The sequence below is a fragment of the Centroberyx gerrardi genome, chromosome 5 (genome assembly GCF_048128805.1).
Source record: "Centroberyx gerrardi isolate f3 chromosome 5, fCenGer3.hap1.cur.20231027, whole genome shotgun sequence".
Lineage (NCBI taxonomy): Eukaryota > Metazoa > Chordata > Actinopteri > Beryciformes > Berycidae > Centroberyx > Centroberyx gerrardi.
Genome location: NC_136001.1, coordinates 6,668,253 through 6,811,494, shown reverse-complemented (window position 1 = coordinate 6,811,494; position 143,242 = coordinate 6,668,253). Strand labels below are relative to the sequence as shown.

The 143,242-nt window shown below is 41.9% G+C and overlaps 8 protein-coding genes across 14 annotated transcripts; 3 read left to right on the top strand and 5 right to left on the bottom strand.

Annotated features, from left to right (window-relative positions):
- The first annotated feature begins 3,221 nt into the window (after positions 1 to 3,221).
- LOC139912196 (nuclear factor 7, ovary-like) lies at positions 3,222 to 4,616 on the top strand. Its single transcript, XM_071899923.2, has one exon. The coding sequence runs from the start codon at positions 3,222 to 3,224 to the stop codon at positions 4,614 to 4,616; it is 1,395 nt and encodes a 464-aa protein (XP_071756024.1).
- A 20,853-nt stretch (positions 4,617 to 25,469) lies between these two features.
- On the top strand, positions 25,470 to 27,631 carry svbp (small vasohibin binding protein). Of its 2 annotated transcripts, none has more exons than XM_071919685.2 (3): positions 25,470 to 25,572; positions 26,419 to 26,557; positions 26,722 to 27,628. In XM_071919685.2, the coding sequence occupies exons 2-3, from the start codon at positions 26,444 to 26,446 to the stop codon at positions 26,806 to 26,808; spliced, it is 201 nt and encodes a 66-aa protein (XP_071775786.1). In that variant the 5' UTR covers positions 25,470 to 25,572; positions 26,419 to 26,443; the 3' UTR covers positions 26,809 to 27,628. The 2 variants fall into 2 exon arrangements, with proteins under 2 accessions (XP_071775786.1, XP_071775787.1); XM_071919686.2 differs by having other exon boundaries at positions 25,471 to 25,572; positions 26,404 to 26,557; positions 26,722 to 27,631.
- A 6-nt stretch (positions 27,632 to 27,637) lies between these two features.
- LOC139927519 (F-box only protein 2-like) lies at positions 27,638 to 35,417 on the bottom strand. 3 transcript variants are annotated; one of them, XM_078283790.1, is made up of 7 exons: positions 35,343 to 35,401; positions 35,157 to 35,237; positions 33,471 to 33,536; positions 32,708 to 32,834; positions 30,983 to 31,075; positions 30,765 to 30,903; positions 27,638 to 29,536 (listed from the first exon to the last, which is right to left on the bottom strand). In XM_078283790.1, the coding sequence occupies exons 3-7, from the start codon at positions 33,505 to 33,507 to the stop codon at positions 29,402 to 29,404; spliced, it is 531 nt and encodes a 176-aa protein (XP_078139916.1). In that variant the 5' UTR covers positions 33,508 to 33,536; positions 35,157 to 35,237; positions 35,343 to 35,401; the 3' UTR covers positions 27,638 to 29,401. The 3 variants fall into 3 exon arrangements, with proteins under 3 accessions (XP_078139916.1, XP_078139917.1, XP_078139915.1); XM_078283791.1 differs by having other exon boundaries at positions 35,180 to 35,237; positions 35,343 to 35,387; XM_078283789.1 differs by lacking the exon at positions 35,157 to 35,237 and having other exon boundaries at positions 35,343 to 35,417.
- Positions 35,418 to 39,525: 4,108 nt separating this feature from the next.
- On the bottom strand, positions 39,526 to 49,028 carry LOC139927823 (F-box only protein 44-like). The gene is made up of 6 exons (XM_071920110.2): positions 48,558 to 49,028; positions 44,379 to 44,438; positions 43,587 to 43,713; positions 42,700 to 42,792; positions 42,476 to 42,614; positions 39,526 to 39,925 (listed from the first exon to the last, which is right to left on the bottom strand). Exons 1-6 carry the CDS (start codon positions 48,919 to 48,921, stop codon positions 39,791 to 39,793), a joined length of 918 nt encoding a protein of 305 aa, XP_071776211.2. The 5' UTR covers positions 48,922 to 49,028; the 3' UTR covers positions 39,526 to 39,790.
- Positions 49,029 to 54,423: 5,395 nt separating this feature from the next.
- LOC139927819 (integrin alpha-5-like) lies at positions 54,424 to 102,338 on the bottom strand. Its single transcript, XM_071920107.2, has 30 exons — positions 101,977 to 102,338; positions 84,248 to 84,372; positions 82,079 to 82,179; positions 80,811 to 80,934; positions 79,956 to 80,017; positions 79,727 to 79,772; positions 79,395 to 79,520; positions 78,425 to 78,469; positions 78,056 to 78,099; positions 77,763 to 77,819; positions 75,016 to 75,068; positions 73,465 to 73,673; positions 72,802 to 72,993; positions 72,666 to 72,711; positions 72,458 to 72,571; positions 71,341 to 71,396; positions 70,616 to 70,773; positions 69,113 to 69,250; positions 65,698 to 65,765; positions 62,365 to 62,515; positions 61,545 to 61,637; positions 61,082 to 61,161; positions 60,474 to 60,554; positions 60,272 to 60,377; positions 59,156 to 59,314; positions 58,653 to 58,760; positions 57,144 to 57,257; positions 56,383 to 56,484; positions 56,006 to 56,128; positions 54,424 to 55,242 (listed from the first exon to the last, which is right to left on the bottom strand). The coding sequence occupies exons 1-30, from the start codon at positions 102,174 to 102,176 to the stop codon at positions 55,159 to 55,161; spliced, it is 3,165 nt and encodes a 1,054-aa protein (XP_071776208.2). The 5' UTR covers positions 102,177 to 102,338; the 3' UTR covers positions 54,424 to 55,158.
- A 6,628-nt stretch (positions 102,339 to 108,966) lies between these two features.
- bin2b (bridging integrator 2b) lies at positions 108,967 to 120,569 on the bottom strand. Of its 3 annotated transcripts, none has more exons than XM_078283495.1 (12): positions 120,230 to 120,569; positions 118,860 to 118,940; positions 117,721 to 117,775; positions 116,243 to 116,337; positions 115,572 to 115,667; positions 115,367 to 115,474; positions 115,146 to 115,231; positions 112,572 to 112,647; positions 112,343 to 112,425; positions 110,630 to 111,374; positions 109,804 to 109,896; positions 108,967 to 109,462 (listed from the first exon to the last, which is right to left on the bottom strand). In XM_078283495.1, exons 1-12 carry the CDS (start codon positions 120,320 to 120,322, stop codon positions 109,349 to 109,351), a joined length of 1,725 nt encoding a protein of 574 aa, XP_078139621.1. In that variant the 5' UTR covers positions 120,323 to 120,569; the 3' UTR covers positions 108,967 to 109,348. The 3 variants fall into 3 exon arrangements, with proteins under 3 accessions (XP_078139621.1, XP_071776210.2, XP_078139622.1); XM_071920109.2 differs by having other exon boundaries at positions 108,967 to 109,459; positions 120,230 to 120,404; XM_078283496.1 differs by lacking the exon at positions 108,967 to 109,462 and having other exon boundaries at positions 109,833 to 110,007; positions 120,230 to 120,405.
- Positions 120,570 to 125,387: 4,818 nt separating this feature from the next.
- LOC139927821 (zinc finger protein ZXDC) lies at positions 125,388 to 136,629 on the top strand. 2 transcript variants are annotated; one of them, XM_071920108.2, is made up of 10 exons: positions 125,388 to 127,378; positions 128,814 to 128,966; positions 130,448 to 130,526; positions 131,307 to 131,437; positions 131,971 to 132,141; positions 132,746 to 133,530; positions 134,264 to 134,348; positions 134,474 to 134,646; positions 134,952 to 135,053; positions 135,820 to 136,629. In XM_071920108.2, the coding sequence occupies exons 1-10, from the start codon at positions 125,395 to 125,397 to the stop codon at positions 135,904 to 135,906; spliced, it is 3,750 nt and encodes a 1,249-aa protein (XP_071776209.2). In that variant the 5' UTR covers positions 125,388 to 125,394; the 3' UTR covers positions 135,907 to 136,629. The 2 variants fall into 2 exon arrangements, with proteins under 2 accessions (XP_071776209.2, XP_078139890.1); XM_078283764.1 differs by having other exon boundaries at positions 132,728 to 133,530.
- Positions 136,630 to 137,050: 421 nt separating this feature from the next.
- cfap100 (cilia and flagella associated protein 100) lies at positions 137,051 to 142,876 on the bottom strand. Its single transcript, XM_071920111.2, has 14 exons — positions 142,849 to 142,876; positions 142,573 to 142,670; positions 142,287 to 142,485; positions 142,006 to 142,070; positions 141,251 to 141,414; positions 141,088 to 141,168; positions 140,712 to 140,890; positions 140,399 to 140,471; positions 139,837 to 139,879; positions 139,596 to 139,750; positions 138,277 to 138,412; positions 137,701 to 137,903; positions 137,474 to 137,567; positions 137,051 to 137,212 (listed from the first exon to the last, which is right to left on the bottom strand). The coding sequence occupies exons 1-14, from the start codon at positions 142,874 to 142,876 to the stop codon at positions 137,102 to 137,104; spliced, it is 1,629 nt and encodes a 542-aa protein (XP_071776212.2). The 3' UTR covers positions 137,051 to 137,101.
- Positions 142,877 to 143,242: the final 366 nt, after the last annotated feature.

The following is a 143,242-nucleotide window of genomic DNA, read 5'->3' as shown; positions in this document are numbered from 1 at the left end:
TTTTCAAAGCGGTTGAGTGGTTGTCATTGTTTATTACCAGAGAGTTTTCCCTACCTGACGCAGCCAGGCTGTGGTGTCTCACGTTTCACTCTTGAAACGGTTAGCCAATCAGAACAGAGGGGTCGTTAATATTAATGAGCTTTAAAGACACAGCAACAGAAAAAGCCTGTTCTTGGTAAGGCTCAGAGAGATGCTGGAAAATGGATTGAGAGTGTTTTTGGTACATGACACCACACAAACGGTTTTTAATGGACCTCAAGACATAAAATAAAACACTGGAAAATGTAAAATATGGGACCTTTAAGACAATAAAGCAGTAATTGGTCTGTCATCATTTTGCATTATTCTTGGTTTACACTAAAATTAGTATTTAAAAATACAAGTAGATTCGGTCTCCCAAACAGTAACTCTCTCCCCTAAATGGTATCCCTCCGCTATCTTGTCTTCTATCAATAAAAATACTATTTGGCAAAATTATGTTCTAAAACGTTGGACCCACAGTCAATTGAAAATCACAGTAGTGGGAGCTGTTATTGAATCTGTTCACCAACGTGTTGAATGTCAGTTTTCAGGCTATTTTCGCGGCCTCATTCAAATGAATGGGAAGTAAAAATCTGAACACTACAAACTCGTCCAGCTGCATCTGATCTTGGTGATTAGTTCATATTCTGGTTTTCATGGTGGTCAAGTGCCAAATAACCCCCAGGTTAAAACTAAAGCTGGCTCTACTCTACTCGCTTTTGGTAGTACCACTTGGTTTTCCACTGCAGATAGTACCCCCTCAATGTCCCCCCCCCCCCCCAAACTGGTCGTCATAGTGACGGCACGACGCCGCATGAAACACAACCGCCCCAAAATGCATTGAGTCTCTTCAGAATGGCGGACTGCGAGGCAGACGGTCCTGGGCCCAAATCTCCGAAAACGTTGCAGCAGATTTACAAACAGGCGTTATTTGGATAAACTGACCACATATTGGGAATCTACATGGTTACTTTCTCGCCTGAAAAAATATTAAAACTTAATAAAGTGACATATTAACAGTCATAGAGCCAAAATTACAACAGTTTTTAGCCTGCTTTAAAATCCCCGCTATCGCTGCCGGCAATGATGACGATTCTCTCTGACCAATCAGTAGTCTGCAGTGTTTTCACATCACCTTTTGGTATCGCCTCAGCTCGCTTGGAACCTCGACGGAGGTGCTACCAAAAAAAGTACCAGGTACCAGGTAATATGGTACCTGGTACCTGGTACTTGCCCAATGGAAAACCAAAAAAGGCAAGTAGAGTAGAGTCGAGTTGAGCCGGTACCATGCGGTGGAAAAGCGGCATACCGTATTTCCTCTAATAGTGGCCGGTAGTCAATTAAAAGCCGGGTCTCCGATAATGACCGGGGCCGTGGTCGACACGAACAAATAAAGGCCGGTCTCAAATACAGGCCGGGGAAACAAACAAAGGAAACAAGACTAGGTCAAAACCTAGTATATGGCTGGACCGTGTCCGTCTCCTCTCTCCGCCGCTGTCCTCTCCACCGCGCCCACGGCCTGTACCTATCGGGGACACCCGGTGACGCATCAACGTCGGGACCCCGCCGAAATCTCGGCCGGATCACTGGGAACAAATCGGCGCCCAGCTATCGGCACTGGCCGGAACCGTGTCCCCGGGAAACTCGAAGCGTCGGCAGTAAGCCCTCGGCGCACCGAAACCTCCATGCCGCCGACAGAACAGAGGGCTGTCAGGTGGACTGAGCTCGCGCATCGAAATAAACGGCGATATGATATAATTGTATAGATTCTACTTTAGCTTCAGTTAGCTTCAGCTTACATGCAAACAACGGTGGATACCGGTAAACTCCTGGTGCCTGTTATACATGTAACTGTAGTTTGTAGTAACGTACAAGTGCCACAAGATGGCTCGGCCGGTGGAAGTCTCTGGAGCATGCCGTCGTCGATTACCGTAATTATCGTAATGCATTGCAGTAACAAAAAAACGTCTACCTAACGTACCCCAACAGAAGCAGATCAGAAAATCAAACTTCATACTAAAATATGAGCAAATATCCTACTATAGAATGAGGAAATCTCTGTCTGTCCGTCCGTCCGTCTGCATCCATTTTGCTCTTCAATGGGTTGGCCAATCAATCTCAAACTGCACATGGGCATTGAGCATTGGCATAGGCAGGGACTGACGGAGCTGATTTTTCCATTTTCCCAAATTTACACCTTTTTGCCAAGTCTGCGCGGAGTTGTGGCGCGCGCATCCCCGGAAGTCTGCACGTAGTTGTGGCATCCCCGGGTACGGACTAGTACTTATCAAACAGAGGGAATTAGAAATAAAGGCCTGTCTCTAATATAAGCCTGCTTCCAATAAAGGACTGGTACCCTCTGCAGTTGAGGTAAATAAAGGCCCGGGCCAATATTAGAGGAAATACGGTAAGTGGAATATTGCTTTAAGTCTTCAAACCAAGGGCCCCGTACCCCGGTCTGAACTTGAATCTGATAGGCCCTTTCCAATCTTATCAACAAAGTGTAAAGTCCAGAGTTATTACTGTTTACTGTAAATGACAAGTCTCATTGCACTCGCTAACTTCAAGTCCAGAAATAAATTCCACTAAAATAATTCTAAAAGGAAACTATTTAAAGATTATTCAAGTAGAAGAAAAGGCATTGACTTCAATTGCTCGCATTCCATTGGTAAATGTAAAATATTGCTTTGCTTCGCTGAATATGATTGGATAAAACGCATCAAAAACAAAAACCCACGTGGAGTGAGTTTGTTTTTTTTTTTGTCGAAAATAGTTTGGGAATATAAAACGTCCATATGCCGGAAATCTGGCACCTGGCCGGAGGTCTTTAAGCCCTGTGTAATGTATATCAATGATGTGTGTGAGGAAGTAATGGTGTGAATGAGTGTGTGTGTGTGTGTGTGTGTGTGTGTAAATGAGACTTTGGCCTGACAAAGCTCCGCCCCTGACCTGACTCACCTGAGACAAACCAGGAAGCAGAAGCTGTCATTCTTCGACTCTTCACTGAGAAGAGACACAGACCGAGAGACAGACGATAAGATTCACCTTCAGACCAAACTCACGACTTTCACTGAAGGAGGACAGCTACAGGTGGGAATACTGGGAATACTGGAATTCTGGAATACTGCCACTTCAACCTGCTGCTGATTTCCTGTTTGAGCGGTCTACCTGGTGAGTTTTGAGCTTCACTCAGAGAGAAAATGGCTTCCAGATCAGAGGAGGATCTCTCCTGTCCTGTCTGCCATGACATCTTTAAAGATCCTGTCATCCTGACATGCAGCCACAGCTTCTGTAAAGCCTGTCTGCAGAAATGGTGGATAGAGAAACAAATACATGATTGTCCACTTTGTAACAGAAGATCTTCAAAGAGCAAACCACTTCTTAACTTGGCATTAAGGAACCTGTGTGAGGCTTTCTTACTGGAGAGAGACCAGAGACCTTCAGCAGGATCTGAGCTTCTCTGCAGTCTGCACTCTGAGAAACTCAAGCTTTTCTGTCTGGACCATCAGCAGCCAGTGTGTCTTGTCTGTCGAGATTCAAAAACACACAACAACCACAGATTCAGACCCATCGATGAAGTTGCACAGGATCACAAGGAGGAACTTCAGAAATCACTGAATCCGTTACAGGAGAAACTGAAGCTCTTTAATGAAGTAAAAGGAAACTGTGAACAAACAGCAGAACACATTAAGGTACAGGCCCAACGCACAGAGAGGCAGATTAAGGAGCAGTTTAAGAAGCTTCACCAGTTTCTACAAGAGGAAGAGGAGGCCAGAATCGCTGCACTGAGGGAGGAAGAGGAGCAGAAGAGTCGGACGATAAAGGAGAAGACTGAGGGTCTGAGCAGAGAGATAGCAGCTCTTTCAGACACAGTCAGAGCCGTAGAGAAGGAGCTGAGAGCTGAAGATGTCTTGTTCCTGCAGAACTACAAGGCCACAGTGGAAAGAGTCCAGCGCCCCCTGCTGGATGATCCACAGCTGGTCTCAGGAGCTCTGATAGACGAGGCCAAACACCTGGGCAACCTGAGCTTCACAGTCTGGGACAAGATGAAGGAGATGGTCTCCTACACTCCTGTGATTCTGGACCCCAACACTGCCCATCCAGGACTCATTTTATCTGATGATCTGACCAGTGTCAGCTGTGGAGAGAAACAGCAGCTTCCTGAAAACCCAGAAAGGATTCATTGCTACTGGTCTGTCCTGGGCTCTGAGGGCTTTAACTCAGGGACTCACAGCTGGGATGTTGAGGTTGGAGACAGTCCTGTCTGGGTAGTAGGCGTGGCAGCAGAGTCTTTCCAGAGGAAGGGAGGAGTAAAGAATAGATTTTGGTTAATATCGTTCAGTAATGGTAAATACAAAACATACTCCCCACCAGATCCAGAAACTGTTCTCCCAGTGAGGAAGAAGCTCCAGAGGATCAGAGTACAACTGGACTGGAACAGAGGAAAGCTGTCATTCTCTGATCCTGATACTAACACACACATACACACCTTCACACACACTTTCACTGACAAACTGTTTCCACGAATTGACTCTTTGACTGAACTAAAGATTTTACCATTGAAGGTTTCTGTAACAGTGAAACAGCACATTTAATGATGATGATGATGATAACTGACTCACTATATTGCATAATATATCATGTATCAGATAAATATCAGTTTCAACATTTTCACCAATCTGTGTTATTTAGGGACAGATTGCAAAATCATACAAAACTGCCTTTCATTAAACAGTGAATACAGTTAGGGCTGCAACTAAAATTGTTTTCATTATCAATTAGTCTAACGATTATTTTTTTGATTAATCAATTAATCAGTTAGTTTATAAAATATCAAAAATAATGACAAATGCCCATCACAAGTTACCAGAGGCTAGTCATTCTTAAAGGTCCCATATTTTACACTTTCCAGTGTTTTATTTTCTGTCTTGAGGTCCATTCAAAGCTGTGTGTGTGGTGTGCTAGCTCAATTGCTATTAGCCTAGAAGTTGTAAACAGTTGAGGAAACTTTCTCCAATTTCCCCACCATAAAGCACGTGGTGGCCGAGTTGTGACATATTCCTGACTCAGAGAAAAGTATGACCCAACATCACTTGAATGCAGGGTCAGTGTAAAGTCCAGAGCTATGACTGCTGTCTCACTGCACTCACTACCTTCAAGTCAGGAAAGAAATCTCACAAATAACTCTATGAGGAAATGATTTAAAGATTATTCAAAGAGAAGAAAAGGCTGAGACTTAAAAATTCAAAGTACCTTAACTCAAAAAATGTGCTTTAGCACAGTAACTAGACTAGTTGATATTGGTTGCTTTCACCTTTGAAAAGTAGATATTTTCCAGACATGTTTCGGGTTGTGTTTCAAATCAAGGAAATGCAATCCAGTGTGAAAGAAAATGTTATGACAGTTGTCAGTTTCACATTCCTGTATTAATCAAGGAAAATTTTGGGAAAGATTAGACGGGAATAGGACCGTCAATAAAAATGTTTTTGAACCAGCTCATATAATGTATATCAATGACGTGTGTGTGTGGAATTAATGGTATGAGTGTGTGCGTGTGCGTGTGTGTGTGTACAGGGTCCGAAATTAACAGTCGCCAAGCGCCAAATGCGGGTAGATAAGGACCACACATTTTGTGTTACTTTTAACACAACTACTGTGTTGAGAGTTTTAACACAAGATTTGTTGGATTTTCAAACACAGTGATTGTGTCAAATATAACACAACATGTGTGGTCCTTATATAGACACATTATTGTGTTAAAAAATGTGTTAATTCTATTCCTTAGGATTTGAATTTAAATAAGCAGACACCCAACTGTAGAAAAAAGGTTAACATTTATTGTACAATTTATTTAAACAATTGTGGTCATGAACATAAAAGATTTCATCAATAAAATTTTACATGCATATGGTCATCAACTTTTTTTTTTTTTTTTAATCATTCTAAAATTCCTCACATGCATGGTCATTAAAATACGTGTTCCCATGTATAACATTTCTTCAAACGGGTCATCAACAAACATTCTGTATGAAATTTGTTCTCATATATGCATGTGTATTAACATAAGAAACAACTATTTATCACATTCTGTAAGCAAAATATGCACCAGATTCCACAGATAGTGGTCTCTACATTGTCAAAATAAAGTTGTATCTGTAAGGCATCTGGATATCTACTGTACAGAGGATGAGTAGCAAACTGTGCACCATCGCAATAGTCTCGCATTTTACCATCCATATTAGACTCCATGTAAAGGCTCTGCATTTTCTCACTGCTAAAAAGAAATCTGATGGTGTCAATAATAGAAATATACTGAAATGTGTCTGAGATCAGCACTTGTGTCATTTGTCCATTCTTTCTGGTGGTATCTGCCCTATGCCCCAGGAATATCTCTGTTGGTTTCACAAGAGACATTTTATCAGAGAAATATTTACTCATCTTATAGGGTGTGTCAACATCCTCAAACATTTTCCTTCCACTTTCCAATTCCTGCATCAAAGTTGTAAAAGCATCGTCATCATGAGGTATGGAATGGGTATCTATAAAGGAGAGCATTCTCTCTTGAACAATGTCCATAGTCTGGTCTATGCCTTTTTTTTAAGATTTATTTTCAGGCATTTTTTATGCTTTTATTGACAAATATAGTGAGAGAGAGACAGGAAGGTATGGGAGAGAGAGGGGACAGCCGCTAGTCTGTACAAATCGTCCAATCCCATGGCGAAGTCCATCTTTCAAAAGCCAATCACGTTGGCGAAGTCCATCTTTCAAAAGCCAGTCACGTTGGCGAAGTCCATCTTTCAAAAGCCAATCACGTTGGCGAGTCCATCTTTCAACAGCCAATCACGTTGGCGAAGTCCATCTTTCAACAGCCAATCACGTTGGCGAGGTCCATCTTTCAAAAGCCAATCACGTTGGCGAAGTCCATCTTTCAACAGCCAATCACGTTGGCGAAGTCCATCTTTCTGCCCGCCCTTCTCCCCGTCTTCATCCCAAATCGTTGACTGATGAGACCCTGGTCCCATTAGTGTCAGGTAAGGTAGGTGAAGGTAACGCAACTTTTACATGTTCGTTGTCATGTTAGTCTGTCGGAATTGAATTATTAACGTCAACACATATTTAACTGAACTGAAGTTTTTGCTAGTGTGCATTTTTACTTAAATTATTTATGAGTTTGATTTTTGCCTGACGAAAACGCGCCATAATTTACATTTGCGGATGAGAAGTTTGGCTAGCTAAGTTAAATGTAACATTAGCCTACATAACGTTACAGGTAACTGCTGTTCAATTTCATGTTTGAATTAAATCATTAACACATATTTAACGTTAACTTTTGGCCATATCGTTGATATTTGCGTGCATTTTTGGTCGCGGTCTTTGGCGTAAATATTATCGCATAATCGCTAATGAGAAAGTTGGTTTGTCTAAACCTAAGTTAACATTAAATAAGAAATATGACTTCTACAAACCCAACGGGTAGAGTAACTGATGTCTATTCCTGTGTGTTTCTGTTTTTTAGTATCCAATGTATGTTTGTTTATTACTGTAACTGAAATTAACTGTTATTTAACTAACATTATTTAACTAAATTGTCATTACCTTGCTGTAGGCTAATGTTGCTATCCTTTGCAGACTTAGGTTACAATGAAAATGTAATATTGTTTTGCTGTTGTTTAATGTCAGTAATCATTGTTGATGGTTGATTCATATAGTCTACTGTACATTATTTCAGATCATGGCGTCTAAGAAAACGCACAAGGCCATGGGTGACTGAGTGGCTCTCTCGTCTGCGGGCATTTGCCCGCACAGGCGTCTGGCCATCCAGTGAGGGAAACAGGCCTGCTCCTCACCAAAAAAAATGGCATGACCTTTATTATAAGGTAAAATTATATGGTATATCCATGTTCAAATTAACAACATGCCCCTGACACAATACACTTTACTGTTTTCAATAATGTAACACTAGGTACTAATCAGGTACAGTATGTGGTGGTAATTAGCGTTGTAATGTGTTTATAACATTGTTGGTCAGTGACTGTGTTTCGTAATTGCATGAAACAAAAGTAAGATATACTTTATGTTTACAGATAGAAAAGTGTCCTCTGCAACTGAGGGGACAGATGACCTTGGTGACCCAAACGCAGAAATGCAGTTGTGGATTTCACACTCACAAGGTAACTTCAGTTAAATCTGAATTGTTAGTTAAATTTGAGTTAAATCAAAATCATGTGAAGTTGACTTTTTATCTAGCAAGTACTTTAGCAACTCTGTATATAATTCTGCTGTATTTTCAGGCACCCTCCACTCACTAAGGTAACTCCACACTGGGCCGTGCAGTGTAGTTATGTAGTAGTTATAACTCCTGGAAAACACAGACAAGGAAATGTTAGTTTCCTTAGCAAGTTCAACTGATCTTGAGGTTGAGTTTTACAGTTACCAACAATTACATTTTTTTGTATCTTTTGCTGTTCAGTTCTTTATGCCAACTACATACTGTTACGCCAGATATGTCTGGCAGTCAGGGTCCAAAATTAACTTTTTAGCTTACCTGCCAAGGTGGCTGGTAGATGAAAAAATTTACCAGCCAGACAGATTTTTTACCAGCCAAAAATAATAAATTGCTTTTTACTATTGCAATTTGCTATTATTACTATTTAGCATGTCATCTTGGTCTCATATGCGATTCTCAATCAATATTATAGTAGTGTGCAGTAATAATAGTAGTAACATTAACTGTATGCAGAAATATTAATTCAACTGTTTCAACACTAAAGTGTAACACATTTGAATTAATAAATTCAGTGGTATTCGCCTTTAAGTGCAAGAAGGATCATTTAGTAAGGAGTTTGAGAATATAACAATTATAGAGGAATTAACAGTAACAAGTATAAATAAGTAAAGGCCCATTCACATCTAGAACAACAACTATAAAGATAACTACAACTATAAAAAGATTTAAATCGTTATAAGTAAATAGAATGTCTGTGGTCACACTACAACTGTAACTAATAAAAACATCCAAAACGACAACTATAACTATATTCTTGGTTCCATCTCAGAGCGATTATTCTGGCGGTAGAGACAACGATAAAACATTTTACCCTAGACGCACGTACATAATTTTATGTTTCTATACCTACCTTTATATATCTTCTATTTATACTTATGCAGATTTCTGAACCCCTTTCAGCCAAGGGATCCTGCAGAGCTCCCACTACTGTGGCCAAAGACAATGCCACAGCAGGACCACAAGGGGGTGTCTGCAGCACTATTCAGGGTTGGTGCAAGTGGAAAGCTGGAGCTCTGTGACAACTTACAGCTCTGGTATCACCCCCCACCACCAGCTCTTTTATACCACCAGGCTCCCACCCCTGACACGTTCTTCTCCCGCACTCTGCTGCTGTGGATGCCATACAGGCTGTGGAAGGTGCGGCTGCTCTGTACCAACCCTGCATGTACTAAGCATCCACTGGCCGGGGGTGGTCTGCACAGGAGGGTACGGCAGGTCCTTGATATTGATCGTTACTACAACTTGGTGACGGAGACCCTGATCTGCACCAAGTGTAGAACCAGCTACCTGTCCTGGAGTCAGACAATCCTCCAGCAGCTGGACCTGGCACACCGCTCTGAGTTCAGGGTCATCCTTACACGCAGGTAAGTTAGATGCTGAATTTGTAATTGCTTTGCCATCATGCACACACACATACTACATATTTCCCAATACATATTTCCTAGAATAATGTATTTAAATGGATACTTTTGCCAAGATATGCCTGTGACATACGGGAAACGGTCCTGCTCGGATAATTGGTCAACTGAAGGAGAACCACAGCGAGGAGTGGCTCCAGCGGGTGGCTCGGTACACGTCAGAGTGTGTTGCCTTCTCATTGAAGTCTGCATTATACTTGAGAAATCTATCCAACTCTATTACAGAAGGTACTTGAGATTTGCTTGCATCAGTTAATTCTGCAGCATTGTGGAGTTCGTAAACTTTATTGCAGATCTCTCTGCCATCTAGGAAAACTGTCGCAAGGATTTTCTTCTTTGTAGCTTCCATTTGCTGAGAAAGAGAAAAAACAGGTTTCAGTCGTTATTCACTATGGTAAAATAACACAAAACCACTTCCACAAACACCCATTTCACTGTTGTATACTACTAAAACTGCTATTATTTGCCGTGGGGCTACACTGTGCTGCCCAACCAAGTCAGCTACTGAGTAGAGAAGTAGAACAGATTCTGAACATCAGGAGCTCAGGCTAGGGAGTGGAGCTATTGATTAATGACACAATACTACCACCTAGTGGCTGAAATCAAAAATTGCTCTACAGCTCTTATTGAGCCAAAAAGATGTATGATTAAAGGCTTTTTTAATTATTTCAGCGACGTTTTCAACAACTTACATTTACATCTTACAAAATTTTAACAACCATATTACAAAAGTCAACCTTGATCCCTGTGAACGACTATTCAGTTATTCGGTTTTTATGACCCATCCCTAGGCATGTAAAAGTGAAGTTATGCATGCAATTTATGTTAACCTATTTTTACCATTTAGGTCTAAATCTAGTAACAACAAAAATTCATTAAAAAAAAAATCACCCAGCATTACACAGATGAGAAACAGGTTTATATTTATATAGTCTATGATCGTATGAAGCATAGCAACTAGGGGTGCAACGGATCACAAAACTCACGGTTCGGATCGTATCACGGTTTTGAGTCATGGATCGGATAATTTTTCGGATCAGCAAAAAAAATAAAAAATAAAAAAAAGGGTTAAGGTTAAATTAATTTTAAAATGTGCTACTTTGGCTCTGATGCAGCCGCCTCTGTCTGTAGTCACCACTCTGTAGTTTCGCTCGATGTTCCGCCCACAGCACTATCTGATTGGTTACACGTCACAAGTAATAGCCTATCAACACTGAAGGCTATGCCACAGACAGGCAAAGAGACTGGAGCTGCTCATGGGCGCCTGGTTATGTTTTAAAATCGGGGAGCAAACTTGGAACGATACATAATTGGCGGGGGGGGGGGTGGGGGTCCTCCCCCAGAAAAAAAATTCTAATTTAAAACAAATTTCCTGCATTTCTACACCACCTAACCTCTTGGATTAAGTCAAGAAACAGCCAAACTGAGTACAATTAGCTGATAATTAGCCTGATCAGCCACCGTCAGTAATCAATACAAACACACATTATTAAACCATTAATCAAACCAATAACTAACAGCAGTCAACGTCAGACAACCTTATCATACTTTAGCAGTTACCTAGTGTTTCTGTAGTGGTGACAAAACGTTAAAAAATATACATATTAGCAGTTTGAATTAAACTGAAGCTCCCTGCGCTCTCCGGGGAAATATTACACCAAACTCCCTTTAAGAAATATGACGTATTAACAATTCCTTACGTGTCTGTAAAAACACATAATTCTAGAAACACAAGATAAAAGGCGTCATATGTAGACAGTCTTCTTGTCAATTCGGCATCAATATAATCCATAAAGATAAACTGTATTTCTGTACAAACTTTACATTTTGGATTTTGTCGCCTCAACTCGCTACCAGCTTCCGTTGGTTAACTGTTAGCTGCGCTATTTCAGTGGGAGAAGACCGTGGGCATGAGAGGCGAACCGTTTCAAAAATTAGATTTCTCACTTAAATAAGTGCTGGTTGGGGGATCAGATACACGCCGAATTAAACACCGACTCATAACACTGTTAATTCACCGTCTATCGTGTGTGTGACGGTATTTGAGGAGTTTTTTTTTGCTTTTAAATCAGTCGCTCTTCCTTTTTTTTTAAACGCAATCATATAGGCGCCATTTAGCATCGCACGGTGACATGCTACTTTACATGCTAAGCTACAGCAGGATGATGAACAAACTGATATTAACATTACCTTTCTTATTTGTGCTTATGCTTAATAATTAGTCACATTCATACATAGCAAGCTATCCCTTTCTACACGTCATGTCACATTAGCTAGCTAGCTAGCTACGAACCGAAGGTTGTCAGTGCAAGCTAACGTTACACTCACAGGTCCCCGTTCAGACCGCACTAGCATGACAGTCACGGCAGAGTGACAACATGTCTAACCTAGACAAATCGAGCTTCTCATCCCCAAATACAAATCCAGTGTAATTTACCTTTTTATTTTAACTAACGTCAATTGAAGTACAAAGACATTTACCTTTGGTTTCCTGTTGTGTGGACATCGGTGGTGGTGGTTACCAGTCAGTTTTCCAAATGGAATTTTCCATTGGGGCGGGAGTAAAGAGAGATGTTGAAGTAGTGATGTGATTGGTCAATGGTTTAACACATGTTGTGTGTGTCCAATCGTTTAGATCAAACAACACATCATTTGTAGAAAACAACACAATATGTGTCTGCTTGGCAGAGGTGGGAGTAAGTCACACATGTGCAAGTCACAAGCAAGTCTCAGTCTTAACCTTCAAGTCTTAACCTTCAAGTCTCAAGCAAGTCCCAAGTCACTGTGTTTAGACTCAAGCAAGTCAAGTCGAGTTACTGCTAAACGTCAAGCAAGACAAGTCAAGTCATTGCTCAGGTCAAGCAAGTCACAAGTCAAGTCACCATGAAAGAAGTGCTTAAAACAAGACAGAAAGGGGTACAATGGCGAGCCATGTCATGAGAAAACTGCACCTGTTAATTAGTTCGTCTCTACAATGTGTATGGTTAGGATTTTATTAATACCAATACCACTATTGATGCTGCTTATCGATACCAATACTTATCAATACTCTTTTGAGTGCAAAATACATGTTGTTAAAAAAAATATCAGTACTATTATATTAGTTTGGGCAAAAAATATTTAACAAAATAGTTTTGTTGATAAAATGAAATATTGTTTTCTCAGACAAAACATGATGATGGGACCAATTGGTATAGATACTGTAAATCTCTGGTAGTTGTTGATACTTGAGAAATTTCTGTTTCTGTTGGTCTTCACTAACTTAATGGGAATATGACTGTAATATAGTGTGTGTCCATCAATCACTAGTTATTGCTACCTTTGTGAGCTGCAGGTATGTTTTTCTTTTCAACCTCCTTCCTAAAAATATAAGCTGCTCTGGTTACATTAGAACACTTATTACATTAAAACAGACATATATGATAGCATATAATATTGGTATGCTATTTCATCTCTAAGCATTTTGTCATTTTTCCTTTAATTAGGCCTTCCATTGACAGTTTTCAACATAGAGGATAGTGAGTGACATTAAAATAGAGAGTTGAAATGACTGATATTAGGTGTGGAGGGTGACTAGCATGTCTGGATGATCATGGCAGTTTTGAAATCTTTATCTAAGACCCTTTGAATGTTGAAATAGATTATTATACTCGCAACAGTTTCCCACTTTGTATTTATTATGCGGCACACGCGAGTACCTACTGTATAGGCAATTGTTCAAATTGCGCGAAAATGAAACGTAGTATTCTATCTGATGATTATTATTTTCTGCTGTGGATTGTGTAGACTAATACATCCATTAATTTAGAACACTGAAATTTTAATCCTCATCAAGGAAAAATACCATCTTGTTTGCCTGATCTCGCAGGATTGCATTTGTCACACAGTTGATTAGAGAGAGGGAGAGACCATTCTGCTGTGGTTGAGTTACATTGACTTTGAACTAGTGAGGGACCGCGAACAGAATGATGAAGCTCTGTCTTGAAAAGCTGTCAATTCATAAGCTGTCTTGTCTGAATCAGAAACGGTCTGGTAATATAAGGCTCGAGAGAAAATCAGCGCAGGTATGGGAGAATCCTTTCAACATGCTTTCAGCTCGATCCTGTCTTGCATTGTTTTAACATAAACATTGTGTCAGCTAACAACACATTTGTATTAAGAGTGAAGAGTCCAGCGCCCCCTGCTGGATGATCCACAGCTGGTCTCAGGAGCTCTGATAGACAAGGCCAAACACCAGGGCAACCTGAGCTTCACAGTCTGGGACAAGATGAAGGAGATGGTCTCCTACACTCCTGTCATTCTGGACCCAAATACTGCTGATGCAAGACTCATCCTGTCTGATGATCTGACCAGTGTGAGATGGGGAGAGAAACAGCTAGGGATGGGAATCGAGAACCGGTTCCCGTTGAGAACCGGTTCCTAGTTGTCCGATTCCTTGGAATCGCATGTCTCCGTGACTATCGATTCCTCTTATCGATGCCATGTTTTTCCGACAGTTGCGCATGCGCAATGACGTAACGCCATACGCACGCTGTATCATGTTTCAGTTTGTTTGGGACCGGAGCCATGGCGGAAAGAAAAAAACGCTCAAAAGCGTGGCTGCATTTCACAAGAGTAGATGACAACAGCGCAAGTTGTAATATTTGCAAAATGTCAATTTCATCCAAGGGGGGAAATACTAGCAATATGCTGAAGCATTTGTCAACACAGCATGCCCTTAAAGTGCAGGAATGTCATGTTTTTGATACTCTACGGGCGAGTACTGCATCCCCTCAACCCAGCAGCGCCGCTAGCGCGTTGTCCGTTACCGAAGGTAAAATCCTGACCCTGTTTATTAAAATAACGTTAGCGCCATTTGTTTCCTTGACTAAGAAAACCTAAATGAAAAACGAATGCTTTCACTTTATGAATATTCTCCCATTTCATCCATTTTAGATGATGACAGTCAGACTGAGGCTGCAGCTAGTGCTAGTAGTTCTCGCGCACCTCAGGAAAATCCTTTCACGCTAGCACAGCGGGGTAAAATGACTCAGGAAAAGGTGAACGAGTGTCACCGAGCAGTCACTAGATTTGTGGTGAAAGGTTTGCACCCTTACGCCACGGTAGAAGCCTCTGAATTTTAGGTTAATTTATTGTATTTTTCTGACATGGGGGCTCAGAAGAAATGTCAAGTTGCATGTTGTTATGCTAACCAGCTTAGTTCTGTTTCATTCCCACAATATATTTTCTGTAGGGAGATGACAAAGGCTCTCAACCCAAAATATAACCCCCCATCCAGAGAGAGTTTAACCAACCGCCTGATCCCTGCATGGTATGACGTTGAGAAGGGCAATTTGATTTCGGAGCTAAAAAATGTAACGAAGGCAGCCATCACTGCTGATGGATGGACAAGTTTTAGTCAGGACCACTACCTCACAGTAACACTGCATTATGTCAGGGAAGGTCAGATAAAAGAGAAGGTCCTCAAAACTAAAGCGGTGTACCAAGCACAGACAGGGACAGCTGTGGCTGAGGAGATTGACGGGATCCTGGAGGAGTTCGGAGTTAGAGAGAAGGTTGTGGCAGCCACCGTCGATAACGCAGCCAACATGGATGTAGCAGTGAGAAGGCTAGACATTATCAAGTTCCCATGTTTCGCCCACACACTGAACCTGGGAGCACAGAAGCTATACAACTGCAATGTAGTTTCCAACTGGGCGGCAAGGATCCGTGCCGTGGTCGTATGGATGAAGAGATCCCACATGGCCAAAATAGTCCTCAAGGAGAAGCAGCGACTCCTCAGTAAGAATACATTTCAATACTTTCTTTAGATTATAGCCAACATACAATGATAATAACACATGATGATAAATGAACAGATGATGGTCAATATAAATGATGACAAACTAATGGTAATAATATTGTTTATTGTTATATAAGTGTGATGTGCTATTAATATAGATGTGTGTTTGCCTTTCAGACCTGCCCCAGCACATGCTCATCTTGGATGTGAAGACACGATGGAATTCTTTCTTTTTGATGATTGAGAGATTCTTCGAGCAGTTCCCCGCCATCCAAGCTGCAGCTATGGACCCACGGCTAAGAAAGCCGATGGAGAAGGAAGGTAAGGGGGGGGGGGGGGATTATGTGAATAATTCAATATGGCTTATTTAAAACTTGGTGGATTAAAGTCATCAGAAGGATTGTTTTAGTTTGCTTATGCAATATAATTATTTATATTGCAGACTGCACAAAATGGACAATGAGGACTTCAGGAAGGCAGAGGAGTTTGTGCAGCTGATGCGTGTGCTGCACACGTCCACACTCTGTGTCTCCAGTGACAAAAGTCCAACCTGTGGCCAGATTCTTCCCATCCTCCAGAAGTTGCAGGACCATTTTACAGTCCAGGTGGAGGACTCCACATTCATGAGGAGCATCAAAGAGAAGATTTGGAACGATCTCTCCAAACGCTACAAGGTACAGTAACTGACATTTATTCATTTATCATGAATATGACAGTTAATCACACTAAAGGATATTCACATTCACATTTTTTTTCCTAATTTTGTGTTATACATGGATGTGTCTTCCATTTTAAACGTAAGGATGACAATGTCCAGTCCTTCCTGGAGGAGGCCACAGTGATGGACCCCAGGTTTAAATCTAAAATGGATAGGGATGCCATCTGGAATAGGGTGAGGGAAGCAGCAGTGGCAGCAAATACTACAGAGGCAGCCGCAGAAGAGGTATTTGAATTTGACAATCCCTTTGATTGTAGCACATTTCTATTGTGAGACCTTTCCTCTGGCTCTGTGGTACTTAAATGGTGAATTTCTTCTCAAGCTGTCAGAGCAAGAAGAGACACAGACACAGAGGCAGGGTGATGAAGAAGTAGAGGAGGAGGAAGAAGAAGACTATGTAAGTTTAGCTCATTGTGATGATGATCATAGATGGCATGGATTAAAATATTAAACTTCAAACTAAACCATTTGGTTATGGTCCATTTAATTTCAGACTCCACCCTTAAAGCAATGCAAGACAGCCTTGGAGGAACTGTTTGCAGAGGAGGACAGCAAGCTGCAGACAACGCAACAGAACACCCTGTCCATCACCGAGAGAGTGGATCAAGAAGTCCAGCTCTACAAAGGCCTGCCTTCCATCCCCATGTCAGCTGACGCTGCCCTCTGGTGGTGGCAAAAGAGAGACACTCTGCCCCTGCTGTCAGATCTTGCCCAAACATATTTACGTGTTCAGGCGTCTTCCATCCCGTCGGAGAGGGTGTTCTCCACGGCTGGAGACACCATTAGCCCAGAAAGATCACGAATCCTCCCAGAGAAAGCAGACATGCTTATTTTTCTGCAGAAGAATTGTTGATTCAGAATTGTTGACAGACTTGTTCTTGACTTGATTGTATTTTTTGCCAGTTTTATTTTTGGTTCCAGCTTATACCCTTTTAAAAAGGAGCATTGTAATTTATTCTAGTAACCAGAAATCCAGAAACTGTTCTCCCAGTGAGGAAGAAGCTCCAGAGGATCAGAGTACAACTGGACTGGAACAGAGGAAAGCTGTCATACTCTGATCCTGATACTAACACACACATACACACCTTCACACACACTTTCACTGACAAGCTATTTCCATTCATTAGAACTGTAACTGTGCTAAAGATTTTACCATTGAGGGTCTCTGTAACAGTGAAACAGCACATTTAATGATGATAATGATGATGATGGTGATGATAACTGACTATGGTATTGCATAATATATCATGTATCAGATAAATATCAGTTTCAACATTTTCACCAATCTGTGTTATTTAGGGACAGATTGTAAAATCATACAAAAATTGCCTTTAATTAAACAGTGGATACAATTAGGGCTGCAGCTAATGATTATTTTCATTATCAATTAATCTAACAATAATTTTTCGATTAATCATTTAGTTTATAAAATGTCAAAAATAATGTCAAATGCCCATCACAAGTTACAATATTTCAAAGTGATTCTTAAACTTGCTTATTTAGTCTGACAAGCATCCAAAAAAAAAAAAAACATTTTAATCTTATAATGAAACAAAAAGGGAGAAACGCAGTAAATCTTAGCATTTGTGAAGCTGTAACCAGCAATTGTTTGGTATTTTTACTTGAGAAATGACCAAAAATTTGAAATGAAATGAAAATGACCACATTTTCTGTTGATCGATTAATCAATTAATTGACTAATGGTTTCAGCACTAGATGCATTAAGCAATCAGAAGTCATGGATTCACACAATGTCTTCAGGGGTTCAGTTTCCCAAAATCAACTCAGCAGGAAGTTTGTGTTTTTGTCCCGTTGCAAGTCAGCGAAGCAAAGCTGATCTTTCTGCATAGATGTTTGCTGTGGAACAAATACGGGCAGGCAGCAGCCTAAATGATAGAGAAGTGTGATTGAGACCTGGAGGTTTATATCCTGGTTTAAATCCAGTAGAAGACGCTGGTTATACTGGGCTGCTCCCAGTTGGGAATGTGTGTAAACGTTTCACAATGTGTGAAAAGCAAAATTATTCTAATCCTAAAATGTTTTACCTTACAATCAAGTTTGTGTATTCTTTGACTTTTTGCATATTTTGTTCTGCTACAAACTCATATGCAATTGCTTGTTATTTGGATGTACAAACACCTCTTGTTTCATTTCAGATAAACTGCATCACTGGCAGATATTTGTTCAACATTTCATATCATGTGTTACTCAGATTTCATATTTAAATTGTAGGTATCAACACGAATACCTGGGACAGCCAACATAACCCATGGGAGGGTTTTTATATTTCTTTAAATTTTTTACCATAACTCCTAAACTGTAAGGCCTAGAACAGTGGTTCTCAAACTTTTTACACCATGTACCACCTCAGAAAATATTTGGCTCTCCAAGTACCACCATTATGACCGACGTCACAATACAGTAGCATAGGCCTACCCTATTCAGCTACGCACAGTTCACGCAGGAGGCAAATTTATTCCTAATAACAATATTATTGTTGACTTTTGTCAGCCACAGCCACGCTGTACAAAGGGGTAGCACTAGAACTGGCACTCAAACTCTTCCACACAACTCTCATACAACGCAAGGGGCAGCCCCTCACACACACACACACACACACAGCGAGAACATTAAGAATAACAACTGTACTTCATTCAAACACACACAGCATGTTGGTGACTATTGACAACTTACGTAAGCCTAATGAGAAGGGTGCGCCTGCCTCTGCGAACACAGTCCTGCGATGTGTGGGTCAACCAAGGTCAGCTTCAGTCTCAGGTTTGGCTCAGCATCCATCCTGCTTCTGTATTTCGTTTTTATGACGGCAAGTGAAGAGAAGCCTTTCTCGCACAGATATGTGGTCGCAAAAGGAAGGAGAAAGCGCACGGCCTTGTCCGAAAGCGCACGGTATTCGCTGTGTTGTTTTATCCAAAAGTCCAACAACGACTGCTTTCTGAAAGCAGACTTCAATGTTTCGTCGCAAGACAACTCTATTAAACTCTCCTGCTCACCAACAGTGAAGTCCTTTGGCATTTCAGAGGTTTCGATGCTGAATGGGTTTCTCATCCAGTTGTTCGCTTCGGCCGTCACTGGGAAATATTCGCGGAACTGTTGTCTGAGCAAGACGAGGTGTGTAACGATGTTGTCCCTGACTCCATCATCAAGGGTCAGGTCGTTGTCAGACAGAAAACTCTACAAACCGGGGAAAGCTGAAACATCACCTGCCTTGACTTTGATTTCGAACAACTCCATCTTTTTCAGCATTGTGTTGATTTTGTCCTGCACATCAAAAACATTGATGGAGAGTCCCTGTAGTCCCAGTTTGTTTAAATGAGAGAAAATGTCCGACAAGTATGCCAGTTGACTGAGCCACACAGTATCTTCGAAAACATCTGATAAGGGGAAGCTTTTGTCCTGTAAGAACATTTGGACCTCTCTGTGCAATTCGAAAAGCCTCAAAAGCACCTTCCCTCTTGATAGCCACCTTACTTCCGTATGAAGCAAGAGTTGGACATGCTCGCTGCCCATCTCATCGCAGAGCACATGGAATAGGCGAGAATGCATCGGTCGGGCCTTAATAAAGTTCACAGTTTTCACAGCCGAGTCCAGCACAGACTTCAATTCATCAGGCATCTTCTTCACTGCCAGCGCCTCGCGATGGATGCTGCAGTGATTCCATCGCATCTCGGGTGCCATCTCGCGAATTTGAGCTGCTACTCCGCTGTGGCGACCTGTCATAGCCCTGGCGCCGTCCGTGCAGACTCCAACACACTTTTTCCAATCGAGCCCATTCTCTTGGACAAACACGTTCAGGAGCTGGAATATGTGCTCGGCTGTAGTTCTGGTCTGCAGTGATTGACAGAACAGAAAGTCCTCCTGAGCTGCACCACCATATTCATATCTGACGTAAACCAGCAAATTGGCCAAATCTGCAACATCAGTAGTCTCGTCCAGCTGGATGGAATAATAGTGACTACTTTTAATGCGCTCAATCAGTGTCTTCTTAACGTCATCTGCCATGGCTCCTATTCTCCACGACACAGTGTCGTTTGAAAGTGGCACCAAGTTTAACTGTTTGGCAGCCTTCTCCCCACACATGATGTGTGTCATCTCTTTGGCTAATGGTAGACACAGTTGTTCGCCAATTGTGTGTGGCTTACCGGCTTTCGCTATGCGGAGGCTGGCGCAATACGAAGCTTATGTGCTTTGGCTACGGGTGTAACACAGGATTGAATCGTGGACTTGGACTGCTTCAGTTCATTGCGTTTTCTTAAAAAAAAATCCACTGGTTTGTCTTTCAGCACTGTGTGTTTGGTTGTAAGATGCCGTTTGAGGTGCGATGGTTTCATGGATTCATTGCTAAGAACATCACCACATACCACACACTGCGGCCTGGGCTCTTCCTCCGTCCCGTTGCCGTTAACGTTACCTCCGCTTACTATCTTGCCATCACAGTTTAGCTTGTAGCTAATCGTGGATGTGTGCATGCGCTACTACCGGTAGTAGCGTGTGCAAACATTTATTTTGTTTCGAAACAAAAATATTACAGGAAAGGCAAAACTTATTTTAAATCCCATTTCAATTATCTCATGGTTAAGGTATTTTCATTCGTAGTAGTATTTTGATAGTATTATATGTTTTTAAATTAATTTTATTTCATTTTTTAAAAATATTTCAGAGATTCCTCTGCGTACCACTAGAGGGAGCACCATAGTTTGAGAACCAGTGGCCTAGAATCAATGTTGTCCCCCTCAGATTCCTTGGCTCAAGACAAATTAATCTATTAATAATAATAATAATAATAAACTTATTTATATATTGCACATGTTGGTTTTCATTTACGCCATAGTTTTCCCGCCATTTTGAATTTGATGCGATATGTCTCAATTCTGTTGTTTCTTTTGTTATGAAGCACTTTGTAACCTTGGTTTTGAAAGGTGCTACATTAATAAAGATTTACTAAGCTTGTGCAGCTTTAATAACATCATAGGCTATGAACATTAAAAGTAACACAAATTTGTTGAAAGTGACACATTCACTGAAGAGTAGAAACAATTTCTTCAATATATTTAAGAGAATTCTATTTTTAGTGAATGATAAACAAGACAGTTACTTTATCTTATGCCTGATGTTGTTTTGCTTGCAGCAGAGAAGACCTGAGAAACACAAGAGCTGAATGTTTTAAAAGATAAGAGGAAACAGAGACTGTAGAGACGGGCGGAGATCGACCATAGGACCAATCATTAGTAAATGATGTGTGCGTGGTCAGTGTATGTGATACTCAGAGGCCCTGTGGGGGGGTGGGGGTGGGGGCAGTACACACACACACACACACACACACACACACAAAGGCAGAAATTGCCTCAAATTGTAGTTTATTTCCTAAAGTGTGTGTTGTGCTCTTGGTGAGCAGGCTACAAGAGAATAAGGAAATACACAAGGAAATCATCACTCTACATCTGGGTAATGAAAACCTGAGAAACTCAAAATCTGAACGTTTCGGAAAAAGACAAAAAAAAAATCTGTTCCTCCTTCCAGCTCGCTCTGGGCCGGGGGCCAAGCGAGGGGAGGAAGGAAGGAGGGAGGGATGAAGGGGAGCGGGAGGCAGGCAGGATCTGTGGGGATTGCAGGGGTGCATGGAACAGATGCAGAATAATTTAACTCTTCCTCAGCCAAATACCGTTCCGCTCATCGAGCTGTGCTTTCAGCCCTCCTGATTAGAAACAGTAGAAGAGCTTTGTTCCAAACTGAGATATCCGCCCTGAGCTACTCTTACAAAACGACTGATAGCACAAAATTAAAATGAATCGTTTTCATTTTAATTTAGTCATTTAATCAGCATTTCATTTCAAACAATAGCTGCTCGCTTAGGTCCTTGATTGAGAAAATGATAACACCATTACAGACTTGATCCTTGTGTTTTAGAGATACTGAATGAATTTCAGGGGAAGTCGTTTCCAAAATGAATATATAGCATTTTGGAATAGAATTCTTCACTTGTTAAGAGGACGTCTTGGTGGCAGATTTGAGTTTTAGTTAAACATTTATCAGAGGCAGAAATAATCTCATTGGTTGAGCTAAACCTCAATGGGCAGAGCCAAAGAAACAGTTGTTTGAGGCAAAAATTAGCAAACTGGTCAAAATGTAAATAAAAAATGTAAATTTCATTCATACATGACCATGACATTCATTATGTTGGAAGGTCAGCAGCTAGCTAACTAGCTTACCTAAATAGCTATAGCCTAGGCTAGTATGGCTAGTTTGAACTTGGAAGGTCAGCTAGGCTAACTAGCTAACCTATAAGTATGGATAGATTGTTTTTTTTCAGTTAGTAGCAGAGTGCCAGGCTTCATAATATTAGCTTCTCCTCTCTTACCTCTTGTCTTTTTCACTGAGCTTCAGTCTGTTAAGTTACTTACGGTTCGTACTGCACACTGTATCTTGATGGAAGACGGAGGAGCGCCTCGTACACAGTTCAAAATCTTGTTTGGGCTAGCAAGCTAGCGCTAGCTAACTAAAGCTAGGGTAGGCTAGCTACCGAGTTATCAATAGCTCTAGCTTGCTCCAAAAAGTAATCTGTCTAAAGGCTACCCAAACTAGCACCAAAAAAACACAATATTTTATGTATGTTACAGATCACCACTACAAACATCTTGAATAAAAAGTCAAATAATAAAATGTGTAGAGGCAGAAAAACTGAGAAGGACCTGGCTGCAGACAAAATGGCGGACACGGAGGCAGACATGTTGGACCTCCGCAAGCGGCACCTCCGCAGTTGACAGGAAATCACACGACCTCAGCAGCGGAGGTTGGTCTTCTTCATGTCGTTTTTGCGTAATGCACTGCATTGCGCATGTGCATAGTCCACTTGTGGCAGAAAAGGCTGCCACAAGATACTCCGACACGGAGTCTATTAAGAATCTTTTAAAAGTCCGTTGGCTTTTCTAAGGTTTTATTCAATGTTGTCTATCAAACTTTAATATATCGAAGAGTCCAGCAAACGTAGGTATACTGATATGGAAAAAATACATTTGAAAATGCCAAGTGGTTGTTGCAGGTCCTGTAAGCACTTTTTAAAACATTTGTGTAAATGAATCCTGACATTGTCAGGCTCTGTTGCGTTTAATGAGTTTAAAATGGATACCATACTGTTGAGTACAAACTGTTTGAATCACGTTACATTAGCTCGCTAATGAGTTAGCCTAGAGCTTGCAGTGTAGCACGCAGTTGATGTTAGCCTGACTATTACCACAACTAACCATCTGTAGTGTAGGACCTGGCTTAATAGCTGTCCGGGAAACCAGCTTGTGTTATTATAGCGTTGGTGTGGTCAGTCTTTTACCTCTCTGGAAAAAAAGTGCACTATCTAGGACAGCACAAGGAATGATTGGATAATTTGCTAACTGTTTTTCAGATTACCATCTAAATCCTGGAGGCCCAAGGAACCCGGTACCAAGTGGAGGTCACCACGGCCAGAGGAAGACTGTTTTCATTTTGATTTTGACAATAAACGATGCAATAAAAGTGCTGAGGGTCACTGTCTTTCATCAGTAGCTCACAGGGTCTTCCAGTTAGGCATAGCCCACATTGTTTTGTGTAATAAATAAATTTGATGATAAATTTGCATGCTTATCTAGCACATGCAACTATGAGACATTGCCCCTTGACATTGTGTCGTAGATCCTTTATTCTACAAATGTCACAGTGTAGTATTACAGACTACACTGACTGACTACTGACAGACTACTGAGGGCCTGTCATGACTTTTCTTAAACCACTTGGGCCTAAATGTTAGTGTGTAGTGAAAGTACAGGTTTGCAGGAGTGTTTTGACATATAACGTGCAGTTACAATGAAAGGTAAACTGTACAGTGTCCACTTTATTCTACATATGTCATGGAATTACAGTATGGCTGACTTTGCAGGCCTGCCATGATTTTAAAACAGCTTGGACCTAAATGTTAGTGTGTAGTGAATGTACACGTCTGTAGGAGTGTTTTGACATAGAACTTGTGCAGTTACATTAAACGGTAAACTGTACAGTGGCCAATTTTGTCAGAAATATAAGTGTAATATATGCAGCGTTTATAGTTATGGCACATATTATGGCATTTTTCATTATTATTTTGACATCAAACATTAATATGGGTGCTCACTTATTGAATTTGACGATTAAATACAAAGTCATTGGTTTAAAGCAGTTTTTATACGTTTAAAATATTGCGCTTTTATTTTGAAGGCTAAACGCCCAAACCGGAAGTCTTATTTTCTGTTAATTTGAGCCAGTGTAACGCATCATGATCTAGACCATAGACACGAAGACGACCAACTTCCGCTGCTGAGGTCACGTGATTTCCTGTCAACTGCGGAGGTCCAAGATGTCTGCCTCCGTGTCCGCTATTTTATCTGCAGCCAGGTACTCTTGGAAAAACTGTGGTCGTTTGGCTCCACCCACTGAGGTTTAACTCGACCAATGAGAAATGTTTGTACAAAACTCCAATGTGCGTCTTGGTGGGTCAAGGAGCTTCGGTACATACCACACTAATCGTTGATTCAAACCTGATTCATGACCTGTGTTGTATATCATCCCCTTTCGCTCTCGATCTTTCCTGTCACTCTTATTTTAATGCATGCTTGCTGCAGTACTGTTGCACTCTTGTGTCTAATCTGAGAAGCAGTGTTTACCCTATATACTGTATATATTTTTTTATTTTTCAAACTGTGGTGGTAGGAAGTGCAAAGCCATGTAGGAGGGTCTGGGGGGAAAAGACAATTTTTATTTAAAAAAAGAAAAGACATTTCACCTCTACACCAGTCTTAGGAAATATGACTCAGACTCGGAATACGTTTAAGATAAGTCATGAAAAATAAACAGAACCAAGCACAGTTGATCGCTAAAGTAACGTTTCAGCAGATTTGTCGCTTGGAGAGAATACCTCTAGCTAAGCGATTTCTCCTTTAACAAGGAGAAATCGCTTAGCTAGAGCTAAAGGAGAAATCATGTCTCTAAAAAAGTCTCCTTGTTATACCTGAAACAAGATGGAAGACAATTTATTTATTTATTTTTTCAGTTGATTACAACTCCTAAGATGGGTAACAATAATGTTATCAAAGCGTAACATACCAAGGAATCTATAAACTTATGAAATACTGACTGTCACAGTCGCTAGTAGGAACTAATCTTACGGGAAGAACCTTATACGGTTGTCTCACTTTTCAAGTCGGATTTGTTTACAGCGGACACCTTTGGAACAGTTGTTGCAAACAGCTGCTACTACCAGCTAGTTACAGCCAACTTGCTCGCTAAAAAAAAAGATACTTGCTCTTCAATCTATTATATTTTACGGGTGAGTATACTACAAGTATGTCAACTCAAATTGTCACAGATTTAACTTCAAGCCTGATGCAGGTTGGAATAACATTCCGTGAAACGTCAACGCTTGCTAGCTAACGTTAACTTGCCAGTTAGCTTATCAATGTCTTTTAGCTAGCTTGTAGCTAACTTAACCTAGATGTATAGGTAAGATAGCGTTTTGCCAGTGGTCAGTGTCATTCATACTGCAGACTGTAATCGTTTAACTTGCCTTACAAATTTTGGAGAAGGGTTGTCATTAGCCTCAGTATCATCTACTCTTTGATATAGAGAAAACCCATTAAAAAATCTGGCAATACTTTCAGACATAGGTAGAACACAACCTAGGAGCTATTGTGAACCATCAGGATGTACTCTCGTATTCGGCATGCTACCGATACACTGAGCATCACTTACATAAATAAATGTGCTTTTAGAATTGACTGGCCTGTTATTTCCACAATCTTCTACCAAAATACACCGTGGTGGGCGGTAGCAAGCAGTATGAAAGTTGAGGTTTTATGAAATAAAGTGCTGCTTAGTGGATGACTTGTATGCCGAATTTACCACAACATTGGGATTCGATTCGTGAAATGTCTAGCCTTGTTCTCAGACGTGTGCACTTCTGCGGATAAGCAAGGCAGCATTAAATTGACAGGTTTTTGAATAGATTCAGCTGGTCGCTTTACCCATACGAGAGAGAGAGCAGAACGTAGCTCCTGCGCCACTTGGTTCGATCTCGTCTAAGGCCCTTTTTGTAGTCTTTTAGTATGTTAAAATGTCAGGCAATATCAGTATCAAAAGGTCAATGTCATCTTCATGTTAGTTTTTCTTTTATAAGGTGGATTGAGTGGAAAACTGCTACAATGGAGCCTGCCTGTCGTAAAGACAAACCAAAGCTGAACTCCACTCCTACCAGAGGTGACAGAGCCAAGCAGAAATCTGCTCAGCAGGAGCTGAAACAGCGACAGAGGGCCGAGGTGACTAAGCTAATCACTGGTCCATTTTCACTTTTCAAGTTCGCACACATGCACTAACCTAGTTTCCATGTGAAATTATTCCAGTCAAAATGTATTATGCCACATCAGTTTTAACTCATGTATCCTCAACTATTTACATACTGTCTACACTTCTTTATTTCAAGATCTATGCCTTGAACAAAGTGATGACAGAGTTGGAGCAGCAGCAGTTTGAGACCTTTTGTAAACAGATGCAGTCACAAGGAGAATGAGTGTCCTGCCTGCCCTTCCTTCCTGTCTTGCCCGGACCAGGACCTGGTACCCCTCTGAAAACATCACTACACACACACACACACACACACACACTGACAGACAGACAGACAGATCACTTCTCCAACTGGTAAACAACCCTACCCAACCCTTGAGAACAAAACCACAATCTTTGTTTCTTACACAGTGGGTACCTATGTGGTGCCTTGACCTTCCCTTAGTAGACTGAAATACACTGTAAATAATTGTTTTAATGTGCTGCTCTGTGAAACAGACAAGCACAACCAAAAATATCACTTTGCTTCTGATGTTTTACTGAGTGAACATCCTGAATCTGTACTCTGATTGAATGTACCAGAGAGTATTATTATAAGCCATATGACTGTTAACACAAAGCATTGTGGGGAAAGTGTGTGAATATGACCGACAAAAGGAAGAAAAGTTGCATCCCTCCTGCTAACACATGTCACTGACATTTCTTCAACCTGATTTTTTTAACCTTTATTTAACGGTTTTCAGCACTGTTCCACTTCACATTCATAGTTACAAATGGTAATTGTTTCTCAGCTGGTCAGCAACCTACCAGTCACAAGCCCACTTATTCAATCGTTAGGCTACAGCTTCCCATTGTAGGTGTCATTTTGAATTCTCCCCACTTTAAAATAAACAATGCCCTTAATATGTCAGTGTTTATGGTGCTCACATTGAAAACTACCTTATGAAAGACATTGTATACAATGCCACATGGCCTTGTACATGACTTAATATTGCATTTTATTGTTAGTTATATCTAAAACTAAGTATATTTATGTCTATTGTCTGATATGTCATTCCATTTTGCTTGAATTGATTTTAGTAAAGATTGCAGTGATTTGTAAATATTTGTATTGTTTATTTCTGATAATGTCCACTGTTTCTAATGTGATCCATATACTGTAGTAAAATAGTAGCTGAGGAAGTCACACTAGCCAACCTCAGTTCTGACCAGCATACACCACACCCAATTCAAATCTATTTTAATAAATTTGTCTTGTGTGATCTCCCAGGGTTTGACAAAAATGGCCGATACGTTACTGGTAGAAGAAGTCACCAATTGCCAGTATTTTGTGCCTGTATTCAGTATCTTTAAATTTGACAATTTTCATGCAAAAAAGAAAGTACTCAGTGTTTCTCCCAGAATGTTATTGTTGTCAGAAACGGCATTTAGACCATCATGGGACACAAACTCTCCACTGAAACCCAGACTGATGAAGTTCACACACACACACACACACACACCCCTATTCAGTGGTAGGGGGAATACTGGGGTACATTAGGCCTTTAAATTAAGAATTAATTTACAAAAAACATAATGTGTGTTGACACACTCACAATTTATGACAGCAAGAGGGAGAAATCAGAGCCCACAAAAATTCACTTGTCCTACATGCAATTACCACTAGGAGGCAGATGTGAACGTTTTACCCAGTCAGTAGCTCATATTTGCCGTAAATCCAACATGATGTGAACACGGCATCAGTGTTAGAATTTGAAACTATGCAGAGGAGATAATTTATTGAGGTTTAAAAAACAGTGTGATCCAAATACATATTTAATTTGGCCACATTGGCTGACATAGTCCTCCTGCAGTCACTACAGAATATTTCCTGTAGGGTTGAGGTTAGAGGAACTCTGTGTTTGATAAGACGTTAACTCCACATGGCAGTAATTTGATACTATGTGACCATATGACTACTTGGTAATTACATAGTCTGCGTTCAGTGCTAGCATCATGTTATTTCAATCTAAATTTATCTGGGATTGAAATCACATCCATTGTCTCAACTCTCCAACCATCTGATATGTTTGCATTGATAATGAAACCCAATCCATCGCTGAGGTCGGTTCACATAAATGAAGACAGAGGTCAGAAACACAATTAAACACCAACTTCTGTGTAAACTGAGCATGGTAGCAACTCAAGAATCTTGAGATTTAGGGTTATCACATTTATCAAATGATTAGATTACTAACTGAAAACTTTTGATGATTGATTGATAATGAATCATTTGAAGAGTTAATCATTTATTTGGTCATTGTAATTCTCATTTGCATGATAAACAGCTTGATTGCTTATAATAGGATGAGCCTCGCCCACCAAACAAAACAGTTTATGTAACAGCAGGGTAAATCACTGTGCAGAGGTAGTAGTTAGTAGATTAAATCATTGTATTGCAAGCAGTAATTTCAAGATAGTGTGTATAACATGTTAGCAAAGCCAAGGTGCCACCATGGCGGTGTTTTGCGGTGTTTTACACAGGCAAAGCATGTCATTATAGATTCGTAATTACTACATAGTATTTGTAGCAGCTTGATTTCCACAGTATGCACTGCATAATATGCAGTGGTGTAAGCTAGGTGCATAAGGCAAGGCTGGTCCTTTTAAACCCTTCCCAGACTCAAAAACACTGCAACTAAACTCTGCTTTGTCGCTCTGGAGCCTTTGTACTCCTCTACACCTCTATCATTCCCTCTTCCTCCCTCTCCTTTCAGTATTCCTTCTCCTTCCTTCCTTCCTTCCTTCCTTCATTCTCCTCTCCCTCCCTCTCCTCTTGCTCAGACCTCTACAGCAACAGAGCTCCCAGTGACTCGGACTCCAAACCATCCATCCCAGTACTTGGTGTCTTGTCCTCCATGTTCAAAGGAGATGAATCGCAGCCCGGGACCGTAGTCTGAGAACGTATGGCTCACCTGGAGTTCAAACATAGAGAATACCACCGTGACAATGGAATGTGGACGCTTGTGTATCTGTGTGTGTGTAGGTGTGCTGTTTTCTTGATCTTCTTTCCTTATGAGGAACAAATGTCCTCACAAGGATAGAAAGATGAGGAAAATCCTCCAAAGAGGACGTTTTAGGGTTAGGACATGGGGTTTCCAAACTTTTTCATGTGAAGGACCCCATAGATCACAGCTCCCCATCTGATAAAGGTTTTGCAACAGGGACCCCCGTTTGCTGTCTGTATGTACTGTAAGTGGGGAGATAGTGGAGAGAGTAAAACCTCTGATCAAAATAGTTGTTCTTCAACATTATCTACTGCTGAATGAAATAAACTGAAACTGAATTTGTCATTATTTTGCTGGGGACCTCCTGGAACCCTCTTAAGGAACCCGGGTTTTAGGGTTAAAATCAGAATTAGGATTAGCTGTAGCTAAGGGTTAAAGTTAAGGGCAGTTAAAGCTGTACTAGGCAGTATTTTAATGCAAAAAAACCATCTGTCTTATCAGGCTAAATCATAAAGTGGGGCTGCAACAGAGAGGGGCGTCCCATCCCCACTAATTGAGACGCTGTAGATTTCCCTAAATGAAATTCTGGTGTTGGTATGGACACTTCGCTTCCACTTCCAGAGAATGCTCTGTGCACTTTTCAGACGTCACATTACAGGATTTCTGGGTATTGAATTTCTCTCGCTGCCATTAGGAGCCGCTCATGTGAAACTGCCTAGTGCAGCTTTAAAGGAATAGTTTGGTATTTTGAACCCTGGGCCCAAATAACATTAGAAACCAGAACTTTGCTAGCCGCCTGCTCCGCCCGTCCGGTAACACTGGGCGGCCCCCTCCTACTCTACTGCAGTAGAAACCTAGGGGCTTTGAAAACTATGATAAACGTTTTGCAAAACACAACTGACACCGGTATGATTATACTATGAGCGTCGTGTTTTGCAAAACAACGTTTATCATAGTTTTCAAAGACTGTGGCTTATGCCCCTAGGTTTCTATTGCAGTAGAGTAGGAGGGGGCTTCCCAGTGTTACCGGACGGGCGGAGCAGGCGGCTAGCAAAGGTCTGGTTTCTACTAATAGGGATCATGACTGAAAACATGTTATTTGGGGTTCAAAATACCAAACTATTCCTTTAAGGGTTAGAGAATGAATGTAGTCAATGGAAGGGACAGGGTCTCATAAGTTTCTTTCTCTGTGTACCTGTTTCCATGAGCAGTCGTCACAGTCAGGGTCAAGAGTCACCGGGTCTGGTTTAAACTCCTGCAGTACTTCTTGATTCTCATCCAGCAGACTCACAGTCAGTTGGTAGGTGCAGCCACAGTCTGTCCTCCCACAGTACCTGCAGGATGAGTTAGCAGTGAATTGGTGACAACAGTAAAGTAGACGCATGCATGCCGGCCTCTCTGACTCTGTCTCACCAGTCCTCCACAGTGATGTTAGGCTGAGCGTCCAGCTGGTCGGGAGAGTAGCCCTCCGCTAACAAGTCGATCACCTGTCTCTTCAGACACAGCCTAGGACAGACAGAGAAGGGTTCAGATACTGCTATGTGTGCGGAAATCAAAAGCTATCTGATGTTTGGATACAAATTGACTTGGAAAGAAGCCGTCCCCGCACAAGGCTTGACGCACAAGACTTGGACTACTCCTAAATTAAGATCACCAATTTGTTTTTTACCTCTGTTGTCTTCTCACATTCTTGGTGTGATACGTGGGAGAGCTGCTGTGTCTGCTGAAACGTTGGAGTTCAGTTTGAAAGGTTTTGATCCCTGATCTTTGGCTGTCCCTGTTTGGTTCCTGCAGCCCCGCCCGACTCCTCTCCCTCATTGGCGTGGCTGCTATCCATACAGACGGCGTCTGAGGAGTATTCCTATCTCCTGCATTAACAGCGTGGATGATGAGGCTCATCATATGCTTTCTGACTGTGCTTATCTCCATGGGCTCTTCCTCGGGGCAATGGGTGAATTTTGGGTACAGTGACTGGATTCCTCGGTCTCACTGTCTGAACTGTCAAACACCTGAGAGCTGGCAAATGCTCCTCCCTCACCGCTTGGATCAACCACCGTTACTGCAACTCCAATGTCTATCCGTATTAAGAGACTGCTTTACCATCACTGAGAACTCGTCCTTTTTATTTGTCAAAAACACACATAGCAAGAAAAGTACTCCTTGCTATGGTAATAAACAAAGTACTTATCATTCTTTTGCTGTTAATGTCGGGTAATGTTCAGCCTAATCCAGGTCCCGACACAACTGTATTGGTACACCGGCTGACTTTAAGTTACGGTCTGGACTTGGCTTCATCCACTTAAACGTGCATAGCCTATATCCTAAAATGGATATGATACGTATTTGGGCTCAATCAATGAATGCAGATGTCATAATCTTATCCGAAACCTGGCTTGGTAAATCCATCATGGATAAAGACATCTGTGTAAATGGCTACAATATATATCGAGCCGACCGACCTACTAAAGGGGGCGGTGTTGCAATTTTTATAAACAAAAATCTCCACGCAAATGTTCTTTCTAAATCAATTAGTAAGCAATTTGAATTACTTGCTATACTCATTGAAGTGTCTAAAGGTCATCACATCCTTGTGGTTGGTTGCTATAGACCCCCCTCTGCTACAAATAATACACGGTCATCTTTGTTTGATACCTTGTCTCAGTTTGAGTATAATGAAATTATTATTATGGGTGACCTAAACTGGGACTGGCTATCGTCAGTGTCTGATGATTTTAAATGTAAATGTGATACGCTGAACTTAATGCAAATTGTTGATTATCCCACACGTCCAAACTTAAGAAACCCAGATAAATCTTCTTTGATTGACCTAATTTTGACTAATGCTCTTAAGTATACGGCTGTAGGCATCTTTCCTAATGATATAAGTGACTATTGTGCTGTAGCTACTGTCAGGAATGTTAAAGTTCCCAAAGCCCAGCCTTGTATAATTCAAAATCATAACATGAAGCAATTTGTTGAGCAAGGTTTTTTGCATGATCTGTTTACTTACAACTGGGACAGGATCACGTTAATTGATGATGTTGAATCCGCCTATGATCTTTTTCTATCTTTCTCATATAATTGATAAACATGCCCCTCACGTAACCATACATACGCTAACACACATTGCACACTCACTCAAAGGAAGTGGTGAAGTATTTGGCCACTCCGTCGCTGCAGAAGTCGTGGCCACAGTCTCCTGGCAAGTCCTCCACCTGCCATTGGCTCCCGCCGTTCTCCGTCAGCTCCCAGAATTCAAACTGCTCTGGGAGGGAAATGCACCGTTTCATGCTTCTACTAGCAGTTTTGTATTTTCTACCATATACACTATCAGGGCTGTAGTCAAGACCATCTGAATCAAGTCCAAGTCAATTCCAAGAACAGGTCCAAAGAGGGTCGAGACCAAGTCAAGACCGAGACCAGAGCAAATCAAGTCCTATTCAAGACCAAAACAGACAACAGTGTACATGTCTTTCCAAATGTAAAAATAATGCTTAAGGAGTTTCTTAGAGATGAACAGAGATGTAGATCTATCTGCAGGAGCTCTGTACTAAACCCTTCAACATCCAGCTAATCATTACACAGGATTTTGACTAATCAATGCATAGAAGTTTGAGGACCTGTATATACTATCCACAGGTGAAATCCCTTAAATTGTTGCTAGTGCTGGGGAGAAAAAGTCAGAAAAGTGCTTTCAAGACCAGACTCAAGTACTTGAGTCAGCCCTGTGCACTATACTGTCCCTACTACCCCAAAGTAAAACATTATTCTGCAATAACTTTCAATAGTGAATTTGGAAAACCCTTCGGTTATAGTTGAGGAGGTGTGTGGAAAGGTTTTTTAACAGACTCAGTCAATGTAGTGACACTGTAGGACATCTAATTAAAAAAAGACATCTTACCTTCCCCACTGGGATTCTTCAATAGATTTCTGGTCATGGCTATAGCTGATACAGAGAAGGCAGAGCCTGCATAGGAGATGAACATAGACTAGGATCAATACTTCCCTCTTCCACAGTTTCTATCAGGCTATCCCACGGTAGTGCACAGAGGGGGGAATCCTAACCACCCCCTCGATTCAGGCATTGGTTCATTCCACATTGCATCCTCTAGTCCAGGGGCATGCTGCCATATTCCTGATATTTCAGTCAGTGAATGTCAGCGGCTGCTGTGGACCAGTTGCCCGGTTACCTAGTTGAAAGACCTCCTGGGTCCTTTTCAGCAGGAGTCTCTGTCTTTGGCTCTGAATGGTTTCACAGGCCACCAGAATAGTAATGTTTATACTGACACCACTGAAATAGCGACCAACTTTGAATATTTTTCATTCTAATGTCACTGCAGAGGAAGAGCACTGTTGTAAAGTAGGATTACACTGATATATCAGCCAATATATCAGGCCAATATTTGCCTTTCAGTAAATATTGGATATCAGACAGTCATGTGGTCCACTGCCGATATGATGGAGGTTCCTCCCACCATTGAATAGGTGTGGTGGGTCACCTTGCCTTATAGAGCTGCTAACCCTAAAAGAATTTCATTAGTCTTTCAATTATTATTATTATTATTAGTTTTAGTGTCCAATGATGGCCTAAATGCCTTTTCAGAGGCCTTTCCATCCTGACAAGAATACAATTCTGGTTTCCCCCAGAATTGAATACCTTCAATTTGAAAAGGTCAAATTTAGGGTTAGGGTTAGCCTTCAAAAACCCAAATCGGTTGAACCCTAGTAGTAAGTGCACAACCTAGAACATGGCCAGCAGAACATCTCACCATTGTACTCCTAATTCAGTGAATGAGCCAACCTACAGAGCAGGGCAATTCCTTGCAATACTCCCATTTCACCTAACATATAATCTTTGACTAAAAATAAGCTGTGTAAAGAGACTCGGGCCAAAGGAAGAACTATCACCATAAAAAAACATGCAGAGGGAGTAGGCGAGGTGCATTTGGGTGATACTTCCCTGCCTAAAAAAGACAGCCCAAAAGAGTCAGGGAGGACCCAGAGTCCTAAACCGGGCCGGGTCACCTCCACAGATCCCAAACACAAACACTAATACCCCGTCTGCTGACTCATAGCATAACAGATAGGGCAAAAGCCACCCTCTTCAAATCCTGAATAGGAGGCATCACAGCGGATCAACCAGTAATCAGACAGACAGAAGACATCAGTCAGCAGAAAATCAACCTGGGGGCTTGTGTGTTGCCATATAAGCCAGTGGTTCTCAAAGTGGGGTTCGGGGACCACCAGGGGTCCTGTAGGGGGTCTCCAGTTAGATGAGGAATAGTTTAATTTCACTGTAATTGAATTTACTAGAAATTATCCCTCTTAGAAAATGTATAAGAGTGAGTATTACACTAATAGGTTTCACTCTCACCCCTGTTATCTCTCCATATACAATGTAGACAGTTCTACAATGCAATACTACATCAACAACAACTAAAATCTCTCCATATGGGACATTTTTTACTCTTTTTGATTCTTTTGACTCTTTCTAATAGATTTATCCATGAAGGCCTACTTTATCTGATGCATAGAGAATAGCCAAAGCTTGATAAGAAGAGGTTTGTGCGCATGAATCTGTCCTTACTGCGTATTCTTTCTGCAACTCACTCCTCACTGAGACTCAAAACAGAAACAGCCGAGTCATCTGTCCTTGTAGACTCGAAGCCTGCACATAAAAGATACAGTACGTGCACATTAATAATGTGCTATACTGTAAAGAAGCACACTCTGTTTCTGCCTAAATACGCAAGACAGCGAATGTGTTACTCACAGCCAGGAAATGCAAGTGCGGTTTTGTGTTTCGTCTGCCTCTTTCCCTGTCGCTGCCTCACCAGTACTGACACATGAGCTCCTCTGCAGGGTAACGCCCTCGTGACAGTGTGGGTTATATAGCTTGGCAACACACACACACACACACACACACACACACAGAGAGAGAGAGAGAGAGAGAAAGAGAGAGAGAGAGATTTACACAAAGCACCCAATCTGCAAAAGGAGAGAGAGCATCCATCCAGCAGAACTCAGCAGAACCACACATGCACACACTCAGCACAAATGTAGGTCAGAGCATTTTAAACACACCAACACCAATGGTGGAAGTAACAAATTACCATTACTCTCCTCACTGCAATTGAGTAGCTTTCTTGTGTATTTGTGTCAGTGATCATTTCCCCATTTTGAGCAGATATGGAGGGAGACTAAGCAAGCATAGACAAATTTTGCTTTTATTAGACAGCGCAAAGTCATGAGAGACAGAAATCCAAGATATTTTTATGCTTATATCGAATAGAGAAGTTGAGATGTAAGGTGGGCTTTTTTTTAAAGATTATTTTTTAGCATTTTGCCTTCATTAGATAGTTTTACAGTGAAGAGAGCCAGGAAAGATTGGGGAGAGAGAGGGATGACATGCGACAACGGTCCTGGCCCGGACTGGAACCCACAGTGTTTCAGTTACATGGCATGTACCTTAGCCAACTGAGGCATCAGGACACCCCAGTAACTTTTAATGTCTTTAAACATCATTGGTTCTGCTGTAGAACTTTTTTTTTTTTAATTGTGTGCAGTATCAATGCAGGATGGATGCATGATATGTGCATGGAAGAGGACTTCTACAATGGCTGTAACTATAAACAGTCATTCTCCTTGGTTAGGAGAGTGTAGTTCATGTGAACTCTCTCTCTTTCTCTCTTTCTCACTCTTTCTTCTCTGCTCCCTAATCGTCACATCTTGGCAACTTGGCGATCCTGGGAAACGCAGACTTTCCCTGTTATTTTGACCACTTTGTTGGGTTGCTCACTCGTGTGCATTGACAAACTAAGAGAATTAAATATAAAAATATAGTCTGTCATGACAAAAAATTAGTTAGGAATATATGGAATGTGTTTGATATCCATTCCAGAACTGATTTAATTCTGGTCATTTAATATTTCCCACTGTCTTTAACACAACAAACTATCACTTATCAGACTCCAGTGAAGGAATTATTCTCAAAGCCCTAAAATGGACTTGATACTAACTATTGAGTGTTGTTCATATAAAACTGGAGAAGATATCAGCACCAACCAATCCAACAATATGTCATGGAAATGCCACAAAAATCAAAACAAATCATGATTGCTTGTGGAGAGGTGTGAATTTTTTATGTGACTGGAAATTCTTTGTGGCTCAGATTGGTGTAAAATGGCAATAAGTAATCTCTAATATTTATCGACCTCTATTGGCGACTAGTAGCCATTGCAACAACATTGATAAAACTAATCGGGGCGCCCCGGTGGTTCACCGAGTACAGCGCGTACCATAAGCCTCAGTCCTTCCCGCAGCGACCCGGGTTCGAATCCGGCCTGCGGTCATTTGCTGCATGTCCTCCCCTCTCTCTCTCCCATGCCTTCCTGTCTCTCTCTCACTAACTCTGTCGAATAAAGCATAAAAAAAAAAAAAAAAAGGCCAAAAATAAATCTTTCAAAAAAACAAAAAACGAATCACCTTCTACAGACATCTCTGGCACTTGAATTAAGGTGGACTCAAGCAGAAATCTGCTCAGCAGGAGCTGAAACAGCGACAGAGGGCCGAGGTGACTAAGCTAATCACTGGTTTATATTCACTTTTCAAGTTCGCACACATACACTAACCTAGTTTCCATGTGAAATTATTCCAGTCAAAATGTATTATGCCACATCAGTTCTAACTCATGTATCCTCAACTATTTATATACTGTCTAAACTTCTTTATTTCAAGATCTATGCCTTGAACAAAGTGATAAACAGATGCAGTCACAAGGAGAATGAGTGTCCTGCCTGCCCTTCCTTCCCGTCTTGCCTGGACCAGGACCTGGTACCCCTCTGAAAACATCACTACACACACACACACACACACACACTCACACACACACACACACAGACAGATCACTCCTCCAACTGGTAAACAACCCTACCCAACCCTTGAGAACAAAACCACAATCTTTGTTTCTTACACAGTGGGTACCTATGTGGTGCCTTGACCTTCCCTTAGTAGACTGAAATACACTGTAAATAATTGTTTTAATGTGCTGCTCTGTGAAGCAGACAAGCACAACCAAAAATATCACTTTGCTTCTGATGTTTTACTGAGTGAACATCCTGAATCTGTACTCTGATTGAATGTACCAGAGAGTATTATTATAAGCCATATGACTGTTAACACAAAGCATTGTGGGGAAAGTGTGTGAATATGACCGACAAAAGGAAGAAAAGTTGCATCCCTCCTGCTAACACATGTCACTGACATTTCTTCAACCTGATTTTTTTAACCTTTATTTAACGGTTTTCAGCACTGTTCCACTTCACATTCACAGTTACACATGTTCACACTTGGAAGTTTCCCAGGACAAACACAGTCATCAACTGTTAGCATGTAAGTGCCTTGCCCAAGGGCACTACAGTGGTAATTGTTGAGGGAGGGGAGAGCATTACCCATGTTCTCAGCTGGTCAGTCAACCACTAGGCTACAGCTTCCCATTGTAGGTGTCATTTTGAATTCTCCCCACTTTAAAATAAACAACGCCCTTAATATGTCAGTGTTTATGGTGCTCACATTGAAAACTACCTTGTGAAAGACATTGTATACAATGCCACATGGCCTTGTACATGACTTAATATTAAATTTTATTGTTACAATTAGAAGTTTTCCAATCTAAACTACATATTTATGTCTGACGGCTTCTAGCTGTTATTGTCTGATATGTCATTCCAATTTGCTTGAATTGATTTTAGTAAAGATTGTGATTTGTAAATATTTGTATTGTTTATTTCTGATAATGTCCACTGTTTCTAATATGATCCATATACTGTAGTAAAACAGTAGTTTAGGAAGTCACACAAGCCAACCTCAGTTCTGACCAGCATACACCACACCCAAATCAAATCTATTTTAATACATTTGTCTTGTGTGATCTCCCAGGGTTTGATAAAAGTGGCCGATACCGTTACTGGTAGAAGAAGTCACCAATTGCCAATATTTTGTGCCTGTATTCAGTATCTTTAAATTTGACAATTTTCATGCAAAAAAGCAAGTATTCAGTGTTTCCCCCAGAATTTTATTGTCAGGGTGGAAAAACCTCTGAAACGGCATTTAGACCATCATGGGACCCTAAAACTCAAAACCCAGACCCTTGAAACCCAGACTGATTAAATTCACACACACACCCCTATTCAGTGGTAGGGGGAATACTGGGATACATTAGGCCTTTAAATTAAGAATTCATTTACAAAAAACATAAGGTATGTTGACACACTGTCACAATTTATGACAGCAAGAGGGAGAAATCAGAGCCCACAAAAAATCCCATGTCCTACTTGTAATTACCACTAGGAGGCAGATGTGAACGTCAGCAGCTCATAATTACCGTAAATCCAACATGATGCGAACACGGCATCAGTGTTAGAATTTGAAACTGTGCAGAGGAGAGAATTTATGGAGGTTTAAAAAACAGTGTGATCCAAATACATTTTTAATTTGGCCACATTGGCTGACATGGTCCTCCTGCAGTCACTACAGAATATTTCTCTAGGGTTGAGGTTAGAGGAACTCTGTGTTTGATAAACTCTTTCAAGAAAGACCACTTGGCAGTAATTTGATACTATGATTATTTGGTAATTACATAGTCTGCGTTCAGTGCTAGCATCATGTTATTTCAATCTAAATTTATCTGGGATTGAAATCACATCCATTGTCTCAACTCTCCAACCATCTGATATGTTTGCATTGATAATGAAACCCAATCCATCGCTGAGGTCGGTTCACATAAATGAAGACAGAGGTCAGAAACACAATTAAACACCAACTTCTGTGTAAACTGAGCATGGTAGCAACTCAAGAATCTTGAGATTTAGGGTTATCACATTTATCAAATGATTAGATTACTAACTGAAGACTTGATAAAACAGGCTTAATCGATCATTTGATGAGTTAATCATTTATTTGGTCATTGTAATTCTCATTTGCATGATAAACCGCTTGATTGCTTACAATAGGATAGGAGCCCCGCCCACCAAACAAAACAGTTTATGTAACATGTTAGCAAAGCCAAGGTGCCACCATGGCGGTGTTTTGCTGTGTTTTACACAGGCAAAGCATGTCACTTTACTCAAAAACACTGCAACTAAACTTCGTCACTTTCAGTATTCCCTCTCCTTCCTTCCTTCCTTCCTTCCTTCATTCTCCTCTCCCTCCCTCTCCTCTTGCTCAGACCTCTACAGCAACAGAGCTCCCAGTGACTCGGACTCCATACCATCCAGCCCAGTACTTGGTGTCTTGTCCTCCATGTTCAAAGGAGACGAATCGCAGCCCGGGACCGTAGTCTGAGAACGTATGGCTCACCTGGAGTTCAAACATAGAGAATACCACCGAGACAATGGAATGTGGGCGCTTGTGTATCTGTGTGTGTTTAGGTGTGCTGTTTTCTTGATCTTCTGTCCTTATGAGGAACAAATGTCCTCACAAGGATAGAAAGATGAGGAAAATCCTCCAAAGAGGACGTTTTGTCGGTCCTGACTTCCTCAAGGGGTTAGTTAAGGGTTAGGACATGAGGTTTCCAAACTTTTTCATGTGAAGGACCCCATAGATGACAGATCGCCATCTGATAAAGGTTTTGCAACAGGGACCCCCATGTGCTGTCTGTCTGTACTGTAAGTGGAGAGATAACAGTGGAGAGAGTGAAACCTCTGATCAAAATAGTTGTTCTTCAACATTATCTACTGCTAACTTCTAGTGAATTTAAATCAACTGAAACTGAATTTGTCATTATGTTGCTTGGGACCTCCTGAAAACCTCTAAGAGCCCCACTTTGGGAACCACTGGCTTAGGGTTAAGGTTAGAATCAGGATTACCATAGTTTAGGCAAGGGTTAAAGTTAAGGGCAGTTAAAGCTGCACTAGGCAGTATTTTAATGCAAAAATCCACTTGTCTTATCAGGCTAAATCATAAAGTGGGGCTGCAACAGAGAGGAGCGTCCCATCCCCACTAATTGAGATGCTGTAGATGATGCTTTACCCAAATGAAATTCTGATGTTGGGTATGGACACTTCTCTGCCCACAGGAAGTGATGAATCAAAACTTAAGCTACCGCCTGCCCCCTTGATCCTATCCCTTCTACGCTTCTCCAAACCATCTCCACCGACATCACTCCCTTCCTCACTGCCCTTATCAATTCCTCCCTGTCCTCAGGTCGTGTTCCGGCTGCTCTAAAGACTGCCAGAGTCAAGCCTCTTCTTAAGAAACCCTCCCTTGGCCCTGCTGCTACCCAGAACTACAGACCTGTATCTCTTCTCTCCTTTCTATCCAAAACCCTTGAGCGAGCAGTTTCCAACCAACTCTCTCTCTATCTCTCCCAGAATGACCTCCTGGACCCTCTTCAATCCGGTTTCAAGGCTTCTCACTCTACTGAGACAGCTCTCCTTGCTGTCACAGAGGCCCTGCACACTGCCAGGGCTTCATCCCTCTCCTCTGTCCTTGTCCTCCTTGACTTGTCTGCTGCTTTTGATACAGTTGACCACCAAATCCTTCTCTCCATCCTATCTGAACTGGGAATCACTGGATCTGCACACTCCTTGTTCGCATTCTATCTGTCTAACCGCTCATACCAGGTCTCATGGAGGGGATCTCTGTCCAGAACCTGCACACTTAGCACCGGTGTCCCTCAGGGCTCAGTCCTGGGGCCTATGCTATTCTCTCTGTATACAAAATCCCTCGGCCACGTGATCTCCTCTCATGGCTTCTTCTATCACTGTTATGCTGACGACACTCAACTCTACCTCTCCTTCCCCCCCCTCAGATACACAAATGGATGGGTGCATCTCCACATGTCTCAACGACATCAGTGCTTGGATGTCTGTGCACCACCTCAAGCTCAATCTTGACAAGACGGAGCTACTCTTTCTCCCAGGGAAAGATTGCCCTCTCACAGACCTCTCCATCTCCATGGACAACACCACTGTGTTGCCCTCTCAGACTGCCAAGAACCTAGGGGTGATCCTGGACAACCAGCTGTCCTGCTCTGCCTACATTGCAGCGACAACCCGCTCCTGTAGGTTCTCCCTCTATAACATCCGCAAAATTTGCCCCTTCCTTAGGAGGGAAGTGGCACAACTCCTGGTCCAGGCACTTGTCATCTCCCGCCTGGACTACTGCAACGTTCTTCTGGCCAGGCTACCTGCCTCTGCCATCAGACCTTTACAGCGCATTCATAACACTGCAGCCCGTCTGGTGTTCAACCAACCAAAATTATCTCACGTCACTCCCCTCTTCCGGTCCCTTCACTGGCTTCCCATCTCTGCACGCATCAAATTCAAGACACTGGTACTCGCCTACAGGGCAGTACATCAGACTGCCCCTCCCTATCTGTAATCTATGGTCAGGTTCCAAACCTCACCTCGTTCCCTCCGCTCCTCCACCCTCGCAGGTCACCTCGCCCCTCACTCGCTACATGGGCTCAGAAGTCACTCATCCCGGTCGCGACTCTTCTCATCCCTGGCGCCACAATGGTGGTACGAGCTCCCCCCTTCTGTCAGAACAGCCGAATCACTGCCCATCTTTCAGCGGAGACTAAAGACACATCTCTTCAGGTTACACCTGGACCCTTCTTGAACTAACCTATCTTCTTACCCTTCTTTAAAAAAAAAAAAATTAAACGAATGCTACTTATTTCTATTAAAAGGCTTAGCTGATGAAGACTGTGATGCACAGTCAGTTTCACTACTGTTGACAAAATGCACTTATTGTATTCTGGGTACTGAAGTTCAGATTTTTCAAACAGTTACCTCTCGATGCCAACATGTGAAGTTGCCTAGTGCAGCTTTAAGGGTTAGGGATTAGGGAATGAATGTAGTCAATGGAAGGGACAGGGTCTCATAAGTTTCTTTCTCTGTGTACCTGTTTCCATGAGCAGTCATCATAGGCAGGGTCAAGAGTCACCGGGTCTGGTTTAAACTCCTGCAGTACTTCTTGATTCTCATCCAGCAGACTCACAGTCAGTTGGTAGGTGCAGCCACAGTCTGTCCTCCCACAGTACCTGCAGGATGAGTTAGCAGTGAATTGGTGACAACAGTAAAGTAGACGCATGCATGTCGGCCTCTCTGTCTCTGTCTCTGTCTCACCAGTCCTCCACAGTGATGTTAGGCTGAGCGTCCAGCTGGTCGGGAGAGTAGCCCTCCACTAACAAGTCGATCACCTGTCTCTTCAGACACAGCCTAGGACAGACAGAGAAGGGTTCAGATAAGACGAAAAACACCAGCACGTCTGTTATGCTATGTGTGTGGAAATCAAAAGCTGCAGACGCAGTTCAATCATCCAGGTCTTCAGTTCATCAGGGCAAAAAGAAAGAAATTAATTAAAAAGAGCTATTTTGACTTCCACACACTTGTCCTGACTTAACCTAACCTAACTTAAAGCTGAGCCTCACTGCACGCTCTTTCCACTAGTGGTTTTATTTTCCATATTTTTCAAGATAAGATTCAATTTTACTATTTTCCATAGGGAAATAGTCTCATTGCAGCAGAAAAGTAACAATAGGATACAGCAAAGAATATCAATAAGAATAGAGCAAGTGGGTGGTATTACACATAAAGCAACCAACAAGAACATGTGTCAAGAACATATTAAGTAGAAATGTATGAAAATATGAAAAAAATATGAGTTGCAGCATTATGAAGGTGTGCAAAATAACAGCAGTAACAGAATGAAACAAAGGAAATGAATGAAAATGTGTACAATGTGAAAATATACCAAAAAATAAGAGAACTTATACAAATATTGAGATATGTGCAGCATATACAAATTAGAGATAATATAGGAATATATAGAAAACTATGTGATTTTACAGCTTATAAACTGTACATAATATGCCAAAATGTTCCTTAAACAGATCTACAGAGGGCCAATACATATGTTCAGAAAGTGTCTTAGCATGTTGAGCAGTAGAATTTCATTCAAATACACTCATGATACATAACCATACATACACTAACACACATTGCACACTCACACGAAGGAGGTGACAAAGTATTTGGTCACTCTGTCGTTCCAGAAGTCGTGGCCACAGTCTCCTGGCAATTCCTCCACCTTCCAATGGTCCCCGCTGTTCTCCGTCAGCTCCCAGAATTCAAACTGCTCTGGGAGGGAAATGCACCGTTTCATGCTTCTAATACCAGTTTTGTACTTTCTACCATATACACTATCAGGGCTGTAGTCAAGACCACCTGAATCAAGTCCAAGTCAATTCCAAGAACAGGTCCAAAGGGGGTTGAGACCAAGTCAAGCAAATCGAGTCCTCTTCAAGACCAAAACAGGCAACAAACAGTGTAAATGTCTTTCCAAATGTAAAAATAATGTTTCTTAATGATGAACAGAGAGGTAGATCTATCTGCAGGAGCTCTGTACTAAACCCTTCAACATCCAACTAATCATTACACAGGATTTTGACTAATCAATGCATAGAAGTTTAAGGACCTGGACCACAGGTAAAATTTCTTAAATTGTTGGTAGTTCTGGGGAGAAAACTAATGAAAGTGGACCAGATGGAGAAAAACATATCTTTGAAAATGTTTAGATAGGCAAGAAAAGATCAAAAAAGTGCTTTCAACACCAGACTCAAGACTGGACTGAAGTACTATACTGTACCTGCTGCCCAAAGTAAAACATTATTCTGCAATAACTTTCAATAGTGAATTTGGAAAACCCTTCGGTTATAGTTGAGGAGGTGTGTGGGAAGGTTTTTTAACAGACTCAGTCAATGTAGTGACACTGTAGGACATCTAATTAAAAAAAGACGTCTTACCTTCCCCACTGGGATTCTTCAATAGATTTCTGGTTATAGGTGATTCAGAGGACGCAGAGCCTGCATAGGAGATGAACATAGACTAGGATCAATACTTCCCTCTTACACAGTTTATATCAGGCTATGCCACCGTAGTGCACAGAGGGGGGAACCCTAACCACCCCCTCCATTCAGGCATTGGTTCATTCCACATTGCATCCTCTAGTCCAAGGGCATGCTACCATATTCCTGATATTTCAGTCTCACACAGACACACATGCACACACACAGATCTTCTAGCAGTGAATGTCAGCGACTGCTGTGGACCAGCCCGGTTACCTTGTTGAAAGACCTCCTGGGTCCTTTTCAGCAGGAGTCTCTGTCTTTGGCTCTGAATGGTTTCACAGGCCACCAGAATAGTAATGTTTATACTGACACCACCAGCGAACTTTGAATATTTTTCATTCTAATGTCACTGGAGATGAAGAGCACTGTTGTAAAGTAGGATTACACTGATATATCGGTTTGCCAATATATCGGGCCAATATTTGCCTTTCAGTAAATATTGGATATCAGACAGTCATGTGGTCCACTGCCGGTATGATGGAGGTTCCTCCCTGACCACAGCTGCAGTGAACGGTCATTCTCCTTGGTTAGGAGAGTGTAGTTCATGTGAACACTCTCTTTCTCACACACACACAATTTTCACATCACTTTTACCATCAGATATTGACACAGCTTCCGTGTTCTCTGCTCCCTAATCGTCACATCTTGGTGACTTGGGGATTCTGGGAAACGCAGACTTTCCCTGTTATTTTGACCACTTTGTTGGGTCGCTCGCTCGTGTGCGGCTCATAATTCCAATATCTCTGACAAAACTTGAAGGCAGCAGGAGACTGAGGCCCTTTATGAGTTGGAAGGATACTGGCAGTAACATGTCTCACCAGAAGAGGGTGGTAGAGACTCGTGTGTCAGAATATTGTGGCCTACAGTACGGTGGCCCTGAGGGTCAAAACACCACATTTCACAAAACACAACGACATTTCACAAAACACAACAACATTTCACAAAACACAACAACATTTCAAAACACAAATTAACATTTCATAAAACAAATTAACATTTCACAAAACACAACAACATTTCACAAAACACAACATTTCACAAAACACATTTCAAAAAACAAATTAACATTTCACAAAACACAACATTTCAAAAAACAAATTAACATTTCACAAAACACAACAACATTTCACAAAACACAACATTTCACAAAACAAATTAACATTTCACAAATCACAACATTTCACAAAACACGACATTTCACAAAACACAACATTTCACAAAACGAATTAACATTTCACAAAACACAACATTTCACAAAACGAATTAACATTTCACAAAACACAACGGCAAAAGAGAAAACATTTCAACATTTCACAGAAAACAGAAAAGGTAGGTCCTTTCTTTGTTGTTACTGATTGGATGTATTCGTTGTCACTCAAGGTAACAGGAAGTGGGACCAGAGCAATGGCTCTGACAGATGCGTTCCGCTGGTTCAAATCAACAGAAAATAACGTTTCCGGTGTTTAGCCTTCAAAATAAAAGCGCAATATTTTAAACATGTATAAATACTGTTTTAAACCAATTACTTTGTATTTAATCATCAAATTCAATAAGTGAACACCCATATTAATGTTTGATGTCAAAATAATAATGAAAAATGCTATAATATGTGCCATTTTTAACTATAAACGCTGCATATATTACACTTTCTGACATTTTTGACTAAATTGGACACTGTACAGTTTACCTTTTAGTGTAACTGCACAAGTTCTATGTCAAAACACTCCTGCAGACCTGAACTTTCACACAAACTAATATTTAGGCCCAAATGGTTTAAGAAAAGTCATGACAGGCCCTCAAAGTCAGCCATACTCTAACACTGTGACATTTGTAGAAAAAAGTATCTAAGACACACATTTGAAACACACACAATAGTCTCAAGTCTTTTTACAGTTTTTAATTTTACTGGTTTCAATGGCAGGTGTGACTGAAAAAAAGAAATGGGACAAATTAGATATAAATACATAAATAATAAATACACAGCTTGAACCTAAATGATAGTGTGTAGAGAAAGTACAGGTCTACAGGAGTGTTTTGACATAGAACTTGTGCAGTTACAATGAAAGATAAACTGTACAGTGTCCAACTTAGTCAGAAAATGTCACAGTTTTACAGTATGGCTGACTTTGAGGGCCTGTCATGACTTTTCTTAAACCATTTGGGCCTAAATATTAGTGTGTGTGTGAAAGTTCAGGTCTGCAGGAGTGTTTTGACATAGAACTTGTGCAGTTACAATGTAAGGTAAACTGTACAGTGTCCACTTTATTCTACAAATGTCACATTATTACAGTATGGCTGACTTTGTGGGCCTGTCATGACTTTTCTTTAACAGCTTGGGCCTAAATGTTGGTGTGTAGTGAAAGTACACATCTGCAGGAGTGTTTTGACATAGAACTTGTGCAGTTACTCTAAACTGTACAGTGTTCAGTCAGAAATATCAAAAAGTGTAATACATGCAGCATTTATAGTTAACAATAGCACATAATATGGCATTTTTCATTATTATTTTGGCATGAAACATTAATATGGGTGTTCACTTTTTGAATTTGATGATTAAATACAAAGTAATTGGTTTAAAACAGTATTTATACATGTTTAAAATATTGCGCTTTTATTTTGAAGGCTAAACACCGGAAACGTTATTTTCTGTTAATTTGAACCAGCGGAACGCATCTGTCAGAGCCATTGCTCTGGTCCCACTTCCTGTTACCTTGAGTGACAACGAATACATCCAATCAGTAACAACAAAGAAAGGACCTACCTTTTCCGTTTTCTGTGAAATGTTGAAATGTTTTCTCTTTTGCCGTTGTGTTTTGTGAAATGTTAATTTGTTTTGTGAAATGTTGTTGTGTTTTGGAAATGTTGTTGTGTTTTGTGAAATGTTGTGTTTTGTGAAATGTTAATTTGTTTTGTGAAATGTTAATTTGTTTTGTGAAATGTTGTTGTGTTTTGTGAAATGTTGTGTTTTGTGAAATGTTAATTTGTTTTGTGAAATGTTGTGTTTTGTGAAATGTTAATTTGTTTTGTGAAATGTTAATTTGTTTTTTGAAATGTTGTGTTTTGTGAAATGTGTTTTGTGAAATGTTGTGTTTTGTGAAATGTTAATTTGTTTTGTGAAATGTCGTGTTTTGTGAAATGTTCATTTGTTTTGTGAAATGTGTTTTGTGAAATGTTCATTTGTTTTGTGAAATGTGTTTTGTGAAATGTGTTTTGTGAAATGTTAATTTGTTTTGTGAAATGTGTTTTGTGAAATGTTAATTTGTTTTTTGAAATGTTGTGTTTTGTGAAATGTTGTGTTTTGTGAAATGTCGTGTTTTGTGAAATGTTAATTTGTTTTGTGAAATGTGTTTTGTGAAATGTTAATTTGTTTTTTGAAATGTTGTGTTTTGTGAAATGTTGTGTTTTGTGAAATGTTGTTGTGTTTTGTGAAATGTTGTGTTTTGTGAAATGTTAATTTGTTTTGTGAAATGTTAATTTGTTTTGTGAAATGTTATTGTGTTTTGTGAAATGTTGTTGTGTTTTATGAAATGTTGTGTTTTGTGAAATGTGTTTTGGGTTAGCCTAACCCTATACTAACTATTGAGTGTTGTTCATGTAAAACTGGAGAAGATATCAACACCAACCAATCCAACAAATCATGATTGCTTGTGAAAAGGTGTCAGTTTTGTTGACTATGAAAAATCTTTGTGGCTCAGATTGGTGTAAAGTGTTGGATTATTCTGCACTTTCACTCAATACCCATTATGCTATACTGCAGTCAACCAGCAAAGGGGCAATAAGTAATCTCTGATGTTTATCAACTTCAATTGGTAACCAACATTGATAAAACTAATCACCTTCTACAGACATCCAGTGAAGAGGTAAAATATCACCATGCTATGTAGGCTACTGTAACAATAATACTGCTTTGTCATTTGCTTTGTGGGTGGAGAGTTGTTGTTCCAAAACACAGTATGAGCCAGAAAGTGATTTCTGAAAACCTAATCATGGAGTCATTGGTATTGATCAAGAACCCTGTCAACCCCTAAATATATATTATGGTCATTATGTGCTATGGGGCAGGAAAAATCTTACTTGACGGTGATACGGGATCAGCTGTTACACACTCTGCCGGCTTCTGGCGGTCCTGCCGAACCTCCTGCTGGAGCTGGGACAACTGGTGCTGGACCTTCTTCCAGCGCTCCTCCTGGCGTTTCCGCTCCTGTTCCCACCTGGCCTCCCTGTCGGACTGTTGCTGCATCAGGCAACCCAAAAGGCTGGAGAGCTCTGCAACGCTCTGCTCCTCCTTGCATTTTCGTTCCTGTGCCCACCTGGCCTCCCTGTTGGACTGTTGCTGCATCAGGCAACCCAAAAGGCTGGAGAGCTCTGCAACACTCTGCTCCTCCTTGCATTTTCGCTCCTGTGCCCACCTGGCCTCCCTGTCAGACTGTTGCTGCATCAGGCAACGCAAAAGGCTGGAGAGCCCTGCAACGCTCTGCAGTTCTTGGCCTTGACCACCTGTCGCTCCCTGCAGGCCAGGATCATCCAGGCATTCATCTTGTGGACAGTGCATTGTACCTGTCAATAGTGAAGTAGAGGGCAGACTCGGAAGGCAAGTTGAAGGTCCCACAGGTGGACATTTATTTACAGTGCAACCAGGACATCATCGCTGACGTGAACGAACAGCCCACCCCTCCCAAACAGTTATTACCTGCGGCTGGTAAGTGCACTGCAGTAACTGCAGTATTCCTTGTACTGCAGGGCTGGGGATTCACCGGCTTCCTTGTACTGCAGGGCTAGAGATATAACAGGCTTCCTTGTACTGCAGGGCTGGGGATTCACCGGCTTCCTTGTACTACAGGGCTAGAGATATAACAGGCTTCCTTGTACTGCAGGGCTGGGGATTCACCGGCTTCCTTGTACTGCAGGGCTAGAGATATAACAGGCTTCCTTGTACTGCAGGGCTGGGGATTCACCGGCTTCCTTGTACTGCAGGGCTAGAGATATAACAGGCTTCCTTGTACTGCAGGGCTGGGGATTCACCGGCTTCCTTGTACTACAGGGCTGGAGATTCACTGGCTTCCTTGTACTACAGGGCTGGGAATTCACCGGCTTCCTTGTACTACAGGGCTGGGGATTCACCGGCTTCCTTGTACTGAACTAAATAAAGATAAAACTGAAATAATTGTTTTTGGTGCCAAAGAGGAGAGACTTAAAGTCAGTGCTCACCTTGAATCATTCTCACTGAAGACTAAAAACCAAGTCAGAAATCTTGGTGTAGTTATGGAGGTTCCATTCCTCACGGTCATTTTTACAGTGTTCTCTATGTAATTTAGTTTTTAACAATTCCTCATTTTTTTGTTGTCATTTTTAGAATACAAACTTACCTTAAAATTATCTGCTGTTTCCACTAACAATGAAAGCCCAAAGTAGAAAGCATAGGCTCTCTTGTCCTTTTTTCTTCACTTGCACCAATTAGTCAGCAGGTATACCAGCAGGTGTACCTAATAAAGTGGCTGGTGATTGTATGTCTTCTTAATTGGCCCAAACTACACAAAACTTTAGGTTACTTCTCACTATGGGATATGCTCCCTCGCGTATCTTCAGAAGCATTTATTCCACTATGCCAGCCCTGAGTGGCTGGCAGTCATGACGCGTGCATCAGGACCCTCCTCCTATATATAGGGCTGACACTGCGTCACTCGTCATTCAAGAAAGCAAACCTCTTCTCACTTCACCCCAGTAGCAAGAAGGGCGGTCCGGTGAGACATCTCACTCATGTTACTCAGAGAACCAGGGTTACACAAGTAACCTAAAGTTCTCTTTCATAGCGTTCATAGTGTTGTCTCATTATGGGATATGGAGACTCCCGTATAGCCAGACAAGCTTATCTCGAAGACTAACTAATACTCAGGTGTTGGATCACCCCGCCTTCTCCGCTTCACCCTAGAACTACACAGCACGCGTTCCGTTTGCGTATCCGGACTTGTTGCGGCCCAGTTGCAGCACAGCAGTTTAAGGTACACCAGCTCCGTTATTGTTCCGTCTGCGGTCTGACCGTTCTGTTGCGCATGTCTAGGTTTTTATCTATGGGTAAGTGAACACAGATATCTAGTTTTGCTTATTGTTCCATAAGCAACTCAACTCAACTTGTACTGTGAGGAACATTAATGTACCATACAGGATTACTTATGTCACTTTTTTGGAGAGTGTAGGCGTATTGCCGCCAAATAGAAGCTTCTCAGCTATCTGTGGATAACCTCATCTCCAACATTTATTTAAGCGACATTGGTTCATGTATCCTCTATTTTGTTAACTGACATGGTGATAAATGACTACAATAAGCAAAATATTGGCATTTATATACATTTATATGGCTAAAATACGGAACAGACGGATGCGTAGTCCGTCAAGTCTTGTGTATCTCCAGAGTTGCGGCTCCAGTCCAGCTCCATCAGCAGACCCATCAACGTGCTGCATGCGCAGCCAGTGCAGCAGGTTGCATTGAAGTTAATGGCTGCGTATCTGATCTGACCCTTGGGACCCAAAAGGACTGAACAGAAACACAACCAGTGTAGCTATGCCGTCAGAGCCAACGCTCAGAACAGCATGAGCAATAGTAAAACCTTGCAAACGTGAGAGGCGAGGACCAGCTAGCTGCAGCACATACTGTATATCCTAAATAGAGACTCCTCTAAACAGAACCCAGGAGATAGCCAAACCTCTGGTAGAATATGCGTGTAAACCAGCTGGGGCCTGGAGATCCATGCTCGAATAGGTCAGTGTAATAGCCCCCACAATCCAGTGAGAAAGCCTCTGCTTTGTGACAGGCTTATCCTTTCAGGATAAGTCCAAGACACAAACAACTGGTCCCCTTTCCAGTTCTATCCAATTACGCGCGTGAAGTGGGCACCGGGCACAACAGGTGCAGCTCCGGAGAGCTAAACAGTGGAGGTTGGAAAGCAACAAGCTCCACAGGCGAGCATTAGTTGATAACCTTAGGGACAAAAGCTGGGTTAGGCCGTAAGGTAACCTTGCAAATTCCCAGGGGCAAACAGCGACAGCGCATGAATATCACCCACACGCTTTGCCAATGCCAAAGCCAACAATAGAGCCATCTTAAACGACAATGGCTTAATGCAATCCTGCTCAATAGGCTCAAATGGAGGATTCACCAGAGCCTCCAATACAACAGCCAAATCCCACGAAGGGGAAACCAGCCTAGAGACTGGGAGCAGCCTCCGCGCTCCCCTCATGAACCAGCAAACAAGGGGGTGCTGACCCACAGTCTTGCCCCCAAAGCCAACACGGCATGCCGCAATGGTGGCCAAGTATACTTTAATAGTGGAGAAGGCTCTCCGCTTATCGATTAAATCCTGAAGGAAGGCTAAAATCACACCCGCCGAACACTGGAAAGGAATTTCCTGTGCACTAGCACACCATTCCTCAAGGAGAATGAAATATTTCTCCGCCCGCCTGGGACAACAGGTCCCTGCGCAACAGGAGGGGCCAAGGCTGGCCGCAGAGGAGTTGTTTCACCTCCACCAGCCAAGGCATTGAGGGCCAGTGAGGAGCAATCAGGATCAACCACAACCGATCCTCCCTCACCCTGAACAGGGTGGGGGGAATCAAGGCCAACAGGGGAAACCCGTACAGCAGAACGCATGGCCAGGCGCGCGCTAACGCGTCTATTCCCAGTGGTGCATCCCGATCGTGCAAGGAGAAGAAGTGGGCCAACATGGGTCTGGATGTGCTCACACGCTACGCTGACAGACGGGCCGAAAAGCGCACCGGGTCCAGAGACAGCCCCAGAAAAGCCTTGGAGTCAATGAACTCCTTTCCCTGTTCACTGTAAAGCCTAAATCAGCTAGGTGAGCCATCAGAATGTGTGTGTGAGCCATAGCCTCCCACTCTGAGCGCACCAGCACCAGCCAGTCGTCCAGGTAGGTGGCCAGGTGGATCCCCCACTCCCTGAATGGAGTTAAAGCGGTACACATCACAAACACCCTTGGGCTGAGAGACAGCCCGAACAGCAACACCAGGTATTCGTATGCTACGCCCTGAAACACAAATCTCACATATTTCCCGTGTGGAGGATATATCAGGATATGAAAGTATGTGTCCTTCAGGTCAACGGAAGTGAACCTTTTTCAGCACCAGGAAGTACCTCGAGTAAAAGCCGCTGTAGCTCTGCTCGAGTGGCACTTTCATTATCGCCCCTTTTTCCAACAGCGAGGAGATTTCCTCCTGTAGGATGCGGGCCGACTCCCCCTCTGCCCGGGAATAAACCAAACAAACTGAAGTCTGTTACCGCTGGTTATTATCTTCAGTATCCACTCTGACGCTGTGCAGGCCCCCTTAAAGACAGGGGAGAGATGAGCTGAGGCCTGCGCTGAGGCCCGCGCTGAGGCCGGCGCAGCGGCGTAGCGCTGCCCTCCAGCAGCCAAAGCCCATCGGTGCGACCAGACGCTACTGTGCATGCGCAACCTGTTGGTGCTGGGACAGCGTTCCTGGGCCATTTCACCCCTGAGGAAGCGGAAGCTCCCCCTGGGGGCGCTATAAGGGGAGAACACACATTCTTCTGTGTTTTCTCTGTTCTTTGTTTTAAAATATTTAACTGCGCCCTCGGCTGAAAGCCTGGATGCGTCAGTGTATATTTTATTTCCTTTATGGATAGAGTGTGAATGTGAGTGCTTATGAGACGGGGGGGATGGGGGTGCCCTGGGCAGTCGACATGACAAGGGGACTGCCATGGCATAGCTAGGAATTAAGAAAACAAATAATAAAGTAAATATTTGCCAGCTAGCTCTGTGTTATTTTCTCTAGCTAGCTTATAATCAATCTAGTAGGCCTATTTTTTGGTGGTTTTGGTAAGCTACTGATAGCTAGCTTTGAAGTTTAAATGAGGCATCCAGCTTGAGTTGAAGCTAATGTTACAGTGGCAAATAAGTGCCAGCTAGCTAATAGCTATAGGCTTATAATTTAGCTTTAGCTAGCTATCAATAATATATACCTGATGATGTCGTTTGTCAACCAATCTCATAATAGTATTGTTTTTGACTAGTGTGAATCCTAGTGTCCATTGAGAGGGACATCAGCATTGACCACACAAAAGTCATTAATATTTTCAAAAACATTGACTGTATTGACTGTAAGTCAATAGGAGGATATTGCTGTGAATCCAGTCTGATACAGGAAAGTAGAATACATTTTTGGAGACCTTTTTCCTCCTATTTTGCCTGTTTTCCCCAAATACAAACCCATGGAATTTTTCTAAATAAATGGTAAACAGCATTGTCTTATTATTCCTGATGACGATGTGTAGGTGTGTGTGTGTGTGTGTGTGTGTGTGTGTGTGTGTGTTTGTGTTTCTATACTAATATTCACTCCAACCCAATTGGAGGGCTATATCAGCATGCACTTCTGCCTCCCCAAGGTGGGTTAGGGTTGGTGCGAGTGGAGGTGACCCTTTTTAATGTTTTGCCCCTGCCCCTTAGAGAGGGCACGCCACTGCGCATACAGATTTTCATTTCCATCATTATATTGAATTTTATGCAAAACTTATTTTTCGCTGTTTCTCCAACAAAGTTGATCCAATCTAAAAATACTAAAAATAGTATTTAATGTTTATATCTTATTAAATGAACAAAACCTTCAAAACAAAGTCATCTTACCAACTGCCACTTTAGCGGCAGGTCAGACCCTCTGCTCTGGTGAAAATGTATTTTTTAAAGGGTCTTGAAATAATGAGTGAAAAGTTTGCAGAGAAATGGAAAGATTTGTTATGCTGATTTGTTGTGCTGAATTGCAAAAAAAAAATTCCATAAGAAAATCTGTAAATGTATATGATAAAATGTTTTGAAAAACTGGACCCTGAAGATCATGAATGCGAATCCACCTGCTCCATTGCCCACATATCTCATTGATGACTCATTAATGACATTTTAGTTGAGTATACAAAATTAGGATTTATTTTGGGCCACAACACCAATGGGTCATAACACAATGAATACATTACATACATATTGTACAACACACGCAAAACACCTCCCAATATGGGAGAGAGATCATTCAAGTTAAACATTGTATTTTCATCAGGATTTTCCTGCTCCAACAGTACAGTACAACATTCAACAATCAATAGGAAAACATTGTGCCATAAATATTGAGTGGTGTATAGATTATACAAAAGCAGGAAATTCAAGAAATATCTAACACTGGGATTGCAAATGTGGTTCAAAACACTCCTGCATGAATGGAAAAATAGCATTGGTGCTATTCATTTTATTAACTATGTGCAGGTGAATTTGTTTTGCTTTATCTTTCGAGGGTTTGAAGTTGTCATCATTTTCAACATATGGAGTTAGAAGTCAGTTGAACAAATGAACAATTTAACAGGAAAACATTTCTCCACCAGGGCTGAGCTGGTAGGAAGCAAGACATTGAGTTGCTGTTTCTGTAGAAGCTTCAACAGTGCTGCAATTTCACTCGGAATTGCATGGCCCCTGAACTCTTTCCTGCTTTGGCATTGTAGTGCAGCACCAGATATCAAATATTCCAGTGGTACGGCTCCCATAATTGTCCCTTCATAAATGGGTTGCCTGCTTTTCATTAACAAGTTGAGTCATTCATTTGGAAACGGAATGACCTTCCAGTTTTCTGGAACAGCTGCGGGTTAGGCTCCTTCTCCTTGGACCTAGGCTTCGGAGGACGCCTGGGGTTTGAGCTGGGCTTTCTCCATGGTCGTACCATACGGATCTGACCTTTTAAAGAAGCCCATCTGGAGGGAAACACGGGGAGAGGAAGTTCAGAATTAATAAACTGAAAATCAATCTGACACAAAGCCTGTATTCTAAAGGGGGGGTACCTTTAGAAATAAATAATCTAATGTTTTTCATGGGTTTCATGGTTTTTTCATGTTGGTAGATACCCACAGATCTTGTCATTTGTTTTATATTATTGAATGAGTTGTGCTGAAAACATCATATCAACTTGATAAATCAAGCTAAATTAGACTGTTGCCTAAAAACATGAGCATGTGGCCTGGTTAGCTGCTAGCTGGTGGCTAGGTGCACACATGGCTTGTACTTGTGGTTTCATTCAGGGTTAAAAGTCTCTTGTGCCCAAAACAGCCTGTGGCTCTTTAGGTGGGCGAGGGGCACTAGAAAATAAAATACTGTAAATATTCCAAAGCAAAGCATCTCCTTGAAGCATCTTGAATCCTCAAAAACGTACACATTGTAACATTCCATATTGTTTTACTGAACACCGATATGGTCCTTGAGGTTAGATGGCTGGATAGCAACACCACCTAGCAGCCAAAAAGGTTTGTAGCTTGATCCCTGATATCAAAATGCTCCACAGTAATGCCATCTAACCCGTGTAAACATCTACCAACCTGCACCGTGGATGAGCAGCCAGCATTAGGTGAATACTGTCATACAAGGCAACAGGCAGTTGCTTGCAATATGTCATCATGGGTGCATCTGTTCTTAAACTGTGCATATACAGCTTATCTAGGCTTATCGAGCTTATCTTGTTACCTTGTACAGTAGATATATAAGCAGGGCGAGTAATAGCAGCCCAGCTAGGACGGCCAGGATGATGATCCACACTGGAACAGAGAACTGACTGTCCGGCTTGTTCCACATCACAGCTGTCACCACCTGAACAACAGCAAACAACAGCCGTCTTACAACTTTGCATCTTCATACTTTTACCTTACATTGCCCTTCAAATGCAACCTACATTGATTATTGTGGGAAAAAACATGCTAAAGTCCCAATGGCACTGCAATGGTAAAGATCTATGGTACACCCCATAGTGCACTCTAATTGATTCAGTCTGTAACAGCGTTATGAATTATGGATTGTGGCTTTATTTTGCCAGACATTTCAACAAAAGAATCAGCTGCGGTTACCTTTTTGGATCCAGACGGTTTGAGTTTGGGAGTAATGGAATAAGGCATCCTGTCCACTCTGTACTGAACAGAGCACTCCAGGACATACTGCTTGTAGGCCCTCTGAGGTCAAGAAAAAGAGAGTTGGAAAAACATCAAGAGTGTAATTGGATTCGACTGATATGGGCTTTTGAAGGCTGATAAACCAATTTTTGGATTGAAATGCTGAATTGCTGATAAGCAATATTTTGTGCCTATATTTACTATCTTTAAACGTGACAGTTTTCATGCCAAAATATTCCCTAAAATTACAAGTATTCATTGTTTCCCCCAAAATTTTATTCCTGACCGGGTGGAAAATCCCCAGAAACAGCATTTAAACCATGGGACACTAAAACTCTCCACTGAAATCTGAAAAGGATACTAGTACTACTAGTATTACTACTACTATTCCTACTGCTACTCCTGTACTTGTGAGGAATTTGATCAAAATGTCTCATTAGAATCAATTCAGGTTAGGGCTTCCCATAGACAACCAGTGTAGTATTGATGAATATTACAATATGTAATCAATCAATGCCACTATTGTCCCCATGTATCGGCAAAGCAACAGTAATTGTTGTAACTGTTATTTGATGGCGTCCAGAAGAGGGCAGTATGACAAAACAGATTGCCTGACTTTATGTCGGTTCTCTCACACAGGCTTGGGTTTCCTACCAGCATAGCCAGTGTACTGACGGTATACCTACAGTGGAGTGCAGCAGAGCAGCCTGTATTCTCACCTCCATGAAGGTTTCAGCCCACAGCCTGGAGCGTACAGTCAGGATAACACTGGCTCCTTTCTCCAGCTGCCCCACATGACACTGCAGCCGCCAGCACTCCACCGTAGCACAGGACTGTGGATGGACAGGGTCCCAGTCAGACATACAGTACAAATCAAATCTATTTTCTTTTCACTAATGATTGTTGATATAGGCTTAGCAGTCTCACACCAGTATGCTCTATTTCAGTGTCTTCTGCAGGGAACCACAGAAATGGAAGAATTAGATTCCCATACACTCCCACTATTTTAAGACAGACAAAGAAAGGAGCGCCACCTACAGAAACTCAAACTGCATCAACAGAAAATCCAAGGAAAAACGCGTCACAGTACTGGACACACTGTTTGATTGACAGGTGATTTCTCGTATACATTGGGGGCCACATGTGTTTCCAGAAGCAGTACACTATCTCTGATGACAGAATCCCATTTTATGTAATATAAAAAAAATCTTCCCTTTTATTCGGTGCTGATTCAAAAGAAATTTCAATAGTAGAGTTTAATTTGGGTGGAGAATCTAAATTAAAGACAGCTAATTTGAATTGAGAGGGGCTGTCAAACGTTCCAGTGCTAGTGACCTAAGCCTTACATAAACAATCCAGTAAATCACAAGCCTAATTAACTTTGTCTCACAAACAATCACAGCGAGCTGCATGAGATGTTGGCCAGAGATCATGATATGTATCCCCATTTCCTTTGCTGAGAAAATAATCTCATCATAATTTAAGTCTTGTTCAAGCAGGGAATCCACAGCTGGCTCCTCCTGCGATCCGACTGGGCTAATTAGGTTTGAATGTCCTGAGTGAATGTAGTGAAGCAGCCCATAAGATTCCCATTGGGATTAAACAGCCAACCCAAGTGCCATTGACTTTATTTAACAGCCTCTGTTGTGGTGTTTTCAGAGCGAACGGCTCTGCAGACTTGTGTCACCATGATTTCCTCCACATGCTGAGCTCTCAAACCAAGGAGCGAAGAAGGAAAGCAGAAGAAGAGAGGGAGAAAAAACAAACACCTCCCAGGGTCTTTACGGGACAGATGGAGTGAACTGAGCGGTGGAGGAGTGGATGCTGGTGTGTGTGTGTTCTTTTATTTCTATCCTTATGAGGAAGAAATGTCCCCACAAGGATAGAAAAATGAAGAAAATCTGCAAAAGTGGGGTCATTTTACTGGTTCTCACCTCTATAGGGAGCAATTTTAGGGTTAGGACTTCGGTGTAGGGTTAAGGTTAGCGTCAGGGTTTAGGGAATGAATGTAGTCAATATTAATACAAACGTGTGTGTGTGTGTGTGTGTGTGTGCACATGTAAATAAACTGTGTCTGTACATATAGAAGGATCTCCATCAAAGTTAGTTATGGCTTGGCAAAATCCTTATTTTCCCGCATTTTCTACTATTCAAAACAACACCGTTGACTCGCTAAAAACCTAAAACTGCATCAGGCCTGGACGTCCAGTGTGTCCATGTCATCTCACCAGGTTGCCTTGTTCAGCTAGAGAGTCCCTGTGCACCTCCCTCCTCTGGATGTGGTGCTTGGGGCTGGACAGCAGCGACGGCGGCCTCTCTGTTGCTGCAGGCAGGAGCTGCATGCACAAAGACATTAAGAGGCTCATTAGCAAACACAATCGAATGTTCAGGGCCAAAAATAGACTTAGGGTAATGGCCTCACCATGCCAACCTAGCCATTGTTTGTGTCTGTGTGTGTTTATGTGTGTGTGTTTATGCGTGCGCGTTAGGGGATAGGACAATATATGGAAATTCAATATATCGCAATACAAAAATGTGACAATATGTATCGTGGGGCAGGAAAATGAATCGCAATATTTTATTCTGCTGTAGTAATCACAAATGAGATGGCTTGCCCATCACAATTCCACAAGCTCTCCATCCAAATTATGCTATTTGCACTTTGTAATGACATTTTTAAATTCCCAAAAAGCCCCATCCCTTGTGTGTGTGCATGTTTGTGTGTCCTCACCTTGAGTTTCAGTGCATTGAAGGTGTGGTTGGAGGAGCAGCTGAGTGGCCCCTGAGCAATCACCTCCACAGGGTAGAGCAGCTCCTGGCCGTGGGCCCTCAGAGGGCATCGCAACTCTAACATGGACTGGCTGACCATGCTGGGACCGTTATTCACCAGCTGAGACAGACAGAGAGAGAGTAGTTACCATAATCAAATGAGATCGTGGTGGAGACGATTGGTAGCCTCTATCTCACACCAGTGGTATTGTTAGTGCTACTGTTTCTCCAAATTAAGACCACATTTCGCATAAACCCTGTTGCTTCCTGCCCCTCCTCCCCCTCCCTAAAGAGGGTCAACATGTTGGAAGTGATTTTTCCATCGGCCTTTCACTCCTTCCACCATCTGCTGCCAGAAACTCTGAAAGCTTTATCTCTGTTTGCTCTGGAAGAACAGAACCTCTTCCTGTTTTGTACCGGAAAGCAATCCAGCAGATTTCCCTCCAGATCCGAACTGGTGGCTCACAATGTAAAATGCAGATAGAGGCTGATAGAGGCTGCCAATCTTCTCTGTGACGGTCTCATTTGTTTACAGTAATTATACTAATGTCTCAAAATGAACATGGTGATGATTTATTGATGTTGAAATGCTGCATGTAACACGTTCAATAAAACATCTCACAAAGGGAAAAAACTCATGAACACATGAAACAGAACCACCTCCTCTCACACCCCTGCAAGCCCGCATGTAAAGGGGGAAACGGGAAAGCTTTCTGGGGTCCCACGGCTAGTGGGAGCCCATGAAGTCATCCTCAACATAAGTGATGGGTCTTAATGAGAGATCTCACTAAAACATTTGACAAATCTGATTTAGCTTTGAGGAAAAGTAACCGATTCCCAAAGACCGTCTTCATCCTCGCTGCTGTTACTGAATGAGCACCCCTCCCTAGAAACAAAACTAGTACAACAAAGCGAGTAGTGTACCCCGAGTATCCCCAATATCATACCAACAACAGAAAAAAGAAGAAGAAATGCACTGAGTATGAGATAAAGGGAAAAAACAACAGTGAGAGAAATCAGAAATTGGGGATGTAGTGGAGGGTAAACCCACCTAAACCCATAAAACTAGCGAGTGTACCTCATAGACCTGCTGCACCTCGGGGCCGAGCTCCCGCTCCTCTCTCAGGCTCTGGGTGACTCTCCAGCCGGGAGGGGGAAACACCACCTTGTCTGGCCGAGAAACCCTGCAACAGAGACGGATGGAGTTGGGTTATCTTTACACATAACGGTTGACAACGATGATAACGGTGCTAGCGGTAGCGATGGCGCCGAAGCCTCACCCCTGTAGGATGACATCGGCCACCACAGCCACCTCCAGGTCGTACAACACCACTTCACTCTGGGAGTTGTTCTCATTTTTACTGCAATAGGGACAGCAGGAGAGAGAGTGAGAGAGAGTCTTTTTTTTTTCTTCCATTTTAAATATTTCGGAAATGACACTTATTCTTGCATTCATGTCCCGACAAAACAACACAGCAAATTTGACAAAACTATTCATTTTCCAATCAATATTTTAATAGACAATAATGGATGACACATCTGGGTATCTGCAGGTTTCAGGAAGCCAAATGAAAGACTTTTTAAGACCTTGTTAATGCTACCTGGAATTGGATTTATGACCAATTTAACAACCAAAATAAAGAAACAAAGCTGTCAAAACCAGACTAATTCCAGTTGAACATTCCCAATGAACGTTTTGAGACAATGAGAAAATGAGCACTATAAGAAAAAGGACATGTCATATTGTATTTACCCTGTCCTGTATGAAGTCATGTGGGTCAAACTAAACGTGACCAATTGGAAGTACAGTAATAAAACCAACACTGCTGCTGGTCCCATTCAGTTTTGGTGAAACTACACAATTCGGACTCTCTGACAAGTGACCTACCTGCGTATTTGGAGCTCAAATTGTACAGCGTCGTGAGTATCCTTCAGTCGGGGCACAGTGAACCTGAGGCCGGCCCATAACTATGAGGTGATCCACAGAAATGACATGCAAATTAATCACAGGAGCATTGGACATTGAATTATATAAAAGTTAAAGTCCTACAGATCCTATTGGTTTTGATAAGAAACCAACAATGCCTTTGTCTATGAGTGCGTCTGTGTGTGTGTGTGTGTGGTTACGCGGCGGGGTCCTCTCTATGTGAAATATGTATGTATATTTTGTATTTTTAGCTATATGGCAGGTTCGCACTACTTTCGTATATGTTTTACTTTGATCACTTTAGTGTTAAAGCGCACTGAGTCTCCTCGTGTATGAATTCTATTACACAACAAGAAAAGTTTAGCTTGACTCGACTGGACTAATTGGAGCTCAGAGACGACATGTGGGCCTTGTTGGCTCTTACACTGGTGCCAGACTTCATGGGGTTTCCCAGATCACACACAAGATAGCGGGTCTGGTTTTCTGCCTCATAGCTGCACGTCAGCTGAGTCAGGCTCTGGAAAGGACACAACGTTCAGATATTAACAGTACTAGTCATTGGTTGCTTGAATTACCATCATTAATTAGTCTGAATCATTACATGGATACACCTTATCACTGGTGTCAGGGGAAAACCTCCTAAGTGAGTCTTGGTAATTTACGTCATTTTTTTTTTTCTTATGACCCTTGGGCTTGTAAAACCCCTTTACTCACCATTGTATCCCATAACCAAAAAATGTATTTGCGTACGAGGATGACCTTCATTCAAATATATATTTTGGACACTGAAAATACATTGTCTGATATGTTTTAACTCGTGTCTGTTTGTTTGTTAGCAAGATATCTCAAAAAGTTACAAATGGATATAGCTGAAATGTGGTGGACAGATCATGGTGGATTGGACATGATCCACATCTGGGATTTCCACCATTAGACAATTATCCTTTTTTAGCCATAACTATTACGCTGCGTTCAAGTGCTGGTGGGAAAGTCCGACATTCGGGACTTCCACCTCGGCTGCTAAACAGTGTTGCATTCACGTGCTATTTTGTCAAAAAATTAAACTTGGAAGACAAATGATAAACAAACATAAACCTTCTGGTTCTGTATGTGATGATTTGAACATCAAATAGTCATCAGTGTTAAAATAAGGCTGTTTTTTGGGCTTTTTTTGAGATGCAAGGTTTTCACCCGACAGCAGTGATGCGTCCATCAGATAGCCCAGTGACTGTTGACCTCCTCACCACATTGTTGCGTGCTATCCCGCTGTAGTCGGCCTCTGGGGGAAGCACCACGTACAGCTCAGCCTCGTACGCCCCTCCCTCTCCCTCGTTCCTGGCGTTGAAGGTCAGGGTCAAGGAGTTTTCGTCACCCAGGTAAACCTCCGTTCTGTCGCTGAGAGAAGAAGACCGCAACCGCTTCATCTGTATTCTTTTGGTCTTTTTGAGACTTTCTACCAACATATCTGATCCAGTCGTAAATGTTATGTTTCTTGTGTTGACTTATGAGTAACAGAGAAGTGAGCAATTTGCCTCCATCTTTGAAGACTGGAGAAGTAAAAAAAAAAAAAAAGGCCTAGCAAGGTTTATGACTGTTTTGTGTGTGTTAATCTAAAATCTGAGTTTCCATCTTCCCACTGCAGACAGCTAGTATGTGTATGTGTATGTAAGATAAGACCTGCGCTCATGTTTCACAAAACTGTCACTCAATTTCAAAGAATCCTCTGTGTAACATTTATCCAAATAGAAAAATGGAACATTTAGTGCAATATTCCAAAATTTCAATTTGTTGCCACAATGCAAAATCGAGAATTTAGGCACCATTTTCAATTGTTTTGGGGTTTTTTTAATAAATGAAAATTTAAACATTGGCCCAGTAACGGACTGGCAACCAATGCATGCTGGGACAGGCTCCAGCCCCTTTTGACCCTGAACAGGAATAAGCTTGTAAAGAAAATGAATGAATGAAATATTGGTCAGAGACACAAACAGAGGTATTTTTCAGTTTTTAATTTCAACAGCCACTGGTTGATTGGCATGGGGGAGAACTTGCTTCTTATTGGTCGGTGAGACCCATTGCCCCGCCTTACTTTTTGTGCAAACTACCCAAGTTTGGTGTCCAAGACCAATATAACTTTCATTTGTTTCAAACTAAAAACAAAAAACAAACTGAGATTGTAAAATATTGTAGTTTTCCATTTTTCTATTTTTAAGTGTCACCTATCCTAGCGTTTCAATCTTTGATAAATCTAAAATTTGGTGAGTTACTACAGCACTATGAACACACACTTTGGAAATGTTTTTTCATGGTAGCTCTGGTCAGGGCAGTTTAACCACAACTACTATTAGTTCCTTGCAATGTTGGCGATCTGAGGATTTATGCTTCCCGTACTGCTACATTCATTGTAAGCCGCTTTGGATAAGAGCGTCACCTAAATGCCCAAAATACAAATGTAGTGAAAAGCTGTGAAGTAAGTTTTCAGACAAATGCATCTCAGTTTTAGATATTCCCCAAGGGCCATTCCCTGCTACATATCTGTCCATGGCCCCCAAATCAAATCACTATGATTTGTCTCAGGAAACCGACCCCCACCTCCTTCTGCTCGTTCACAGTGACACCCCCTGTGCGCGCACACACTTTCAGCGTGGCGATAAATCCTCTCGACGCCAGACCCCCGACCCTCCCCCCACCCCGACGCTTCTGAACGCGATCATAAATTTGTGTTTCTATTGAGCAAAAAGAGGAGGAATGAGTCGGGTTGAGGGGTCAGAACCGGGGGTCCTTCTTTCATTCCCTCTCTCCTCCTCCTCCCTTCCCCCCTCTTTCTCCGAAGGTCCGGACGCGGCGACCCCCCTCGCTAGGTGAGACGGCCGCCAGATGATTTCAATTAGGCCCGGGCCAGTTTAGTGAACGCGGAGGAAGCAACATGGATACTCTGTCAGCGACACTCTGCAGATGCTGAGAAAGGGGTGAAGTCTGCAGCGCGGTTGAGACGTTAACTAGATTGAGTTTCATTTGTTGGGGAAATAGAACGGTGGATCATGAAGCTTATGAAAGCATAATTCAGGCCAGAGGACACAACTCAAAGACCAGGAATAGATTGTGAATGCTAAACATCCACACTGTTTGGGAAAAACGCTGTGTCTTACATATCAGTGAAGGGGAAATTCTGTTCGGCGAGAGTGCTGAACCGTTCAAGTTTGGTCCTGTGGCGACTCCAAATGCAGATTTTTGAGTTTCCATGGGAAACTTTTAACACTGATTGTATTTCTGCAGCTAAGAGAAATCACATGGCGACGTAATGCAAAACATCCCTCATAGCAGAACTGGCTGGGAGGAGAAAGTACCAGTGTGTGTGTGTGTGTGTGTGTTCACTTTGTGAATGGACACAGTCGTTGCCAAATACTTGGCTGACGTCCCGTCACAAACAAGGACGCAAGATTGATGAATGTTAATAAGTGTGAGTGAGCCACGAGTGGGGAATCTTTCCCTCCATCTGTACTGGAGAGCAGGCCGTGTTACGGGCTGTAAACAACGTCCTGTAATTCGTGCCATAAGTACCCCGTGTCGGAGAACTCGCCGCGGCCGGGTTTTTCCAAATCCAAACCTTACATTGTATATCATTCCTAAACTTCCTCTCTTTGGCTGTTATCATTCATCTCACTTCCTTTCTCTGTGAAGTCAAACTGTCTGTTTTTCAGTCACAAGAGGAGATGAAGCGCTAGTTCTCCTCCCCACTGTATTAGAAAATTGAACACTTTACTCAAAGTGCATTGTGATGGACGTAGATTATAAGAATCAAAAATAAACTTTTCTTTCAGTATAATCATCAGAAATACATTCCATTCCACTCCATTTAATATCATGTCATTAACTATAGAAGTACCCCATAAAGTATCCAACCCCTACAATTGTGTTTATTATATGATTCTCTAATTATAATAATTATCATGCACTCACAATATGCTTATAATGTGCTAATGTGCTTATAATGCCTTATGACCGCCAGTTTAAGTAAAGTACTACCGGAAATTTGACTATGTAAAAAAAAAAACATTTACAGCTACAGTTAAAGCAGTAATCAGCCAGCTATTTTTTTTTCTGTCTCAATCTTTGTTGCTAAGCGCTCATTGCTGTGGTGTTTTTTTAATTTTGTCTCCATCTTCACCTGTCAATCAAACAGTGTGTCCAGTACTGTGACGTCTTTTTCCTTGGAGTTTCTGTTGATGCAGTTTGAGTTTCTCTTTTCTTTGTCTGTTCAGCCATGGTGGCTATCACTGCTCATGCTAACTACCCAGTTCTTCTTCTGTTGATTCCAAACAAATCGGAAATGAAAATGCATCACTTCCTTTTTCCCAGGAAAGAGCTACCAGACACCGGCTGTTTAGAACAGCAAATGGAAAAGCTTTGATGAACTGGATATAAGTTGAATCATTATTGTGTTATAGCAATCGGTGAAAGTGAGTAGCAAAACAGAAATGTATTTATATGAAAATGTCTGGAATTAAAAGGTTTGCATTGTTTCATTTGCTGAATCAGGTAATTGTGATTTGAGCAGTAAGGTGATTTCCTCTCACCCATAAACAGCCAGCTTGAGGTCGGGGACGCAGATGTTGTCCTCTCCACAATCCAGTTGAATCTGGGCCTGGGAAACACAGGATGGAGATAAATGGGGGAAGAGTGAAAGAGTGAGGAACGGGGGTCGGATGGGACGGGTGAGAGAGAGAGAGGTATTCAGAGAAGAGCAGGGATGAAAACAAAGGTATGGAGAGAGGGGTTTTCAGGGAAGTGGGTGTTTAGAGAGCCTAGTACACAGCATTTGTGCTTTAATGAAAGGATAAGAATGGATATAGACTATGTACAGTATATCCTCAATATGTTCACAAAACTTGCAACAACTAGTAGCCAAGAAGTAACGTGAAAGCCGTATCCTTTCATGTCTGCAGGATAAATGTAATGTGCGCTTCGCATGTGGGAGAGAAGAGAGAGCAGAACAGAAAACATGGTGAAGGTTGAGGAGAATGAAGGGATGATGAATACCATCTAAACGATTCATTTTTGTGGAGAAGCCATGATCAAAAAGAGTACGGGACAAAGAAAAGCAAACCTCACATTTTAGACAGGATAGGGTTTAATCTCCTCTGTAGTCTTGTGTGACAGATGACTTGGTAAAAAAAAACCACAATATAAGATGAATGTGATTTGATTTGACGGTATTGTCTTTTCCATCAGATCCCTTTGGCTTTTTTTTTTCTTCTCTTCTCTTTTCCTGTCTCCACCATTTCTCTTCCTCCTATGTAGCCCAGTGAACCATACCGCCATTGTTGCTATACCCCCGTCTCTCCGACATATGGGAAGCATTAGACTCCAAAAGAATGCTATGGAGGGCTATAGGAGAGCAAAGCGCCAGCCTGGCGATGGTTCACCATGTCTCAGTGGCGATTCCTCATTCAAGTCCCTGGTGTTATCGTTCACTCGGGGCCACGGGGCCATCGGTCAGTTAACACCAGACAGACAGAGGCACACAGAGGTCTGTAATAGACATGCTGACACTAAGGGGTGCCCTCCCTCCAGGCGTATCTTCCCTCCCCCTAACCACATTTACTCTCTCTTTCTCGCTTTCATCTCTCAATCTTCCCATCCATTTGATCCATGTGTCTGAGATGAGAGCGATAGAGCCTGAAAAATATTTCAGATCCATGTAAGAATAAACAGTAAATACTTTCCCATTTGGTTTGTACTGATTTCCCTGCCATTTCTTAAGGACTCTTATAGAAATACACCAGGTTTTTGATTAGATTGTCCTGTTGGTCAACTTACCTGTTAAGTGATGAGAACATAGACATCAAAATCATCCATGTGTCCTCAGTAGATTGTTGATTTCAGTGCTCCATGCTAACACTTATGAGTGATAGTAGACTCCATGCTAACAATTTAGCATACACTATGTTGAGTGATAGTAGCTCCATGCTAACACTTTAACACACACTATGTTGAGTGATAGCAGGCCACTAGCATTATCCAAAGTAGCCTACTCATCTCTTAGTAATAAAAAGTTCCTAGTGGTTCTTATTATATGTCCTGTAGATTCATACATTATAAAAATTAAATATCATACTCAATGATTTTTCCTTCAGGTGAGCACGAGTCAATTCCATTCTTACATGCATGCAGTGTCATTTACAATTAGTTACCTTGAGATGTTGTTGAAAAAAAATAGCCAAGACCAAAGCTGGTTGATAGTCTGAGTTGATTTTTGATGGGCACTGCTGGTCTTAGCTGGGCAGAGATGATGCTGGTTAAGGTGGTCAATGAACACTGATCACTGATGCTGGTAGGCCAGCTAAAATAAGCATGAAAGTGCCCCAAAATCACCTGCTACACCAGCATTTATGGTCAGAGACCAGCATAAGTTGGTCACCAGCATAACCAGCTTGGCTGGTCTAAGGTTTTTTCAGCAGGGCACTACTAACGCAAACGCTAGCTTCTGCTAGATACGTGTGCAAATCAGATGTGTTAACAGTGGCCTAGTTTCACTCAACATAGTGTATGGTAAAGTGTTAGCATGGAGCCTACTAACACTCAATACACTAGGCTAAAATCTTAGCATGGATCACCACAATCTACTGGGGAAACATGGATCATTTTGATGTCTCCATCACATAACAACGAAATTGAAGTTGACTCCAATCTCCCAAAAACTGTGTATTCCTTTCAAATGAAAAGGAGGGAGAACAAGAGATGAGATTCATACTATAATTGAAAACTGTGTATTCCTTTAAAGAAAAAATACACTTCCAAGCACATGGTGTACATGCACACACACTCACACAAGCATGCACGTGCACACACACACCACCTTTTAACATACACTCACATAAACATATGCACGTGCTCTGGGTCTGGCTCTTGCCTGGTGGAGGAGACCACTGGCAACATACATAAACAAACCACAACCAGATGTCTGAGCTCAGAGGCGCCCCACCCAAACGGAGCTGTCAGTCCTCCCTCTGTGTTTTTGCAAAGCCATGACTCGCCAATCCTCCATATACCCTCAAACTCCTCATATATAAAGCAAAAAAACCACTACCAAAGGCCACCAGAGTTCAGTTCCTGCTCTATCAGGGCTGACCCTCAACCTCTAACCATGTGGGGCTTAGCACTACAGAGGAGCCCTACATATGATGTCAATTTCAAAATGGCTGCCTCTGACCTCCTCCTTCGCCGTTCAAATAAATTTCCTGCGTGCAAAATGTAAACAGCGGGAGATGTGGTGTGGTATTTATGAAGTTAGCGGCCAAAGCTGGTGTAGCATGGCGAACCACATGTACAACACTTGTACATGAGTTCTGATTGTTTGGTATAGCCTTGTGAAAATAATGAAAAATACCATCTGCTATGCTCTCTCCTCTGGTAATATCTGTGATGACCGTCTGTTTATTGCAGAAAGTGTAGCCAAATAATCTGTGTTTTAGAGTGTGGTCTAGATGTTAGCATGGGAATATACTTTATATTCGTACAAAGCATAGGAAATTCCGACTTCGAAGGAAAAATGCAACGATGCGGCCCTTCAAGTTGGAATTCCAGCTACAAAACTCTGCGATGCAGTTATCGGACACCATGTCAACATGGTGTCCGACAGCACTGTAAACTTTTAACATGTTTGTAATCCTCAAAAAGATTGATTTTCACCATTGCATGGCCTTATCTATCAAAACACCTGTGTGGTAAATGGTTAAACATATAAATTTGAAATTTATAAGTTGCACTTACAGTCACTAAACATTCTCTGCTAACTAGCTAGCTAACTTTGCCAAAATCATGGGCAACATGTATGATTTTACGTTGGGCAAAGAGCTTCTACCAGTTGGGAATATCCAACTTCGTACTTTGAATGGAATGCAGCATCTATGTGAGATGCTGTGTGACCTTGCATGCGGATATATTGTGTTATGAGTTAAATTATTTAGTATCATGAGTTAATGTACACACCTTCTGCTGTATAAGCTGTGCTGTCTGATAATTCAGGATAGGACTGAGGCCATGCTGGTCCAGTGGGGCGAGAGGGTCCAGGCTAAAGTTGAGACTGACGTAAATGGGAGACAGTTTATCCCGAAACTCCTCTTCACTCTGCAGCATAGGGAGGTGCAATGATGTCAGACATTAATAGACTAAAGAGGAAGTGAAAGAGTGTTACAAACAAACACATATTCATTATAATGTAGTGTTTACTGACACTGTGTCTCCATGGATCTAAAAACCTAGGACTGGTGTATGAATACACTCTTTTGTCGGTTCTCAACATTTAAATCCAAGTAGGTTTAGACTATAGTGGACAAGATGACACTTGAGTAGACAGTTCAGATGCAGGGTAAATATACCTACAACGGTTGGGGGAAATGCCAAGTAATGGGCCTGGGTAAAATAAGCCTTTACTGTACATTATGGTGAATGTTCTGTCACAGGTAAATGCGCAAGGGAAAGTGGAATGGTCGCGGTTTAGTCGTGCTGTACTATCCAAAATCAAAAACAGATGTAATAGTGAAATGTAAATGTAGGATTTCATGACGTCTGTTTTAAGTTTCTCCAACATGTGACATGAATTCTGATTGACCAGCCGGAATGACTGTGGCCCCTTCAAAGAGAGACTAAAAGAATACATGGGTGGATGAATAAGCGCTGATGGATAGGCGAGTGAAGGGATGACAGTGTGACGAGAAGATTGGTAGCAGTTTCACCTCTGTATTTTCAGTATTTATTTCTAACTATCCCTCCCAATGTAGCACCTGGGATGGTTACCTCAAATCCTGTCTATTGAGAAATGGCTTTAAACACTTTAGCGCACCAGCTAGTTTTGCATCGCATCAAAAGCATGGTAGCGCACAAACAAAACTGAAACTGCCACCACTCTCCTCATCACATATTATTTGCCAAAAAGTCGATGTTCCGGGTATTCCTTTTTTTATTATGATGTATCGAATTAAAAAACCTGAGCGAAAACAGCAAAATTAGATCAAATTTCCTCAATAGCACAAAAAACTTTTTACACTCATTTGAAGCAAAAAATCCTGTTGTACAACAGTTCAAAAGTGGCTTTGGATGTTCTGAAATGTCTGTACAGTATCTGTCCGATCTCCAAACATGTCTTAACATCTATAACTCTGTCATAGTTCGTTATATGGGAATTATTCGCTGCATTAGAGCATCACAAAGTGCATTTTAGTCTTCGGATCAAAGCATGAAATATGAATATTAACTGACTCTAAAGAACAATAGGTTAGTATAAATTAGTATAATAACCAATACTAATCAATTCTCTTCAAAGACCTGTGAATGTGGGTTTTTATTGACGTTCACGAAGGCTATTTATTTGCCTCAACCCAGCTGATGGAAGCCCCCCCCCCCTAATTTGCATTATATTATTTTTGCGACATATCGAAAGTTCGCAGAAAATTTGCTTGACAGCTGGATGGAAACACAGGCAGCGTGACTGACCCGGAGGTAGATCCTGGTGTCGTGACATATGCGTCCTCCGTTGGCCAGGCTGAAGGTCTGAACCAGACTGGGCTGCTGGCTGTCCAGGAACAGAGTTCTCCTGATGGCCTCCCTTTGAGTCTGCTTCACACTGTCCAGCTGAACCTCCACCACAAAGCCTTCACCACACACACACACACACACACACACACACAAAGCAAAATAAACACATATACAGTATGGCATTATCCATACGGCTATATGCATGTATATACACAAAAACACACAGAAATACATGTAAATGTATGCATACCCATACAAACACAAAGCCTTTACACATGCAAATATACATGTATATACACACATGGTAAACATTATTATGGTAAAGCACCTCTATTTATTCAGTATTTGTTCTCTGCAAAGCATACAGAAACAAGTAGAGGGTAATAGGCATAAACTCATTTACATTGCTATGACCCACATGACGACAAATATGCAGAGAACACACACACAATGCAGACCCACACACTCAAGCGTAAACACACACACTCTCTCTAAACTCCTTGAGCCCACCAAGTTACCCTGTATTTACATGATTGTTCTTTTATCTTAATCTTAACTGCCAAATTGACCACAGTGAGGTCCAGCATACTTGTGGCCGCACAAAAAAAAGCAAGGTAATAGGGACCATCTGTGTGTGTTGGTGTGTGTGTGTGTGTGTGTGTGTGTGCGTGCACGCGCCTCACCTAGATGAGAGGGGAGGTGCTTCCCATTAGCCAACAGGCAGAAACCGATGCTGACACTGGAGGTTGAAGACAGAAAAAAAGACAAAGGAGAGACTTTACACACATGCATACCGAGCTAACCCTCAGAAACAACACACACACACGCAAATGTGTATCACTGAGTAAATAACGCCTCAGATTCCTGAAAGTTTTCACTCAGTAGCTCAGGGGCCTTGGTGTGGTAACATTGCAGAGCGTTTACCGAAATCACTGTGCTCACGAAGATGTGTGTGCATGGATTTGCGGTGCTTTTAATGTATACATTGTTGTTTACAGCATCCAAATGCTCCAGTAAATCAGTACACACAAGTTATGCACTCATGCATATGTGTGTGGCCATAGGAATGCACACGTGTGTGCGAGCGTATCCCGCCTCATGCTGTGTAAAGGGTCCCGATGCCAAACACTATCTCATTCAAAGTGAATGTCATTCCTTTCCTCCCTCTCCCATGTTCATAACTGCTCCTCTACTCCCTCTCCTCCTCCACTCGTCTCCATCTTTTCTTCTTTCCATAAGGCTACTCCACCTTTCTTCCACTTCCTCTTCCCTCCCCGCTTTGCTGCCTCCTTGTTTCCAGGGCAGCAAAAAAACACCAATAAACACAAAAACAAGACTTACTTGTATCAACCTTACAGGCAGATACTGAAATACCGGCCAGTTGGCAAACCTCGCTTCCAGCAGTCTAAAAGTGTTCCACATTTAATATGACGGTTAAACTGAACTTGCGGAAAGAGCTTCATTGAGATTGAAAGCAGGGTGAATTTTCCCTTTTTTCACTGCATCTAAGGATACTGAGTGTGTACTTTAAAGCAGCTTGGACAGGAAACTGGAAAGGCTGGTCAAACATGAAGTCATTTGACATTCTCGTGAAGTAAACTTTGGAAAGCTGAAATTAAAGATGTGTGTTACATAACAAGATGCAAGACATATTCCATGCTGTGTTATTGAGAGCTTCTAAACTACTCTTAAACGTTGTGTTAAACCATGAAAGACACTTTTCCCTCACATTAACATCATCATGTTGGATCAAATAGTGTATAATCTCCCTATAAAAATATGCTGAGTGGGTTTCCATACCAAGACACAGCCATCGTCTCATTCCCATTGGACACCTCACAAGTCTTCTCCTCTGGGTTGAACATAGTAGGCTGCACTGTGAGAGATGCGCTGGCATTCACTATTGGCCGAGCCCTGATGGAAGAGACAGATCATGGAGAAAGAATAGGAATTCAGCATGTTTACTGGTCATATATTTGTCATTACACTACTATGTGCTTTAACATACCTGTATAGCACAGCTTTGTCAACCCCAAAAGCGCCAACAATAAGATCTGTAAGGGGCAAAGTAGATTAATTGAAAATAATAAACAACTTGATACCATTTAAATAGAGACCTGGAGTTGGACTATTTTCTGCAGTACCTGGGTAGCCATTGTGATCCAGATCTTTGTTGCCCCGGATAGCAAAGCCAAAACTTGCTGGGAAAGAGCTGGAAGCCCATTGGCCAGAGAGGGTCTGAGTAGGCGTGTCCTTGAGTCCTCCAGCATGTCCGTTATAAATGAGAACCAATCCCTGTTGGTCATCTCCTCCATAGGGACAGCCAATGGCCACGTCTGATAGTGACCAACAACAACAGAGTGTAAGTTGCAACCATGTATTCCTACATTTGCATTTACATCTACATTTTAGGCATTTAGCTGATGATCATATCCAGAGCAACTTACAATAAGTGAAGTAGAATGAGCTTAAATTCCTAGATCACCAACATTACAAACAACCAACAGAGTTAGCAGCTCTTTAAGGCAGGGTGACCCCCTGCCCCCTCACCTGATCAATGGTAGGGAAACTCAACAATTAAATGAATAAATAACGTGCAAAGAAAATGCTAATTTATTGCAGGTTTTCCAGACAGGTTTTTTGTAGCTGTTGTCAGGGCGGAACTTCCATCATATCAGAGGTGGACCACACTGATTGACTGATATCCAATATTTAATAAAATGTCAATATTAAGACCAAACCGCTAACACCGTCTAACCCCAGAAACAAATATTTTGGCCGTTCATTGCTTCTCCTCCCCCACCTACCGTTGAATCCATCCTGGTTGAGATCACCCAGCGGGGCCAGAGAGGTGCCGAACCGACTGAAGGCCCGGGGGCCACTGAGGTGGGGCCGGCTGGGCTCCAGCAGCAGAGGGCCCCGCTGGAGGTACACATAGACCCGACCCAGCTCCTCCAGGCGGCCATCAGACCCGCGACGCATGAACATAGGAGCTCCCACCACCAGGTCATCCAGACTGGGGAGGCAAGGGGAGGGAGGAGTCAAATGAAGAGAATGGAAAATAATTATTTTGTTGGAAAAAGTGGCAAACAAATATTTAAAACAGGTTTTGTGGGCTACTGATTTGTGGATGTTTGCTAATCTGGTGCTAAAAGTAGCAGATTACCATGTGTGCCCCCCTAGCTCACTGATACTAAATGTATAACAACATAAAAAGACATACTAAAGGTGCGGTCACATTAGCACAAACCTTTGTGGAAATTCTTGATGTCAATCGAAAACCACGCTAAGGACGAATAAAAACAATCGCTTCTGATTGTGAATTGATTTTGCACTTCGCCTTCATGCAGAGTTAAAATTTGGTGAACTTTGACTTGCTAATTTGTGTAGCTGGCCAATAGAAACACTTGTTTGGTCGTGTTGACCTCTGACAAAAAAAAATTCAACATGGAGGAATCATCATATTATATAATGTAGATGGTACATTCATGGTTTCCCTGTTGTAATGTATAGTTAACATTAGCTTGCTAACCACACAGCATAGCATCAGAGTCAATTGATTGCTACTTAGCTACATTAACTTGCTAACCAAATAGCATAGAATCAGATAGCTGATAGCTAATTAGCTACTTAACCAATTACTAAACAATGAATAAAGATTAATGCAAGGTTGTTCACAAAGTGTAATTTATTGTAGAAAACATGGTAGCTACAGTATCTTCTAGCGGTCTCTGCTACGAGTTTGAAAAGAGAAATCATTGGGTCAATTCAGATGTGACCGCCCCTTAACTCAGCAAATACACAATTCAAGTACGTACTTTGTAATCTAATGCACTTTAAATGGCTGCAATGTGTAAACTGTACTGTGGAATCTTTTTTAAAACACACTACATATTTATTTTAAAGGCTACACCTGAATAGGCAATGTACTAAACTAAAAACTTACAAAAGAAAAAGTCTAAATCCTCCTGAGGGAGCTGGGGATATGACTCTACCAGGGCTGAGGAAGTGAAAGTGGAGGAAGGAGAACTTCACACAGGAGGGGAGCTACAGACAGTGTGAGAGTATATTTTTAAAAGCAGAGGGAGGGGAAATTTTCATGACACATGAGTGAGAGACAGGGTGACTGGACGAGCGTGGGATTATTCTAAAATGTCATGCTGTTCACCTCTGTTCCAATGCCCTCTCCCAATTTTCTCTTTCACTCTTGCATTCTGTCTTACATTTCTCTCCCTCTCTCTTATCGTCGTCGTCCATGTTGTATCTTGCCATAACCTCTGGCTCTCATTTTCTTTCCCTTTCACCGCTTCGTGCCATCATCTCTGACTTTCCCTCACCCTCGCCGTCTGTTCACTCACCCATCGTTGTTGACGTCGGTGGCTGCCACTGCATAGCCAAAGTAGGACCCCATCTGGAACACATTAAAAACAAGACAAAGTCAGCCTGTAATCACACCATGGGGCATAGATCCCTTTCTCTCTCTCTCTCTTTCTTTCTTTCATTTTCTTTCTCCTTCTCCTCCTCTTTCTCTTTTATATCCTCCACCACCCCCCCGAAGCCTTCCTCTTCAATCCTTCAATCCCCTCAATCCCCTGGGTTCTCCTCTTCTCTGTTTTCATGGAGCTCAGTGTCAGAGCTTCTGTAAGCTCCAGGAGAGGTAGGGGGTCCGGGGATCCTGGACTCAAACTGCTCTAGATCTCGCTCCGAGAAAATACTCGCGGGGCTTGGTGTTTGTCGGTTTCATTTCGTACCATGTATGATAAATTAGGGTCAAGTTACATCCTTGGGTGACTCTCACCTCAAAGTGATTTGTAGTCTACATACACCGGAGTGAGTTTGGAGACCCTTGTGAAAACCAAGACTGAATATCGGGTGTGTTTTACTGCAAAGACAATAAAGAAAAAACAACCCATTTAAAAATGTATCACCATAAATCAAACATAGGGCATAGGGCTAAGTTCATCTCCACTATGACCTTCCACTGCGAGCAACATGATCAACATGTCAGCAAAAGTCCATTCATTTCCTATAGAGCTGAGCAACCAGGGAAACTTGGCGGATGTGTGGACAGTCAACAAGCTTGTCGACAGAGAAAAGTTGGCCACAGCTGAACTTTTCAGGGTCATCAGACTTCCGTGCTCCCTTGTTTCCCTACAGATGTGATTTAGTTTCATGATCATAGTTCTGCCTGACAAGTGCAAAATGGATGAGAAGTTGATTACAGTCACTCTAAGCTTCCCAGTTGTCTACAACTTTTATTTGAAAGGCTACAGGGATAAAAAATGATGCATGGAGAACGGTTGCATCCATTGTTGGGGTCGATGGTAAAATCTTAAGTAATGTTATTGAGTGTTTTTGTTTAATTTAGATTAATGCTACCTAAATAGAGTAGAGCAACCCATCAACCAAGTTGCTCGAAGAGTGAACGCACAGTTTGTTTTTTTCTCTAACGCATAGTGGGCCAGGTCCACAGACATAAATTAAGCATAGTCCAAGATGAAAATGGAGGTCTTTGTTAAAATAAAATAATGAATACTTTCCATCCATGTCCAACTGGCGCTGTATTGTTAAGTCAACTATGGAGCGCAGCTGAATGCAGAAAACATTTCGGGTATCAGTGTTTTGAAAGTGAAGACATTCAGCTTAAAGGAACACAAATGAAAATGACAACATTTTTGTCTTCAGTTCCCAGTTCTGCAGGGTCTCTTGGGTAAGCACATACACTCTCTCTACTGTGTTTATGCAGCTGACTTAGACAGCACAGTGCAAGCACCCATGGAGGGACCAGTCTGAACCCACAGAGAGCAGAGAGTCAACTAGCCAGGCGTTTACCTCAGATCACTCTCACTGGGAACTTAACAGTTTACACAGCGCCCTCCACCCTGAGACTGACAGCTTTGGGCAGTCACTGATTGCCTCCCAGACTGAAAACACACACACACATGCACACACAAAGAAACACATATAAACACATGCTTTCCCACGTGTGCATGGTCATATGCTCACACATCTTGCATTGTACACATAATGAAGCCTTGTTGAATTCCAACAACTATGTCCGTTTCCCTACGATTCCATTCAGAACCCTGACCTTCTGGTAACAATGTTATGAATCTCATATCTGGTTGTTCTCCCTTCTCTCTCTCTACAACAAGTTTTTGGGAAATTGGCCCATTAGATCATTTGCTCCAATGCTCCATGCTAACACTTTAGCATACACTATGTTGAGTGATAGTAGGCCATTAGCATTAGCAGTAGCAGCTCTAAAGTTAAATGATAAGCAAATAATATGTGTTTAAGTTTGGTAGTTTTGTGTAGGAGACTGGTCAAATTTACCTGAAATATGATACAAAATGAACATACTGTTTCAAACTACCAGGGACTACTTTACCTGTTTCCATAGGAAGTAAACATGCTGGGCAATGAGAACATGTTTACAGCTAAAAATCACTGCGCAGCGGATGAATACGTGGTTGCTAACCTGAAATAGTTCCAAAATTAAAAATGGCAGCTGTATTAAGTTAATCATATTTTATTTTTAAAATTTATGAATCTACAGGCCATATTATAAAGATGACTAATAACTTTTTATTACTACAAGGTCAGTCTTCTCACTTTGGATAATGCTAGTGTCCTACTATCACTCAACATACTGTATGCTAAACTGTTAGCATGAAGCACTGGAGCCAATGATCTACCGGTAACACATGGATGATTTTGGTGTTCTCATCACTTAACAGGCATGTTGACCAGCAGGACAATCTCCAAAATTCTAGATGTATTCCTTTAAGTTCAAAACTCCCCCAGTAGAGTTTAAAAAAAAACCATGCAGAGTCAATGCAGTAAAAACAGCAACAACAATGCTGTATGAACAGCATACTGGAAGCTGCTGTTTCTGGTTTTGATTCACAGCTTATAGAAACCATGAGCGGTGCGTACGTTCAACCTCTGACCCAAGTATAAGCTTCCTCTCCACAGGGCAAATTCCTTCATCCCCCACCCCCCCTTTATACACACATGCACATGCCACTTTAAAAGTGTACCCACATATGAAAACGGGGGGCCGGCAGAAGTACAGAAAATCCCCACCCAGATGTACACATACCTGCTCCCCCGTCAAGTTGAGCACAGACTTCAGATCTCTTCCATTTAATATGGACACCTATATTGAGAGGGACAGAGACGATCACTGGATTTAAGATGTGGGCCTTGAACCCAAAATACACAGTAATGCTGTATTCATTATACAATTATTCATTTATGTCCAGGTGTAAGCTCCAGGTCTGAAGCCATTATGTACACTGCATGTATGTTTTTATGAATATTCTTCTACTTTCATAAATTTATTTTTATACTGTAAAATGGTGTAAAATGAATAATAATGTGAGGACTCCTTACTAAACCATACAGCATGAGTCCTTTTGGAACTCCTGTGATGAAATCTGTAACGAGGACAATGAGGGCAAAAGGTCAAAGGGATCAATTCAAAAAAAGATTGTCAACTGAGCATTACAATGTTGGACAAAGTCTCTGTCAAAGCAACAAAAACCAGATTTACACAGAGATTTTGCAGAAGATTCCCCTAAATCCTTTATTTTATTCCTTGGTTTATTAAAGGCGCTTGTTTTCTAGCGACACACGGCAGACCATATTCATACATGTGTGCTGGAACTGAATGGTTAACTATTAGACAGAGCTGTGGGGGGAAAGCAAAACCCGCACTCAGCCATGCGCTTTGGCAGTCAGCACTGTAAATATGACCCTCACCTTCCTCGTCGTCCCCACTGAACTCGCCACCAGCCACAGAGTAACCTGGAGGAGAGATGGAGGGAGAGGAGCAGAAAGAAAAAGAAGAAAGAGAAAGAAAGTAGCGTTGGGGTTGGAGGTGGTGGGGCACAATGAAGGTTTAAGATAAATTAACATGAATGGGGAAAAAAAGGTAAGAGGGGCCACATCACTGAACTCACAAATCATCTGAATCAGTTTGAGTTTGGATCAGTTTATTGATTATCATTATTATTATTATTATTATTACTGTATAATCTAAAATAATCTAATATTTGTATATTATATAGAATTACACAGTGTCAAAAAATGATATATTATATAATATGACTAATATAAAATACTACTACTGCTAATACTACTAATAATAATGAGAAGAAGAAGAATTAAAAATAATATAAACAATGTAAATATTTTTAAAAAAAAATGTAAAAATGATTATAGAAGACATACAAATACAATTATATAAATGGCATAAAACACATAAGACAAATATAATAGATTAATAGATTAAACATTATAATATAGTAGTAATAGTATTGCCTTTGGTAGTAGTAGTAGAAGTAGTAGTAGCAGTAACAGTAGCAGTAGCAGTATTAGTAGTAGTAGTAGTAGTAGTAGTAATAGTATTGGTGGTAGTAGCAGTAGCAGTATTAGTAGTAGTAGTAGTAGTAGTAGTAATAGTATTGGTGGTAGTAGCAGTAGCAGTAGTAGTAGTAGTAGTAGTAGTAATAGCATTGGTGGTAGTAGTAGTAAAAGTAGTAGTAGTAGTAGCAGTAGTAGTAGTAGTAGTAGTAGTAGCCTAGTAGTAGTGGTAGTCGTTTTGGTGGTAGTAGCAGTTTCAGTAGTAGCAGTTTCAGTAGTAGTAGTATCAGTATTTTTGGTGGTAGTAGCAGTTTCAGCAGTAGTAATAACAACTGTAATTTGATTTGACTGCGGTGTGCTGTCTCACCCAGGTAGCTGTCATCGTAGCTGCCCTGCACCTGCCGGGTCTGCATCTGCCCAGAGACTGACAGCAGGAAGTACGAGGGGTAGTAGGCCTTGACGATCTCCTCAGTAGTGGCTGAGATCAGCTGACCTGTGGGATGGATGGGTAACAAGGGGTGGAAGGTCAGGGGTTAAAACAAGAGGCGTGACTTTTGAATGTTGTCTCCTGAGTTGTTCCGCTATACTTTGGTCACTGACAATGTTGATGAATTGATTTTTGGAAGTGTTCTCAAAGGAAAAATCCATTCCAAGATAGCTCCTAAAAATCCATGCTGTATCACATTCTTGTCAGCTCACCTTGCCAGTAAAAGCTTCCTGGTCCTCCAAGCACAACCTTTCCACCCTGTAATATAAAACAGTAGTCAGAACTGAGGAACGTTGGTGTCACCAATTTCATTATGAGTTTAAACAAACTCTGTAAATCCGAAATACACAGTGTAATCCCCACTGCTTTCATCGTTATTGTTGGCTTCTGATAATCTAGAAGCCAACAATAACTCCACTTTTCAACAAATATTTCTCTTACCTTGGTGAAGTCTGCACTAAATCCCCCCTGACAATAGCCCTGTCCTGCAGGTCCATGTCTTTCTGCAGTGAACAGCAGCAAAAAAAAAAAAAAGGAAACACTAATAAGTTTGATTAACTTTGTACAGGTTGTATATCACAGCAATTCAAACTGCTAAATCTGTGGACCATTTTTGGAGATCTGGTTCTGTCAATTAATTTAAAGTTGACCTAAATTATAGGCAGCAGCCTATTCAAGTTATTCAAGTGGCCTATTGAGAGCTTTCAACACATATGTGTTTTGTGTTGGACTGCTTTGAAGAGCCACTAAAGAGTCTTCTGTGGGCCGCAAGCAGCGTTCAGGCTGATGTTACCAAGGTTATTATGGTAAACTAAAACTAAGACGGAAAGTAGGTGTTAAAAAAATGAGTGAACTAAAACTATTTGTCTACTTGTTAAACTAAAATAAAATAAAAATATACATGAAATGTTTTTAGTTTTTGTCTTTTTGTTTATAAGAATGGTAAAAAAAAGAGAATGAATTTTGGGCTATTTAAGTGAAAAATAAATTAAATACATTTTTAAAAGAATTTATGATTTATTTGTTGTTGTTGTTTGTGTTACACAATACCTGTTGCAAACGCATGCACAATACCTGCTTTGAACTTCTATCATTGCACCTTTAAAAATACCAGCCCTACCAAAAATACTAAAACTAGAACTGAAGCGTGAAACTAAACAACTAAAAAACAACTAAAACTACCAAACCCACATGGAAAACTAAGTAGAACGAAACTGAAAGTCAAATAAAAATAAAATCTCATGAAAAATCCCAAACTGTAACAGGTTAGCCATTATTGCAATTGCAGTACCTTACCTGTTCGACAGGGGGCGTACTCCACGAACGTATTGAGGCCGTCTACAGAGAGGTAGCAGGTTCCTGTGAGATCGGCGAAGGCGGTGTCGTGTTCAGTCCTCCAGTAATACCTGGGAGCACAAGCCTGGGAGGCACAGAGGGACGAATGATTGTTGAATGTTGTTTGGCCCTGTTTTTGGCCCTGTACACAATTTGCAGCAACACAAATGAATGACAGATTAAAGGAATAGTTCACCCAAAAATGAAAATTTGGTCATTATCTATTCACCCTTATGTCAGTCGAAACACCGGTGGAGTTTGTATGTCAACAGAACACACAGCGATTTTGCTGGTGCTGCTCTGTAGCAGCCTTCTCCAAAAGAATCTTTTGAGCTCCAAAAAAGGTAAAAAATGACCATAAAATGACTTCTAATAGCATAATCCAAGTGTTCTGAAGCCAAATGACTGCAGGTTGGGTACAAAAGTCTAATATTATGTACCATCTCTGAAACACCAGCTGTGAGATGTTGACTGTGTGTTACATAGCGGATATTTAAATAAATACTGCATTCCATTATTAGGCTACTAAAAATTGTCACCATCGCTGCTGCAGATGGTCAAATGACTGCTTTCCTTGACTTAACTGTCCCTAATTGAAGTACTGTTTGAGAGGAGAAGCTGAACTCTGCCCTTATTTCTGGGCACCGCAAATGTCATCTCAAAGTGCGGTGGGACAAAATTGCACACCGGAGTCTCTCTCAGTGTGTTGAGAATGAATGGAGGTTGCAAAGTCTTGAGATATGGCCTTCTGTTGTAGATATCCTCTGTTAAAAACATCTAAAGTTTATTTGGACCAAATTATGCCCAAAGCTTAAAGTATTGTTAACATTCAGAGCTAAAATTACATATTCGTAATGAGTAGCTTTTGAGAAAAACAGCTTTGTTTCAGGTCTGAATCAGCTCAGTGGTTATGGTAACAGATGGCTATGCGAATGTTGCAAAACTGCAGAAGGAAGCGTATAAGTGAGGGTTTGACACCAATTTTTGGACCAGTTTTTTACTATTGAGTGATTCATCTTCTATATAGATGATCATTCATACTATACAGCTAATGGCCTACTGCTTGCATGACAATGATTGTGGTCTATTGCTGGAATTGTAACGTGCTGTAACAGATTATTTGGCAGCAATTGATTAACGAAAAAAATCCAGCACATTAGTATCTAACTCTACAACTCAATTCAGGTTCATTCACCAAAACCAACCAATCAATAATGACCCGTTCTTACCAGGATGGCATTACCATGGGAACGCACGGTGGCTCCAAACCACTGATGGGACTTGAACTCAACCTGAGTGTTCACGTCATTAATATCAAAATGCCGATCGCCTGCAAGAGCAACAAAGAGAAAAGGCATAATTACACATAGTAATCAGCAGAAACTCTATACTTACGCTATCAGTTCCAACGCTTCGACTTCTCAGAGAGCGAGACTTGGAAGAAAGTTCACTGACGTTTCCACTTTCTTAAAGATCCCCCTGTCATCCGTGTTTGACTTTTGAGCAGTCGGGGCTGCATCTGAGAGCGTTCCCCACATGTCCTTGGCTTTTTACATGGATATTTTATGGCCTTGTTCCCTGGCTCTGCAGTCTTAATCCATCCTCCATGCTATGGGCAGACATCAAACAGCTCAAAGGGACTTGGACCATGTTGTTACTGTAACCCAAACGGCTGTACTTCATTGTCAGGATCTGTTTTAAGAAGGGGCCCTGGCAATACTAAGGCAAGGAACAGTGAGGGAGTGGAGGGGTGGGTGCAGCCTGCCAAATGACAACAGAAAAAAGCTTTGGCCGCTTTAAATCTCCGTGTTCTTTTGCTCTTAACAACCTGCTGTTAATATAATTCATCTGAAATCAATAAGAGAGATACAGTATATCTACCTGGACTGCCATTCCCTGGTCTCATAAATGAACTCCAGAGCCTGCCTTGATGTCACATGGAGCATTGTTAAAACAAGTTCCTGACTGGAAAAACTGTTCACCTCCTCATCCAAGTTGTAAATAAAGGTTGTAACCGTATAGCATTTGTCGACAGGCCCTATTTTCTCCTACATACAGAACTGTTGCCGCACCTACTAAAAAAAAACATCATGTAAAATCATCATGTTTTGCAACTCAGCATCCTCAAAAAAATCAATATTGTATCATTGAACAGTACGATGGGTGGAGACAAAACCTGATATCTTCAACGTGCCTCATTAAATTAAGAAGTGTTCCATTCTTTACAAGTAGTTCTTCCATAGCAAGGCATGCCAGCCAAAGTCAAATCTAAAACTGTCTCTTTACATGGGTGAACGTGATTGTGGTATGGTTCTGATGCATGTGCCTGCTGTTTGTAGCTGAGCGGTGACGTTAAACTCTCCTGGCCACAGTTTAATGTCCCTGCCTGGCTAACGGTGCCTGGACTGTGTCCTCAAACACACCATGCAGCCTGAACTCTGTACGGGAAATGCAAGACTACAAGCACACTGAGTGGAAAAGCCTGGGGCTGTGTGTGGGGCTGTATTTGTTTGTGTGTGTGTGTGTGTGTGTGTGTGTGTGTGTGTGTGAGCATGTGTGTGTGGTTTTGCATGCCTGTGTCTGTGCTGTATCAAGTTTCACCGGCTGTCTGCAGGCAGTTTGTGTTTGTAAACAGTTCATAGGTGTGTATTTATGTACGCATATGAAGTGTGCACAGTTGCCTAGCCCTCAGAATCTGTATACACCAGCCGATATCAGTGTGTGCGAGCCTACGATAAAGTCCGGCCCTCTGATCCTCAAACGGTGGTCCTTATCACTTCCTGTATATCTGATGGAGCAGCGATTACGCTCTGGCAGAGCCGGGGGGGGGGGGCAGCCCGGGTCCTCGGGGGTCCTTGTCCCCGTAATGACTTTGCCTCTAATTAAGGAGCGCTCGCAACACTGGGCCGGAGTCCAGCAGGAAATCAAGGCTCTGTGGAAACACTGCCCCAAAATGGAGGCCTTACACAGAGGGGTGGAGTGGGAGGGGGGAGACTCAGCCAACATTAAAACACAGGAGAAACATCAAAGGCCGGTTTCAATCAAGACAGAGCAGCGTTGGATTAGGCTGCAAGCTGGCAGGGAGTCGCACGGCTGACCTCAGGGTCAAAGGCACAGTGATGCTACCTGTAGCTTCTCTCAGCCACTTTTATGGCTGGTTAGAGACAGCTTAAAGTTAACTACACAGTCAAGTCCCAACCGTTTAACAGGGCAGTTGGGGGAAAAGTGACATTTTTACATCCTAGCGCGCTATGATTTACCAAGTAGCAGCGCGACGACGCGGGAGAAATACTCTCCCTTACGCTTTGACTTCTTTCTGTTGGCATTCTGAATCTGTGCGGCGTCCTCAGGAAGAGCCAGACGTTCAAGTGACGGCCGATTTAAACGAGACGCCCTACCTTGCTCGTCAAAGTTGATAATGCTGCAGTTGGTTTGGCTCCAGGGGCACAAGTAGACAGCTCCTCCTTCAGTGATGTTGGGTTGGCTGGTGTTGGCTTTAGGGGCGCCAATCAAAATACTGACACTAGAGAGAAGAAAAGAAAAAGTCTTACATAGTGGTGAAGAACCGAATCTAAGAAAACCTCAATTTAGCAAGAAAGATCCATTTTGATCTTAGCGCAAGACTTTTTTGTCTATTTAGCTCATTCAAGTTACCATACCATACACCTACTTTAAGACAAAAATGTTATTTTATTGTATTTATATGTCAAATCTCATTTTTACTTCATGGAAAATGGAAAATCTTTGGTGGTGACTTTGTGTACCAGGAGGCATACATAAAAATTACAACCAATAAAACCATCACAGATTTTTGAACAGTCCCGCCCCTCCGCTCCTTCCATCAAATGGATCTGCCTTTCTCTCCCTAACTGATATCCCACTGGCTTACACTTTTGAATGAACCCTCCTTGCGTTATGTCCCGCCCCAATATCCTGTTTCAACAGGAAATGCATCACATTAAAGAAGCAAGAAGCTCTCAAAATTTTGAGAGCTTCTTGCTTCCCATATTCTCCACTTTCCAGTGTTTAATTTTATGTCTTGAGGTCCATTCAAAGCTGTGTGTGTGGTGTCACCAAAAACACTCTCAATCCATTTTTACACGTTCATTTTCCAGCATCTCTCTGAGCCTTACCAAGAACAGGCTGTTTCTGTCGCTGTGTCTTTAAGGCTCATTAATATTAACGACCCCTCTGTTCTGATTGGCTAACCGTTTCAAGAGTGAAACGTGAGACACCGCGGCCCGGCAGCTACAGGTAGGGAAAACTCTCCGGTAATAAACAATAGCAACCGCTCAACCGCTTTGAAAAAAACACTTTGTTAGTCTATTATTTCTTACAAAAATGATAATGAGCAAACCAGCTTGTTTAGAGGCTCGCTTTTCTAATATGGATTGTGTGGATTTAGTTGGCAACCGTGCATTTTGATACTTTCACCATGTTTAGACAGCACATCCAACTCCTTTATAATCAAAGAGGCAAGGGGAATCCTATTTTACACCATATGGGACCTTTAAAGTTGTATTATACTCTGAAAATCACATTTTGCCATACCTACAACTCATGAAGCTCAGTATGAAATATCTGGCCTCAGAAATATTTGATTTCATTCATGTTAAAAGGGGGCACTGGTTGGACAGGGTCAGGCACCTTATCCCTATTAATTGTCCTACATGTATGCCCTGGATTTGTTAGTAGGAGTTGAAATCCTGGGGGAGAGGAAACCAGACGTGGTCAGTCAGTTGAAAGAGCCAGTTACAAAAACGCTGTGGAAGAAACATCAAGTAGTACCAAAGTGTCCTCAATGTTCCTGTTTTTGTGGGTGTGTCAGCGTCAGGGTGTGTGTGCAGTTTGCAGCTATTACCTCACCAACCATATTTCCTAAATTCCCTATCATCATCAGTAGCAGTCGGTCATGGAGGCTACTGTTAGGTCGGCCTCTGTGTATATCACACCCCAGGGAGCAGAGAGACGACAGCGCTACTGAATCTGAAGCTCAGATAAGAACAAAATCAGAGGAAAGCAAAGAAATCTGAGAATTATTAAGTCTTCTTGAAGAAAGGATTCATAGTTTCAGCAAAGTAAATGCACCATCAAAATACTTCCAGAAGATAATCTTTATGATTGAAAACATGATTATCTCACATAGATTACCTATTTTTATCTAAAAGCTACACAAATGCCACATGTTTGGTTTTGATAAAAGGATATTAGCATTATAATGGCAACATAAGCCACTTTCACCATTGGAACCCATACAGTACTGGAAGAACGGGTACAACGTCTTTGATGTCGTCGTCCTGGTTGGGTCCTTCCTGCCCATGTTATCCAGCACAGGACTGTTCAGCGCTGATGGGTCCCTTGGTTTTATTCGGGAATGTCGCTGTGTATGCCTGCTGGAAACAGTCTCCTTCTTCCCAGGCCTCCAGTTCTGGCTGGAAACTCTGTTCAACACCGTGAAGAAAGTGAGCTGTATCGCAGGCCAAATGTTTGCGTTCATGTTCATCTTCGCCCTGACTGGATGTTGCTGTTTTGGAGACCCTGACACTGGAGATCCTGAGCGATGGGGAAACCTAGGCTCTGCCCTCCTGACAGTTTTCCGCTTGGTGACCTTGGACGGCTGGACAGAGATTCAGAAAGCCCTGGACGACCTGGGAATGGGCTGGAGCCTAATTTTCACCATAGTCGTCATCATTATTGGCCACTTCTTTTTTTTTTTTTTATTGGTGAAATAGCATTACAAACAAAAAGAGTGACATAGAAGATAAACAAGACAGACATAATGGACAGACATACAGACAATAACATAAAGCAGTTATGATGTATGTGATGATATGATAAGAGTCCGGGGGCGGAGATTACAGGTTGGCATGTGAAGCAAGGAGTGTGGCATGTGTGGCGGAGAGAGAGAAAAAGAGGTAATGTTGATGTTATAGTGAAAATAAATATATGATGTAACAGCAATATCATTATAATAACAATAATAAAATAATATGATAATAATATAATATTACTATCACTATCATCATTATATACAATACAATATAATATAATATAATATAATAATGACCATTAATAATTAACATTACATTTATACGGCAATGAGGAGAGAGGCCAGACCGAGGCACCGGAAAGGCGAGCGAGAGGCCCCCCACCCAGCCCTCCAGCAACACAACCGGAAGCCCCGGCGGGAGACAGGTGGTGCGGGTCAGGGAGGGACCCAAACCCCCTCCCTCTTTTTTTTTTTCCTTTTTTCTTTCCTTTTTCCCTCTTTCTTCCTTTTTGTTAGTTTAGTTTAAGTTTTTAGTTTTGGGGAGATCTTGCTTTGAGCCACGCCCAGGCCCAGAGGAGGGCGCTGGCCCATTGCAGGTTTTGTGCCTTGTCCTGCCTTGGACCACTCCCAGACCGTTTGGCAGGGAGTCTGTCCGCTGAGGAGTGACATTCTTTGTTTTCTTTGATTGTTTATTTGTTTTTGTTTTTTTTTGTGTTTTTTTTTTTCCCTTAAGAGGGAGGGAGGTAGGCCCCGGGAGCCGCCGCCCGCCCCCCCCCAGCCAACCCAGCCAGGCCCCACACCCCATCGCTATTGTTTGACAGTAATAATGTCATTATCACAATTACAGCAACTGAAGAAAAAATAAATAAATAAATAATAATGATAATAATAATAATAACAATTCTATAAATCAATAAGTAGTATGTAAGTGTAAAAGAGGAGAAAAGAAAAAGAAGAGGAAAAAAATAAATAAATAAATAAATAAAAAAGGAAGAGCAACAACACTATTTTAATGTAAAGAATGAATAATAAAACAAAGCAAAAGAAAAACAAAAGATAAGTGTGTGTGTGTGTAGGTGGGTGTGTGTGAAAATGCAATGTTTGATTGTGGGTGACAGATGTCTCATGAAGATAATATGACTGTAATAATAACATTAGTAAAATTAAAAAATAAATAAATAAATAAATAAATAAATAAATAAATAAAATAACATAATAATAATAATAATAATAATAATAATAATAATAATAATATATATACATATACATACATACGCACACATATACATATATATATATATGCATATATACACATATACATACATATACACAATAATAACGACAATGATAATAATAATAATAACAGCAATAATAATAATAATAATACTAACAATGATAACAATAATAGTAACAACAATAATTATAATAGTAATAACATCACTGGTAGCATCGAAAAGAAAATAATCGAGAAAAAAAAAAAAAAAAAAAGGGCAAAAAAAATAAATAAATAAATAAAATAAAATAAAATTTAAAAAAAAACAAAGAACTTGATGATTATGATAGTAGTAATGACAACAATAATAACAACAACATTATTAATACTAACCATAATAACAATATATTTGATTAGAAATGAAAAGAATATCTAAATATATATAAGTACATATAAGTATTATAATTAAGTAGTAAGTACACATAAAATGAATAATGATGGTTCGCAGGAGGGAGGGATAGATTAGAGGGAGCTAGTGGGGGGAGGGGGGGGTGTATGTTTGTTGGGTGTATGTGTGTGATACCTGTAAGTGTGCAAATGTATGTCAGATTAGGAAAAAAAAAAAAAAAAATTATAGGAATCATTGCATTGTGGATTGGAGATCAGGCAGTAGCGGAGGTTAATTTATTGATGACTGTGGACCAGGTTTTATTGAAATCAGCTGTTTTATGGTTGAGGGAGGCAGACATTTTTTCCAGGGATATATGGTCTATTAGAAGATTCTTCCACTGCGAGATGTTTAGGTTATTTTTTGATTTCCAGTTTAAAAAGATAGACTTCTTGGCGATAGTTAGGGCTGTGAGGAGAACACTAGAAGCAGTGCTGCATAATTGTAAAGCTGATAGGTCGCCTAAGATGCAGACCTCCGGGGATAAAGGGATGTGGCAGTCCAGTACGTGAGATAATTGATCTGTAACTTGGAGCCAAAAGTGCCTGATTGGTGAGCAATGCCAGGTGGCATGCAAGTAAGTGTCAGCTGTGTTTTGTGAACAGTGTGTGCATCTGTCTGATTCATTAAATCCCATTTTGTGTAATTTCTCACCAGTGTAGTGTATTCTATGAATAACCTTATACTGTATGAGTTGTAAGTTCGTGTTATTGCTCTTGTTGAAGTTATTTTTGCAGATTTGGGTCCAGAAGTCGGCATTGGTACTAATGGAGAGGTCTTGTTCCCACTTGGAGACTGGGAGAGATATTGAGGTGTCTGAGCTGCTGAGAATTATGTAAATTCTTGATAGGATTTTCTTTGGGCCTGAGAGGTTTAATATTTTCTCTATTGGAATTGGATGAATTAGACTGCTGAGAGTTCTATTGAGTTTTGATAGGATGGTTGATTTTAATTGCAGGTACTCCAGAAACTGTGAATTCCCAATGCCGAACTTCTAGATTAGATGTTGAAAATTAACGAAGGTACTATCTTGAATGACATGGTGAAGATGTGTAATTCCTTTATCCTTCCAGGCAGTGAAATTTAATGTTTTTTTATTGATAGAGAAGTCTGGGTTGTTCCAGATTGGTGTGCGGAGGGATGGTACAACTGTGGAGTTCGTGATTTGAAGTGCTTTCCACCAAGCTGACAGAGTTGAAGCAATGGTTATGTTTTGAAAACAGTAATGTTGCTTGATGGTTTGGCTGATAAATGGGAGGTCTGATAAATGTATGCCGTTGCATAATGCCTGTTCAGTTTCTAACCAGAAAGAATCAAGTTTGGGGGGGTTGAGCCATTTTATAAGATATTTGAGCTGATTGGCCAGGTGATATAATTCAAAGTTTGGGGCTTCTAATCCCCCCTGGGATTTTGGTTTTTGTAAAGTTGAGAGTTTTATCCGCGGAGTTTTGTTTTTCCAGTAAAATTTTGAGATAGTCGAGTTGAGGGATTTAAACCAGGAAGTGTTGGGGAAAACGGGGATCATTGAAAATAGATAGTTGATTTTTGGTAGGATTGACATTTTAATTGTTGCTATTCTTCCAGAAAGGGAAATAGGTAGGTTGGTCCAGCGATTTAAGTCATCTTGTATTGATTTGAGTAGTGGTGTGAAATTTAAGTTGAACAACTCTGACAGCTTGGTAGATATATTGATGCCTAAATATTTAATATTGCCTGTGGGGAGGTGATAAGGTGATGCCAGGGCTGCCACATCCCTCTCATCCATACCGAGTGGTAAGATGGTGGATTTTGACCAATTCACTGAGTAGCTGGAGAGTTCTGAGAAAGATTTTATAACCATAAAGGATTCTTGCAGGGATGAGTGAGGGTCCTGAAGGAGTAATAACACATCATCTGCGTAAAGAATAATTTTGTGCTCTGTAGTGGATGTCTGAATACCTTTGATGTTACCATTTTGCCGTATTGCAGCTGCTAGAGGTTCAATGAATATAGCAAAGAGGGATGGAGAGAGAGGACATCCTTGCCTGGTCCCGTTGTGTAGAGTGAAATTTTGTGAAATCAACCCGTTGGTAGTGACTGTGGCCGTTGGTGATGTGTATAGTGCCCTTATCCAATTAATAAATGATTCTCCGAACCCGAATTTTTGTAAGGTTGCAAATAAGAATTTCCAATTAACTTTGTCAAATGCTTTTTCTGCATCAAGTGATAAAATCAAGGTGTTAGATTTTTGGTGATTTGAAAGCTGCATTAAGTTGAATAGTTTGCGAGTGTTGATAGATGACTGTCTTCCTTTAATAAAACCTGTCTGATCGGGATGTATGAGAAATGAGATGACTCCTTCAATTCTGGATGCTAAGGTCTTACTTATAATTTTTATGTCTGTATTGATAAGGGATAGTGGACGATAATTCGCTGGATGAGTGGGATCTTTGTTAGGTTTCAAGAGTAGGGTGATCATTGCTGTATTCATAGCTGGAGGTATTTTGGAGGTGATGGTGAGTTCTGCTATCATTCTTATGAACAATGGGGAAATGGTTGTCCAGAAATGTTTGTAGAACTCAGCAGGGAAGCCATCCGGTCCAGGTGCTTTGTTATTGGGCATGCCATTGAGTGCACTGTAAAATTCTTCAGGGGATAAGGGTTCCTCTAGAGTATTAACTTGTTCTTGTGTGAGGTGTGGTAGGTTTATAGAACTAAGGAATTTATGGATGTCATCACTATTTGGGTTATGATCTGAGGTGTACAATTTTTTGTAGAAGTTCCTAAATACGTCATTTATATCTGTAGAACCATGGAGAGGCTTCCCTGCTGAGTCCTTAATAACTGTAATGGTTGCTTTTTCTTTGTTTTGTTTAATTAGATTTGCCAGGTATTTACTTGATTTGTTATTATATTGAAATTTGTTGTGTCTGAGCCTCTCTATAAGAAACTCGTTTTTTTTGTTTATGAGGTCATTCAGTTCCAATTTATATTTTCTTAATTCACAGTCTTGTCTATGTCTTTCTTCTTTTTATAGGATGAGTATGAAATGATCCTGCCCCTTAATACAGCTTTGCCAGTTTCCCAGAGGAGTATTGGAGAGGTGTTCGGAGAATCATTTATTTCCATGAAGGATGTCCACTCTCTCTTTAAGAAACTGTCAAAATCTTGGTCCTTTAGCAGAGATGTGTTAAACCTCCATCTGGTGGTTGATTTCTGTTGGAGTTTTCTGTTGAGCTTAAATGAAACTGGTGCATGATCACTTATAGTGCTCGAATAGATTTGTGTTTCTGAAATATCTGAGTGGAGGGAATTGCTAGTTAAAAAAAAATCAATTCTGGAAGATGAATGATGAACTTGAGAGAAGTAGGAGTATTCTCTTTCACCTGGGTGGTTTAACCGCCAACTATCGCCAAGGCCGTAGTCCTCCATATACTGCTTTAAAACTACTGTGGATTGCCAAGATCTAATATTACCTGCAGTACCTGATCTATCTATTAACGGGTCGAGCACAGAGTTAAAGTCACCTCCTATGATTAATTCTGAGCTAGGGAGGTTATTGAGTAGAGAGAAGAGTTTGTGAAAGAAGGATGGGTCATCTTTATTGGGGCCATATAGATTAGCAATTGTAAACAGATTGATGTGAACAGAGATATTAATAATGACAAATCGTCCTTCTGAATCTGAGATTGTAGTGTTATGGGTGAATTGAATTTTATTATTAATCAAAATAGCAACTCCTCTTTGCCTTGAATTGTAATTGGCTAGGAAGATGTGGGGGAATTGAGATGATTTTAAAACTGTGCTTCTTGAGTCAGTTAAATGAGTTTCTTGTAATAGACATATATCCACTTGCATTTTGGTGAGGTGGTTCATAACTTTAATTTTTTTTGCCTGATTTCCAATGCCACAAATGTTCCAGCTAACAAATTTGATTGATGACATGACTAATTAACACAAATGTATGTATATATGGTAATAGTGAAGAATTGAAAGGATGGATATTGGGGTGTGTGTGTGTGTGTGTGTGCGTGATTGAGAGGGTGTGCATGTGTGTGGAGGGGTGGGGGTTAACAAGGGGGAGACATGTAACATATAACAAAAGAAAAGGGGAAACATGTAACATACAACAAGAAGAGAGTGGAAACGTGAAACATATAGGCATGATTACTGCGTCGTTCACTGACAAGCAAAACAAGGCAGTGGCTTGAGGAGCACTTGGAGACTATGGTGTGGGCTGTTTATTTATATGTTTCTTGTGACAGGTTGCACAGTTGCATTAGAATAGCCAAGGAGTCAGTTCATTGTCGCGGAAGAGTTGTCCATCAACGTACAGTTTGTCAACCGAGATGACAGCTTTCCTTTTTTTTTCAAGGAACTGCTTCCTTATAGGGAAGAGAGTTTTGCGTCTCTCCAAAATTTCCCGAGGAAACTGATCGTTCATACCAAAATTGGTTCCTCTCAGTTCCTTCCCTTGTTTTTTAACCAGTTCTTTGTGCTTATAGTGTTCAAATTTGGCGATTATCGGTCTCGGTTGTTTGCGGTCCCTTTTTACGGCGTCGAGATGGTGGAATGAAATTTGGTTGACTTTGTCTGATGGGATCTTGAGTTGAGTGGTTAAGAAGTCTTCCAGAGCCTTCTCGGGATAGGAGGACGAGTGATCCGAGGGCTCTGGGATACCGGAAAAAATGAGGTTGTCTCGCATTGAGCGCGCTTGTAAATCTAGTACTGTTTCTTTCATTTGTTTGTTGTCTCTGGTTACGGCCGCTATTTCATCAGTGAGAGTTTGGATTTTTTTAACTGTTTGTTCTCTTTGGTTAAGGTGAGGATCTGGTCATGGGTGAACTCCAAGCTGTGTTTTAACCCCTGAAATTCTTTGTGTAGCAGTTCAATGAGGGAAATCCTTGCATCCAGAGCCGACAGTTTATGGTCTATGGATATGAGTGTGTCACTAACCTCAGTGGAGCAGTTGGAAGTTTCTGTCTGGGTGGGTGAGTCCGTGAATGAGTCGGGTGAACGAGGGCGTTTGGCAGAAGGTGTAGAGCTCGTTGTTGGTCCTTTTTTTCCTTTTTTGCCCATTGTGCCAAGCTGGTCGAAACACTCGTCAATATACTGTTCCAGGTCTTCCAGTTTTTCAGTTGTGGAGTAATAAACAAGGGAAGAATTAGTCCTTAGCTTTTTTTTTTTGTTGTAGAGTGTTGTTAATTCAGCAGCAGGGCGCCGCCATGTTGAATCGCACACCAGGTCTCGCAAGATCGGGAATCACAGCGTCATCCTCTCCCCCTCAGTACCGTACCGAAGAGCCTCTTCTGCTTGCTAGGCATGTTGGCTGTGGTCTGCCAAGAGGTCGTTCGTGTATAAGAACGACATGAGAACAATGTGAAAAGAGAAAGCGGGAGAAATCACTGGCCCTGAAGATACGAGCCATCACCCAGAGGCACAAGGAAGAAATGAGACAGTCCATGCAGACCAGCAGGGGAAATGACAAGTTTGAAAAGCTGGTAGAGCAGTTTAAGAAGTCTGCTCACTACAGAGGCAACATGGTGACGAGCAAACCATGCACTAGCTTGGCCTTTGCTGATCTCTACCTCACCACCCTAAACCGCCAGGAGTACACACTGAACAAGAAAAGTGGGTGTGCTGTTGCTAGCTAGCTAACTAATGAATCTTAGCCTCTTAGCTCTGTGCGCTAAAAGTTGAAGATTGATTGATGGGTGGATGTCATGATATTATTGGTTGAAATTAGTTACGGGCATGCTTACGTAAGCACACGGCATATTTTGTTTTACAGGAAGAAAACATGATTGAATTTTGATATAAGAATACAATGAAATTGATTTTTGGTATTTTTTTTGGCATATATTGTTAAATAGGTGCACAGTATGACCGGGGATGTGATCTAAAAGGGTTAAAAAGGCATTTTTCATTTCATCTCGTCTTTAACAGTGAGATGGCGATGGTACTGCGTGAGCTGGTGGAAGAGAATCTGCTGCAAGAAAGGAGAGAAAGACCTGAGACTGGAATCTGAAGAGAGGGTCTCACTGAAATAGACAACTAGAGAGAAAAGCTGCAAAGAAAATAAACAAGTATTGATACTTGGATTTCTTGTTGACTTGTGTTCTGTTCAGCCAACTTCTCCATTTAGCACTGTCCTAAACAAATCTCACAGAATAATGTTTGCATGTACCTAAAGCTCTGGGGAGAAAATAATGAACTAAGAATGAATGAATGAATGAATTAATGAATGAAGCTTGAATCACATTTATAAAATTAGAAAATGATCATATTGAATTTGATAAAAAGTCATGGGCTATTACATGAGATTATATTGCATAATAGTGGATGAAATGTGAGCCTGACTGGATTTCTATCTAAAAGAATCCTCTCTCCTTGTTCATGATTGTAGCCCACAGGGCATGTTAAAGAGAACATTACATTTTTTGACATTTGTTTTGTACTTGCCAATGGGGAAATGAATGGGTAATTTCTCTGGAATCAGCATGGTGCCGGCTGTCAGTTCCCTGTACAAAGTGTAGCGTAACCCTAACACTAACCCTTGACCCTACAGTTTTTAAGATTAAAATGGAGAGTAGAGACCAACCAAAAATCCTTCACCCTGACCAAATAATAGGCTATATTGTCAGTCAGTATCAGTCATGGGGTACTTGCAGAGATTAGGCTATATCAATTAAGGCGGGACTGGAAGATAAGTGATGAGATGCAGGGACTGTTACTTCACCACAGCATTTAGTGAAATGACCCCCCACTCTGGTATGAGCGGTGGAAGTAACAAAAATTAAATGCTAAAAATAGATGTGATGAAAATGCATGTGAATTGAACAAATGAGTGATAAACTGTCAATTGAGGCATTTTCATCATTTATCACCACTTTCTATCATTCAGCATTGCCATATTTATCATTTAAGGCGAGCCCCAGAAGGGTGGAAGAAACAAAAATGAACTGATAAATTTAGAGGTGATGGAAATGAATGTGAATTGAAAAACACTGTGATGAAATTGCGTGTGAACTCAAAAAGACAGTGATAAATTGTCAAGTGACTTGATAAATTCAGAGGAGATTGGATTGTATGTAGACTGATTAGGTCATACTACTGTCATAGTACAAATACTAACTACTACTAGTCATACTACTTTGACTCTTTTTTATGTGTAAAAATGCAAAAAGATGAGCTCACACAAGAGTTAAATATATGGGGCCGATATGGACCTTTTATTAACAATCAGATCTGGTCCAGTTAGTGTCGTCCACCTCTGATGTGATGGATGTGATGCAGTTTCTTTGATTACACATTTATTGTAGAATTTATCAATTCTGCACTGGTGGTCTATGGGAACCAATGAATCTGAATTGATTTGTATATAGCATTTTGATTACATTCCATACAAGTATGCATAATCATGTATTATTATTATCATCCTGGAGTGGAGAGTTTCAGTGTCCCATGATGGTCTAAATGCTGTTTGAGAGGCTTTAACAGCCTGGCAAGTATACAAATCTGGAAGAAACATTGAATGCTGTTTTGGATTTTTTTTTTAAGATATTGAACATCAGCACAAAATATAAGCTGTTACAGCATAAACAAAAGTCAGCCTTCAAAAACCTATGGGTCAAACTGTAGTTTAAACTGAGTTCATTTATGGAAATATATGCTGTACATGTTTTGTTCTTTAGATAGAACTGCTGTTATGCCTTGTATAACAGACAGGAGATAAGACATGATTTGACCTTATAAGGCCTTACATGTCTTTTATTCAAATCAATCAATACAATTTTCTATGTAGCAACTTACACATCTTTTGTACGTTTTTTATACATTTTAAATGCTTAATCTCTGTAAAATGAGTTGTTACTAATCCATATATTGCAGATTATGAAAAATCCTTGCATGAACCTTACATGTGCAATTACTGCAATATTTATATGTAATATAAATAAAAGTTTTGGATGGATCGCATAAAAATCTTGTGAGATCTTTATACATCTTTTACATAGGTTAGGGTTAGTCGTATGTGCCATGTATTTAACACCTTTCACATCTTACATGTTTTTTATACCTTTCTATATGTCATCTCTGTTAGATTACTGGTAGCCCAGTCATATATGGCAAATTTTCTTCATTCCATATAAGTATATCATATCTTCATTTACTTCCATATGTTTTAGGTAAAATTTGTTTGGTAGAACATAAAAGTCTTGTGACATTTTTGTAGTCCTTTTTCATATGGGTTAGCACTGCTGCATGAGAGAGGGAGCATTAGAGAGAGCGACAAGAGTAGTAGATGTAGGAAAAACACTCTATTTCCAGCATTCCAGTCCAGAAGGTTTTCACATCTTTCTGCGATCAACAAATGCCAGTTAACATCATCTTATGCCATCTCAGCGCCAAGGCGTGACTAAGCAATAATAATAATGTTGTGCTCCTCTCCATTTATGTATGAATCTAAAGCCAGTGTAGCCAGAGGAGCCTGGTGCCAGAGCCCTGTCTGGTTTTGCCTGACGCCAAGCGGGGAATTCTTCAATATTGAAGCCATAATGGTGTCAGCTTCCTCACAGATAATGGTAAAGATGGAAACAGCAGGCACATGGTCCGTTTGGGACCATCCTGCTGAAGGCCTACAGAGGCCTACAAGGGACAAATGGAAGGATAACTGCTAGCGGCTAAGTTAACAGTACCTGCCGAGAAGTGTCACCATTTACCAGTCTCGCTTTGCCAGATCTTTCTCCTGCTGAAGGTTACAAGTCCCACAATGACAAGTGAAGTGGCAGGTAGCAAGTTTACTAGTTTAACAAGTTTACTTGCTCGCTTCATCGATTCCGCCATTACAAGATTTTTTTCAGGAATGCGAGGGGGCTGTTTTTAAACAAAAATGTTTTTTAAAAAATGAAAAGCTACTGAATGGGCCGGGAGGAGCTTCGTTCCACAGCTGGCTGCTGTGTGGATATTGGTTTATATCATTATGTCTCAATGAAATCTCCACAGGTCTGATATTGCTTATTGCAGGTTTAACCCTCTCTCCTAATAAAGTTAAAAATGATGTAGGACAGAGAGCAAGAGGCCAAACGAGTGTGTGTGGACGGAGGGATTTCTACTCCTGTGCAGTTTAACTGGGTGCCGGCCTGGAGATGAATAAGCAGACACACTATCTGTGCATGTGCATTTGTTTGCGTGTAGCAGTGAGTATATGTACAGTACGCCTCCGTGCATGCAAAAAAATCTGCGTATGTGTTTGTATGCGTGTGTATTGCGAGCCAGCTCCCCTTTCAAGGTTTTCAGACAGCCATGCTAAAGAGGCCTGGCCCGGAGGGAATGGCACGACTTAAGACATTGATGACTGATGACATTAGCAGAGATCAGACAGACTCCACAGTCCCCCCACCCCACCCCATCCCCAGAATGTCTGGAGAGGAATATTTACATGGCAGGATTAGCTTTCCTTATAAACCAGTCACTCCACAGCCACTCAGCCAACCAGGGCGCACGCTTTCAAAGGCGCACTTCTAACCCCCCCACCATCCCCTGCGATCTCCCTTGAGTCTACTATACACACTCTTAATGACAATTTAATGCCCAACAACATGAACATCTGAAACCAGGGGTGGGGGGGTGGTGGGGGGGATGACTTAGAGGCATGGCAAATTGAAAGATGTAACATGCAATTGTTACGCTATGATTTATGAGCCACACTGAACGCATTTGCATGGACACAGAAACAAGTCACATCCTATGGTTAACTGTGTATGTGCACCTTCATATCTTATTCACCAATATCAATGTATAATATGATCTCCCTGTATATGCTGTAATGAAGAGAATAGTACCATGGAAACCAAGAGAGCTTCAGTATCCTTGCTAATCCTATTCAGGTTCCTCATAATTGGGATGAGATCTTATCCGGGTTGTTAAAAAACAGGATATAAACAGGATATGATGTTTATATGAGCCAACTCTGACTCAGCACTCAGTGTCATCATACATTCCAACATGATGGTCATGTGTGTGGCCAGAAATATCTGGCACAACACTCGGTTAGTGTCAGTTAGTTTCACTCAAAGGTGCAATCTTACATTGAAGCTGCACTATGCAGGATTTTTATGTGAAAATCCATCCGTCTTATCAGGCTAAATGACAAAGTGGGGCTGCAACAGAGAAGGACATCCCATCACCATTGATTGAGGTCACATCAAACACACATTACACACACGTCACAATACAGGATTTCTGGGTATTGAAGTTCAAATTTTTCACCCAGTTACCTGTTGGCGCCATTTGGAGCCGCCAATGTGTGAAGTTACCTAGTGTCGTTTGAATCTATCATCCTGAACGTCTCTCACTGAACCACCTGGACATTTGTACTGCACTTCATGGCGAATTCAGGCGGCGTTATTCAACATGAGAGTGCGATCGAGATCCAGACCGTTAACATTAGACCCAGGGGGAAATGCAGCAACAACGTGAACAAATTTCTCCTAAACCAGGCTTATTGGCTTAAACTGGGTGTGTTTGCTGAGACAGTGAAAACAGAGATGGCATGGAGAGAAACAGGGGCAACTCTTAACCGCACTCGCTGAAGCTAAACAGTCTAGTAATTGTCAGAATGCATGACAACCAGGAGAAACAATCCGGACAGCAGAAAGAAAACATCTCTCTCCTGCAAGAAAGCATCCTTCTCCCGCAATGTTGTTTGCCCACCGCATATACTATGACTTAGGCAGCAAAACAAGAGCCGGTAGATTCACGTGAAAACGTTCAACCGTGGCAATGATTGTGAGCGATTTAATACATTAATTAGTTGAAGGACAAAGGGCACCATTATTCAGTCTGAGCAAAAGCACCAGGGGGGTACGAGGGGCTGGGTTCCTACAAATTGGCCTAGATCAACATCTTGATAGCAACACACACTCTGCCCGTCCAAAGCTTAGTTAAGCAAACTGAGAGAAACTTAACCAATTTCCTCTCAGGAAAATATGTACATTTACTAAACTAACAACATCACACTCTGTGCGTCTGAGAGGATGTTAAAGGGGGGAAATTGAGTCACACGGGGTTGATAAGGTATAACTGGTATTTACATTGCATATACCTGCACTTTAATGGCAAAGATTCAAGCAGATTAACCTTTCAGAAGAGCAGCTATGTTACCTTCGTATTTCACATGGATGTTATACTGAACATCGGAGCAAAATGAGTAGGCTGCTAAAAGCTGGACTCCAACAGGTTATCACAGAGCAGATCAAACGTTGAACAAAACAGCTGATCTATGCTAGATCCCTATTACCATCTATATTGGGCTTTCAGGTGACGTAACGCCAGAGACAGTACAACATGGAGAAGATGGGGCACTCTTAACAGTTTTGAATGGGAAAATCCATAATGCTAAAGATGGCAGCACCCATTGTATAAGGCATGGCATCAGCAACACTGGCCAATCGATGCTTTGTGTGCACATCATAAAGAAAATCTGCCAATCATACTTTCAGGTTCAGCTGCAGAACTGTTATTTACAACAGCCACCAAACATATTGAATGAAATACCAGTTTGAAATGACATTACATACATTTTACCGTCAGCTCCCTACTGTGGACTGCATGCATGACATGACTGTTTACAGTTCATACCATGGCAATGAGAAGTGTATGGGACTGCCGTAAAGCAGACTGGTCTTGAATGTTGTAGTTTGGTGAAGCAGTGGATGGCGAATGCGTACAAGCATCAGTAAGCTAATTTTTCTCTTAAAAATGTCTCTTGGTCCTCTGGCGGCCATGTTGGAGGTCCTCAGCTCTTGGGCAACAGTGGCTGAGAATAGCTGATTGCTTTTTTAATCAACAACTCAACAGAACCGAATAGACATGGTTCATTTCTGTGCTGATATTGATTGGAACTGGTCATTGAACTGATCATTTAAATCTCATTGATTTTATGTTTAGATACATCAGTTTGTTAGTTAGCTAGCCATACTAGGCTATCTGGTCAGTTAATCATCACTGTCTTGATGTTAAATCTGATTTGCGCACTAGCTAACGTATCTAGTTGAAGCTAGAGTTAGTACTAGATTAATAGTCGCATTTTAAGATTGGCTTCTTTGCTAAATTAGCTTGCCAGCTAGTTAGCTAGCCAACAAAGCCAAAAAAGAGCTGTTAAGGTTAACTGAGCTGACTCTTCTCAAGCGTTTTGGAGTAGAGACTAGGGCTAAAGACAAGACAATTTACTGTGTCACAGTAACCTACATTTGGAAACAAATCCACCTTGTCACACTATTCACCTTTACTTAGAACATGATTAGATTAACCTATACCCACACCATTGCAATCTTTTTCAGGCATCTCTATTTCTGGCCCGGTTATATATTTAACCATTATGTGCACAACCAATTCTCCATGATGGAACCAGCTGTGGTTGCCAGGAGATTTGTGATACAGCTGTAAAGCCTCTATTGTGGTGGTGATGATGATGATGATGATGATGATGATGATGATGATCCTACTTTTGCATTATGCTTGTGTGTGTGTGTGTGTGTGTGTGTGTGTCTGTGTGTGTGTGTTCCACATTAGCGCCCAGAGGAGTTTTCTCAATCAGCCAACACAGGTGATGGTGCACGCTGTGTCTATATAGGAAGAAAAACATGTTTGATCTTTAACTTTATCTCCCTCACCAGTTACACATCTGTCAATAAAAACAGCAGGGAACCTCTTGGTATCCCTTCAGTAACTATTCAGCAGGGGATTAGCATATTCCTTACTCTGCTGCAGTCTAACCCCTCCACTCTGAATTCCATAGACCTGTGTCTATGAGATTCATATTTGGATGTCTGTTTCTAATCATCCCCAGGCTGTAATACAGTGTGTGTGTGTGTGTGTGTGTGTGTGTGTGTGTGTGTGTGTGTGTGTGTGTCTGTGTGTGTGTGTGTGTGTGTGTGAGAGAGAGAGAGAGAGAGAGAGAGAGAGAGAGAGAGAGAGAGTGTGTGTACATGTGAGGTTCATTTTCATTTATATCCAAATATCTACATCAATATGAAATGTAATGCAGTGACCAGTAATGCAATATAAACAGGGCCATTCTCATTCTCTCACTGTATGACTGTAAAAATGTTTCAATAGAACATTTGCAATGAAACAGCCCTTACTATAAAGACCTATAGTAAACCTATAATACATTTTAGAAGGTCACTATTAAACTATCATATAGGATAGGACTTCAGTTCCCTACAGGAATATTAAGGGATCCCATAAAGTACGACAAGGTCACATTAAACTCACTATTGAGCACCACAAACACACTATAAATTCCTATAGGAATATTATAGGGCTATGGTATTGATAGGAGATAAAATCCACAAAATGTATAGTAGAAACTCACTGTTTGAGTCCATTTAGGAGGATTATAGGAATATTATAGTGATAAAATACCATAAGGTATGATAAGGTCACTATAAACTTACTATTGAGTACCACAGACACATTATAAATTCCTGTAGGAATAATATTATAGTGATACCATGGGAGATTCAAAGATACCATAAAGTACCATAAGGTCACTGGAAACGCATTATTGAGCATCACAGCCATTGTAAGTTCCTATGGTAATATAGTGATACTATGGGAGATTAAAAATAAATACCATAAGGTACCATAAGGTCACAATAAAGTCTCTACTGAGTAGGCCAGCTACTACAACTTCCATCCATGCAGACTTTACCTGGGCGAGTTGCTGAAGAACTCCACAGAGTAGCCGAAGTAACTTCCCCGCGGTCCGGTGAAGACGACGCGTTTCTCCGTGTCCAAGTTAAACGCCGCGCAAAGCTGCACCAAAGCCACCACTACAGGTACGACCAGCACAGTGCCGTGGCAGCGTTTCCCCCGCGACTGGAGAGGTGAAAGTCCAGGAACGGTGCCCATCTCTTCTTTTGCGCGTCTCTTCTTTCATTGAGCAGCTGGAGCGCAAAACGCATCATCCGTGCCGTCCCTGACTCAGGGGGTTTGGGTCCTAATCACAAGTTTTGTGAGCAGAATGAATCCCCCTTCAACTCCAACAGGTCCAGTGTACTGATCCGGAGTGGATGGTATAATGTAAAGAAAGGCAACACAGAGGGGGAGAGAGTGAGGGGGAGAAAGAGAAAGAGAACGAGAGAGAGAGAGGGAGGGAAGAAGGACAGGAGGGGGATCATTGCAGCCTCATTTGGGGTGGAGCTTTGAATATTACAAGAGATGTGTCTGCTCCATAAAGAAAAACGACTGTAGTAATCCTGTAGTACATTTTGGAAGGATACTGTGTCACATATATTCAGCAAACTATAAGTCAGGCTAGGAATATTATAGGAATATTATAGTGATACCATAGGCGACAAGGTCACTATAAACTCATTAGTGAGTACCACAGACATACTATAAGCTCCTGTAGGATTATTATAGGACTGGTATAGTGATACCATAGGGGGGAAAATACCATAAAATATGAGGAGGTCACTTTAAAGTCACTCTTGAGTACCATAGACACACTATTGTCCCTATGAAAATATCATAAGTATATACCACTGGATATATATATTTTTTATATGTGAGATGCATGTCACATTCCCAGTTTGTTTGGAATAAACAGAAGAAGAACTGGCAGTGATAGCCACCATGGCTGAACAGACAAAGAAAAGAGCGCCACCTACAGAATCTCAAACTGCATCAACAGAAAACCCAAGCTCCGCCCACACTGTTTGATTGACAGGTGATCTGTGGGAAGAGCAGTGCAGAAACACCGCAGCAATGAGTGCTGAGCAACAAAGATGGAGACTAAATTTAGAAAATAAGGAACTCGCGGATTGCCACTTTAAAGGAATTGTTTGGCAACTAATGGCAGTTATAGAAATGAACAAAAAGGTGGGTGTCCCAGCAGATAATATGAATGCCTGGGTACAAATGAGCTCACTGGCTTTATGGTCGACTAAAACTAGCTAGATACACTGTAGTCCCTCTTAGGATGCCTAATGTCAAGATGTTCTGGTTGGGTGCTAACATACAGTACATGTCGAGGCAGAATTCAGCCTGACTAAACATGGAAAACCCATAGACATCCATCCTCAAGTCTGTCTCTCATCATTTGGTTGGAACAGAACTTGCTGTCATGGCAGACAGACAGGCAGACAGGCAGATGTGATTGTTTGTAGGGCTTCTCGTGTGTGTGTGTGTGTGTGTGTGTGTGTGTGTGTGTGTGTGTAGCCTATAGGAAATGGAGGCCCCACATTTGAAGAACTCTGAGTCATGATGCGTTACCTGCCAAAGGCAACAGGACTTGGACAAAGAACGTTTTCTCTCAGTAAAAACAGAGTTTCACATGGCACAGAGGCAGCACAATGTGCCTCGTAGCAACTGATAATGTAATAACTAGTCAAAATATAATAATAATATATTGACTAATAGTGTAATAGTGTAAACCTGAGTCATTACATTCTTCTTATTCTCACGAGTTATTACATTATTTGTCAACATCAGTTAAAAAACCTTATGAAGTATAAACACCAGTTAATGTAACAATGTAATATTATGTTATCCAGCAGTTTATCACATTAATAGGTTTTATTACATTTTCAATCCATTTAAGGGATATTTTATTAAATTTTGGCAAGTTATCAGCAGTTATTACATTATCAGTTGCTACATGCCTCCCCATACCCAACAGTTCACTGTAATATTTAACCAGAGTGCCTCTATAAGGTGTTCCAGTAGCAGTCATTGGGATTCTGATTAAAGGGGCATTATCTATTACTAATCTATTACTTTTATCGCCCTCTATTGGCGACCAGTAGGAATTGCAACAACATTGTTAGAACTTATCTTTTCCTACACAAGTCTCTGGCACAGACCCCCATCCCTGACAGTGTCCTGTAGTTGACCCAAACAATAAAGTCACATTTTCACACTATGAGAGGGGTAAGCTAGCTAATTAGAGCAGAGATCCAACAGAAACATCCAGTGAAGAGGTGATATATCACCACGCTAAATACTGTAATAATAATGGCTTGAGAATAAGGCAAGGCATCATCTGGTGAAGTAATCACTGAGTCACTGATATTGATTGATAGTAATTTTGTGCTATGTGGCAGCAAAAATCGTACTTATCGCCCCTTTAAAGTCATGATGATATATATATATATAATATGACTTTTTCATTTTGTTAAATAATTCTTTGTATCATGATGCACTTTTTAACAATAAATGCCAAAAAATGCATACAATTTTTATTTTCTTGTGTTTTTATATCAAATTCCAAGTATTTTAAACTCCCGGACAACAGTGTATTTTGAGTGGTTACTTAATGGTGTACCAAAACCTTTTGAACTTTTGAACACTTCTGAACCATCCCTGCCTGGGTTATGTCCCGCCCCAGCATCCTGTTTGACAATTTGACACCAGAAATATGTCAAATTGCGGACGCAAGACACCATCGAAACGCCGTTTTCTTGTGGCTTTACACTTTAAACGAAGTTGGAGAAGTTTGATTAAACTCACTTCTTCTTGGGGAAAGACTTTGCGACACCTGTAACCTCAGCAGTGGGTCGACGCGGAGGAACGGCAGGTCAAACAGTGGAAGTGACTGAGGATGAAGTCTGTGCAGGGAGGGGGAACGTAGTGTCTCTTTGGTTCTTTCTACATCACAGTGGACATTGGACCACAAACCCCTGACCAAAGACTGGTATGAGGGATCAATCAAACTTCAAACGTCTGTTCCAGGGAAGTGATATCACTGTCTGCTGGGCTCTCCAGCGCAGTGAGGTCTGTGTCGCCCTGCCTCCTTTTCACAGGAGGAAAAAGGGGAGAGCGGGAACACGGGTGACCTTTGCTGATTTGGCACGGGACTGTGGAAAAAGAGCATGTGCCAGGCTACAGCCAAAGCTACGAGGAGCACGCTGAAACTGAAAATGCTGTGTGCAGGCTCATCTGAAAAGCCTGAAAAAAAAAACAAAAAAAACCACACATACACACACACACACACACACTGGAACACCTATTTCAGTGCTCTTTCTGCAATTATTTTGCAATGCGAACGCTTGTAAAGTTTAAGGGGTTTTTCATTTTCCACTGGTCAACTCTCAAGCCATATGGGGGGATTTCATTTATGCTTCCAAAAGTCCCCCCCCCACACACACACACACACACACACACACTCACACACACACACACACACAGGACTGTCTGTGTTGTGTCAGAGCAAAGGTAGGTCATAAAAGACGTAGCGCACACCTAGTAGGAGTGTCTGCACTGAAAGATGGAGGAAAGAGCACTCTTTCCGCCGCACACACACACACACACGCACACACACACACACACACACACACACATATGCACACAAGGCCACCTACACACACAGGAAGCCACAGGATTACCACAATTAAAACAACAACATGGCAGCTATCGTGGGACTGTTGGGGGGTTTTGCTGTGTATGCTGAAGTCACCGTCTGGGTATTTACAAAGCCTGACTTGACTCGCCTCAGAGGGCGAGGAGCAAACCATCCAACCATGTTTTCTTTGTAACAGACAAGGATACATAACTGATCATCTGCCATTTATGCATGTGAGAGGATACTGAGCCAGAGCATAATCTGTGCACATTTACACTCCGGTCATGAGTTCACAGGGTGAATATCTTAGCAGTATTGTGAGGGTGATATTATTATTATTATTGAAGTAATAACCACAACTTTTTCATACAAATCAACAGAAGAAGAACTGGGTAGTTAGCATGAGCAGTGATAGCCACCATGGCTGAACAGACAAAGAAAAGAGAAACTCAAACTGCATCAACAGAAAATCAGAGGAAAAAGACCAGTATGAATGCAGGTCTATGGTCTGTGAAGACTGTCAAGTTCCCAGCTGAACTACATATGTGGTATGGGGAGAAAATACCTAAACGCGTGAAAATGGGCTTCAGCAGGGTAAGCATCTGCATACACAGGGACAGCGCCCGCTCTGATTGGCTCCTGACCTCTTCTAGCATCTCATCTCCATGAACTTAAACCAGAGTCCAAGGGCAAAGAATGTGACCCAGCAGTGGTTGAAACTCCATAGGTCTCCCGGGGACCCTATCCAAGTTTATCTATCATCGGCCTTGTCAACACAACACTACTTCTTAATGGGCCCAAACACTAATACAACAGTTAGGCCTGTGTAACCCACACGCCCATTCCCCAGAGGAGCGGCGAGGAAAACTCACACCGCAAACAAGCAGAGCAGCACGAGGGTAACGGAGAGAAACGGGCCTCGGAGAGATCTTCTCACCCAGAAAAAGGCCCCTCATTGAGAAAAAGACAACTAACAATACATTGTATTCATGTTGGAGCGGAGCCCAGTGTCCTCCAATGTGAATATCACCTTTCAGTATTAACCTCTCAGCAATGGAGCGATTCTATAAATAACAAGTTACTTTTTGGTTTCCAATCTAAAAGGGGGACTTGTGTGTTCGCCATGTGTCCTGACTTGTCCCGGTCCCTATGAGTGTGTATTCCCAGAGGCTGTTTGAAATGTGTTCCTGTCAAAAGCTCCCGACACTGTGACTTTGTGACCCATGTGAAACGTCTGGGTGCGAAAACAAACACACACTTTTATTGCCATCGTTGATGAAGGGGTCGGTTGATGAGGATATTATTCTAATCTAAAGCCCTATTGCTCCACCACACCCGCAGTAAATTGTCTTGTCGCTCATATGTCAAAGATGCTCGGACATTCATACATAAATTCCCAGTTTAGAAGAGCAGGAAAACAGGAGGGGAAGTAACGTTCGAGGAAAATCTGCATTAAGGAAATCGAGGATGGAGCAAGTTGAGAGGAAACACTGCATCAGTGAATGATTACTTCATTATTCCTGGCTTGATAAGAATTACCAAGGAAATTGATATGCTTAAATCGCTGTTATCAACAGGCAACCATGCCTACATCCACCTGAAAAGGCTTCCTGTAACCTGAAAGAGCTATTTAATGTGGCACATGACTTAGTATTGTGTTCGGGCCAAACCATTTCCAGAAAGGGAAAAATGTTCTCCCCTGGCTTGCAACAACAAGTCAAACAGCTCTAAATCAGAGGCCACGTACGTTGTAAACCACTCAATACACTTCATGTCCGGATGTTGTTTGGCAACAGCTACCAGAGCAACCTCTGACTACCCCTTCAGCGACTATGAAATACAACATGTCATGCCCCTTCCAGGAATCGAGGGCAAAGAGGTGTCCAATCCAAGTCAGCCCAGAAGTACATTAAGTCCCTGTGTCACTGCAGTGACTTCATTTAGCAGGAATGGTGCAGAATGAGTTTTATTCCAACAGCAGAGACTTTGACAAAGAGCTGTGCGGTTCTACGTTCTCGCCTGGAACAGAGAAGACCCAAGGCACTTTTTCATTCCAACACTTACTCCTCCTGCCAAGCTATTTAGCAAGACAGCACAACTCTCTTCGATATCGTCTCTTGCCCTTAAGTTGTAGATTTTCTGGGAAATGCACTTTTGGAACTTCCGTTGCATTTTGCATTTTGGATAGATTTAGCTTAAAAAAAAAAGCTAATTCCTGAGACAGAGCAGAGGTTGCACATTGGGCTCTGTCAGTTGAAAGGAAAACACTGACTTTTGGGGAATTTGGCCCATCTGCCTCCTTACCCCATATCTGACAAGAAAATTGGTAGCAAATCATCTTTGTGTCTCCAGTAGATAGCTCTGTCTGGTGCACATGCTAACACTTTAGTGTACAGTGTTAAGTAATCGTAGATGATTGGATAATGCTAAAGTATGAAGAAGATAAAGCCAGCCAAAGTTGGTATTGTTTTTATTCTACGGCCTGTAGATTCATAACTTGCTTCATAACTAAACACAATCTTCATCATTAGTCCATTACAAATCAACAGTGCAAAAAACTTAAGCTGTCTGGCTAACTTCACTCGTTGATGTAAAGAAAACAAGTTACGCTCAAAATCTCACGGGAGGAAAAACTGAAAGTGAATTCTCTTTGTTGAATTTTATGTCTATTTTACCAATCCTCCAAACAAGCCTGGCAGATTTAGACATGTGTCATTAAAATTAACTAACCATCCCTTCGAGCTGCTACAAGTTCTCATTTTAGGATAATGCTAATCGCCTACGAAGTGTTAGCATGTGCAACATGCTAACAGAACTATCTACCACAGTTTGGTGCCAATCCTCTCGTCACATATCGGGTAAGGTGAGCAATGGGACAAAGGTGTAGTGCTTGAAGTGGGACACCTTCCTCACCAGTGTCCTCACTTTACTAGATGACTGCTGAAACGACATGGGACTATAGTGAAAAAACACCATCAGTCAGAAGTTGTGATTCTGCTGCCCTCTAGTGCTACCAGGTCCAGAGCAAGACAAAACTCCACGGATCATCGAGAAGATTACAGATCAGGTCTCTACACTGTAAAAAAAAAAATAATATTACGGTATTCAACATAAGTTTCCTTGCTGTCAACTCAAGATTTCAAGTCACAACTCATAAACTTGTGATTACAAGTTATGAAGCTGATAACTAGCAATTGTAAATTATAACTGACAAACACATGCATATACACCGAGTTAGTTTCACTAAACTGCACTTTGAGTTTTTACTGTGTATGCATGCACTCATCCTTCTGGCCAAACTGTATGTAACCCGCATGTCAGAAATACAAATTCATTATTTCAACACAAAACCCCTCCTCTTACTTACAACTTTATTAGGTATCTTTACAAAACATCAGTATAAAAAGGCATCTTTTGTTTCACAGTGTTTCATAGGAAGACTTTGAAAATGCAAACAAGAGCAAAATACTGTAAATCATACATAAAACCAAACATTTGTTAACAATTCAGACCTCTCACAAAATGTTCTAAAACTCGATCACAGTTGTCCAACAAGTTGCAACATCGTAGCATGTGAGAAACCACGTGGGACTTGTGCTCATCTGTTTGTACAGCTTCTGCGCCCAAAACATATGGGTTCACTCCCTCTGTGTGTGTGTGTGTGTGCGCGCGTGTGACTGTGAGTCACCAACAGCTCGATGGGAGAAGAAATGCATCAAGGCGAGCAGTGAGTATTGCCTCATTCCGCCTGAACAGGCTGGATGAGTTTTTCCATGAAGATCCCAGAGTGATTTTCTAGATCCCTGTGCTGGTTCCAGCTCTCCTCCCTGATCCCCTTCACCAAGCCCTCCTGCTGTGAGATAAAAAAAAAAAAAAAAAAACCACAAGTCGCAAAGTCACTCACATGTAAGATCTTAAAGGAAAATATCATCAATTAGATCAGAAAAAATCATCAATTTATGATGTTCAATGTGTTCCAGGAGTTATTTTGTGATCAAGGGTTGTGATTTACGTTTTTGATGAACCCACTTTCCTTCAACCTTGTTCAGCATGAACAAAAAACATGCCAAGGTGCAATAAAAGGGCAATGACATTAAATGTGTCATCTTCCAAGATCCTAACTATGACCTTTCTACTGTCACTCTGCAGTGATATGGAAAGTGAAATATACTTTACAAGTAAAAGCACACAAACCTCCTGAGCGTCTGTGAGCACGAGGATGACGTCCCCCTGTTCGAACTCCAGCAGGCCGTCTTCCGATGCTGCGTGACTCTCTAGCGCCACCCCCTGGTGTAAAACACAGCTCACATCAACATCACCCAGTACTAGGGATGGGAGTTTTAACTTCATCGCCGATTAATCTAAAGTTACGCAACTGTCTTGGTCTGAACAACTGGTCTGAAAACAGAAAGGCAAACATGCAAAGAACCGAGGTGATGAGAAGTGGCAATTTTTTTCCCCCCTAGAATGTTTAATAAATACAAAATACATGAGGGTCATTTTAACATGAGGGTCCTTTGATGAGCAATTGAAATGTAGTGCTTACTCCTGCAACTCTGCATGCAAGTCCCATTTCATTCAACTGACTAGTAAATAAAGAAAGGTGAAACTGCATGAAGCAATTTGCAAATCAGATATCAGTGTCGTCCTCCTGATACGATGGATATGATGCAGTTTGATTGATTACATATTAATTATATTATTGATCAAAACTAAACTGGTTGGCTGTGGGAAGCCCTTAACCTGAATTAATTCAAACTGAACATTTTGATCAGATTATTATCCATTGGAGAGTTTAAGTACCCTGTGTTTTAAAATTCTATTTCAGAGGCTTTTCCACCCTCCCAAGAATAACACTGAATACTTGGAATATTTTGGCAGAAAAATTGTCAAATTTAAAGATACTGTATACTGGCACACAAAATCAGATTCTTATCAGGTTTCAAAAACCCATATTGGTCTAACCCTAATATCAATTGATTTTATTTGACCTGTTGGGGATACTCATGTACTATTTTACCTTGTAAAGGAAGCCCGGTGGATTCTGGGAATCAGAGTCATTTCCTGACCCATTCGTCTCCTGGTCCTGAGATGTTGCCTCTTCCTTCTCTTGCTCCTCGTCAGCCTCAGCAGGGGGTGGGGAGGGTCTCTCTGAGCGGAAGGAGAGGCGAGGGGCCGGGACAGGCGGGGGTTTGGTCTTCGCCTCCTGCGACGGTGGATCACTCGCGTTCTCCTGCTCCGGACTCTGCGGGGCGTCGCTGTCTGCAGAATCGGAGGGACCGGACACTTCCTGACTCGCGACCTCCGACTTTGAGTCGTCCGACCGGTTCATGCCGAGCTCCAGCTCTGCCTCCGGCTCTGCCTCCGGCTCCGGCTCCGGCTCCGCCTCCGCCTTCGGCTCAGCCTCCGCCTTCGGCTCAGCCTCCGCCTTCGGCTCCGGCTCCGGCTCAGCCTCCTCCAGGCTTTGGCTTCCTGTGCTCCTGTCGCTGTCGCACGTTGACTGCCTCTTGGGCGTGTTGGCGCCGCTGGAGCCGAGGTCATCCGAATCCGACGCGGTGACGTCTTTGGACGGGACGCCGCCGGAGGTCTCCTCCGGCAGGCTGGTTTCTTCGGAGATGCTTTGATCCGGTGGGCCGGGGGAAGAGGGCCCGCCGTCTTTCCCGTTCTCGGTGGACGAGTGGATGGACACATGGTCGGCTGGGAAGGCCGTGTTGCAGGGGATGGGGTTGGAGATAACCAGGGACTTCCTCTTCTTCGACTTGGTGCTGTGTCAAGAAAAAGATGAGCAGAAAGTACTTACTGTTGGACTATAAATTTACCAGAAAAGAAAAGGTCAAGTTTTCATTTGAAGTCCCTGGCAGGTAGTATCCTGACCTGCATTCATTCAAACCAACATCAGCCAGCCACATGTATCAGGTATTAGAGCAAAATGCAATGGAAGCTTTCAAACACATCTTTCTATATTTTGGAGACAACCCATCACATTTGCTTTTGACAGGCAAGGGCAACACAAAAAACATCACTTCGTTCAACCTCTTCCTCCCTGCCGCCCCCGCCACTGGGTCCATCATTACAAACGCAGGTTGCACGGCCAAGCTTTGTTCAAACCCACAGAACTTTATTTTAAATTCTAGTCAAGATAACAAGTTTTCCAAAGACATGGCAAACGTGTCATGCTGAATTACAGGGAAATGTGTAGAAAATGATGCACAAACATCTAGATTTTTTCCATTTGATGTAATGGTGCAGCCATAAAAACATGGCGTCTTGTATTTTAATATTTCATTCAATATAAGCAGCTAGAGCTTCAAGAAAGAGTTGGAACAAGCAGATACAGAATATGGATGTGACATTGTTGTACAGTCAGGAATTCTTTTTTTTTTCTAATTTTGAAGCTGCTTAAGGGGAAATTTAAGGGTAAAGTCAGCTAAAGTCAGGGAACAAGGGGTTAAGAAAATTCTCCATTAGCAAGTCTGTTAAATAAGTCTGATAGCAACCTCAAATTATTTCCTTCATGCCTTTGCAAGCTCTGTACTTACTGGTATACTTTGTTAGCCTACAAGTATTTAATCAAATTTAATACTTTACATTAAAACAGAAATGGAAACATTAAGTGTGTGCATTATTTACTTGGGTATTTAGGTTAGTCAGCTACTACCGCTTTGACCAAGTGAGAAAATGTGAGAAACGCTGTGATCACACATCAGAACACATGTGCAGCCCAGTACCTTACCTATTGAGACCCTTGATGATGAAAGCTTTCCCCGAGTGTTGAGTCTCCAGTTTCTTCATCACATTGTACAGGTCGTGGTTCAGCTGCAATACAAAGTGAACATGATTGCACCTTATGTCTTATTAAAAACTGGAGTCTCGCTAATTGCCGCGGTATTTCTCGCACCACGATATACCTCACAATACTAGTCTGAGTGAGAGAAAGCAAGAGGATCGTTGTCATATCTTACCACACTCATTTCCTTATAGAAGACGTCCCTCAGGTTTGATATGTTCTGGACCACTGTCACATAGCAACCTATTCGGCTGCACAAAGACAGAAAGCTTTCAGTTCATTTTGTGCCGACACCACATGAGCCTCTTCATTAAATTAAGTGTTCTCAGTATGTGACCCTAAATATTTTGAGCTCATACATATTTCTGGAAAAAATTCTTGAACAGCTACATACTTATGGACAAAATTGCATCTATGCTACTTCCATCTGCAAATATGATCCGATAATGTGAATAGCCTACGATGCACATAGTATACAGATTTTCTAATCCCCTTTTTCGCAATCCAGGATCGGACTGATCTTGCTGACGTTGAGTCAGTTTTTCAAAAACATTAGCCGGCGGGATAGTTCTGATCCAGATACTGCAAGATCGAGATTACAGAAACCAATCCAGATTTGCGGTCCTAAAACAGACCTTGGTCTTGCCATATGTTAAGATAAGGCAACAACGTGCTGTGAGGCCAGAAAGACATGAGTGAGCTAACATATGAAGGCCAATTCTGGAAACACTGTTGGTGTGGTTTTCAGTCTTTAACACATAGGGCCCTATTTAAATGATCCATGGCGCATGGTCTAAAGCGCATGGCGCAAGTGCGTTTAGGGCGTGTCCAAATCCAAATTGCTAGTTAAACGACGCACAATGTGGGCGCAAAGTAAGGTGCAAGGCGCAAAGGGGTTGTACTAAGTCCCTTAATTAATCATAGGTGTGTTTTGGGCGTAACATGAACTCAACCAATCAGAGTGTCATCTCCCATTCCCTTTAAGAGCCAGGTGCGCTTGCACCTTGGCGCGTTGCTATTTAAATGGCGGATTCGGCAAGTTGGAGAAACGAACGGTTTTCTGCTGAGGAAACGGATCTGCTCGTGCGTGATGGCAGATGGGCGCAAGTACATTTGCTATTTAAACGTGGGCGCTGGTCGTGAAAATGACAACTGCGTCGGTCAGAAACTAGCAATGACACTTGCGCTGCGCTTTGCGCCGGGTGTAAGATAGGGTCCATAGAGTTTCCTGCCAAAAGGCAAGTGATGTGACATCCTACATGTCTGAGAAACTAAATGTGAAATTTCCTATCAAAGAGTGTGTATGTGTGTGCAGCCAAGGGTGTCTGGAATTGAATATGGTTATGCTCGATGAAAATTTTTTACATGCTTTTTGAAATACCCAATTCTTCAGATTTAATCCAATCCCATTAATGAAATCCTATAAGAAAAGTTTTGAATTTTCTCTTTTCACGAGTCACGTACAATCAACCTGCCGTTCTCCAAAGCAAAAAAACTTTGTTGTTGACTAATGGATTGTATCTCTGTCACTTTGAAGAAATTTTGAGTTTGAATATATAAATTGTCACGTAATGTATGTATGTATACGTAATGTATAATCATGTTGAGATTAACCAGTACAGTGGTTATAGTCACAGGAAAAATAGCAAGGGAGCACTGTTGGATTTTTCAAAAGAGGGTAGTGTGTAAATTATTTTACCGGTGCTGCATAAAATCTCATAAATATCCATGCGGGTTACATAGTAGCCTATAAGCGCGCTCAATACAAAGAGAAAACATAAAAACACTAATAATTGCCAGGTTATTTAACACTCAGGCGAGACAAAGGCAAGGTTAGATTGTATTGGGGAAAATACATTATAGAGGGAGATAAATCTGATTTCTATTTTACTCCAGTTGATAATGTTAATGTGGGTATGTGCAAGTGAATCTAAATTTTAAAAAAGAGAAATGGTTTTAGGTCTTACCATTAGAGTCATACATAGGCCTATTAACATCACATGCTGCAGCAGGTTGAGGTTTTTGTCTTCTGTAGTATCAATATAACATGCATATAGGGAATTATAGCTTTGTTGTGATATTTATTTAGTATTCGTCTAAAATGCATAGGAATACTATAGTTGTTTTTTGTAAGGGAACGCACAACAGACAACACTGCATTAACAGCACAAGTAGCCTAATTTCTTCCCATTCCTTGGCTTTAGCAGGGCCTTTGGTTCCACTATTGACGCTATTAAATATTATATGCTTTCGTTTAGGCTAATTTCTGATTGTAGGACTTCAGTATCAGAGCTGGTAGACTTCTTCTTAGTCTTCAGTGTCATTTTTATGAATGAAGCTTCCCGACATATGGGCCGGACGCCTAACCTTATATGGCATTATCGGGGCATCAATTGTGCAAATTCACAATTCTCGCGAACGCGCATTTAGAACAGGTGCCATTCGCCGTGTTTACGCGGGTCATTTATGACAGTTTTCTGAAGATACAAGCGTTTGGTGAATCTGACGTGGCACACTCATACGAGTCCACCTCACAAAAAAAGTACGAGAAATTGAAGATGAGAATACGAAAACGTTCTTGCACGAGGCCCAACGTGAACAGCTAATAATGCACACTTGCTAATCGGCTTCTAACCTGTACATCGGTTCACAAAGATGCTTGCGTTAAAGTTTTGTCTAATCTCATATCAATGCTAATGCTAAATTTACAGCATCTTGTTCATATGCTCCTGCTGTCAGTCAACCGTACCTCTGATAGAGAACGGGCAGCTCCTCCCTCAGCTCGTTGTTTATCTCCTCAAAGACGTTCTGGGCTTTGTTAAACTCTTCCTCCGCCTGTTGGACAGACATTTGAACAGCAGGATTTGACAGCAGAAAAAAACAACAACAACATCAAAACTTAAGCCACCATATGTTTTCAGCCTTACATTCTCCACCTTTGTGCAATGTCTTCTGTAATACATGTACTACCTTGGCTATCTTGGCATCGTCCTTTTTCTTGGCACTCTGCAGCGCCTCCAAGTGGTGACGCGCTGAATCGTAGTCCACGAGTTTGCGACCGCGTTTAGCGACTCGTTCCTGAAAGACAGGGGGTGCAGCAGAAGCAGTAGTAGTAGAGCCATTTTGCCAACAGTTTTATTGGATCTGAATCGAGTAAAAAAACAACTCAGGCTACCTTGACCTCAGGGAACTGGCTCGTATAGTTCTCCATGGTGCGGACGATCTGATCACTCACTTTCTCTTCATAGTCATTCCACAGCAAGTCCTCACTCTACGAGACAAAGTTGGTAGCTGGGCATCACTTCAAAGCAATTGCAACATCTTTTTCAAACTGTTCGACAACTTTTAACCCAATCACAAACTATTTGCACGGGGGGGGGGAGGGGGGGGGGGGCGTTCCACAAAGCAGGCTAAGAAAAGCAGGGCTTCGTAGGAAAAGCCTGACCTGAGTTAACCTTACAAAATCGATCTGGGATTAAGCGGTTCCACAAAGCCAACGTAATCAGGTTTGAACAATCAAGGCTTAACTGAACTGGCTTGAACAATCAAGATAATTCCGCGTTCATGACGTTTAAAATAGGGATGGACATTTCAAGCAAAAATACCATTCGATATTCACTGGGAACTATTCGGCCATTCTTCAAAGATCATACCCATTTCCTGAACATAAGCCTGGCTTACTGAAATAAGCCTGGCTTAACAGGTGCTGTGGCTTTGTGGAGCAGCCCTCAGGTGTTTGTTCTCACACACACACTCACACACACACACACACACACACACACACACACACACACACACACACACACACACACACACAAATCTGGTAGGAGAACAACTACGCCGTACCTCTACAATGAGAGACAGGTCTTCTACTCCATTCCAGTCCGATTCGTAGACGTCTCTCAATGTCTGGGACAGCCGCTTGGACGACTCATGCATTGCTGTGGAAAGGAACAGGAAAAATATGAAAAAAAATCCTCATGCAACTCTACTCTATAATCTTAACCAGGATCAGCATTAGTCATGACCCCCAACAGGGGTATTGTTTTTGGGCTTTGTGGCGCTAAGGCTACACCTACGCTGAAAAGGTCAAAACAACAACTGGTTTCCTGACAGGAGCTCACAATGTAGCAGTTACAGCTGACAGCACTAGAAATACAACAGTTTCTTGCAAATGAATCATACATGCATTGCCGTGTCTGCTCTTTTGATTGCAAGCTTGTATTTTGTTCTCTTACAACATGGCAACACAGACAGAATTGCAAAAGGCGGCACAAGGTCTAAGAATAGAGGAAATTCACTTCTCTATTCGCTTGCTCTCCCGGGCAAAAAGGGAGGTTTCAAAAAGTCAAGTCATCAGCAAATAGTCACTTTGTCAGTGTACTTTCGAGTACTACAGCCTGCACAATAGGGTGGGAAATTAACACCCGCCACCCGCAAAATGTGGGTGATTTTTAGCAGTGGCTGGTAACACAGTTTCATCTCCCTCAGTGATGCTTATGCACTGCCCTGTGTTTACATCTGATATGCCTTTTTTTTCTCCCCATGACCACTCCTGGGCGCCGTACTCCCAACGTCGTTTCAAAACAAATCTTTTTGATATGAACTCTCATTACCAGGGAAAAAACGCCCCTGCTCTGTCAGTTTAGCTCATCTGCCCTGAGGCTAAGAGGATAAGAGCATCAAACTGGAGGCGGAATGTGCCGACAGATACAGATAATAAGAGGTGGTGCACTGCAGCAAGGGGCAGAAGGAGACATCTGGGCCAAAGGGAAAAAAAGTGATATTCCAATAAGAAGTGGTGACACCGATTTTAAAACGTGGCTAGTAAAAAAAAAACATGTGAGCAGGTGGTAGAATTTAGGAATCTACCAGACACGGTGGCTAGTGGATCAAAAAGTCACTTTGCCACACTGCTACACAACTAAAGCGACATTTCTGCATTCATGAGTTTATTTTACTCAGCTAAAAGGAGCATTTAGTATGACTTTTACTGTTTCGTGGCACAAAATTACCATAATACATCTGTGGGGGTTTGATTGCATTGCTGATCAATACCAATGACTCAATGATTACTTCACCAGCGGCTGAGATTTCGGCCTTTCAAAACTCACTTTCTGGCCAGTACTCTGTTTTGGAACAAAAGCTCTGCACCCATTGGAGCTTTTATGATCCCTACTGGTCACCAACAGACACCGAAAAAGCTCATAGATTACTTAATGCCACTTTAAGCCACCGGTTATGTCATTATTCGGTTAAGTCTAGAGCGTCTATGTAGATTTTCACTGGAGGTTATAGCAGGAAAAACAGTTTTCAGAACCTACCTTTCACCGCTGCATAGTAAGCCTTGACATCTTTGAATAACCTGCCTCCATCCGTCTGTGTGCAGAAAAGGAATGAAAATGCAGTCATAAAGAGCCCAGCTTAAGTCAAACCAAGTAACAGTATCTCTGTGGGTAATCTGAGTTAGTCAAATGTCATCATTTCCTTGACAAAATGATTGCAAAGTGATGCTCTTTATGCACATTTGAGATCAGTCTGCTTATAAATCGGTTTTGTTTGCAGTATCATTTCGATGCATAACAATATGTTCCAAGCAGCATCATGCACAAAGAACCGAGATATCCGATCACAAAACACAGTGGGAGATCAGACCACATTGCATTGTTGAGAAAGTAGGGTAAATAAGAATCACAACATTTTATGTGGCGATGGTAGTGGTGTCTGCAAGTGAAAGCGGTCTTGTCAGCGGGCTGAGTTCCTTCCTGTTGCTCTTCATTGGTTTCAGTCAGTCTAATACGTTGCTGATGCATTAAACATGGAATGAGCAACTTGAAGCCTCAGAGAGAAAAACACTGGGTTAAGTCAGTCGATTCATACGCATGCGAATAATCCTGAAAAATGGATAGCTTCTTAATTAAAGAATGAACTGTCTCATTTGTCTTTTAGTCACAAGGGTGATGCCTGTCTACAGATTTGTGGAGGAGACATAGCAAACACTGTTTATGCACTATGGATAAGAAAATTAAAGAGTAGCATCTTGTGTAAAATATTTCCTGTTGTCGAAGCCATGCACATTATCTGAGCGTGTGGCTTGGCCTCCCACCACAAGGACAGCAATAAGAAAACATTCTCATTATTCAGACTCAACAATGCTTGGCTTTACTGAGGAGTTTTGGGAAGGGGCATGTGGGCCAGAATAAGCGCTTTAGCCACAAAAGCAGATTAAAGCAAAGACTTTGTGTAACTTGCATTTCTAAATGCAGCAATGGCCGCCGACATGAGTGACCTAAATTTCACTCTCGGTGAGAAGTGAGTAATAACAAAAGAGAGAATCGGTCAAAATCATATCACTAATGGAAGCAACGGTTAAAGTTTCAACGTGCTTTGAATGCACTGGCACATAGCACAAGAATAGCATCTAGAGAGGGCTTCTCAAGTTCAGGTAGTAGTCTTGGTGTACCTGCTGTTTGTTGAGACTCTGGGAACACTGCTCAAACTGTTCATCTTTGGTCTCCATGGTTTTCCCCAGTTTCTGAAGGACCTGGAACAGAATGGCATATTTACTGTGAGTGACAAACCTATGCAGCTGTCTGTTTCCTACATTATATTCCTTTAGGTTTCTAGGCCTGCATCAACGATTACACCATATACTTTCCTATGGCTCACCTACAGCAGACACACATGGCTGGCTATTACAGCATCCTTCACGGACCACTGCATGCAACCGCTTGAAAGACTGAACGAGAAATTGCTTGACCTTTAACTTCAAATCCGCAACAATGGGTCTCACTATTAAGCCTGCTCCTCCCACTTTCCATGATTAAAAATCAGTGCGTCCCCAAAATACCGTTTAGCCTAGCAACTTGAGAGTACATGCAAACTTCAGCCACACACTCTTATCTGGTTTTTTTTAGTCTGAGCAGTGAAATGCAACAAGTAAACCACAAACGACTGAGCAGGCTCAGCAAGTGAGAGGAAGTGCAGAGTCAGGAAGTGGCAGCTTTTGTGTCCACACACACAACTGTACAGTACTGAATCACATTAAGGTACTCCCATAGGGAAAGTCCGCCGTGTATTTTTCTAACATATCAGGCTACCAGACAAAAGAGGAATCACTCTTATGTAGCAAATTCACAACATAGACTAGGCTTTGAACTGTTGAGCTCATTAGACTACTACTACTTGTTTATAGTTCTGTACATTGAACTGCCAGTCTAGGAAACTTTCCCTCTCTGTTATGATCTGCATCAAGTTCCTTAACTTTTCAATGATCCACATCAGACCACGGACCTCCATTTATTAACACTTTGTCCCCCCATCTGAGAGCTGTTTCGTTGTCAGATATGACTTGGTACAGAACTATATAACAGGTAACAGTGGGTACAGTGCAACCTATGAGCAAAACAGCCATTCTTATACATTCTCTCATTGTACTCATTTATAGTGAGTGACAGTGAAATTAAACTAATCCTCATTTTCTCTGCGTACTTCCTGGAACCCTTTCATGGACCCCTGGTGGTCCCATGACCCTAGTTTGGGAATCACTGGTGCACAACTTTTAAGACAAGCTACAACTGGTAAAGCTGCCTCAAATATGTCACACTGTAAACGTACCATGTGTCTCTACAGGTAATTGGTAGAAAAGTGTGGTAAAGCAGGGCTCCAAAGCAGGCTGAGTAAACAAGAATGAAGGAGTATATCTCATGGGATGTAAGCTAAACAGAAACTGATGACAAGCCCCACTCTTGCATGCCTCTAGTATCTGAAGTACAGTTTATACAAGTTTGAGGGCCACAATACAACTTCACACAGACCAGAGTTGTTGCTCACCTTCTCCTGAGCTCGACTCAAGGACTTTTGGACCCGTTTGGCGAGGAATCCAGCTCCGGCCTGGATGTTTGGCCCCATCTTATTCTCTGCCATCGTGAATTGCTTTATCTTTTTTTCTCCCCGCTGAACCCACGCCGCCGCCTCCCTGCTGCTTCCTCTACTGCGTAGCGTAACTGCCTCGCGCACCGCTGCCGCAAATATGACTTCAATTCAAGACGATAGAGGTGGAGCAAAACAAATGTCAAGACGCAGGAACACGCGCGCGCTCACGCACGCAGGCACGCACGCAGGCAAGCGCAGTTAGCCTATTAGTTTCTTCTTGTTCAAACTTGTCAAAGGAATGCGGGAAATATCTGTGATTGTAATCTGTGGAGGAAATATTTCCTAAAAGACTGCAAAATAGCAATTCAGCTCCACTCCCACCTGCAGTCCCGCTAAGGTGGACGTCATCCTACGCAAAACCACCTGGCAGCTCACCTGGAAAATATGCGACTCGATTGCTCATGTCCTGACTCAGATGATGTTTCAACACTGCTTCAGAAACATGACGTGTGGCAGTCCAACCGTGGAAAAGTAGTGGTGAAACAGATACTGCCTTCCAATACTCACTGCGGCCAAGTGAGCCGTCTCTTGTAAAACCATGGTCTAGCCAGCCGCACCTTGTATTCTGTTGCGCGTCTAGTGGTGTCTTTACGGTACCCACCCAGCCTTGAGTCAAAATAACTTTATTGTCAAAGCGTTTTGGGCAAATTGAGCGGACCTTCGCGGCTCCGCCCATAACAGCTGATTATTAATCGCATACTATTTTATTCTGGTTGTAAAACGGCAATAATTAGTGTGACTGAAAATTGTTTTTTTTAGAATATTAAAATAGCCGTTAAATATCGCTTTCTTGCTTGCTTGAAAATCTCAATCTGATACCAAGACCATGTGAAAACAATAAAACCAAGTCTGAAACAATAATAATGCTCCAACATTTTCACTGCAGCAGTCCCCGCATGGCTGCAAATTTGATTAAAAAAAAACGTGTTTTCAATAATTAGTTCAGAGATCCAATCCTCTTCTGTACATTCATTTCTGTGTCCATGCTAAATATGAACACATTTTACTGTCATTTCAGAGACATTGAAATTTAAAATCAGATGAAAACTCAAATTTTCAAAGCTATTTCACTGCAGCATTTTGGAGATATTTAGCCTACTATTAAGGTCCTTGTGTTACTATTGAACATATTGGCCATACACAATTCAAGAACTGCTGTAACACCTTGTCCACCCATAAATAGTCCAACACACACATAAATCCAACACACTCTTCTTTGGTAAGTCTCAAAGTGTGTGTACTATAAGCATTAAGTGATTTCACTGCAGCATTGAGGAGAAATTTACTGATAAAGCCCCTGCATTAGTAATAGTTACTTGGTAAAATGTCTCTACTTTGAACATTCATAAAAAACCTATTTTCAATAATTAGCTCAGAAATCCAAGGCAATCATCTTCTGTACATCCATTTCTGTTCCCACATTACATATGAATACATTGTACTTTGTCATTTTGAAGAAATTACAACTTAAAATCAGCCGAAAGCTCAATTTGCATATAGAGCTCAACAGTGACCGCCCACTTTTGAACGGCTCCGGTTCCAGGAAGTGAATTTCCCATTCATTCCTCCATTGACGTTTCAGAAAATCCTTATGTAGAGTTTTAAGCCTGGAACCAAGCCAACCAACTACGAGATGAATCGTGACCATAAAACATTTGATTCGGAGCAAAAAAAATTGGAAAACAGAAAAAAAGGCATTTTTTTTTTCGTTTTCCAATTTAATTTTTTTTTTTTTTGCTCCAAACTCTGTGGCGTAAAACTATTCATGCTTTATGTTTTTATGATCGAGTGCTGTGTGGTTTTTATGCTGGTCTTAAACAAGCTAACTTCATGCAACTTCTGTAGTAGAGCTAGCTAACCTTTTCATGCAATTTCTTTTGGACACTCTCCAGAGAGAGAGAGAGAGAGAGAGACTGACCGTTGCACTTGTATGTTGCCTCATGATTACAGGTAATGATTGTTCTGTTTCAGTTTGTTATATTCATCTATAAGGCTCCCTGTTCCTCACATCTCTACTGTGTTTGAAATCCAGTAATTATGCCACCAGATCACAGGACTGCTAGACTGGTTTCGGAGTCTATGCACCTTATAAAACATGGGCAACTTTGTGGTATGTGGATTGTATGGATCTTGCTGTCCTGGTGGGAGTGCCGATTAAAACACCGGAGAGTGGATGGACTTTAAAGCTTTTCATATTTATTCAATCACAAGAGATGAACGATATGGATGAATGTGAAATCAGGATGGTTTGAAAAGGTAAAACACATCAAAAGGAATCACATACTGCTCTTTGACTGAAGTTGGCAGTAAGCTGGAGGTCAGCCCTCCCCTGGAGACTGCTGATTGGCTGTTGTTTGGGGGATTGACAGTGGTTACCTCCGAGAGTTAGCACACACCTTATAATTCAAAAAGACTGCAAAGCACTTTGAAACTAGAATTCTTTGTCCCCCTCAATAATTTTAAAGCAATATCTCACATTTTCTGCGAATGCTATTTATAATCTCTGTCGCTGGAATGTTGAGTTGTACTGAATTTCTGTTCTCAGGTCTGTTGAAAAACACATCTCGATCTCAGCGAGACTACCCGACTGCATGAAGGATAAATGAAAAATAACAAGGGTTCATTTTTCCAGATGGATCCTGTTTGTGTTGAGCTGCCTGTCTGTGTTCGCAGGTTCACCATCTGCCATAAGACCGAGGTGATCAAGAACAACCTGAACCCGGTTTGGCAGCCGTTCACCATCCCTGTCCGAGCGCTCTGCAACGGAGACTACGACAGGTGAGGGACAGCGCAGGGGTCAGAGGTCAGAGGTCAAAGGTCAAAGGTTATGGTCTGAGACTGTGTGTCAGTAAAGTCTAGATGATGTTTTACACTTATATGTGGATGTTAGGGTTAAGACCCAGCTGATAATTGGCATTTTATTACAAATCAGATCTGATCCAGTCGGGGTCATTCTCCTCTGATATGATGCAGTTTGATTGATTACATATTTATTGTAGAATTGATCAATACTACACTGGTTGTCTATGGCAAGACCTTTATCTGAATTGATTCTAATGAAATATGTTGATCAGATTCCATACAAGTATCCATGAATATGTTTTATTATTTTAGTAGTATTAGTAGTATTATTCTGGGTTTCAATGGAGGGTTTCAGTGTCCCATGACAAGAACAAAACTGTCAAACTTCCTACAAAGGTGCTTATAGAAAAACTTGCTGAATGTGTCACGTTACATAGCAGTCATATTTGGTCTTGATGTTGATCATGACAGGATGTCAGTATCTGCCAACAACAACAACAACAACAACAAGAGTATCAGTGCAGCAATCAAACACTTTTTTTTTTTATCTTGTTCACATCTCTAGTCCTAGTATTCCATCAGACAAACAATGTTTTGGCTCAGTTTTATGTCATGGGTTAGGGTTACATTCTGATGTTCTAGGCCTAGGCTTGTCAACACCAGCTATTCATGATGAAACAAGAGGTGTTGTTTATCAGTCTACTGCCACAGCGAGAGCAATTTGTTTATGACAATATGACATATTAGCAGAAAGTGTGTGAAGAAGAGACTGCACTCCTGCTCTGTGGTGGTCAGAATAATGCCAGCAGTCGGCCGTGCTTCCAGTCTCAGGCCAGTGCTGGTGTTATTGGGACCAACATGGAGGCAATGCACCAACACACACACAAATGTATGTACTATACTTGTTAGGACCTTCCATTGACTACATTGACCCCTGACCCCTAACCTTAACCCTTATCCTAACCTAAATCTAATTCTATTCTTAACCCTAAACCCAAGTCCTGACCCTAACTAGCCCCTTGTAGAAGTGAGGACCAGCAAAATGTTCTCACTTTGAAGGGTTTTCCTCATCTTTATATCCTTGTTCAGGCATTTGGTCTTCATAAGGATACAAGTACACACACACAGTACACACACACACACCAACTTTCACTTCTGCCTCAAACTAAAATAATAAGCTCAAAATGACTGCTGTTGATTTACTATGTGGATGCTTTTCAGTGTCCTAATCTCATCATGGATTCAGTGTCCATGCAGTGCAACAGACTTACAGATTTAGGGCTGGGGGATCATATAACAATACCCAAGAGCAACAACATCACAAAGTGGGGTTCAATTCTAATATCAAAGAGTGAGTGGTAAATGCATGGGCTAAACCCTGAGGGCCCCTTGTTCATTAAATATTGGTTTAATCATGGAGGAGAATATATAAAGTTTATTTCAAAGTTCAGCAGGCTATTTGATGTTTAACTGTCCTATACTACCACTCAGTGGTAACGTCATGAAGAGCCACAATGTTATGTTGGTAAATGTTGATTACTTAAGGCTTCAAATTATTAATGGAATGTACTTGGCTTCATATTTCAATTGAAAATTAAAGCGTTATTAGTATAAGTATATTTTAATATCACAGTTCATGAGTGGAAAAAAATAAACATCCTACTGAGATCCATTGCACTTAAACCCACTCCACAGTTTCCCTACACTGAAGGATATTGTGCTGCATTCAAGTGCTCCTCGTAAACTCGTACTTCCAACTACTTCCAAAAGTTGCTTTACATCGTGGCTGTCATTTTCTTTTAGAAATCAAATGCCACAGACCTACTTCGTGCTGCAGCGGCAAAATGAAGAGGACAAAATTGGCATAATTTGTGTCTTAATTAATTTATCAGCCAAAGGTTCTTGCTTTTAGCTTCAGTCGTTCACAGGACTTCCATGCTTTTCACCTCTTAAATGTCACATCTGCAACTGGGGTATCATAGAAGTTCCTAGCTCTGACATTGTGTTCTGTCTTGTACAGAGTGAACGTGAAGCCAAACCTTTTAAGGTCTTAAGTCTAAATACCTACTTTTCTCAGCCGTATTTGCCACTCTATTGGGTCGCTCATATTCGCTAAAGCCGTTATTACGATATTTTATGTAGCAGCTGAAGGCAGCATTAGGCCACGGCTTGCAGTAAACTGTGAAGTGGCTCCACGGATCTCCTCTACATCCATACAGCAGGGCGGGCCTTTTCTGTGCCGCTGCTACAGGGATACCAAGATGGAAATCCAGGGGCTTTCTGATGCCCAAAACATTCACTCTCAACATGGCGCCCTACACAGAACAGCTTCGTCTCCGCTTCGATCAACGACAGGGGCGATTTCTGGCTTTATTTCGACCGAAAACGAAGCGGATAGACTTTTGGAGTCGACTGAGCCACAAAGCGACAACAACAACAACAACAGGCCGAGGACATCTCCGTATCGCCTACTGGCGGAAAATGGCAGCGGGGCGGCTTGCTCGCCTGTCAGCAAACGGCAACCAACCTGCCATAACAATTTGCCGGACGAAAGGGCGAGTGTCGGATTCCGTAACGTGAACACAGAGAAAGACAGTGAGCTACATGTACAATTCCCCCCGCAGGAGCTATTGAGGACTGCCTGGAAATACGGAGTAGAGAGCGGTGACAGCGGAATGCAAATGGCGCTGCCTCTGTTTGAAGGGGAAGAGGAACAGTTGCAGCAGCGGCAGCTAACGTTACCGTCTCCAGTTTTACGGCAGCAGCGTGAGGACGGCGCCTCCCAGCAGCCTTCACTAGCCAGCGACAACACGGCTAACAGAGCAGACAAAAGCACCCAGGAATTATATGTTGTTTTCAATATTGTTCAAGAGGATGGTATCAGCGAGGCAAGCAAAGACCGACTGGATGTATTATCCAAGGACGGCGATAAGATAAAAGGTAAAACGCCAGAGTGCTCAAAAACTAGTCCCTGTGGCTCCATGGAGGTTGAAAACAACAATATTCTCATTGAATCTAATGACAACTTGAGCTGTCTGGAAGCCAAGGCCTTGAGAAAAGCTGAGTCTGTTTGTGGTTTACTAAATGAGAATTCTGCCGAGGTTAATGCTAAACAAAGTAATTATCACCAGACGGTCGAAGACGTTGTTTTGACAAACGAATATGGCTATAAGATTTGTGGCCAAATTTGCACTGAAAACAATGAAGGCAAGCTGCCCTGCGAGCTGTCGTCGCAGTCCCGTAATGAAGACAGTAGTGCCTTGATTTCAGGAAACGCAGGCATCGTTGAAGCAATGGACACTTCCGAGTTCATTTCCGACCCAGCGGGGCTGCGGGACAACGCAAACCCGGACGCGGCCTCCACAAGTCCGCCTGCTAGCGAAACCTTCTCGGGAACTATCATGATAAACAACCAAAGCATCATAGTGACCATAGAAAACGGGATATTGACTCTCGCGGCCCCACCAGAGGGCTATGTCCACAAAGAGGACGACATGGTAAGCTTGAAGGAGCACCTGGGCATGAAAGACCACGAGGACATTGTTCTTCTCAACTATGATAGTGGTACTAAATCCATAGGGAAGATCAGCACATTGGCGGTGACCAGCTCAGGCCAGCATGAGGAGCCGAGACCTGGCTTGTCTGTGAGCGACTCTGAGTTGGCTCTGGTGGATGACTGTTCGCTGTCAGAGCTGGGCACCTCTCTGGACTCCTGTCCCATCATCAAGCAGGAGGCAGGGGTGCTGTGTGCCATAACGGAGGGCGATCTGGTCACCCCGTCCCCCAAAGCCACCATGGCAGACTGTGACAACGAGGACTTCCAGTCTGCACATCTAATTAGGTCCAAGAAGGAGACCGCCGTCTCCTTCGACTGCCCTGAGCCGGACTGCTCCTGCACATTCGACACACGCCAGAAGCTGAAGGTTCACCTCCTGAACCATGCCGAGGACCCACGGCCCTACCAGTGCACCGTGGAGGGCTGCGGCTGGGCTTTCGCCACCTCCTACAAGCTGAAGCGCCACCTCCAGTCCCATGACAAGCAGCGGCCGCACACCTGCCAGTTTGAAGGCTGCGGTCGGCGTTTCACCACCGTCTACAACCTGAAGGCTCACGTCAAAGTCCACGACCAGGAGAACGCTTTCATGTGTGACATCTGCAGCGAGAGGTTTCGCAGTGCAACACGACTCACCAACCACCAGAGGGTCCACTTCGAGCCCCAGAGGCCCTACAAGTGTGAATTCCCAGGTAGCACCACAAGCTGGAGTTGCTTGTTTGATTTTTTTTTTATTTTGTTTTTATCAGCTCCAGAAATGTTACTTAAAGTCACTCAGATAAAAAATTAGTTTTTCAGCTTTTTAGCTCATTCTATCATACCATACACATATTTGACAATTTATGCAAAAAAAGACAAAAATTTATTTAATTGTATTTTTATATCAAAATCTCCTTACTTTTACTTCCTGAAAAACAGAAAATCTTTAGTGGTGACATCATGTACCAGGAGGCAACATAAAATTTCCAACCAATAAAACTATCACAGATTTTTGAACTGTCCCGCCCCTCCCAACAAATAAACTTGCCTTTCTCTCCCTGATATCTCATTGGTTTACACTTTTGAACGATCCCTCCCTGCATTATGTCCCGTCCTAATATCCTGTTTCAACAGGAAATGCATCAGATTAAGGAATTAAGATGCTCTCAGAATTTGGTTTCATTGTGACATTAAAAGATGTCCAGCAGAGTTTTTTCGGCCACTAGTAGCACTAGTGAGCAAAGTTGCTCTCCGTACAACAACAAAAACACTTATCACATGGTTTTCAATCACGCGCATCAGGACGCACGAGCGCAACATGAGTACGGAGGTGATGTAGAACACAATATTGTGTGGAGAGGGAGAGCTGAGGGGCCACACACCGTTCCAGGTTATTTTCCTCTCTGCTCACTCAATAACCATGTCGGCAGAAGAAAAAGACACAACTGAGTTTGGGAGAGCAAAGAAACAAAACCCTGATCGTAATGTTGAGTGGAGAAAACTCATGGATAAAAGGAGACACCATATTAATACTGGAGAAGCTGTTGATTGGTGGAGAAAAATGAAGTTAGAGAAAGAAATATGTACCTATGCAGACGTAGCCTTCTTCTTGGTCAACTGGTAAGTTAGCTTGTTCGCTAGTCTAGCTGGAAGTTCTCGTAACTGATGTGCCAACAGGTGAAGTAGCTGGTATGGTTACCTACAGCTTTGGTCGTCAATCAAATGAAGGGGCGGAGCTTCCTCTCCAAGCCGCTGCACTGAGATCTGGATGTAAACATTGTAGCCTTGTAAACATTAAAAACTAAGACTTTCCAAACGTCTTTGAAGGGAATACATTTATTCAACATAGCCATCGAGGTCTAACAACATACTCTATGTCTAAATGAGTGAAATTATGAAGGTAAACAAATCCATGTTGTTTACATGGAAAACTCCATTGTTAATCTTTAAGCTGCACTAGGCAACTTTGCACGGGTGGATTTTTACAAAAAAAAAACTTGCCTTGATTCCTGATGGCTCAGTTCGTTAAGGCACAAACCACTAAATGCTCTGACTTCATTTTGTATTTTCACAGTATACTGTGAGGGTCTTTCCTTCCATTGGCCACCATCATTGTCCTTCCTTTTGTTCCCCTTATAACCTGTCCAGGCTGTGAGAAGACCTTCATCACCTTCAGCGCTCTCTTCTCCCACAACCGCACTCACTTCAGAGAGACGGGCCACTTCACCTGCACCTATCCAGGCTGCGACAAGATGTATGACAAGGCCTGCCGCCTCAAGATCCATATGAGAAGCCACACTGGTAGGCTCAGATTGGATTAGTGTCTGAATACTGCTATAACTTATGCCTACACAGTTCAAAAGGCTAGCCCTAAAGCTCTAAAATTCTGACCTAAAGGCACAGGTTCAGTGAACAGTGGCTCCCTTTATACCTGGAATTAATATGAATCTTGTGTCTGAAATGTGTTGAGAGATTTTGTCAGTTTACATTTACATATGGCATTAACATCCATCTTGAGTGTCGATATTGAAATGTGAGATTGTCTGTCATCCCCTTGATCACATTTCATGCTTTGAATGTGTTACTCTCCATTGGAAGTTCACTCATTACAAATGAGAGAAGCAAATTCTGTTACAGATGCGTTGGATTTTTATCATGCTTACTTTTAGACTATGCACGTGAGAGCTAAATGTAAAATGCTCTTTAACCTTGTTGCTAGCTCTCTGTGAAGTCAATGTACGTTATAATACTACAATCAATAACCACGTTTCATCTCAAGCCGTTGGATCCTTGCATAGAACTTTGCACAGTTTGCAGGAACAGAAATGCATTATGATGAATTTACACCCAATTTTTTATGCAGATAAGCTTATGCTTTATGCATGTTAATGGCAGGTGTAAAGGGGGATCAATGATTTGTTTTATTGCTCTTTTTTTTTTGTTTGTTCTCTAAACAGTTGTATTCAGCAACAGCCTAAGACCTGACCTAGTGTTACAGTCCAACACTGTGCCATGGGAAGATGCAGTAGTTGAGGTATAAAAGGAGGAGGTTAGCAGCTGAGGCTGAACAGTGAGGCTGGAGAGTCAGGGTACACCCTGTAGAAGATGGCTGTTGTGGATTTGGAGCTACATCCACTAGTAGTGTACTCAGGGATTTGTGGTCTGGGACTACAGCATGCCACAAAGGTCGCTTCTGAGGCAGCTAAAAACAGCAACCAGTGGCTTTGGCTGAAAAGTACGGTATGGGTCCAAAGCATGTAAGTCTCTCTCCTGTCTAAGATATGTGTCATGGTAGCAGAAGTGGGTAGTCATACACCATTCTCAGATCTTGGTATAATTCTTATGCGTTTGCTGATATAGTTTGCTTTCTGAACTGTTGAGCAGGCCGTTTCAAGCCAGAAGGGTGAGCTGCCCCTTTAGCCTAATGTTTTTGAGGCCGACAGCAAGGTTAGAAATTAATGGGTAATGTAGGGAACAATGGATAAGCCTAAGCTTAGCTACAAGATAGAATACGTGACAATAGTTCTGTTTAGTGTTGACAGTGGGTGTGGAGGGGAGGCGGTTCTGACACGCCAGAACTTCCTGTTGATTCCTCAGGAGGTGTCGTGGGTCTAATTCCACCAAACATCAGTGATGGGAGGTGAACACTTATAACCCGCCCACCTCTTTCTTCTAACATCCAAGCCAGGTTTCTACATAGGTGCTCATCCAAAATTGCACAAGGGATAGTCGCATCAGATCCCATGTATTGATAAATGAGCGTCTGCTTTCTGCGGTTCCAGGTGAGAGGCCATTCGTCTGTGACTCGGAGGGCTGTGGCTGGTCCTTCACCAGCATGTCAAAGTTGCTCCGACACAAACGGTAAGTGTTTGATAATAGATGCTTTCTCCTCAGTATATACAGCGGGTGGACAAAATAATGCAAACACCCAAGAATAGATAATGATAATGAATAGGGCCACCCTGGGGTGAAAGACAATCCAGCAGACCTTCTTCCATTGCTCAGAGGTCGAGGTTTTGTGCTCCTTACACCAGCTTATGTATCTTTGTGTGTTGGCCATAGATACAAGCAGTTTCCAAAAGACAGCCCTGCCATAAATGCCAGTTTTGTGAAGCTCACAACATACAATTTCAGTTGACCGTGTTGCAATTCTGTGGTAGTTTTTTAGACCATGTTTTTGTGATGTTTAGTAACTTTCCTGTTAAGTGTCTGTCTATTCTTGTCACTGAGCATCGACTTGCACTGTTCCTCTTTGCCGATGCAATTTGTCTGTGTTTGACATACTATGTTGTGATTTTCCAGACTGTTCCCCTTGCCACATTGAATCATTTTACAGTTTTTGTGACCGATGCAATTTAGGCCCTGACTTTTTGGCCTCTTTGCAACTCTGTTAGTTGCCCCTTGTCGCTTTGAAAACTAATTGGTGATTGTCAGACCTCTTTTAAATCTGCCACATACTGCTAATTGGCATTCAACTTAATGTATGACTTGCGTGTGTAGCTGCCTTTTGTAATTGTGATTTAGCTGCTTCAAAGTGTTTCTGCTATTTTGTTCAACCCTTGTACCTGTAATCACGTTGCTGTCTGTGTTACAAGAGCTTCTTCATGACCATGTACCTCCTTCCCTGTGTTCGCGTATCAGGAAACACGATGACGACCGTCGCTTCATCTGTTCAGAGGAGGGTTGTGGGAAGTCCTTTACCCGGGCAGAGCACCTCAAGGGCCACAGCATCACCCACCTGGGCACCAAGCCCTTCCAGTGCCATGCAGAAGGTCAGCACAGGCCACAAGAACAAAATATAGGATTAGTAACGGTGTCCTCCAGCCAGTGGCAACAGGTGTCTTTTATTTATCAAATGACACTATTGTTGTGATCAGTTGTAGACTGACCGATTGAACATTTTTCATGCCGGTCATGAAAAAGTCTTCACGTCTTGAATTATATTATCTAAACTCAAGGCCATAAAATGTCTTCAGCACAGCTCAATAAAACACATAAGTCTTAAATTCAGGTTGTGAGTTTTTAAAAATGTTGTTATTTCTTGGTTCACCATTATTTAATTGAGAAATCAGTCCACTCAAGCTAACTTATGTTCTGATAGGTCTACAGTTGTTTATTTTCATGTTTATTTCAACCATTAAATTGGTCTGATATTTCATTCTGACTGGCATGCTCATGCCACAGATGCAAAAGGTATTGCAGCACTATTGTACCGCTTTGGAAGTTAACTTTTCTCTAAATATTTCTAATGTTTGGTGAAGAGGTTATGGGCTGCATGACCCCTTGTCTCTTGTTTGTACCTTAGGCTGTAATGCCAAGTTCTCGGCGCGCAGCAGCCTGTACATCCACTCCAAGAAGCATAAGCAGGACGCCAGCACCCTGAGGACCCGCTGCCCCGTGGCCAACTGCTCCAAACACTTCTCCTCACGCAGCAGCCTTAAGAGCCACATGCTCAAACACCATCACCTCAGTGCTGGTTAGTAGCGATCACTGTTGGGCACGTTACTGAAAGATTTAATGCATTACTCATTACTTATTTCAAATGTAAAACAAACGGTGTTGATGTCTAATGTTCTTGTCATCCTTTTACTGGATAAAATCAATGTAGTGGGAACACTTCCACCCAGAGAAAGTCAACTTCACTTACATTTCATATTTAAGCTAGCTCAGTTTGAGAAGACTCATTATAAGGAAAATGAATCAGGAGTGGGGTTAATAACAGCTTTTTGATAATTGAACTTTATTCTCATATTTCGAGTGATGGGTGACAATAAAAGCAACTGCTTATTTTTTTATTGTTAACTAATAATTTGACTGAATTGAAATGGTAATTTGTTACGCTACTCTAAAGTGATAACATTACTGAGTATACGTTATCAGCCAGCACTGGTAGCAATACAGACATGCATGCACATCCAGGAATTGCTTGCAATCTGCTAGTGATATATTTTATATATTAGCATACAGGCAAGATAAGAAATCACACAAGTACTTTGAGTCTACTATTATGTAGATTTTTTAAATCTTTAACTATATTGTATGTGTTGTGTATATATTGTAAGCCTCTGCCTCAATCACAGATGTTCTGAGCCAGATGGAGACCACGCCCACCCTGACCCCCAGCAGCGAGCTCATCAGCTCCACCCCGACGACCGTTGGTGGGCCAGGCGTTGCCGGGGGCGACCAGCTGACCAACTTGGACCTCAGCTCCCTCTTCTCCAGCGTGCCGGGAGGTCCCGCGCCCACCGCAGGCATCGGGGTGGGAGTTCCTATCGGCGGGAGCGGCGCCACGGGCACGTTCGCCATGGACCTCTCCCTGGTCAGTTCGGGCATCCTCACCATCGACCCCTCCTCTGTGGGCGCCACGCTTGGCGCCGGTGCTAGCACCGCCCTGGCCAAGGCCGTGGACCCGCTCATCCTGGCGGCCGGCGCTGACATGGGCCCCCACCACGGGCTGGAGGGGACGGTGGGCGACGTCCTGCCCCCGCAGGGCACCCTCAACCTGGACGACGTGCAGACGGTCACCCCGGAGGCCCTGGGGACCCTCACCGCCCTCACCATGCAGGGCGCCGGCACCTCTGTGGACCCCCCGCTCCAGCACCCCCTCAGCTCCTCCAGCGCTCTGAGCGTGGAGCCCACGGCTTCTTTGGCGGTGGCCCCCGTCGCCGAGTTGCTGGCCTCGCCCTCCAAGCAGGTGGGAGGCCAGGGGGGAGCGGGGCCTCTGCTGGGCTGTGTGGAGGTGCTGGGGCCCCAGGAGGGGGGCAAGGTCCTCACCCAGTTTGTCTTCCCTGGTCACAGCAGCAACAGCAGCTTCAGCCCGCAGAAAGATCCGGAGCTCAGTGCAGTTTCACCTAGCAGCTTCCTGGTGAGTGGTTGGAAATTTAAAGATAAGTGAGAAGTGGTATTTGTTGGGTACAGGGGCTTTTAGGGTTAAACTGATATATTGGCCAGTGTTTCCTCTGTATTCATTTAGCAGTGGTGTGCCATCACATCAAGGAAATTACCACCACTGCTAGAGAAAATGTGCAATTAAATTAGCATTGTAATTTAGTCTTACTATCATCTAAAATTGAAATCAGTGTAGTCAATGTTTTAGAAGAAATTATTTTGTTATGATTAAAAACATTTTTAGCACTACAGCCTCAAACAGCACTACAGACCCAAACCAGATACAACACTAGAATTATCCCCCTAAGCACCGCAGCTGCATAAAATGACAGAGGAAACACTGTTGGCCTTTTATATTAAAAACTGGATCTTGTCCAGTCAGTATGCTCCACCTCTGATATGATGAAAGTTCCTCCCTGACCACAGCTAGTCACTGTTTGTATTATTATTTTTATATCAAATGGTCAGAGAAATCATTCCAGTGTGGTGTGGTCAACAGACTTTACTCTTTCATGATGGTCTAAATGCTGTTTCAGAAGTTTTTTTGGCATAAAAATTGTCACATTTTAAGAGTTTGTATATCGGCACAAAATATCTGCCCGCAGCAGCTTCAATCCAAATGGTATCAGCCTTCAAAAACCCATATTGGTCTAACCCTAGTGGTTTTAATGTAGAAGGGTGTGATTACGTCTACTTGTTCTGTGTGGTAGGAGAGTGGAGGCTCAGCCAGGACTGACTACAGAGCCATTCAGCTGGCCAAGAAGAAGAAGCAGAGAGGCCCAGCAGCCTCCTCTGGTAAACACACACACAATCACCAATCTCAGGTTTTTTTGTAGGTTTTGTGCTGTACTTAGACAGCTAGCGACTACAGTGACTGTGCAACAGCCAGTGATTGTATTTGCTCTCTTTGTTTAATCCAGGGAGTTTAGGATTGAGCCAGAGAAAAACGAAAGGAGCAAAGGCTGCAAGTGCCCCAGCATCACTGGCTCCCTCTGGTGCTCGTTATGGGGAAGGCGCCACAGCGGCCAATGGGGGCCTGACTCTCCGGGACCCCGTCACCGGGGCCCAGTATGTCCAGATCCAGCTGCTACAGGTGAGATCCAAGACATCTGAATGAAATAAGGCCCCCTTTCCGCCATATGAGACACATTAACATGTGTCAGTAGCTGGATTATATTTATACTTGACATTAAAATAATCTATGGTACACAGACTGAAATCTGATTTCTCTTGCCTTGCACATCACTTTGTCTTGTAATTTTGACACGGGTTAATGCAGGTAGAAAGGGGGTCTAAGACTGTTCAGGAAAACATTTCTAAATGGGACAGTGCTTAACTGCATAGAGAAGTAAGGCTGTGCCACTTGGAATATAGGCTGATCTAAGTGTGTGTCTGCAGGATGACCCAGCCAGTGACGGTGATCTGGCCTTCCAGCTGAGCTCTCAGCCCTCCAGCTCCCACTCTCAGCTAACTGTCGATCTGCCCGTCAACATCTTACAGGTGAGATCATCTCTCATCTACCATTTTAGACGCCTTGTGCTCATGTCGGCACTGCAGCAAACACCCAGCAGCTGTAATGAGAAGCAGCGAGTCACATTTTAGAAAGTGTTGTAGCTGGGCAAAGGGTACATGGATGTGAATGTTGGATGCTGCATTCTAGTCATGTGGGAATAACCCTCTGAATGACTTGTTTCAAGCCTCCAAGACATCATGATTGTAGTTTTCTGTATACTTTGGTTGCTCCTGATCAGCTTTTTCACGCTTAGCACACATGAACTTAGTGAGCGATACATTTGAGTTCATGTTTTACAGCAAACCAAACATCGCAATGTCAACCACTCTTTCATGGCAGAGTTGTAGTTACAAAATCACTTATCTGATGAAAACTGTTCATTTTGTTTGCTGTATTTAAAATGAATAGAATATTCCCTACACTTGACTACTGGTATTTCCTTGTTGATGTCAGAATTCACAAAGTCTGAGAAATTGTGCTCCATTGCAAAACCCACAGTTGCCAAGTAGTATTTTAGCAGCTGAAAGCTGAGGTGAACCGTTTCCAGTAGGAAGCTCATATCTGCTGTCTTTCCCACGTGACGTGAATGCAGAGTAAGCCAGTTCTAATCGAGGGAATGATCTTATCTTTAAACCCTGTCATGAACTATTTGTTTGCCTAACATCCTGTGGAGTGACATCAGTCCAGAAATGCCAGGCTCTGGGTCAAGTTTGAGATGAGAGAACTTAACTCTGCCGTTGTGTATCATCCCAGGAACCCTCAGTGATGACCGAGGACGACAACGGCTCCGACAACTCCCAGTTCACAGGAAGCACCATCAACCTGCAGGACCTGGAGTGACCCCACAGGGCCCAGGGGTCATAGGGGGTGAAATGGACCGCTGTGATCAGCGGCCTCACTGCCACTGTCCACTGACACACTTTACACCAACAAACATAACGTGACATCTTCTATTCCATGAAGTGGTTTCTTCATCTTTTTTCCAGGAGTTTCAAAGCCTTTTTGGAATGTAGTCTGGGAGCGAGGATGGATTTGATCCCACAGATAATGCACCTTGAGATGAGTAGAATGATAAATGTAGAGGAGTTCTTCATTTAGAGGAATATTACTGTCTCTTTCTTTCTAAAATCTTGTTTATACCACAATCAAGACTGATAGCACTCTTATGTTAAAGAGACTTAAGCCTTGTGCACATGCGAGAGGCTCTTATGTCGATCGGGTGTTAACAAATCGGTGTCTATTCTATGGTGCCACATTGCCACTCATACACACAGTGTGCTGTCTATGCTCCAATTGCCTTACAGACACCACATGCTGTGCACACAAATACCATTGGGTTATTTGCTTTAGTTGTTTCAATGTTTTCATTTTTTACTCTTTGTTAGATTTATTTTTCTATGGCAGCAGCAATCCATGTTGAAAACATGCCGGTCCACTTGTTTATATATGTAATATGTTACCTTTGTGTAATAATTTCATCTATTTGTTATTTATTAGCTTTGGGTTTACAGAGTGGCGGAGCCAAACGCAGAGAGAAGAAATAAAGAATCGAAGCACAATCAAGACTGTTGTGTGTAGAGGCCTTCATTCCCCTTTCTTTTCTTGTAACACTTGCAATATGTAAAATGATTAAATATAAAAAAGACTATGTTTTAACATAACCAGATATAGATTTCATTAGGGTAGTTTTCATGAAGATTGTCCTGACAGTCAACACAAAAGAGTAAAACTGAAATGCAAAACCATGAAAACAGTGTGAATATAGTATTTGGCAGTTTATGGGAAACACAACTGATTAAAACTCTACATATGTGTAACTGACCACAGTCACCACCTCCTAATAATTACACTGAAAATATCTAGAAAATGAGCATTAATTGTCTGGTGAAGTCATTGCACATACAGAGCTTGTGACTACAAATGAATAAATGCAGCTTTATTGAAAATATGACCAAATACTTGTACAAAAAGCTGTAGTTCTCAACTGTACAGATGTCTGATAAGTAGACCTTTATTGTGGCCGTCAGCAGGGTCTTCAGGTGAAGAGGTAGGCGTGGATTTCCTCCTGGTCAGAGATGATGTTCACATTGTTTAGCTTGATCTTCCTGGCAACAGGGTTGGATCTGGACATGAGCTTTCTTCCACTCTGAAATGAAAGAAGGCTGGAGTTTTAGCCTTGTCACTGGGTTTGTTTTTAACAGTAAACTTGTTACTGAATAAGGACCGCCTTAACTACATGTTAGAGTAGAAGAGACACTGAACAGTTAAGGGACATAACGCAATGAGGGATCATTCAATCTGATGGTTTTATTGGTTAGAAATGTATATTTACGCCTATTAGTGCAGCATGAGGTCACCGTGAAAGATTGAAAATGCTACATGTTGCACCTTTAAGGGAAAGACTTACTGTTTTCTTGACGTCGGCCTGAGATCTCTCCATGGACTTCTTCACCCTTTCCTCCTGGTGTTCTTTCTGCTGCCTCTGCTTGTCCTCACGCTGCCTACAACATCACACAGGATGCAGGGAGAGAGAGAAATTTGCTTTGAGGAAATATGCTTCTCTTTTTGACAGCTAAGCCCCAGAGGGTTTTAAATGGAGCTGGTCCAACGAGCCAGACAGTCACCGGTCCATACCTGATCCTCCTCTCCCTGTCTTTGATCTTCCCCACTTTCTCCAGGGTTTCTGCAGGGATGCTCTCCATGTTCTCCAGCAGCACAGACAGGTGCTTCTCGATGGTGGCCAGCATCTGCAGGGTGCTGAGGTTGGCCCTCTTGTCATCCACACAGCGACGGTACACTACCTCCACCTTACCGGCCAGAGCGTCCAACATGCTGTCCTGTTAACGAGGGGAGGAGGTGCAATGGAAAGATGAGAAGGGAAGGAGGAGAGGGGACGGAATGAACCAGTTTAAGTGATGGAAACAGGTTAGGAAGGCCAGCGTTAGATCTTTTCCTCTCTCATCCCTTTGGTATCTTTGGTATAAAGCATCACAGACCGGCTGGGCTGGTAAACATGAGCGTGCTGTGTGCAGTTTACTGACATCACATTACAGGATTTCTGGGTATTGAAGTTGAAACTTTTCAAATAATTACCACTCACTGCCATTTGGATCCGCCAATGTGTGAAGTTGCCCGGTGCAGCTTTAAATCGAGATTTGAAAAGAAGTGATGTTGGAAAATAATGCAATTAAACATAGTCTGCTCCCTTACCTGGTCTCCTGCCTTGAATTTTTCAGAGTTGAAGAAGTGGACCTTCAGTTCGAGCTCAGCAGCCCTCTCCTTCTCTTTGGCGATGCTCTGGTTCATGAGGTTGATCTGCAACATGAGCTGCTCTGCATCCTGTTCCCTTCATACAGACAGGAAGGAGCAATGGATGGACGTCTTAAATTGTCAAACGATGGACGTTTTACAATTTAAGTGTTTAGCTGACGTTTTTTTCCACAGTTTTCTGAAAAATGACATTCCCTGTAAAACACTTTTCTGGCTTAACTTGTAAATATGGCCAACAAATTTGACATGCTGCATCTTTACAAAAATAGCTGGTAATTTACAGAGGCTTATTTTGATATCTTTGCCATTTCTATTTTATGGGGAATTTTGCATGGAAAATCTGAGTATCCTATTTTTACAAACCCCTCTGTAAATTACCAACGACTTAGTTATCCATTTAATGAAGAGGAAGAAAAAAAAAAGAAAATTAGAAAAGTCACAATACAAAAGGGTTTATATTTGTGCCCATATATAATTTCTTAATTATGATTTTTTTTTCTTATTCATCTGTGGTGCCTTGCCTTAAAGCTGCAATAAGCAAAATTTTCGGACCACTAGAAGGTGACAGAAACCGCAACACATTTGTAAATAAAGCACAGCAAAGCCACTGCACTACAGAGGTCTACCAAGGACAAACATTGTAAAGCATCATGCATAAAGGCTAACAGCTAAGCTAACAGTGCCTACAGTGTCTTGCCAGTTACCAGTCTCGCTTTGCCAGATATTTCTCCTGCTGAAGGTTACATGTCCCACAGTGACAAGTGAAGAGGCAGGTAGCAAGTTTACTAGTTTAACAAGTTTACCTGCTCGCTTCATTGATTCCGCCATTACGAGAACATTTTCAGGAATGGGAGGGGGAGAGCGCCACTTTTAAACAGCGAGGGAGGAGACAAGCTGGTTTTAAAAAAAATGAAAAGCTGCTGAATGGAGTGGGAGGAGCTTCGTTCAGGAGCGGAATTTGACAACAAGCTTTAGAAAAGAGGTGAAAACAGCAACACAGCTGCAGCTGTGTGGATATTGGTTTATATCATTTAAGTATCAATGAAATCTCCACATAGCACATGTTAGTTTCAGGATTGGTTATAAGGTTTGTTATCACTTATTGCTGGTTTAAAGCCAAAAAGGGTCTTTAAAGTTCAGCCTGTCCTTTTCAGTGTTCAGAAAGTGCTAATGTGTGACCCTGTGCTCCCTGAAATGCACACCATACACGTAAAGCCTTCAGCCGCTGACCCTTGACCCCTCGCACCCTTGCCCCTTACATCTTCTTCTTGCTGGTCTCCATGGCCTGGCGGAGCTCCTCCAGCTGCTCCTCCGTCTCTCCGGAGTTCTGGATCAGAGACAGGTTCTGTTCCTGCAGCTCCGTCAGCAGATCCAACAGCTGCTGGGGGTCCGAGAAGTACATCTCCGGTTCATCCTGCAGGGGGCGACGCCGCACGCACATGAACACTCAAGACTGATGCCGCTTCAGTGGATTTAGATTTTCACTTCTGGAAAACTAACCTCATATTCCGAGCTGTCGCTATCCAGCTTTGAAACGGGGATCCTGAAATGTTGTGGAAACAGACTTTAGGTTCCGTATCCATAAAGTCATCATTAGAGTAGATAAGATGACAGTGTAAGGAAATTGGGTCGTTGCAGCAGCATGTAATAGAATACAGCAAAGAAAAATAGGATTTCAAAACTAGAACATATCGAGAAAAATATATGAATTTGCTGCATATGTGCAAGATGTCCAAAATGATAGTAGAACATAATGAGACAAAGAAAATAGGAAAATGTGTTCAATATCAAAATATATATGAATATATGCACTATGAAAATGAATGGAAATATATGCAGGGATGAAGTGGCAAACCCACTCAACGCAGTTTACTTTTTTATTTGCAGAATAGAGTTTGATGATCGGTTACTGGAGGTAACAGTTTGCCCACCTCATTATTTACTACTGTATATATGCAATATATAACAATGAGAAAATGAGAATATAAAAAAATAAGTGAATTTACAGCACAAATATCAGATGTGCAACATGACAGACATCAGTGTGTTGGTGTTTGCTTACGGTTTGTGTGTGTGTGCTGAGGACTTGCTGCTCTGTCTGGAGGACAGCCTGGAGCTTCTGATGGGAGGCAACGCTCCACCTGCACCGGATGCCTTGCTCTCCAAGCCTGCATGCATACCAGTGCCATCTATACTCTACATACTGTATTGCAATTGTGATTTAAACTGCGATTCATATCATCAAGTTTTTCTTGTCATACATTGTAAAATTGTAATTTGTATTGTGTGAAAAAGTGATTTTGTGCCTTATAATCTATTTCATGTTGGATTCTACCTCCACTTGGTGTTAAATTACACCCAGGAAAAACACTTACCGCGCTTAACGCCTGACTTTGTCTCCTTGTCTTTGTCCTTATCCTGAGCGTCTCTTTGGGCTTTAGCTTGCAGAATCTTGGCCTTCTGGGCCTCCTGCCACTCTGGAGGAGACAGCTTGAACAGAAAGTCCTTATACATTTTATACTCCTTCAGGATTTCCTCATTCTTGGAGATTTCACTGTGTGGGAGAAATACCAGGTAAGAGCCACATAAAAGTGGAGCTCCACTGCAAAATAGCTATTGCAGAAGAATACCTCCAAAAATGATTCACCTTTGTTTATGGTGGTTTTCCATGCAACTACTGGGTAATCACTTTGAGAACATAAAACATACGTACACACAGAGGTTTAGTAGACAGCGTTAACAGAGTTCTACCTTTTTATGGTGACCATTTCAGTGGTCAGCCTCTTGATCTCAGCCATCCTTTCCAGTTTGGATTTGGTCTCCTGTTCAGCACTGTGCAAAGACAATGTCAACATGTGCATTTCATATCATACATCCTAATATATATGGTACGTTATATCTAGATTGCACTTACATCTTGATGGCCTCCACGGAGTTCTTGTCGTTCTCTTTGAGGAACTCCTCAAACAGGAGGGCGTCGTCGTCCAGCATCTGCTGGGCCCGCTTCAGCCTCCTCTCCTCCGTCACGGTGGCGTCCTCCAACTTCTTGATCTCCGCTCGCTTCACCATCAGAGAGTACTGAGGAGGAGATGGAGGATTGCAGAGAAAAGAGGAGAGGATGGGTGGTGGAAAGAGGACACAATACACTGTATTTAATGCTTGTATTTTATGCTTCTAAGAGATAAATAGCTAAAGTGGGTTTTAATATGTGAAAACAATACAGGATCATGTAGCTTTGACCTGGATTGATCTGGTTATTCTATTGCATGGACAGTATTGAATATAATTGGAGCAAATGATGAATATGAGGTCATAAAATCCTTCTTGCTTGACAGAAACCTTACAAGCTAGCTTGATAGTCTAATGTAATTTTTCAACTTGTATATACCTGTAATTGTAATACTTGTATTTAAAATTTGTATTTTTTTTAGGATTGATGCTCCTGCATTTTTCCTAACTAGAGGACGAACTATAAAATATTACCAAATCCAAAAGCAGGTCAGTGCTCAGTTCAACAAGTTTACTATTTATAAAAAAGTGATGAAGAGTAAGCAGATGGACAGTAAACAATCACACAAAAGGAATCAAACAGTCACATTTGCATAAAGGTTTGAAGCTGGACGTCGTTCCAGCTGTGTGAAGGTCTTAAAGGCTTTTAAAGGCTCTTACCTCCAGCAGAAACATCTCCCGTTTCTTGGCAATAAAGTCCACTGTGCTCTCTTTCTCCACATTTTCTGGGGAGACACATTAATATTTAACATCAATAAATCATTACCACATTCATTCTGAGACATTACTGTAAACAAACGAGACTATTGCTGAGAAGTTGTCGTCCCCCCTCTCTCCTAGTCTTTCCTGTCTCTCGCTGATGTTTAAAAATGCTACACACAGCACCTTGAATAAAGTTGATGTGACCTGACTTGAGTTAACCCCCTCCTCTCCCCGCTGACCTCCTGTCATCATGGCCCTCCTCAGGGTGGGTCTGCCCTGTAGGCTTTTAGGTCGACTCTTTGTCTTCTCCCGCTCCTCCTCCTCCTCCTCCTCCAGTCCCTCTGCCAGCTCTCTCCTCAGCTCCCTCTGCTGAGCCCTCATACGTCCAGCGTGGGTCGTCTTCTCTTGGACGGGCAGAGACAGATACACGCGCATCTCCTGGGTGTGGAGGGAAAAAAAAGCGATACATTTTCAGTTATACACACAGCTGTACTCAAACACACACACACAAACACACACATCTACCTCTTTTCGCTTCTCCTTTTCCTTCATCCTCAGCAGGAAAATGTCATTGTCGTTGGGCACTTTGAACGGGGCCTGCCGTGTCTTCCTCATTCTCAAGTCTGCACACAGAATGAAATAAATGTGTGTATGGGAAACAATAACATATATAGTGCTTTTTTTAAATAATGCTTGCTCTCTCTCTCTCTTTTTCAAGTTTGTCGCTTTACCTACTGTACCTGGTTTACAAGATTCCGCAATACTATCAGTCTCTGAAACAACAAGGGTGCCTGAACGCACCTCTGGTCCCTCTGTGGGATGAGATCATTGTGATTGTTTCTTATGTGTGGCATGGTATTGTAGCATATACTTACTTGGCTGTGTTGACAACATCTCTCTGGGACAAACCAGTGCAGGTCAGTGTCAATGAATATAGCTCAAGGCTACTACTGGCCTCCCACATGGACTTGGCTCAGTGTTAAACTTGGCTGCGGGGCACAGACCTGCAACACATACAAATGGCCTATTTCTAAAGGCGATACATTTAATTTGTCAAGATTCTCTGTTAATGTCAATACTGGCTGGCATTAAGGGCATCAACTCAGCAATGGCAAAGTCCATATTATATACCAACAAATCTTCCAAACCTGCTTATGTTCAATTTCTGTGGAGAAAGTGGAGCAATGACTGATGA

Bases quoted from the DNA above. Each gene is read 5' to 3' on its own strand.
- LOC139912196 (XM_071899923.2), top strand. From the start codon at position 3,222: ATGGCTTCCAGATCAGAGGAGGATCTCTCCTGTCCTGTCTGCCATGAC.
- LOC139927519 (XM_078283789.1), bottom strand. From the start codon at position 33,507: ATGACCAGAAATCTATTGAAGAATCCCAGTGGGGAAG. The intron at 32,835-33,470 runs GTAAGATGTCTT...TTTCCCTCCCAG, and splicing joins GAAGAATCCCAGTGGGGAAG to AGCAGTTTGAATTCTGGGAG. The intron at 30,904-30,982 runs GTGAGACAGAGT...CTCATCCTGCAG, and splicing joins AACATCACTGTGGAGGACTG to GTACTGTGGGAGGACAGACT.
- svbp (XM_071919686.2), top strand. From the start codon at position 26,444: ATGGAGCCTGCCTGTCGTAAAGACAAACCAAAGCTGAACTCCACTCCT. The intron at 26,558-26,721 runs GTGACTAAGCTA...CTTTATTTCAAG, and splicing joins AACAGCGACAGAGGGCCGAG to ATCTATGCCTTGAACAAAGT.
- LOC139927823 (XM_071920110.2), bottom strand. From the start codon at position 48,921: ATGCAGCAACAGTCTGACAGGGAGGCCAGGTGGGCACAGGAGCGAAAA. The intron at 43,714-44,378 runs GTAAGACGTCTT...TTTCCCTCCCAG, and splicing joins GAAGAATCCCAGTGGGGAAG to AGCAGTTTGAATTCTGGGAG. The intron at 42,615-42,699 runs GTGAGACAGAGA...CTCATCCTGCAG, and splicing joins AACATCACTGTGGAGGACTG to GTACTGTGGGAGGACAGACT.
- LOC139927821 (XM_078283764.1), top strand. From the start codon at position 125,395: ATGGAAATCCAGGGGCTTTCTGATGCCCAAAACATTCACTCTCAACAT. The intron at 127,379-128,813 runs GTAGCACCACAA...TAACCTGTCCAG, and splicing joins CTACAAGTGTGAATTCCCAG to GCTGTGAGAAGACCTTCATC. The intron at 134,647-134,951 runs GTGAGATCCAAG...GTGTGTCTGCAG, and splicing joins TCCAGATCCAGCTGCTACAG to GATGACCCAGCCAGTGACGG.
- LOC139927819 (XM_071920107.2), bottom strand. From the start codon at position 102,176: ATGGGCACCGTTCCTGGACTTTCACCTCTCCAGTCGCGGGGGAAACGC. The intron at 61,162-61,544 runs GTAAGAGCCAAC...ATCACCTCATAG, and splicing joins CCATGAAGTCTGGCACCAGT to TTATGGGCCGGCCTCAGGTT. The intron at 55,243-56,005 runs GTAACAAGATAA...GTTTCCCTCCAG, and splicing joins TTATATATCTACTGTACAAG to ATGGGCTTCTTTAAAAGGTC.
- bin2b (XM_078283495.1), bottom strand. From the start codon at position 120,322: ATGGCAGAGAATAAGATGGGGCCAAACATCCAGGCCGGAGCTGGATTC. The intron at 118,941-120,229 runs GTGAGCAACAAC...ATTCTGTTCCAG, and splicing joins TGAGTCGAGCTCAGGAGAAG to GTCCTTCAGAAACTGGGGAA. The intron at 112,426-112,571 runs GTAAGATATGAC...TTTGTATTGCAG, and splicing joins TCTATAAGGAAATGAGTGTG to CTGAACCACGACCTGTACAA.
- cfap100 (XM_071920111.2), bottom strand. From the start codon at position 142,876: ATGATCTCATCCCACAGAGGGACCAGAG. The intron at 142,486-142,572 runs GTAGATGTGTGT...CTCCACACCCAG, and splicing joins AAAAGGAGAAGCGAAAAGAG to GAGATGCGCGTGTATCTGTC. The intron at 139,751-139,836 runs GTTAGTTTTCCA...CGCCCCCTGCAG, and splicing joins GCGACAGCTCGGAATATGAG to GATGAACCGGAGATGTACTT.